General features: G+C 36.9%; 2 protein-coding genes across 5 annotated transcripts; one reads left to right on the top strand and one right to left on the bottom strand.

The window, feature by feature from the left end:
• Positions 1-22,415: 22,415 nt before the first annotated feature.
• On the bottom strand, positions 22,416-96,054 carry abd-A (abdominal A). 4 transcript variants are annotated; one of them, XM_034972625.2, is made up of 3 exons: positions 95,316-96,054; positions 89,311-89,343; positions 22,416-26,643 (listed from the first exon to the last, which is right to left on the bottom strand). In XM_034972625.2, exons 1-3 carry the CDS (start codon positions 95,905-95,907, stop codon positions 26,246-26,248), a joined length of 1,023 nt encoding a protein of 340 aa, XP_034828516.1. In that variant the 5' UTR covers positions 95,908-96,054; the 3' UTR covers positions 22,416-26,245. The 4 variants fall into 4 exon arrangements, with proteins under 4 accessions (XP_034828516.1, XP_034828515.1, XP_034828514.1 ...); XM_034972624.2 differs by having other exon boundaries at positions 89,299-89,343; XM_034972623.2 differs by having other exon boundaries at positions 89,311-89,358.
• Positions 64,098-66,727, top strand: LOC138402907 (uncharacterized). Its single transcript, XM_069501436.1, has 3 exons — positions 64,098-64,172; positions 65,145-66,022; positions 66,724-66,727. Exons 1-3 carry the CDS (start codon positions 64,098-64,100, stop codon positions 66,725-66,727), a joined length of 957 nt encoding a protein of 318 aa, XP_069357537.1.
• Positions 96,055-144,179: the final 48,125 nt, after the last annotated feature.

The raw sequence follows: 144,179 nt of genomic DNA on the forward strand, positions 1-144,179 counted from the left end.
TGAAACGAGGTCTGGGGCCGTAAACCGACGGAATTTGCATTATCGCGATATTAATGCTAGGGCTATACAAAAACACGGGCTTTGTTGAGCGCAAATGTGAAGCGGTTTCCTCTGGAAAAGTGTTGGAAAAATTACCTACCTGGAATATATTGTATGAATTTGGATACGAATAAAATCTTTTGTGCATTCAATTTCTGACACAGGAAATATGTTCTAGACATATAAGAAATCAGGCGTCAGTGTAGCTACCTTACTTATTTAGTTCTCACCTTTTCTTCTTTATAACTGACAAACAATTCTTCTGGATTTCTGCCTGCTGGCAATGGTGCCCGGCTTGCACGGCTTAAAGTAAATTCCTCATAATTATTTTCCAGGACAGCACGGAACTGCATATCATTGCTTCGTGTTGCTCTTCTACTTAGTTCTCTATTTTTTTCCTTTACCCTCTCTTCTCATCTCATCATTCGTCTAAGCATTTAGCTATACCTACTACCTACTTACCGTTGCCACACATCTTCGCTGGATTGGTAGATGTTAACCCGTCCTGTGAATGAATGCCTGCGTCAGCCAACGGTCCGTCCCTGTCCTTCCTTACTTATTTCCTTCCTTCCTTTTGTGCACTTTTTTAGGTCGCAAACCAACTCTCTTATCCACGTCCTCTACCCTACTCTGCCATCCATGTTCTCTAGAGTGGTTAATTACAAAAAACCAAAAACTAGGGTATAATAGGCTACTTGACAATTTTTTTAAGTTGGTCTTAAATGGTTAATATTTGTCCTATTATATCAAAAAAATTAACACTATATTTTTTTGCGCCCTAAAAACCGTAAAACTTTAATTTAAAAAAATATTTTTCTTAGACAGGTGAAAACACTGTCGGCCATGTTTGGCCGATAGATTATCTGTGCTCTGACGTCATGCATTTGTAAACAACAGTATAACACAGGTTATACTGTTGTTTACAAATGCATGACGTCAGAGCACAGATAATCTATCGGCCAAACATGGCCGACAGTGTTTTCACCTGTCTAAGAAAAATATTTTTTTAAATTAAAGTTTTACGGTTTTTAGGGCGCAAAAAAATATAGTGTTAATTTTTTTGATATAATAGGACAAATATTAACCATTTAAGACCAACTTAAAAAAATTGTCAAGTAGCCTATTAGAAAAAGTGATCTTTTGAATTAGTAAGAATAGGTAAATTAAAAACTAATTAGGTAAAGAGTTTGGTCCTACGAAATATTATTTTTAGAAACGCTTATGAACATTCCCACGTTTTTGAAATTCCTGTCCATTCGCTTTCCCCTTTCGTCAGGGTAACTGTAATAATAATTATTTTATTAAAAGAAAATTAACTCTAGGTAGGTGTACCTACATGGTAAATGACTTGGGTAGAGAGTATAGGTAGATCGATTTAGCTGGGCAATTTTAGAAAACATTTAACTATATTACATTTCATTACCGCCTCTCCAAATTAGCATTTAAAATGGAAGCTCACGTAGATACAAATAATACCTACGTAAATACATTCTATAGCTGAGCAAAGAGCCGTCCGAATATCGTTATTTTAATACCCTTATCAAAAAACAAGGCACATTACAAAATGGCCGCATTTTCATGAGTTTGCGCGGGAAAAGCCTGGAAAATTATAACAAAAGGCATCTAACGCTATCTTTGTAATTATAGTAAATCACCTTGCTACAGGCGAGATAAGACCGTTTTCCACCCACCTTCAAAAGTCGTATAAGTCCGTTCTTCAGAGCGACTTATTACCTTCCGGTTTCGTCCGATGGAATTTCCTTTTAATACCTAACCAAAATGACGGATAAAAACAATTCATGTAAAGCGAAATCATCTCTAATGTTAGGTAAATAACAGCGTATTTGCATTGATATTGTAAAAGATGTTTGCCACTTCAACGCGGGAGTCTGAACTCGTTCGATGAACGGACCCTCGGCGTTGGTACAATAATCTCGAAAAAGTTTAAATGTAGGAAATAGTTTTTGGATAAGTTAAATCGTAAATATTAACTGTAAAAACTCTGGTTGTTAAAAATAAAAATATTTTTGACATGCATTTTCCGGGGAGATTATGCAATATAGGTATTTTTAATATTAATTTAGCGAGCATAGTTACCGTCGCTCATGAACACTTGCAAGTTCAGAACAGAAGTTTCAAGAACAGTTGCAGCACCAGAAAAACCGCCAATGCGTTGCCATCTTTTAAGAATTTGTTTATCTGTCCCTTGAATAGCTACCATAGGTACCTATTATTATAGTTTGAGGGGAAATTAGAATCAATACGATTTTATAACAATTGATGGAGACGAGATAAAGAAAATTATCAAAAATAGGTCATTTGGTAATAATTTTTTTGAATTACTATTCCTCTTTTAAAATAAAATACCGACCGTATCTTAACTAACAGGTACCTATAGGTACTTACGTGCCGTCGTACTCGTACGTCTCAGTTGAAGACGGCCAAAGAAGTGGTATTTTGAAGGAATTTCTAGCTTGTACATTATTGCAGCTACGTTTTGTATGCTGTCATTAATCATTATCCACCTATACCTACTAGCTGGGTGTAGCTACAGAGACGCTGCACTTTTCGGTGCGTGATCTATTGCAAGCAACTTGAGATCCTTCATCAATTGTCATCATTTGTCGGTCTTCCCTTTAAGCTTCTCATTTGTTACTTTCACAAAAATAGTTATATTTTTATTTTCATGCCTGGCTGGAACTTAAAACCTTTACAGGAAAAAGCTGAAACATATTTTCTCGTTAACTGTCCATCGCTTCTAAATTTCGGTGGTGCACCAAATAGCACACATTCAAACCACACCTGTACTACGTACTCACCCTACACACACATTAACAAACACGACCAGTTAAACAAGGCCTTCTCTTCTCCCCTATTAATATTATTATACAGAGAAGTAAAGGGCTGATGGCCTAAGCTTCAAAGCTCTACCAATTCTGGTAGCACTTCGGTACAGTGAAGATTTTCTGCTCTGTTTACGTCAATTTCTTTACTCGCTTATAAATTTGGTTACGCAACGTTTAATTTTAAGTAAGTTATCAACGTCCACTATGGCTTCCTCGACATTTGCAATTTTCTTGTGGAAACTTTCTTTACAATTTTTTTCGATTTTCTATAAAATTTTGTATTGCGGCTTAGGCTATGTTTTTATTAATTCTTATACAACAGGTCTACTTCATGCATATTCAATGATTCTTACAATGAAAGCCTATACCTAAGGCAATACCTTGAGTAGGCAAAGCTTCAAGCTAAAAGCTAGTAGCGTATAAGAATGCATATTGCATACTGACTAGGAACATTTACCTACATCATACATGTAATGTTGACTGTTGTTACATTCAGTTGGAATTTGATTTTGAGCATTATATTACATTGGTGCAATACTATCCGGAGGAACATTTGCTAAATTTGTAAGAAGACTCACTCACTAGTCACTACATCACTTAAGTACTACAGAAATGTTTGAATTCGTATTACTTTAGTAAGATTCATTATAAAGATGTGCAATGTTATGCTCGGCTCAACGTACTTATCTACTCTCCGTTGTCTCGAATCCGAGTTGATACATAACAAGTGAATGCTCCTGGTCAGCAGGCAGGTGTCGAAATCTATAGTCCGCGACAGGTCGAGATGGCAATCGGGGTATAAGGCGGAGGACGCCCCGCACGTCGCACGCGCGCGCACCCACTGGTTTAGTGCGGGGCGTTGCCTCCCCGCTTGCTATCTCGACCGTACTATACCTATGTCTACCTACTCAGTTGTGTAGTAAAGAAATAATCATATTAGAATTTTAAAAAATAGATCTCATAAGATTCATGTTGACTTGCCTGTTGTAAGCAAGTATACTTGCCAGTCGACTTGAAAGCTGGGGTAACACAACAAAACAATAGAGGGCTCGTAACTCGCGTCGGATAGTTAGGCGTACGAATAACGCCCGATATTGCCGCTCCCGGCTCTACGATCTGTTACGTAACACCATCCGATTAAATTGGACGAATTTACAGCTTCGCTACTAATGTAACGTTTACTTATTTGTTAAAAGAATTAGCAATAGTATATTTCATTACAAGTGTGGAAAGGCTGTCATTGCAAAGAGTTCCGACAAATGTCTACCCGAGCCGAGGCGCAGCCACAGGCGAAGGTTGACAGTCGGAACAAGTTGCAATGACGATTCCGCACGTGTACTGAACGACTATTTTTAATACAGTTGCGAAAAAATGAAGCAATTTAATAAAATAATAAAACCACAATAAACTCAACTAACTTAACATGATATGGAATGAAAATGAAATTTAATGAGATGAAATGAAATGAAACCTAACCAAACTCATTCAATCAAATCATTAAATCTGATATTGAAACAAATTAGTAGCTTCTTTTTAGAAATATACGTATTTGCATGAATCATAAAAACTTGGCTATGAACTATGATTTTTTTTTAGTAAAACTTCATGGTTGGTTTTTCTTTTTAATAGACATTATTTTGACACTTGGTAAAGAGTACGAGTTCGGGAAAGGTAAAAAAAAAGCACGAGTATGTAATAGCCCACATCCCGAACGCTATACGTCCCTGCAATACGCCACTTTTTGAGCAACTGTATTAAAAAAGCCGTTCCAAAACACCTCAATAGTTTTTTTTTCAAGTAGTTATGTAGGTACAGGTAGATAATATTATGCAATTTAGATAATGCCATGTGACTTCATCCGCGTGAGTTTATGTTTTGTTAAAATCTCAAGGGATTTTTTTTGATTTTCCGGAATAAAAGTAGCTTTATGTTGTCTCCGAGATGCAAGTTATCTCTGTACCAAATTTCATTAAAATCGGTTAAACGGATGGACTGGGAGTATCGAACTAATCATGTTTGACAATATCAGTCAAAGGTGAATTGTTTTGATAGGTGCTTGTTACAATTTTGATATGGTAATGGTAGCTGAAAAACAATTTACTATATATAACCTCTAAAATGTTAATTTTAGTGTTAAATTTAATTTTTTTATCCATTCTTTCTATCAAATATATAATTACAAACTATTAAAAGTGCAATAAAATGTTTACTGCCCGCTATTATGAGACAAAACATATCGTTAACAAATTGCCTAGGATCATAAATAGACTAGAATATACAAATTAGATAATATCTATGTCACTGATTTATATTATGAAAATGAATTCGGTATCAAAACTCGTATCTCGGAATTCGTAATAAATACCATATTCCACTAAATATGCATGCTTTGTACGAGTAATTAATCATGGACTATACATCTACCAAATCTTTAGTTTTAATTAAATTTGTCATATTGTCTAGAAAAAGAAGATCTATTGAAAATCAGGTAAAACTTTCTTTCCAACTTTGGTTATTCTCCAGTTACCTCCACATACATATTGCAGAACCGGCCAAGTGCGAGTCAGACTCGTGCACAGTGGGTTCCGTACTCGAATATTTTTTTTTCGACATTTTGCACGTTAAATTAAAAACTAATATGCAAAAAAAAACTGTTTTAGAATGTACCCTTTCATATGATACCCCACTTGGTATCTTACTTTGAAAATTGAAAATACCTACTTACTAATTATTTGTTTATAAACATGTTTAATTTTTTTTGTGTAGGTAATGTAACCACAAATCTACGGTTTTCGGATTTATTCCTTTAGGTACCTACTTGTGCTATAAGACCTACCTACGAGTACTTGCCAAATTTCATGATTCTAGGCCAACCGGAAGTACCCCATAGGTTTTCTTGACATACTTACCTACATGACGGACAGACGGACAGACGTACAGATAGACAGACAGAGAACAAAGTGATCCTATATAAGGGTTCCTTTTTCCTTTTGAGATACGGAACCCTAAAAAGCCACAAAAATTCAAGTATGTATAATAAAAATTAATAAATATAACCAAGTCGTTCGATGTGCGCTAACGGTCTAAGTTGTGGATTCATAAATTAAGACTTATTGTCTATAAAATAGCTATTATAATATTTATTAATAATATAAAATAAATCATTGAAGTATTATTTTTCACACAGACAAGACGTTGTATTATTATGTAGTAGAACTGCAATATAAAAAGTAAGAACTATCATTTCAATTTGCAATGATAGTCTTAAGATAGTCCTAATATGAATTAACTTTTAAAAATAAAACGAAAATCTATTGGTTCTTGTTTTATCAACTTATAATTTTTGTTCAAATAAAAACATGTTACACCAAATAAAAACATGTTACAAACAAATTATAATTTACTCACCTTTAAATTTTTTATTGACAATGTTTTCTACACTGTAAGTGAAGGCTCTTTATAAAAGATCATATTGCAAGTTTACATTACATTAAGCGCTTCCGCTATACATTTTAAGCTTGGTTAAAAAGCAAAGCGTCAAGGAATATCGTAAACAAGAGTGGTATTACAATAATGGTTCTGCAGTAGTAGCGTGGTAGAGGGTAGGTTTGCTCGCTGAGTCGGGTTCTATCTGCAAAATCAATGTGCCCATTAGCAAGTTTTCGCGCAGTCGCAAAGCGTTGAAAGGCTATCAGTTAGAAGTTATGCTGAACGCCACTTCCTATGTAGATGCGATTTGCATAAAAAATTAGATCAATTTCGTACAAAATGTAACGATTAAACGCAGGTTTTTGTACTGTAATTTAGGTGTCTAGACGTTTAGCTAAGAGCTTTCTACAATTAATGTATTTTACGCCTTTTTAATGAAAACCACAGCTATTTTATTATGCTAATATATTTATGTCCTACCTCAATCAGTGTCAACATTGTACTTAATCCATTCAATTATACATAATATTATAGATAATATTTATATCAAATTACTAAATGAGCTTTTTTTGAAACAAGTGTTTCCTAAAAATAATTTTTTTTTTTAATAAAGCTTTGATAGATCTAATATTATAATGCTGGGGCAGAATATTGTATTAAGTATACCTAATTGTTTATCAGAAAGTCTAGAAATACCTATATTTTTGCCATTCCCTTCACAATCGCCCTTCGAAGTAAGTAACTTCATTGTAGGTACGTACCTGCTCTACAGTCTACCGCAAATCGATACTGCAGTCACGCTTTTGTTAGAGCTTTCACTATTCCGAATAACTTTAACATTCACTTACCTATCTATTAAAATAGGTAATATGATTAATAGCAATTTTCATTCTATATGTACGATCGGTCTTTTTTAAATAACTTTCAGAAAAGGACACTTGGTTCTATCATCATCATCATCATCATCATCATCATCATCATGAATATATCGCCTGGCTCACTACCTAGAGCACGGGCCTATCAGAATAAAAAGGACGACCTCCCTGGCCCAGTAGTAAGCGCTGTGGTCTTGTTAGTGGGAGGTTCCAGATTCGATTCCCGGCAGGGGTTTGCAATTTTGTAATTTTTAAATTCTGGTCTGGTCTGGTGGGAGGCTCCGGTCGTGGTTCATACAAATGCAAACAATTTAATGCCTTTCTTCTTATTTAATTATCTTCGTTAGGTAAGACGGGTCTGTTATTTAAAATTCAGTTTTAATGGTCGTTTACAATGAGAACTGTATGAGAACTGTTAGGTATTATTATTTAGTACAAGAGTAAAGTTTTGAAAAGCTAAGGTACCATTCTGTTGTTACATGACTATTAGGTATATATAACTAGTAGGTACGCAAGAACTGCAATATGACCGTGTAAGGTTTATATTGCAGCGTTTGACTCATGAAACATAAAGCTATAATTTTCTTCGAAGATGATGGACATGAAATTTTATGCTTTGTATTATGAGCATGCTATTGGTGCTAAATTGTTATGGTAGTGTTAATTCGAACATGAGAAGGGGTTTCTTAAGTGTATAATAAAGTCTAGTAGGATTTTTTGATTGTTATGACTTGTAGGAACGATAGGTAGGTATTTGTAAAAGCTTTTTGTTAGGTTGACTTGTTCATTTGTCTTTCCATCGAAATTGCTGGGATGGTTGATTTTTCGGTTACTTCGAATTGTCTGATTAAGTTGAAATTTTATAAACACGTGTGGTTTGGATAGCAATGGGCCATAGTGAAAAGGCAAGTAGGTATATTAGGCACCATTGAGCGTCTCTGATGAGGAAAATGTGAGCTGGATGAACTCTCTGGTCGGTAGGTGAATAATAGGTATATACTTAGATATAGGCTAGGTATACACTTAGATCGGTAGGTGTCCGTGTATAGGTACTTAGATGCTTAATAGGTGTTAATAGGCATGACAGTCAAATGTGATGTGGACTTATTTGCTTGAATACTTTCTCATCCGTCCGTGACAGAGAAGGACCATGAGCACGGGATTCCCTTAATCACATATGGCAGGATAGTTGGGTTTATAATTACTATATTTTGTCTTAATGAGTACAATTTTCTACATATACCTACTTAATATCAGGACAAGACGTGTCAGATAAAGGTGATGGAATGTGGGCTCCCCAATTGAACATGTAAGACAGTTGTGTTTGGACTATTTACCTTTAGTGCAATAACCTTGTTCTCCTTTTTAAAAAAATTTCTCTTGATACAGTCTAACACGCTTACATAGACATACCTACAATAGTCACCCATTTTACTTAAATACCTACTTATTAAAAAATGTGCAGTTTTATCTTAAATATTTAAAAAGAAAAGGTGACTGACTGACTGACTGATCTATCAACTGATGATAGCTTTTATGACGTAGGCATCCGCTAAGAAAGGATTTTTGAAAATTCAATCCCTAAGGGGGTGAAATAGGGGTTTGAAATTTGTGTAGTCCACGCGGACGAAGTCGCGAGCTTAAGCTATAAGTATATATACCTAGTATAGTAGCTTATAGTAGGTAATAAATTAAGGAAAAGAAATCATAAATAAACTCGATAATCGTGTGGGAAACACGTAATGACCTCATGCATATTGTTTTTCCAGCTAATTTCCTCTAACATAATATTAACTATGATTCTACCTATATGAATTTATTTTATATTCTACATCGAAGTTGACACAACATCTAAAGCCCCATACGCCGTTGTAGTCACGAAACTCCATAGTGGTGCCCCTCTCTATAGCCCCAGTGGTGGGTCTGCCGCAGCGGACATCCGCTGTCGGAGTACTTAACAGCACACAAGTAGACAGAACAAGGCATTTAGGTCTTAGTCGGTAGGAGTCCGACATAACTACTGTGCTCCCCCGTGGCCGGTGGTATCCATGATGGATTTTCCTCACGAAAAAAAATAAAAATAAAGGATACTTACTTGCTTAGGATTTTAGCCTTGCTTTTCATAATTACCTTGTTTCTAAATTTTCATATTTTTCTAACGTCATTTTACTCTATATACCTATACTCTTCGATTAATAATAATGCATCTGGTTTCGCAATTTTGTGGTTGGTTGGTTGCAAAACCTCTGTGATGTGAGGTTTACCTACCTGTTTAGTAAGTGTTTAGTGTTTATTGAATATTGTGCTCAACCCTGAATTCTTGATAATTAAAATAGGTAGGTAGGTAACTTGCTACCTATAAACAATGTAATAAACCTATTCCAGTGCCTTAGTCTAAGATTAACTTTATTAATATCATCAATCCCAGTTGACGTAACCTCTAATACTGCGAACACTGTTTTCGGCACGAAGTTCTATAAAGTATGAAAAAATATTATTCTATCTGGGCTTCACTATTTATCAAGCTTTTATAAGCTTTTTTTGATGAGATGGATATTTATGAGTAAACATTTGACGACATTGCAAAGTGTTTCAATGTTAGTTTGATCTTTAGATTCTCTTCTTCATCTCTAAATTTCGAACATTTAATTATATATTATATTATTATGTATAACAATACACATACAACATAATAAATTCACATTTAACCCGAAGATGGTTGGGAACGGTACCTACCTAATGCAAAATAAAAGCACACTCAAAATTACTAAAAAAAATAGATTATGGCCGGAAAAGCCAAAGGAAGGTAGGCAAGTGAAGGCGGAAATATAACAACAAATCTCAAATAAAATTTGTAACCTTAGCTAGATAAATAGGTAATAACGACTATGGAATTGCTAAAAAGCTGTGATAGCCTAGTGGCTTGGACGTCCACCTTCTAATCTTTTACGGTGAAGGAAAACATCTTGAGGAAACTTGCATGCCTAAGAGTTCTCCATAATATTCTCAAAGGTGTGTTAAGTCTACCAATCCGCACATGGCCAGCGGGTAGACTATGGCCAAAACCCTTCTCACTGAAGTTTAGGTAAAGGAAAAATATTCCTTCCTGTGAAAAATCAAGAATGCCCGTTTTACGTTCAATAGTAATTCCCTATCGAAAGTTTACATGGTGAAACGAAACAATTTTCCCGATTGAATAGAAACAAAACCGAAATAAAATAAAAGAATGGAGTTTCCTATCGTATCCGGTATAGTTTGCAAGCGGATCGCAGTCGCCATGTTCAATCCACTCGGTCTCTTATTACGTATCATGATTGATATCAAATTTTAGAATTTTAAATTTAGAATTGAATTTTAGATTTAAAATTTTAGAACTGCTCTGACTCCTAAGTCATATCAGTTCCACCCGTTAGGAGTACTGACTCCTAAGTTAGGATTCCTACGCTGGGTGGGTGTTATTATCATTCTACCTATTAGGAATGATAGTAGGTATATATAGTATAGGTACCTAATTTTTTAGTTGTTGTTCTGGTTCCCGCATCAGTTTCTGCACTGCTGGTGTACCTTCAAGCCTGATCACTAGCCATCCGAGCTCACTATAGAGGCCTAGCAAGCCGCCCAAATTGTAGTAGGCTTCAGAGAGTTTCATATTCAGTAAGTATCAATGCAAACAGTTTCACACGACACCTGGAAAAATAAGCATAAAGGAATGGTACCTCCGTGTGCAAAACGAAAATCAATATTATGTATTAAATAGAAAAGAGTATCAAAAATTACGAAACTGACAAGATTTGTACCTGTATCTCTCTGGGTATCGTATCGAGAGAAACTATCGTAAAAATTATAAATACAATCCGCTTGTACTTATTTGATATTACAAATTACAATTATTTTCTTACAATCTAAACTAAAATAAAATAATCTTTCTAAAATACTAGTCTAGTCAGTATTATAAGGTAGGTAATTAATAAATAACTAGGAGATACAACAACACAATGAAGGAAAATATCGTGAGGAAACCGGCATGCCTAATTTCTATCTCAAAGAGTTGTGATGGTTGTCAATCAGCATTGGGCCAGCGAACTATAGCTAAAATTCTTTTCATTCTGAGAGGAGACTCATGCTGAGTAGTAGGCCGGCGATAGGTTGATCATGATGACGATGATGAGATAAAACAAATGTTAAATTAAATTTGAAAAGTGTTAATTTTATTTTAGGATAGCAATAGGGATTTAAGGTGATTTACTTGGAATCGCTACACGTATTTAGTGATTCTGGTGCAGAGAGGGAGCGTCAGAGCATGAAATTGGCCCAGTCTATGCCATTTCGACGCACTGCAGCTTAATCGTGATCGCAAATAGGATTAAAGCTATTATTCCGTTCATAAATTAACGGAATTAGCTTCATTTAACCTTTGCGTATAGGTATCTAGAGATAACTATTTGTCAGGTACATAGTTAAGTACGATATTTATTTATTAAGTATGATGATTCAACTTTTTTCAAAGACAAAGATGTAGGTACAAAAATAATGTGGTTTGCTCTCAGCTGCGCATTAGATACAATAAATTGATAATTGTAATATTGTTATAAGTGGGTAGGTAATTTTTGTAAACGTTGTTTTTGAAAAGAACAACTTCTGAGTTTCTTGCTGGCTCAACTGCTTTCAGAAACGGTAGGTATTGTTGATTTTTCAAAACATAAAATACCTAAATGATTTTCCTGTTTTCTATTAGGTAGGTACACCAAAATGAAGAAGGTACTTAATTAGGTACGTAGTAGATACCTACATATTATACCTACCTACTTAATAATGGTTCTTATCTAAAAATGCAGCACCTAAATAGTTTTGCAAAATTCCTTTATTCTATTTTATGTTTGGAATAGGTACTCTTTCTAGGTAGGTATATTATTTTGCTTTCAATATCTCAGCATATTCCCATGCATCATTAAACCTACCTACTTGAAAATCAACCCCAAAAGAAATTAAAATGTTTAGGCGTCAAGTTCTCCTGTAAACTTGATTTGACACCGAACAAGAGTTTCTTAGAAAGTCTTTATCGTACGAGTGTGTATTCGATTTGTTTAGCTTCGGTGATGTCCCTCGCCTTTGGTTTTTCAAATTGATGATACGTAACTAAGTACCTACTTAGGTAATTACCTCGCTTCATGCGTTTAAAAATAAGTGAGAAATCTTTTACCTACTTACTTTGGTTTACCTACAGTTGTTTATTTGATATGATCTAAGTTAACCTTATCAAAAACATCTTTTCACAGAGAGGGGGCTAGTTAATAGAATTGTACAGCATTTAATGAAAATGCGTCTGAATTTGTTTTGGCTATAAGACGAGCTAAAGCACCTTTTAACTGCCATTAGAATTTGCTACGTTCACACCATAAGGCATCAGGCGCCATAAAGGTAATGTCAAACGATAGGGGTACTTGAAAAAACTACAAACAAAAACTACGAGGCACAAATTTAATATGACATGAAAGGTTACTACAAAAAATTGTTTTTAATTTTGAGACCAAAATCGCTTGGGACGAGCTCTTGTTTTGCACGATTTTTTAATCTAAAAAGGAAGTGAATTGCTTAGCGATTTTGCGTTTAACGGATAGCGATCCCACCTATTGTGAATTCTGTAGGTCTGAAATTTATTTGACAGCGCTTGTGTCTGTGGAGAATAGAAAATGGCGGCAGGGCAAAATAAGTACATTACATTATGGATATAACTCACGGTTTGTTTTTGGCGGGGATCTGGCAATCGTTATTGGTATTTAGGGGCATTAAACTATTAGGGGCAATGGCATTTTCTTTTTTATTAGTGAAATATGAGACAGTGACTGTTAGTAGAATGACTTGCCGACAGTGTGAATGTTAGTTACGGTGAGAATTAATATTGTTTTAAATAGGGTCTGACAAGAGGGAAAAAATTCAAGTAGGTAGGTAGTTCGTTGCCCTTTTCTAAAATATTTTATCTTTTATTTATTTATATAATATATGGTCCTTGTTTGTGGTAATTATGCGCTTAGCTATAGGTAAGTAGGTACTTAAATAGCTATGTCAATCATTGTGATTGAAAACTTGTGAAAACGTTTTCATCGATTTTAACTACCTACTTGAACTGTGTTTCAGTAACATCGACGACCTCCCTGGCGCAGTGGTAAGCGCTGTGGTCTTATAAGTGGGAGGTCCCGGGTTCGATTCCTGGCAGGGATTCGGAATTTTATAATTTCTGGTCTGGTCTGGTGGGAGGCCTCGGCCGTGGCTAGTTACCACCCTACCGGCAAAGCCGTGCCGCCAAGCGATTTATCGTTCCGGTACGATGCCGTGTAGAAACCAAAGGGGCATGGGTTTAATAAAAAAAACTGCCATACCCTTCCAGGTTAGCCCGCTCCCATCTTAGACTGCATCGTCACTTACCATCAGGTGAGATTGCAGCCAAGGGCTAACTTGTATCTAAATAAAAAATAAAAAAAATCGTGCGTAACTTTCTGCTTGAAATATTTTGGTAGGAGTCTACAACTAGGTACCCTATCCATCTACCTATAGATAGATAGGGTAGTTGTAGACTACGTACACAGACGTACGTAAGTACTACGTACTGTTATAAATTAATAATTTTAACATGATGTGTTAATTCGCTGCTTCAGCATTTCAATTTATATAAAGCGAACAACCCGCGAGGCGGCGAGGCAGTCCACATTTCCATATTGAATAGTTAACACTGAAACTACTGTATTCGCGTGAAGTAAAAGTTCCGTGTGTGTGAATTTCCAAATTAAATTCGTTGGACATTTCTTGTGGTTTTTTTTTCAAAAGACTGTCGAAGCGGACCTCCTAACAATTGGTGTCAGAAGTGGGATGCTGAGAAGGTTCACGCAAGAGGACCCTTAGCATCCAAAGAATCCTGAGGTCATCGCAGTCGTGATCGACGATAAGCCTCGCCCCCAGGGTTGAGCCCGCATCACAACCACTAAGCACCGGTTCTACTCAAGATCGACGATAAGTCTCAGCCTGCCAGACTGAGCCCGCATCTCACACGAAGAACGCGAATATCCTGGACTCACTCAAAAACATCAGTGAAATAAATTTTAAGCCTTCAAAATTACGAAATACAATTTCTTCAATATCTTCAGAAACCTACTCGATATCGTCGCCGCGTGAAATACGAGACGCATTCCGTACAGTTCAAAGCCTTCACGTGTCGCAAACGCATCGACCTAATTTAACTTTCAGTGCAGTGACATCAAAGTGAAAACCTTTTTGTGAAAAATAAATCGTGATGTTTGCCGTTATCCTGTAAGTAGTTTATATTAATTTTGTATAAAAAGCGTAAATTGTCTAAATTGTATATTTTCGTACTGTATTTTAAATTTAAATCCTTTTTTTTTTTTTCTCTCCATATCTCAGTTTCAGTAATCAAAAATGAGTTTAAAGTCAGAAAGTTCGGACGCAAAAGTGCCTCTCTCTATACTCACTAAATTCGTAAGGTCTTATGATGGGAATCGGGAAACTCTTGCCGCGTTCCTAACTAACTGCGATAACGCAATTAGTTTAGCTGCTCCCGACCAGCACAATATCTTATGTAAATATATAATCTCCCAACTTGAGGGCAAAGCACAATTAGCCTGCAGTTTTAAAAATTTCAATAATTGGGATGAATTAAAATCATATTTAAAAAGCACGTTTGGCGAGAAAAAACACTCGTCCCATCTGCTACTTGATCTCCAAAACTGTAAACAGGGCCAGTCCGAAAGTGTGACACAATATTCTATCAGACTCGAAGCATGCCTAACTCGACTTCAAGCTGATATTCAAAATTCATGCACTGATCGTAATCTCCTTCTAGGCAAAATCACAGCTATGGAAGAACTCGCCTTAAGCTTATTCGAATTAGGTCTTAACCCTAATATTTCTAATATTGTCCGCTGCAGAAACCCTTCGACACTTAATGAAGCAATTTCTCTAGCAGTCGAAGAAGAAAAAATTTTCAAACTTGTAAAAATTACTCAACCAAAACATCCAACTAAATTTTGTTCCTTATGTAAGAAGACCAATCATAGTTTCTCAGAGTGCTTTAAGAAAAAGCACGATTTCACACAGAGATCATCTTTCCATATTCCTCCCGCTAACCCTCAATATTCTGCAGAAACAAGTCAAAGTTCATCAAAGGACTCAAATTTCGTCAAAACCTGTGCCTATTGTAAACACAAAGGACATCTTATCTCAGAATGTCGTAAGCGCCAATATAATAATAATCAGCGTCGGATGAACTCTCACCCTCCGTCGGGTCCCTCTCATAGTAACAGTGCTAATGTTAACATGTATGAATACTCTGAATCCTTAAATGAAGTGACGAATAGTTACGTCCCTGAATCAAAAAACTTAAACTGATTTCGGATGCGTGCCTGCCGAAATCAACAATCCAAAATGGCACTCGAACTACTAAATCCTTTTATACTAATTCTCCCAAATCGTTTATATCTCGGCAATCGCTACATGACTGTCCGAGTCACACTGAATCTTATACCAAATCTTTTATATCCCGGCAATCACCAAAAGACTGCCAAAATATCGCTGAATCATATCCTAAATCCTCACTGATTCCTACAAAATCGAATACAAAGCATTCCAAAGAAGATTGCTCAAATAATACTATATCTCATTCTAATTCTTATACTAGCTCTTATACTACAAAATCCTTTAAATCTCAGTTTCCTTCAAAGGATCAACTGAGTCTTACAAACTCTAAAGTCATTCAAAATGACCCCCAAAGCGACGCAAGCAAAAGCTCATTGCCTCTTAAAGACGTCCCAATCTTCGAAACAAGCACCCTGAAAAAGTTGGTGTCCTTACCTCATGCATTTTTACAAATAGAATGTAATAAAAAACCTCTCTGTTTCTTAGTTGACACAGGCGCAAGTGTCAGCATTATTAAGCGCTCATGCTTACCAGCAGAGCCCCAATTGTCTCAAGAAATTATAAAACTCAAAGGCATAAACGATAATGATTCCTATAGCGAAACTTTAGGAACAGTTGTGCTTAACCTTATTATAAACGACCACACCATTTCTTTTAAATTCCACGTCATAACTGACGCTCTGAATCTGGAATCAGACGGTATCTTAGGTACCGATTTTCTACATTTTTTCCATACTAATATCGATTATAATACTAAATCCCTTACTATCTCAAATTACACTTTACCAATTCATTATTCGAGCCCTAGATATATAATACCGGCTCGCTCCGAAGCTATTGTTGAATGCACTGTCTCAAATGACAAGTTCGAGTTACGTCATTTAAAAGACGCACTCATATTAGATCACTCTATATCCGAAGGTGTATATATAGCAAACTGTATAGTAAGTTTGAAGCCTAATTATAAAGTCAATGTCTCTGTTTTAAATACCACTGAATCTCAAATAGAAATCCAAGATTTCAAGGTCCATTTAACCCCTATAGACTTCTCTGAACTACGCCAAGTGTCTCAATCCCCCGAAATTATCAACCACGTTTCTAATTCTTCATCAAATCGACTCGATCGTGTTCTAAGTCTTATAAGACACTCACATCTTAACGATGAAGAGAGAAAAGCTCTCTTAGAGTGCTGTTCTGAATACTCTGATATATTTTATCTCGAAGGAGACACTCTAACTCATACTAACGCTATCCAACACTCTATTGACACGGGTAATAGCTCTCCTATTAATGTAAAATCTTACCGTTTTCCCGAATGTCATAAAAACGAAGTCGATTCCCAAATCCAGAAAATGCTACAACAGAAAATTATAAAACCGTCTATCTCTCCATGGAATGCTCCCGTTTGGGTGGTTCCCAAAAAAATGGACGCATCCGGGAAAAAGAAATGGCGAATAGTTATCGACTACCGCCGCCTCAATGACGTCACTGTATCCGAAGTATATCCTATTCCCTTGATCACAGATATCCTAGATCAACTAGGTCATTCCAAATATTTTAGCACACTGGACTTAGTCTCCGGTTTCCATCAAATTCCGCTGAATCCTTCAGATGCACCTAAAACTGGCTTTACTGTAGTCAACACAAATGGTTCAACAGGCCACTACGAATTCACTAGGATGCCGTTCGGACTTAAGAACGCTCCCAGTACTTTTCAACGTCTTATGAACACAGTATTATCAGGTCTTCAAGGTTTACATTGCTATGTCTATTTAGATGACTGTATCATCTATAGTGCAGATCTCAAATCACATTGTGAAAAACTGAAAATGGTATTCAACCGTTTCAGAGATTATAATCTCAAATTACAACCAGATAAATGTGAATTCCTTAGAAAGGAAGTCACCTATCTAGGTCACATTATAACGGATAAAGGTGTCTCTCCAAACCCAGAAAAAATTAAATCAGTCTGTGATTTCCCAATTCCTAAAAATCCTAAAGAAGTAAAATCATTCCTCGGTCTCGTTGGTTATTACCGCCGATTTATTGACAATTTCTCCAAGATCACAAAACCTCTAACATCTTTACTCAAAAAGGATGTCACTTTTCATTGGTCTATAGAACAAGACCAAGCTTTTAACCTCCTGAAGGAAAAGTTAACCTCAGCTCCTCTTCTCCAATACCCTGATTTTTCTCAACCATTTATCGTTACCACAGACGCCAGCAACTACGCCGTTGGCGCAGTGCTATCTCAAGGCCCTGTCGGCAAGGACAAACCAATAGCCTATGCTTCTAGAACCTTAAACAAACAAGAAGGAAATTACTCGACCACAGAAAAGGAGTTAGTTTCTATTTTATTCGCCGTTAAAACTTTCCGACCATATCTCTACGGCACTAAATTCAAAATCGTAACAGATCATCGGCCCTTAGTATGGCTCTTCAACGTCAAAGATCCTGGTTCCAAACTCGTCCGTTGGCGCCTCAAACTTGAGGAATACGATTACGAGATTATTTACAAACCTGGAAAATTAAATTCAAATGCAGACGCTCTGTCTCGCATCCCAATTCATGCTATAAATACAGATAATCTTACTAAGCTTTCCTACGAGGCATATTTTAAGAAACAACTTACAAACTCTTTACCAGATTCTAACACAAAAATTGAAGAACACTCACAAGCTTTACATCTTTCCAAATGCAAAATTATTGCATGCCCCGTTTCTCTAGATTTCGACAACTCAATGCCACGTTGTGAGGAATTATTATCTCAGATAACCGACACCGCTTCATTGTTAGAAGCCGAACGTGAACAATGTTCGGTAAGGTCAGTTACAAAAAATAATAAAACATATTATTTTCTTTTTACCAAGGTTCATCATTACGATGAGACAACTTTTCGCTCCATTTACGACACTTTGATGATGCTTCGTGATGAACTTATATCACATCACCCTAGCATTGATGAAATAGCTATCTCCGATTTCTCTGAACCTTTTACTAAATTATCCTATACCAAAATTTATAATATGATTTCCTACGTATTTCATAACACTGATATCAAAATACATATTTATAAAAATCAAATAATATTTCCAACTCCAGCTGAAGTTCCTACAATTCTCAAAGAGAATCACGACACTCCCATAGCAGGACATCCCGGTGTGAATAGGATGTATAGTCGAATTAAAGCCTCATACTACTGGAAAGGAATGAGAACTGACATAGAACGCTATGTGAAGTCTTGCAAACTATGCCAAGTTAACAAACCTTTACGAGCTTGCAATAAAGCTCCTATGGTTATTACATCCACGAGCACAAAGCCTTTTGAACGATTAGCTCTGGACATAGTTGGTGTCTTACCTGAAGCAGGTTTCCAAAAGTTCAAGTTCATACTGACTCTGCAAGATGATCTTACCAAATTCCTATGTGTCTATCCTATGATTTCTTCAACAAGTGAAGAAGTAGCCCGTAATCTGGTCCACTTTATGTCCTTATTCGCTATTCCTAAAATGATCCTTACTGATCAAGCCATGACTTTTACATCAGAACTGTTTAAACAAGTTACCGATATTTTCAAAATCAAACCCTTACTTTCTAGCCCTTACCATCCCCAAACTAACGGTGCGCTGGAACGCAGCCACGCTACTCTTAAAGAATACCTAAAATCCTTTGTAAACGAAAATCAAAATGATTGGCATTGCCACCTAGAAACTACTGTATTCGCGTGAAGTAAAAGTTCCGTGTGTGTGAATTTCCAAATTAAATTCGTTGGACATTTCTTGTGGTTTTTTTTTTCAAAAGACTGTCGAAGCGGACCTCCTAACAGTACGTAGATAACCTGACTAACGTATGCACCTACTTATGATTTGTAATTTCTAAGGATCAAAAATATGTTCTTTCATATTTTTCATACGTGGCTATACCTAGGTAGGTACCTAGGCATGCGTAGTAAGTATAAATACCTAATAACTTATCCTTTTTGAGACCACGCAGCAGCTTCACTAACACGGACTTCACACGTCATTATTCTGATTTTTTTTTCTTTTTTTTTAATAGATATAGCGAGCAAACGAGCAGGCGGGTCACCTGATGTTAAGTGATTACCGCCGCCCATGAACATTTGCAGCACCAGAGGAGCCGCCGATGCGTTGCCGGCCTTTTAGGAATTTGTTGGTCCGCCCCTTGAAATTAGAAATTAAATTGAAGTAGGTAATAGACATAGTAGGTACATATAGTATACATAGGTAAAATAGTTTGGTGGTGTGGTGGTGTGCATCAAGAGATAGGGTTGGTTACTGAGTAGCCTCTAATAATTCTCGTTATAGGATAGGCAATTATGTATATATATTATTGATTACCTACTCCTTTGTCGTTAGCTAATAATTAGATAGGTACATACCTACCTAGATACCTACATTAGTATTTAGATCACTGCGTTCATATTTTTACATGAAAAAACTTATCACCGTATAGCTCAAGCCACTGGGACTAGAAACGATATATACTTAGGTATATATTATATATATTGTATCTATTTATTAGGTTATAATTTAAAATGTAAACCACTACCTACTAAGGGAGTTTTCATTGTTTTATTTTTTTATCTGATACAAGTTAGCCCTTGACTGCAATCTCACCTGATGGTAAGTGATGATGCAGTCTAAGATGATAGCGGGCTAACCTGGAAGGGGTATGGCAGTTTTTATTAAACCCATACCCCTTTGGTTTCTACACGGCATCGTACCGGAACGTTACGTCAAGTTAGTGAAACTGGTAAGTTTTTTTAATACCTACTAAGAACAGGTAAATATGGTAAAGGTACAATAAACATATAAGTACCTACCGTGTGGAAAGACTGACAAAGACAATCTAATCTCTATTACAATATCTAAATATTATATGAAAGGAAAAGTTGTCCGATTGATTGATCAACGCATAGCTCAAACCACAGGACGGATCGGGCTGAAATTTGACGACCAGATAGCTATTATGACGTACTTAGACATTCGCTAAGGATTTTTGATAATTCAATAGGCTACTTGACACTTTTTTAAAGTTGGTCTTAAATGGTTAATATTTGTCCTATTATATCAAAAAAATTAACACTATATTTTTTTGCGCCCTAAAAACCATAAAACTTTAATTTAAAAATATATTTTTCTTAGACAGGTGAAAACACTGTCGGCCATGTTTGGCCGATAGATTATCTGTGCTCTGACGTCATGCATTTGTAAACAACAGCATAACCTCCCAAAGTTAATAAACATGACTTCTATTATACTAGTGTACATGAAAAATATAGTAATTATCGTTATTGTGTCATCCGAGAATGTAAAAAACGCATCGATAAAGACCACAGGAAAGTTGTGGATTAGAGTTCCCAGTGAAATAAATATACGTAACACGCGAAGACTTGCTTAAAGGGATCCTATATGACTAACGACTTCAACCCAAATTTATTTTTGCAAAGATCACTTTGTTGTAAGTCTTACTTAATAACTTATTCAATTTATAAAGAGAAAACGATATTTTTTTACGTTTACTATGAGTTTTTAGAAATATATAAAAACTAGCTTATGCTCGTGACTTCGCCCGCGTGGACTTCATAAATTTCAAACCTCCATTTAACCCACTCAGAGGTGGAATTTCAAAAAATCCTTTCCTAGTGGATACCTTCTCTTTACCTACAAAGAACACACCCACCAAATTTCATGTATCTAGGATCAGCTGTTTAGATGTTTAGGCTGTGCGTTGATATATAAGTTAGTCACGACTCTAAATTTTATATATATGGATACTACGTTAGTCCCCGCGTCACATCGGGATGACATTTCTTTGTTTACATATTTAATGACGTCACATCATGGCTGACAGCGTTTTCTGCGTTTCAAATAAAAATAAAAACTGTATTTTTTAAAATTGGATTTATATATCCATCCTGCGTTTTTAATAATTGTTATTGATATATTTCGTTGTCTTAAGCAAAATACTATAATAAATAATCATTTATTGGACGAAATTAGATATGAGTCAAGTAGCCTATTCTTAAAGGGTTAAAACAGGTGTTTGAAATTTGTGTGGTCCACGAGGATGAAGTCGCGAGAATAAGCTTTTTTTTAATTTATAGACTAGCGCTTGGCTGCAATCAGATCTGGTGGCAAGTGATGATGCAGCCTAAGATGGAGTGCGCTTGCCTAGAAGATGCTAGTTATTATTTATTCATATTGCATAAAAAGACGTGTAAAAGTTGCTTAGCCGCAAAATTCAGAACAAGTTCTTTAATAAGTATCTTATAACAAATTTCGTTTCCTGAAATTGTTCCATAAATATAGTTTAGGAGATATTATGATCTCTTATATCGGTAGACAAGGTACCGAACTACGAGGTGGGAAAACGGGAGGTAGAGGATTCAGGAAATCACAAGTCACTAAATTTATTGTTTTATTAACTCTTTATTCTCTTGAATTGTCGAAATTAATATTACAATATTGAATGCGGGTTTCATATACAATCACCCAACTATTTTCTTAATTTAACACGACACAGTCACGTTGATTTGCACATTTGATTTCACTCGACCAAAAATATACCTATCGGTATAGGTACAGTAGTTATAAGTTGATAGATAGAATATAGGTAGGTATATACTGTATTTAAGAAAAATAAAATTGCAAAAACAAGTAAAAATTATAATTAAAAAAAACTAGGTATAGCTATCTACTTATAAAAGTATTAAACAAACATTAATATTTGATGGAAAAATAAATCTTTTGTACCTGAGTACCTAAATGTTTTAACTGGCCGAACAAAACAATTGCTAAAAATAGTGGAAATATTAAGTAAGTATTACATCAGCATAGTTAACAGCTATTACATTTTCGTAATTTTATCAATCATAAGGCATATAATTTTAAGAATTTTCAATATAAAATTTAGTTTAGTAGGTAGGCAGGTACACTTTGGATGCATCAATTAATCAGCAATAATGGTGAAACTGCATTTTAGGTAGGTATATCTTTCTAAAAGATATTTGGTCGAATAAAATCACTTTCAAATATACGTAGGTAGGTACATATAAATACATAACATAAAACAAAACATATGAACAAAAATAATGCGCCACATAAAACGTTCACAACTATTTACACTTATTTTAAGACAATATAATTAAAGATATAGTTACATACATACATAACTACAATTAGGTTTAAGATAAAATTAATCAATTTAGACGTAACCTAATAAAACGGAAGTCTTGTCAATAATAATAATTTTATAAATGGCGTAGGTACCTAATATCTATTTCAATTTAACAATGTTTTAATGTTTTCAAAAATGATAAAATAAATTTAGGACTGGTAAAAAAGAATTTTAATATAATTAATTACTGATAATTCACATATAATTGTAGGATATCTTTACTTACTACGAATAGTAAAAATCTGTATTCAGCCAGGCATTATAATAATACCTATAGTTAGTCTAAAACACTAGCAATATGGCAAGACAGCATTACGGATGGAGGTCGTATATAATCTATTTTACAAATTGCTCATTGTTTCACGTGAATTATCTACAGTTCTTTACGAGGCAGAAACAATAAAGAGAACCTGACATAAATCATCGGACGTACATACACGCAAAAATTATTACTCATAATATGCTACCTACTAAGTAGTTATCTATTGTATGAATCGGAACTTAAGTATCGAAACAGTAACATAAAAACGATATCATGCCCATATAAAAAACGGTTATTAATTTGCACGGTCCCGGTAAAAGTAACGAAACAATAACCGTTAAAGTAAATTATTAATAACGGGATAAAATATTTTCTCAATATGCAGAAATAACAATTTATTAGTTCGTATACACACATTGCGTTACAGATATCTTTCTCGATGCACATATCAGTGTGTACAGACCGTCTAATAGTTTTCACGTTTCATGTCATCCAATCATAATAGTTACGAATGATATTAAATAGGTAAATAAGCGTTTTTTAGTCAAATACTTCTCCGGATTCATCACGCCTTAATTTATTACCAGTGTCTACGTTATAATCTATGCATTATAATTTATAAAGCCTACATATACCAAAGTTACTTAAGTACATTTTGTTCGATTTTCATTGATAGTTTAACTTAAGATGGGATTAAGGGTTTTTATCTGCTAATGACAACCTTATACAGTAATCTTATACAACGACTATGGCTCATGAGAAATGTATCCAATAGTTATTGCACATATCTGACTTTTGCCGATACATCAATATAAATTATTTTATACAAACTTAGATTTCTTTTATCTATTACACCTAAATAAAAAATTAAACAGTGAATTCTTATTAAGCAAGTCATCGAATTGTAGTGCCATACCAATTTAGTTCCCCTCCTATAGAATAAGTACCAACGTTGATAATTACAAAGGTTTGGAGTCAAATTTTTTATTTGGAAGTTAAATTGTATCAGAGTTGAAACGTAATGGAAATTGGACAATTTGACTAAATTATATTAGTTTTTGCATGTAAATTGATTTTTTATTCTGAGAGACACCTACTGAATTTACTTTGGTATTGCTTATTAAGAATGAGGTACGTATGATTCGGGGGATTAAAAATTAGTTATTGAACCCTGAAACATTCTTATTGGTTTTAAGATTTTCTCGTTAAAATATATAATATTTAGACAAAAATAGTTGTAAATATTTTTGTGGTAAATTTAATCAAGCCTAAGGCTTTGATTCATGAATATATAAACCTGTATGTAAAGTGATTCACTGGTTATTGCTTGTATAAAGTTTTTAAAACTTAAAAATTCGAAAAAAAATGGTAAGGTCATTTTATTTCTTAATATAGTGTACCATGTACTATGTATGAGCTGCTTAAATCTAAAAGGATCTCGTGCTTATGATATTGCTACATAATAACTATAGTATTAAAATACAGCTACTGATAGTTATAATTGTATTCGTATGAATAATACAGTGGACAGATCTATTGAATGATGAATTACCAAAATTAAGCGAACATCTTTATTTTAATACACATTATTTATTAAAATTTTCTTTATCTCTACCCTGACATTAATTTACGTATAATGGTGACTATCAACACTAAATTTAGAGTCCTAATTTAATATTTGTTCTGGTTTACGTATAGAGGAATTTTGTGCTTTTTGTTCGGGCGTGAAAATACAAAAGTGAAAAGTTCCGTAACCAATAGATTCAAAATAGGTTTAGTTATTTTTTATAATACCTAATATTTTGGCACAACGCGGATTTAGAAGCAAAACTGAAAAGAATATTGTTGAACCTCAATATCCAAATTCCAAATTTCAATCAAAAAGTATATAGATAAGCCAAATCTGCTTAATCGTATTTGTTTAAACAGTATTTTTAAATAAGAAATCTTCCTTGCTATCAACTATCTATTGATTATAATAGTTACATGCTGACTGAAGTGATGATACAGACAGAATATTGTGTAGGTTTTTATATTCCGCCCCCTCTTGAATCATTTAGCTTTAAAACTTAGCAATACTTTATAGTATAAAGTTGAACCTACATTATCTATTTATATATTACACTTAAGCTAGTCAACTTTAAAATTACATGTAAAAGTTATTTTAGTAACATTATTGTTTATTATATGTATCAATGTTACGTATATAATTTTGAACATTTGATGAATTGGGAAGTATGGACACTGTATTTTTCTAATACTTGAAATTCAAATAATGTCGAATATCTGGACAAGGTTTCACTACTTTAAAGTAGAATCATCATCAAAAATACCGCATTTAACATTATTTTTATGAAGACATTGATTACAAAACAACATTCGTTATAATGAGAACCTACACGCAATTGTACTTCGATACGTATTTAGTTACAATTAAACGTCTAACGCTCTTATGGGAATAAAAATAAAGTTTTATAAAACTGCGGGTAAAATTAAACTATAAAAACGTTTAAATGAGACAACAATTTGTAGACCTAACTACCAAAATGAAGTACAATGTGGACAAAAATAAAAGCAAACTTTTTTGAAACAAACCGCTAAAACAACAAATTTTAGAATCATAAAAATGTGACCCTCAAAACATAACCAGTCCACTAACAGCAGACAAATAATAAAATATACATCAAAATGTACATAATATAATATCTATCAATAAAAAAATATAACATAATGGATTAAAATAAGTGGTAGCAATAAATACTATGAGATTCACAGATTTAAAATCTTATCTAACAATACCGAAATTCACTCGGGCTTGTAAATCTTAGAGCGACGTACTAACGTTTTTGTAAAATTTAGTAAAATATTATTGCAATACATGGTGTGGTTATGGCAACAAAATAAATGCTTTAAGCACTTCACCAGCCTGTCCACAGCGAATGACACCGAGGCAAGTCCTTCGCACTAAAGGAACATTAATACAATAATTAAAGTCACGAAACACCTCCACAACGAGGCGACACTCCTACTTAATCAGCCGCAAAATAAAACTAGTGGATAGGAAACTAACGGTGCCCGCAGGTCCTTATATGGACGTAACACTTCCATTCATGTATTCACACTATATGATACAGTATCAGTCAGGATTTAGAAAGCGGCTTCCGAGCGCCTTACGTCGGCACTTTATTCACTTTAAGGATATCGCTGGAGCCCTTGTCGATGGGCATCTTCATCGGGTCGTGGTGGTGGGTTACATGGTGGCCGTGGTGCTGGCTTTCAAGTTTCGCCTGCTTTTCCTGTTGCTGTTGCTTCATTCTGTCCTGCTCTTCTCGCTCCCGGCGAGCTTGTTCGTTTATCTCTTTTACTGCACGCAATTCTTTCTTTAATTTCATTCGTCGATTCTGGAACCATATTTTGATCTGTCTTTCTGTGAGACATAGTGCGTGTGCGATCTCTATCCTGCGCCGGCGCGTTAGGTAGTGATTAAAATGGAATTCTTTTTCTAATTCTAGCGTTTGAAACCTTGTGTACGTCTGTCGTCCGCGTCGTCGTGGGCAGCCGTTTGGTCCTGAAGAAACAAAAAAACAACAATTAATGTCACATTAACATAAAAATAGCTGTACATTGACAAAAAATTTATGATAATGAGAATAGAACATTTTAGTTGAATAAAACCGATTTATTGCAATCATATATCACCGGTCTGCAACTCGTGCTTCGATTCGCATCGAAAAGGTTTCGAGCAAGCTATTAAATTTCACTTTTATGGCATCTTAGATTTTAATAGCTCATTAATATTTTATTGCAGCTGTAAAGTTAATTTTAGAGTTATCCGCTACTGGGACCAACCTCAAAGTAGATCAAGAGTAAATAGATTTATACAATCGAATTTAACGATGTGGCACCCAAAAATCCTACGCAAGCAAACCGTTAAATTATGCAAAAAAATCTTCAAAGAGTAACAGAAAGGGTTAAAGGCGCTAGGCGAACTTAAAGTTTACAATAGAGCTTTCTAAAAGAAGTCTTTACAAAAAATGTTGGGACGGCAAGGGTTGTGCAACTTTCTAATTCTTTGTAAGGTGCCTTTTTGTGTTTAGACGGTAAAGATATTTTCTCAGAAACTGTGAAAAAAGAACTTGGAGATTGCCGAAATAACTTTTTTTGTGTAATAAAATTCATCCCACATAGTTTAGCGGTTGGTCATTGGTATATTAGCTGTAAATAACGAAACGCAAACTATTTTAACATTAAAAACATTAAGTATAAATTAAAAGAATATTTTTTAGCAAAGTTAGATGGCTGAGTCTTTTGTGTCTATGTAGATTATATAATTATTTATATTAGTGCTAATCCTATTCACCTAATAAATTTAATAAACCTACTCACGATTATAATATTATGTTACATACTTACGTGATTCTTCGCGTTATATACCTACTGTAGATTATTTCTTTTAAGTAATGAGTTAATAAGTATCTTCGTTGCAGATAGGCATCGAGGACAAACCTCTGTGGTTTTTTCGGTGTTTTTAGTTTAAGCTTTTATTTGTATGTATTTTTATTTGATAATAAATTTAAAAAAAAAAAAAAAAATTTAATTTATTGTGTTATTTTTCGTATTACATTTAAAAAATTCCTGTCTTATATCTTATATCTACATGCCTATTACTTTATATAAGGAGCTTTTAAGAATTGCAATTTCCAAATTGCCCCCCACGTTTGTCGTTTTAAATCTTAGTATTCTCATAGCTAACTAAGTAAGTAAAAAGGTTTTATTGTATAGGTACCTAGGTACCTAGTTAGTTTTTTTTATGGAACTTTTGTCCGACAGTTGGTAAAACTTTTTTAACTTAAAAATTATTAGGTAAATGGATAACATTTTTCTCCACTCCATCTTAATGATATACTAAACCTGGTTAACGTTGAGTATGAACTTATTTAAATCACCATAATTAATTAAAGTAAAAATAAATTAAAATAATTAATTAATAAGGTTGTAATAGAATAACACTGCCTACCTATATTTTATTACAGAAAAAATATTAAATTATCAATTAATAGGGCTGCAATAAAAAACACCATGTTTTATTACAGAAAATAAATTAAATTTTTAATTAACAGGGCTGTAATAAAATATGTAATTGTAAAACAGGTAGGTACAAATAATATGTATCTACTATACCTACTGAATGCTACTGCACAACACAAACTTGGCAAACGTAGGCATTTCAAATGCATGGTAAGTTGATATTGATCTTTTATGAGATTTAAGTAGGCTCGCTATCTCCGGTGATAGCCTAGTAGTTTAGACGTTGGTCTCCTATTCGGGAGGTCGAGGGTTTGATCCCAGGCATGTACTTACTTCTAATTTTTAGGGTTCCGTACCTCAAAAGGAAAAACGGAACCCTTATAGGATCACTTTGTTGTCTGTCTGTCTGTCCGTCTGTCTGTCAAGAAACCTACAGGGTAGGTACTTCCCGTTGACCGAGAATCATGAAATTTGGCAGGTAGGTAGATCTTATAGCTGACATTTGGGGAAAAATCTAAAAACCGTGAATTTAGGGTTAGATTACACAAAAAAAATTAAATCGTGGTCATGAACTAATAATTAGTATTTTCAACTTTCGAAGTGAGTGACAATATCAAGTGGGGTATCATATGAAAGGTCTTCACCTGTAAATTCTAAAACAGATTTTTATTTATTTTTATGCATCATAGTTTTTGAATTATCGTGCAAAATATCGTAAAAATACGACTGTTGTACGGAACCCTCATTGCGCGAGCCTGACTCGCACTTGGCCGGTTTTTTTTTCAGAGTTATGTGAGTTTTAATAAGTAAGCAATTAATCGTGAAGAAACCTGCATGGTCAGGTTCTCCGAATGTTCTCAAAGGTGTATGAAGTCTGCCATCATTTTGCCAGCATGGTGAACTATGGCCAAGACCCTTCTTATGCTGAGAGGAAACCCGTGTTGATTCCACTTGGCGACATGATGAGGTCTAAGTTTGAGCGCGCTCTCCTAGAAGATGCCTGTTTACATTTGCCTTGAAGCAGGAAACACGGACATCGCAAGTGTGTTCCAATTCAAACCTTAGTGGTTCGTAACAGAAACGTTGAGCAACGTTCGCGTCTCTCGCACCAAAAGATGTTCCATTATTCCAAGGCTTGAAAATTTATATTTTATCCAGAACAATAATTCGTTCTCACGATCTTTGGTTGTACCTGTACATGTAACTGCGGCTCTACATAGTTGGGTACATACCACGTCGGGCCGAGCCCAGACTGGTTTTGAGTCAGCCAATAAATAAGGTAAGATAAATAGTCTTCCCTTCGTGTATAATTGATAGCGGCCAACCTGGAATGTCGCTTAGGTACAGTATACGCTGATAGCCCCTTATTACTCTAGATATACGTGTCATATTCCAATGAGTTTTTATGAAGTTAGGCAGTAAGGTACCTACTTGTTTGACCGCATCGGTAGGTGTCTTGAATGGATTTATTTTTATTAATTAGGTATATTCTTATTATTCATTTTTGTTTCGCTTTGACATCATTGATGTTTTTCATTACATTTCATTAACTAGATTATTTTGGTCTGTTTCATGTTTTTTTAGAAAAAAAAAAGAATATTAGCCATGTTAAATGACTAATATTCCCCTTTCCTCTCCAACTAAGCGTCAGGCTTGTGCTAGGAGTATGTACGACAATAGTGCAACGGGCGGGGTTTAAGCCGTCGACCTTTCGGTTTTCAGTCCACTCCTTTACCGGTTGAGCTATTGTGGCTCTATTTTTAATGGTAGTGTTCTTAACTAAGTATTATCTAATTAATCTATGGTCCTACTTATTGCAAAAACATTTGTCTACGAAGGAGAACCTATTGGCTGTCAACTTTTGGGTTTCATTTGTAACTAACCCTGGTAATGGGCAGTCATGCAGCAAGATCAAAGGTGTCAAAAGGTGTGTAAATCCCGCACTAATATCTATTTATCTACCAAAAGTCCTCGTCGGGTCGAGATGGCAATCGGGGTATGAGGCGGGGGGACGCCCCGCACCTCCCTAGCTCCCGTGCTAACCTGGTGCGGGTAAGCGATCCCACCCAGATTTCCATCTCGACCTGTCGTGGATTGTACCTAGCCATGTGTCACACACACAAGCGTAGTAGGTATACGAATTTTTCTCCACTTTTTAGGGATCCGTACCTCAAAAGGAAAAAATGGAACCCGTATAAGTAGGATCACTTTGTTGTCTGTCTGGCTGTCTGTCTGTCTGTTTGTCGGTTTGCCTATCTGAAATTTTATAATAGCTTTGCTTTTAACAAACAAAAACAATAAAACTTTGTCTATAAGATTATTATATATTATCTTACAAAGGTACCTAGGTATATAAATCTATAATTTAATATTAATAATAAAAAACAAACAAAGTTATGAGATCGTTAATTACAGCGTTATTTAGTGTAAATTTACATATTGACAACAGTTTTTTGAAACAATTTATTAAAAGATGTTTATTGAAAATATTAGGTACCTACCTAATGAAGTGTGAATTTTAAAAAATACCTTACGCATAATATATTACTGGATAGGTCGGTACCTACTAAAAGGTCATGTATTTATTTCATACGAATTTTAATTAAATTCACAAAAAAATGATATTATGTACCTACTTATCTGAACATAGGTCCTAGGTACTTAACCAATAAATAAATAAAGGTGCTTGTTTAGTAAGTTACATCGCGATCAAAAAGATATAAAATCCTTTAAGAGCAGTAAACTTTTCTCTTAAATGACAAAATATGCGAATCATAAATCATGTGACCGAAAATGTATCCAGATACAGCAATTTATATGAACGATAAATTAACGTAATTGCATTTTTACTACCACTTCAACATTTACGACCGACGTTTATTTCAACAAAAAACTGAAAATGGCTTCAAATAATCACAAATAGAGAACTGAATAATTATAACAAGTGCGGTCGTCGCTCGCTGGCTGTGACATGTGCCGAATGCGATGTGCAGGACAGAGATAGCGATAGATATTCTAATTTTAAAAAGCAAAGATGGAACCCAAAATACAATACAAACGTCCCGATTATCCAATTAAAGAGAAAGGTCATAAACGTATATCACTGATCTTTAAAACAAAATCTTCATGTTTACATCGCAGAGTTCAAATTGCTATGTAGGAAGGATGAGATGATCCGCTTTTTGTTAGTGTTTGTAATATGTTAGCGCAGGCAGGTTGGCCACCCTTCGCTCGGTCGCCATGACAACGGTCGAAGGCACCTCCCGTCAGCTGGGTCCCATTATTCTCTCTTGCATTGTAATCGTGGGGAGTAAAGTCTGCCATGTATGGTGTACCTGTTCTGCTTATAGTATATTTATTTACAGAGAATTCCTATGATCCAAACAAGTTTATGCGATGGAATAAAGACGTAACTCAACATACAACCCTTTACGTACAAAATATGAAAGATTAAAAAATATATATTATTTCCCTTTATTCTGCTGGTAGTCTTGTAAATTGTAACGTGTACCTACCTATCTACATATTTCACCAGTTACTAAAGGTGCTTTGTTATTAATTATATTATCTATTAATGTTGTAGGTAGGTAGATACTCATCTATGTAGGTACTTGTCTAAAATTATCTACATAGTACGAGACAGTTACCTATTATTTAAATTAAAAATAAATCTGGTTTTCATAAGATAACTTGAAGATAACTAATTAAGATAAAGCACATCAATTATTATCTAATCTTAGCGTAAAAAATAAGTTAAAAGAAGGACGCCGCGAACACAATAATATATCTGTGAGAGAAGCGGCGGCATTAATTAGGGACGTACTCGTATACATCGCGCGAAGACCGGACGACTATAAACATACGGCGACAAGACCTGGCTCTTACCTCGCTTTTTTCTCCGAAATAAATCTCACAGAATGTTCTTGCTTATTTATTATTTTATTTAACTCCGTATAAACCTGCCCGCCTTTTATACGAAACCCGTTCCACATAGTTGATAAATGCACCGGAATATTAAGGGTCCGATTGTGAATTATCGCTGGCCTGGTAAGAGGGTTATTTATGGAACTCGCTCGGGTCAGCTCCTGTGGAATGGTGTCTAGATAGCCGAAGACAACGAATTATGTGACTGCTCTGAGACGGTGACTTATCATTATTAACGATTACTATTATAAATGTGAATATGAAATTCTAATTGAATTGGCTTTCATAGTCTACTATGAAAGCCAATTCAAATGCTTCGTCTTGATTTATTTATTTTGTAAGATACTTTCATAATTTATTTTTAATGTATTCAAGTTCTTTACCTACAGTAATAGCACCAATCATGATCCACAATAGGTACTTACTGATACAGTTTTTAGAGTGAAATGGGCTAAGCTAGCAGGGTCAATCTAATTAGGTGCCTTTGTGGTTTCTTCCAATATTGCGTTATATATTCGGTTTAAGATTAGGTACCAACTGAAAATAATTAAGTACTTCAGTTGCCTACAACAATTTCAGTTATCTATAAGTACATCCTTTATGTAAATTGACTTCTTCCTAAATTGTTATTCTATCTACTTATTGAGTGTAGGCGTGTTAATAGTTAGGTGTGGTGAGTTCAATTCATTTAATCAATTAATGTCAAGCAATCGATTGTATTCAAATGACCAATTTTAGAAACAAGTTGATTAATATTTATATAAGGTTAATTTTGATGGTCTCTCATCATAATGAACGTGGATAGGTAATGGATATTCATTTATTGAAGAAAATTAAGTAATTGTGTTAAATTGTAATTCTATTTTGGTATAAGTAACTTTGTTAACTTGTTTAATTTTTTTATAGTGTTTTGAACTTTGACTCTCTATTAGATACAATTAGGTACAACTTATTGATTAAATAATTATTATCAAGACTAATTATATTATATGATTAAAAAATATTATAATTAGAAAAAGCTCAGAATTTAAATGTTATTTCGCAAAGCAGAATCATTAATTATATTAACTGACTATTTATTGCTAAGTTAGTATTAATTTGAATGGCATTTAAGTCTCTTTATTATTAAGGGTTTTGTAGCAGTATTAGCAAAGGTTTATAGCGTCGTAACTCGACAACCGCCTTTATTGCTCGCAGTCGCAGCGCCATCTTAAAATAGTTCGGAAATGCGTGTTTACTCAACCAATTTCCGAACAGTGATTGACATATTTTAAATGATCTTATAATTTTAAATGAACTCTTAATACCTAAACATTCAATATATATTTTATTAAAGTTACTTGTGTTTACCGACGTCGTGTGTGACTCGTGTTTTCATGTGGTGTAAGAAATGTAGTAGGGAATCAATAATTCGAAGTTTTTATTTTTGTGTAGGTAGGTACATATTTTGAAAATATGAACCAGTTTTCCTATGTGGTGGTAATTTTAAATGAGTAGGTAGGTACCTAATCCTTACCTGGTTAGTTTATAAAATTAATTTTTCATAACCTAATTAATTTTATGTTTAATTTAATAAATAGCTATATTTTGCAGTTATGGACTTTATCCATTAAAAATCTCTTATTGCATACTAGATAATGCCCACGAATTCTTCGGCGCGGATTCAGGTGCAAAAACCCCGTGGGAACTCTTCGATTTTCCGGGATAAAAGTAGCCTTTATCACTCCCCAGTTCTGAATCTATGAAAAAAATCACGTCAATCCGTTGCTTTTTTGCGGCGTGACTAAAGAATATACCAACAAACAAACACACTTTCGCATTTATAACATTAGTAGTGCTTAATATGGGTCAGTGGCCTTAAAATCTTATCTAGAAATAATCGTCTAGCTAATTTTCAGCAATTTAAATACAAAACGTGTGTATCTGGTTATAATTACTCATTAATTAACATTAAAATTTCGGTTTTGGTAAAGAATAATGAATTCGTTTCACATGGGAGGCTAGAACAAAACCTTCTATTACCCACGCGTTCAGCATGGTTTCGGTTGGTAAGCTTAATTCAAATTTTAATGGCACACGCTTACTTTAATGGGCAGGTATTCGAAATCCCGGATTCCGCGGTTTTATTGCCTATTATTTTAGCGTTTATGTTTATACCACTTCATAATACATTGTTCAAACATTTAAACTTTTCGTGTTTTTACATACCACTTTTGACTTTATAGGCAACTAAAGAATCGTATTTTTTGCGAAGATATGAAGTATGCATTAATAGCTACTGTTGCTTAATTGTTGGCTTTAGTTTTTGACCAGGCGAAGCAACAACGTGTCCGGCTTTTTAGCGTTTAAACTATCGTGAGTGATTCACAATCGCGACGCATGCGCGAACTGACTCCCTTGAAAAAGGACCCCGGATGGGTTCGAAACTAGTCGCGCTAACGTCGACTAAACACGTGAGTAAGGCCGGGACAGATATTATATATACCTGTAAGTACTTACTCTTTTAGTAGGTATAAGCAAAAAAAAACCTAAGCGAAATCTAGTTCACGTAACCTTTATTAATACTAAGTTTCTAAATGTTTGTGTTAATTTAGAGAAATAAAACACAAAAGAAACATCGAACAACATCGTATCTCCATTATTCAGAGCTTCGGCAGTAAAAGGGGCATATATACAGTTAAGGCAATTTATTTAACTACAGCTAATATTTCAAGTTGGCAAGTCGGAAAGGACTATTTTTGCTCGTTGTGCGAGCCAGTTAAATCATCACAATGTTGTTCTGTGCGCTGGCGAAAGGACATTGCCTTGAGCGTAGGGCTGCTATAGCATATGCAACTAAGTTTTAGCTGCATGGATTACTCAAGTAGGTAGGTAAGTAGCTACCTAATTTACTTATAGGTATATCCAGAGCGTCTATTTGTATGTCAGTTACCTACCTAGATTTTCCCGCGACTCCGGCGCCCGCATGGATTTTGGTTTTTTAAAACTCTTTGATTTTCCAGGATAAAAAGTAGGTACTTAGCCTATGTATGTACCTACCTATGTATTTACCGCGATATTAAGCTAACTCTGTTCCAAATTTCATAAAAATCGGTTGAACTGTTGGGCCATGAGAAGCTAGCAGACAGACTGACACACTTTCGCATTTAAAATATTAGTCGATACCTATGGATTATTAATTTTATAACCTAAAAACCTATTTTCTTAATTTTTGAAAAAAATAACAACTTTGGTAAGAACCTCCTCATTTGTAGCCAGGTCTCATTTACAAGGGGCAATCTAGGCTACTTTTAATCTCGGAAAAAAAAAGTTTTTAATAATTGTTAAAAAACCTGAACGCACCCGAACGAAGTCACGGGCAAAAATATGACACATTATTTCCTTTCATCAGCCAGGTACTAGAATATGGAACGTTTATGTCGTAAGTACCTAAGTAGGGTAAGGTTGCCACTATTGGACCACATTTTTTTACATTTCGATAACTTGGAAATCTTTTATTGTAGAACTATTAAATTTTGTCATTGGTTAGCAAATATGATTAACTGTAACATGAAACTATTCAAGTGTCATAAAAACAACATTAAGTGGAGAAAACCTCGAATAAAGCTCAGGTAAAAAGTTGCTTTGATTGGACCACCAGCACCTTGATTGGACCCCCAAAGATTCCACGATTGAAACACAGGCAACTTATACAACTGGTCCAATAATGGAAACTCGAAAAAAAAATTTTTTTTAATAAGAAATGAAATTTTTTGTAGGTAGGTATACTTAATTTTTATAATTTTAATTTACTTCAAATAATCAAACAACTTGAGATCACAATATTGCGACATTACAAAGCTTAAATTTTCACGTAAATAACAAAAGCAGAAGAGTGGCTTTCAGAACTCCGTAAGATCTAGCTGCCCATTTGAGACCAATTTTTTTTTGGACTTATGTGCTTCAAGAGCAAGCGCCATACTTGTTTCGTTACAGGTATAGTATAGCCTTAGCTTTTTGCTTTTACTGGGCTCATTTTCATCTTTCTCAGCCATCCTAAAAATAAAAAATAAATTTTGTTTCCCGTACAGATCCATCATTGGACCAGTTCAATGATGGCAACTAAGACTGGTCCAATGATAGCAACTTGGTACATCATTAGTAAAATGTCATTCACCACTTATACGTTATCCTAAAACTTACTAATCGTGTACCAAAAGCAAGCCAGTTTCATATGAAACCCACTAGCTGTAGTAAAATTGAGACACGTTAAAGAATAAAGTACTAACTTGCTACGTCAAACCACCACATGAAAAAATTTACTGCACTCTCTGACACACAAAAAAACGTCACTTCCAAATGGAAGTTGCTGGTACACTGGCGGTTGTGGAGTAAGCAAAAGAGTTCTAGAGAATGTGTTTTATCTCTTTCTTTCACGCACAGGTCTTTCCAATTCCGAGAAACATCGATGGTCCACTCAAAGCGTCGGTCCAACGATGGCAACCTTACCCTATTAATCCAATACCTACCTAATTAAAAAAGAAAGCTTATCATGTCTAAAAATAAAATTGGCAACAAGAAATAAAAAAACTTTAAATTCACTCAGCATTTGTAAACCAAAATTAATGTACCCAAGTACAGGACAAACTTTGGGTTATATATAAATGAGGCGTGCGTGGTAACCTTGGTATGCGTACATACCTCCTACCTACATGCGTAGAAGTGAAAAGATCTTTGATCTACGACGATGTGACGTCAGGATTCCGACTACAGTAGCGGTGCTGAAGATCTTTAATTCATGTTTAGTATTGGACTTGTGGTGTGCGACATTACATTTTGTCGTCTTTTTAACCTATAGGTAGATATCGATTGTTGGACTTACGTCTCTTGTAAGGAATTTCACAAAAAAATGTTCTTATGCTTCGAGGAATTATTATACTAATTCAATGGTCTTATGATGAGGCATACCGCATAAGACCAGCGATTTTCAGTCATTCGTTGGAGATCGTTCACCAATCAGTAGGTACCTACTTACCTACCCCACAATAGTCACCAAAGCTTACAATTTTACATTTTACTATAATATTTTAACTATGTCTACGTAATTAAGTACCTATTTATAATTTTTTTGTCAATTGATTAACTAATTTTAGTAGGTATATTTTATTATAATGGAATTTGAATTTTTGTGTAGAATTATTATGTCTTTAAACTTGTATCAATGTTTATTAGGTACCTATTGAATCGTGCAAATTTTCATAGCAATTATTATAAAAAAATAATTATTGCACGCGGTTAAATCTAATGATGTTATAAGGTAGTAACAAAATTCTGAAAAAAAATAAACGATTTATTTACCTATAGTTTTAATTTAATATACACAAAGACATTAATTTGATAGTTATTATTAAACTGATATATCTTAGTTGGCACTTAAAAGTTTCTATTTACTCCAAACTGACGCTAAGTACTTAGTGATGTAAATGACGAGCGCAATTACCGTGCTTGAATGAGTTATTTTCATGAAGCGATAGCAGGACTTACTTCAAATATCCTACTTCAGAGTAAAAGGTAATGGTTATTATACCTAATGTATATTATCGTAGCAGCTCACCTATACGAAGAGATGTCCAATTACTAAAAGAGCAAAATTTATACAACATAAGACATCTAAAAGTGCCCCAAAAATAATTAGAAACACTATTAGCTTGGAATCAAATATTTCCTTATACCTTATACCTATTTCCTCTTTTTCTAGGGCAAAGTGTAGTAACTTACCCGATCTTTGACGGGTCTTTGGTAGGTAGACTACTAAATGCAAATAACCAACAAAAACAACCTAAGTGATAAAGTTCAAGTATTGATTTTGAAATATTTTATGTTTTATTATTTAAAAGTAATACGGTAAACTGTAGATTTTTATTTTATTTTTGTGATGGCAGTAATTATTATATAAGGCTTAATAGTAATTAGATAAGGCTAGCTTTAAGTTTTATTGTATTAAAAAAAAAAACAAATGAAAAAAAAAAGTATGTAGTCGCAAAAAAAAAAAAAAAATTATTTACATCGTATGTTATACGTCGTATGTCGTATGTTTACACATATAAGTGCAAAGTCAATTTACTGATTGACAAAGGCACGACTAGTGACATGAGTCAGAATGACTGAGGATGAGAACCAAAGACGGAAATTGCACGCTCTAGGAAATAACATCTCTCAGCCCTACTGCATGAAGCTCTCCACACTAGTATTGTAGACAAAGCTAACAGTGTGACGCGGAGTCTCAAATGAACTAACAACTGCAGACTACCTGATTTATTGCACAGCGTAGCGGGTCAATGGCTTTTACATTCTAAGGGATCGCGGTACAGAGTATCTACTTAAAGTGACTTAGAAACAGATTTTCCGACTATAGTGATACCAGTCAGGATGAGACAAACAAGGGCATTGCACGCTCTAGTAAATGGCATCTCGTAGTCCTACTGCATAAAGCTCTCCACGCTGGTATTGTAGGCAAAGCTAATAACGTGGCGCGGAGTCTCAAACGAACTAACAACTGCAGACAACCTGATTTAGTGCACAGCGCAGCGGGTCAACGGCTTTCACATTCTACAACAGGATTGCAGTACAGACATTCAAACAATTTTATGAAATACTTACTGTTTTTGTAGTGGCTCTCAATAAACACGTTCTAATCTAATAGCATAAATGCGAAAGTGTCTTTGTTTGCCTGTATGCTAGCTTTTCACGGCCCATTTGATTTGATGAAATTCGAAGAGACATGTAGCTTGCTTCCCGGGGATGGACATAGGTTACTTTACATCCAGGAAAATCGAACACCCCTTGAGATTAAAAAAATCTAAATCCACGCGGACGAAGTAGCGGGCATCATTGACCTAGTAAAATATTGAAACTTATTTCCTAACAGTTTTATAAGGTTTAAAGTGTGGAAGCAGGTTGCTTGATACAGTACAAAAAATTCTTTCACTTACAAAATTGTAGGATAACCATACTTTTTGTACCTACATGCGAACGTGTTCATTTTTACGGCTCAAATGCAGAACCGCTCTTGATGAAAAGCACAGAGAAAACCAACATAGAATACTTCTCTACCCTAGAAAGCTTAAAGTTTTTTCTAATAAAACTTAAAACACTGCATAGCTAGTAGGTACCTTAGGTACTTAAGTTGAAAATGATTTATTATTAATAATGATTAGGTAAGTAGGTATTCCAAAAAAAGGGGTGATAGCTTAGTGGTTAAGACGTCCGCCTTCTTTTCGGGAGGTCGGGGGTTCGATCCAGGGTACGCACTACTAACTTTTCGAAGTGAAAGGTGAAAGAAAACATCGTGAGGAAATCGGCATGAGAATAATTCTTCATGTTCTCAAAGGTGTGTGAAGTCTGCCAATCCGCATTGGGACAATTGGCAGACTATGACCCTTCTCACTCTGAGAGGAGACCAGGCTCAGTAGTGCGCTGGTAATGGGTTGATCATGATGAAGTATTCCAGTTCTTCTAAGTCTGGGCATTACATCTGAAATCTGAATCGTCTCTTGAGTTTATTTTTGTCAAAATACCTATCGTCCCCTGAAGATATTTTGGCAGTCCTTAGTGGATATTTAGTTGTAGGTTGAAATAAACATTATAAATTGTTTCTGCTGATGAATATCTATATATTTTTCTGTATTCATAATAATTTGAAATATCAACAGGTGATGCAATAACACGACCTAAAAATGTCAAGCCATGTGGGTCAAATTTTAAAATAAGAATGTTTCAGTGAGAAGGTATTCACTCCCAATGTAAGGGCGCGAGCACGTCAATATTTGTATAGATCTTTTATTTAATTTAGTGAAGTTTACAGTGTCTTTCTTCGACTAGGTAGGTATGTAGATACATATTGATATCTAGTATCTACTATCTACTAGGTATATCTACCTACTAGTATCTAGTAACTACTAAAGTAAAGTGATTTCAGTTTGGGGTTTCCCTATTACCTACCTAAATTGCCTTAAATTGTACAAAAATTGTTTTGCTACAAATTAGATGCCCAACCATATAAGGTACAACGCACACCCGCAGAGTGGAGTGGGCCGACTGCCGAGGCAAATAGTAACAAACTAATCTTTACCTATTTACCTAGTTTGGCATAGGTAACGGCGGCACTACGCATCCTTCTATGTTTAGTTTTCAGCATACTAATTGCAACCGTATGTCAAATTCCATAAGACTGAGTTTAAGTTTTTACCAAAAATTCCTGGCTCCACTCTACTCCCTGCCTAAGAAGAGAGATTACCGACCTAAGAGTAAAAATACTTTTCATAAATAAAATATGTTAGTAGGTACATTTATTTTTTTTAAATTTTCAAAATTATGCCTTATCATTTGACGTACAGCTACCTACCTACCTTATAAAAAAACAAATAAGTAAAAGAATAATTTTCTAACTTTATTTAATACAGATACCTGCTTATCATTTACGCAGCAAGCCCAATAGTTAATTAGGTAGGTAGGTAGTGGTACCTACACACCTATTATAGGTACTGAACAAATCATTAACATAGATTTTACATATATAAATGATAGATAGATAGATAGATGCAACTGTCCTAATTACAAACAGTACAAAATCATTTACACAGTAAGCAAAATGTTAAAATAGTAGCATTAAATAAACGTTTGTTATCCTTCAACTGATAAGGAAATGCATTAAAATAATCAATGGGCCAATTATAAATACATAACATACGTCTATCCTAAAGACAGTGGTCACTTAATCGCAGATTGCACATAGGAATACCATAATATTGAAATCGAAAGCAGGATAAAAATGTAAGCTCTTGTGTTGTAAAATAGAGGCACCATGCCATCCTATAGCCGCCGTTATATTATAGTGTTGATTTAAATCAATATTAAAACGTTGCGTAACTAAACAATATTGCATGGTTTCATCTAGGGCGTGTTTTTTGATCATGGTCAATGTTGAAAACGCTTTCTCTTTAGCTTTTAATAAGTAATTATTCTGTTTGGTACTTATGCCTATCATATCTCTGCTCCATTTCAATGGATAGGCACCCTTAGTCGCTTAAAACATACGTCATTTTAATGCCGAAGCTAAATGCTGACCAAAAAGATGTAGCAGCTTCAGCCACAACATATTTTAATCCTCAATTTTTTATTTTTTTATTCGTACCAAAAGTAACAGTTGGAAGCAAGACATAACAAGTGGACGGAGGAGCACTTATATTTAACCAGTGCCCTTTGGCAGTGGGAGAGATTGTAAAGGAAGAAGAATAGAATTTTCTAAAATGATTTTTTATTGGATCAAGCTTAACTACCTACGGATACATTTTTTTTGTACTTTGTACTTTTTTATCGTTACATAAGCGTAGGTATACTATTAAATTACTCACTAAAACTTTGTCTGTTGAAACTAGATGGTTGCGTCGTAATAGATGGATCCGACGCATATAAAAATGTAGACAGTCCCGTTTTAAAATTCATCCATGGTTCACCTAATTACCTATATTGTGGTCATAAAACGCCATTTATTATGCAGCATAATATAAGCTTTATACATTCAGAGCGTTACGACAACTATTATTGAAATTGATGACTCTATCCAAGATAATAAGGTCATATGATATCGCAAATGACACATAACATTCGATTTAATTAGCCTCAATGTTTCCATTATATTGAGTTACTCATTTAAATTCGTTAGTAACTCACTTTGAGACAGCCATTATTGTTTTTTTTAGGATTATCGTGCTTTTATATTGCTTTAAGCTGGTTTGATAGGTATCCTCCGTTTTTATCTGACTAACAAGCTTATTCCCGTGACTTTATCCGCGTGGACTACACAGATTTGAATGCCGTATTTTACCCCTTTAGGGGTTGTATTTTCAAAACCCCTTTCTTACCGGATGTCCAAGTCATAATACCTATCATGTCAAATGTCAGCCCGATCCGTCCAGTAGTTTCAGCTGTGCGTTGATATATCAGTCAATCAGTCAGTCAGCCAGTCAGTTTTTCCTTTTATATAAATGTTAGATAACTATCAGATAAGCAAAAACTGTAGCTCACGGCTTCTACTGATTTACGATACGATACCTACTATTTCTGTCCTAGCTTTGGCCAAAGATATAAAACTCGAGATAGGCAAAACTCATACAATCGTGTATCGGTGTATTTGGAAAAACACTAGCCGCCCCAACTTCGGTAGAGTGGAATTTTTGAAAATCGATGAGAGGATGGAATTTTCAAAAACCCTGAAACACATGCCTAGGCACTTTTTCATTTTTGCCCGAAAGTCCAAATACCAAATTTTATAGACATATTATAGATACCTAGGTAAGTAACTTAAAAAATGCCGGACTTTCATACAAACTTTCATCATAATTAAGTAACCCTCTTAGAAGTGGAATTTCCAAAAATCCTATCGATATGGACGCCTACGTCATATTAAAAGAAACCTTGGTAATGTCAAAATTTCAAGTTTATAAGGGCGGTTACGCACTCATCCGATCCGAGTCTGTGAAAATACGTTCCGAAGTAGTCATAGAACTATTTGTATGGTAGCTTATGACATATGATGTAGATATACATTTTTATATCCGTATTTTCACAGATTCAAATCGGATGAGTGCGTGATCGTTAAAACACCAGCGGTTTAGGCTTTGCATCGATAGATCAGTCCGTGAGTCAGGCAACCGTTTTTATTTTACCTATAATAGATTGGGCTCATATGTGAGCTTCGTGAGGCATTGCTTTGCGCGGCAGTGCAGTGCTGCAGATAACGACGTAGGTACATAGTCCGATTCAAAAACGTATCCCAATTAAAAATAGCGTACATTAGCCACACTGCAACGAGACTGCCGTGGTAAGGACCCTGCTATTAAAGTTCGCCGACAAAGGCAAATAAAGTATGTAATGAATCAAGCTAAAAAAAGAAACCACAGCGAATCATAAGGTCACCGAGGGTATTTAAAGGATATCTTGACGACTTGGGAGTATGAGATTGTTTATATTTTCCTGCTACAAGTTTACTCGTACCTACCTACTACAAATTCTACAGATTATCTAAAATTTTATGATGTTTTAATTTTCCCCCTACTTACTTAATCAAAGCCTTAATATAAAAACCTATTAGTAATGACAACGGTACAATAAGCTGTTGTTTTTCCCATTAAAGTAAAATTAAATAAATAAACAAAATATTAGTCACGTTTCAGCAGGTTTTAGTTACCTATCTACCATAAAATGACATTAAGGAAATTCCCATTCCCTCTGTAATCCATTATAATTAAAACAGGAAGAAACATGCCTTGCAGAAGTACCAGGGAGCTGGAGCAGAGACTTAAGTTTATTGTAATATGGTGTATCTTACTTAAGTTCGACTACTAAGGTGTGTATGGAAGGTAATTTGTAATTCAAATTGCAAGCCGAAAGTAGTACCTCTACCTAATTCCTAAAATGTATGTTTCAGAAAAAGCTGTGATAGCCTAGTTGTTAGGACGTCTGCCTTATAAACGGAGGTTGGGGGTTCGATCCCGGACACGCCTAACTCTAACTTTTCGGAGTTACGTGCATTTTAAGTAATTAAATGTCACTTGCTTTATTGGTGAAGGAAAACATCATGTGAGGAAACCTGCATACCAGTGAGTTCTCCATAATTTGATTAAAGGTTCTCAAAGGTGCGTGAAGTCTACCAATCCGCATATGGCCAGCATGGTAGACTATGGCCAAAACCCTTCTCAATTTGAGAGCGGAGATCCGTGCTCTGTAGTGAGCCGGCGATGGGTTGATCATGATGATTTAATTAATAAGTAACACATTTATATATTTACTTTATATGTACTTTTTTATGAGCACGCATGCAAGGTGCATAATATCCTTAGTTATACTTAATACTAACTTATGGACCGCTGTCGCAGTGTTAGCCAATTAATGAAAATTTCTATGTCTACATTTTCTATGTAGCTAATTAAAAGCCAGCGAGCGAAAAGTATTAACTTTTCATTTTATTTCCTAGCGAGGAACGGTAGTCAACTAGCTAGTTACCTATAGTTTTAATAACTTCACATTAATTAAAACAACTGCACATTAAGCGGCGATAGCTTAGTGGTTAAGATGTCAGCCTTCTTATTCGAGGGGTCCAGGGTTCGATCCCGGGTACGCATCTCTAGCTTTCAGAGTTGTGATTATTTTAACTTTTAAGCAATTAAATACCATCTGCTTTAATTGTAAAGGAAAACATCGTGAGGAAACAGAGGTGTGTGAACTCTGTCATGAAAAGGTGACATGTGCTCAGCAGTAGGATTGGATGGGTTAATAATGATGATGACCGTGACAGCTGCAGGCTTTACTCTGGCAATTAGACAATTTACAGCTGTAAAAAAGATAGCTCATTTTCTCGTATTTGACTCATATTTGGCTATAAGAATCATTCTTTTAAATTAAATTTATCTACCAGCAGCCTAAATATTTTGTTTTAAATAATCACGTAGCTCATAAAATAAATAAATTACATAGGTAACTACACAAAATCTCAGCGAATAATGTCATAACTCGTAACAAGGTGAAGTGAAACATAAGTAACAGCAAAACCTCAAAAATGTGTGAAAATTGCATACGGAAGTGACACACAGGTCTTTCATAGCAGGAAAATGCGAGCCCATTGCCCTCGAAGCACGTTTAGTACGCGACAGGTTGAGATAGCAATCAGGGTATAAGACGGGGGGACGCCCCGCACACCCGCATGTTACCCGCGCTCAGCCGCATCGGGTTAGCGCGGGGGCTGTGCGGGTGTGCGGGGCATCCCTACCCCGATTGCCATCTCGACGTGTCGCCGACTTATGTACGTATCTTTCAAAAGGCGTTGTAGATCATTGTCGTGCACATAAAAGCTCGCAGTAGCGGCCAAACTGGTTCTGCATCTCGCATCGCAACATTACATGGCCGAAATGGGCAATGAAAATGCACACACAAACATTAACGTGAATGAAAGCGACGCGGTGACGCGTTTAATATTGCAATTTTTTTCTAAACCTAATTTTTAGATCTCGACAAGAGCGAACTCAGAATACGCAAAAAGTAAGGTTACGTTGCCATGCTAGTTGGTAAAAACTTTGGCGGTCAATATTTTTTAAACGATAGTTTTTTTTACTAAAATCTAGAAACATCATAATGATTTTAGAATAACTTTTTAAAAAGATATCTATAAAGGGGGTAAACTAAAATTTTATTTCAATTCACACTTTTCATGTTTACATACCGAAAAAAATTCAAATTTTAAATTATTATAGGTATTTCTGTAGGTATAGCGGTGATATTGCCATAACCATATTAAGTATACCAAATACGAAAATGGGTGTGTTTGTTTCTTTGTTTGCCCTTGAATCACGCGGCAACGGAGCAAACGATTGACTTGGTTTTTACCCGACTTTCGGCAAAGCCCAAAGGAGGATTATGTGTTTGACCCGTATGTATTTTAGATGGTTATTATTTTAAGCTTATTTTATTTCATTGTATGCTTATACCTACTTAGGTAAAGACCTGGAGAATTACGTAGGTTCTTTTATTCCGGAAAAAAGTTCCCACGGGATTTTTAAACCACGCGGACCAAGTTGCGGGCATCAGCTATTAAATGATTCATAAATAATATGCAGTACTGTAAACATGAACTCGGATTAATTACAAACATCAACCCAATTTCATTCTACGAAATCTAGCGGCATCTCTTATGTTCGGAAACTAATTGGCTTAAGTTTCAATTTCTTTCTTCTCATCAATATTTACACAAGTATACCACGTGTTATTAATGCTACAACAGGATGTTTAAAACTTTAAATTGCCTAGTTGAGTGTGTACTTTATTTCCTATTCGATACCTATTATTTTTGTGAGCTTTCTTTGTTTAAGTCAGCCGACTGAGTAGATTTAAAGGTGTGTTTTGAGAGCAAGAGCTTTAAGACGTGTAACAAGACAACGCCACAGTTTACCTTTGGTAGAATTACTACTAAAATTCTTTCCTTACTCTCACGCTTCCTTCTCGAAACAGGGCGCTAATATATATATGTCTTAAGACTCGGTATCCACCAAAGCGGAGATGGGCGGAGATGTGTTAAGGAGATCAATCAGATTATTGATAGATGACGTGAAACAATTATCATGTCATTTATTTATCAATAATAATCTGATTGGTCTACTAAACACAATAATTATCTCCATCCATCTCCTCTTGGGTAATCCGGCCTTAGGTTGAAACTCCTTGCTGCGTAGGAATACAGTGCGTAGGTCTAGGTAGGTACATAACGTATAAACGCTCAAAGAATACCAACTACTTACTATCTGTTTGGTTCTGGTTCTGGTTGTCTGGCGAATAGTACTGTGTAGTACTGTTTACCTAGTTGATTGATAACAGAGACTATTTTGTTTACTCCTCGGTGGTTGATAAGTAGGTACAAACGCACAGATACTTATTATTTATATAAAAACCCGCCATTCGCCAGCCAATCGCATCAATGCTCAAGTTGTTTGCGGGCCCTGCGTTTATAGGTAGCTACCTACGTAGCTTGTATGCGCTACGTTTGCACGCGCCAAGGAACCCTTACCTTAACATGTATGCACGGTTTTAGAGATTATTTTGATAATATATTAATGTTAAGCGGTCGTACGTTCTCTTGACAAGGGACGTTTTATTTTTGAGAACATCACTCACCGATAACGCGCACTCAGCGTCACAAAAAAAAGCTGTTACGCTCAGTATTATGTGTCACATACCATTTTGGAATAACTAAATATTGTTCAGCCGACATTGATGGATATTTTACAGGCTTTATTGTCATGTTAGATGCACTGGAGAGGCAGAAGGTTAATTTATGTAATTTGAAACTTGGCCATAACAACAAGAACAAGGAAAACCTATATAATTGTAAAAGTAAAAGCTGACTGACTGACTGACTGATCTATCGACGTACAGCTCAAACTACTGGACGGATCGGGCTGAAATTTGGCATGCAGATATGACGTAGACAATAGACACCCGCTAAGAAAGGATTTGTGAAAATTCAACCCCTAAGAGGGTAAAATAGAGGTTTGAAATTTGTGTAGTCCACGCGGAAGAAGTCGCGGGCATAAGCTAGTTGTTTCATAAGAGCTAAGTAAACCTATTACCTATTCAAGAAATAAATTTCTTTAAATTAATCTTTTATTTAATCTGACACATAGAAATACTTTTTATAGGCACCAAATGTAAGTAACTATCATGTCTAAAGGAATTACTTACCTAATCAACAAATTAGAAATTACAACGAAACTATCATTGATGCTCGTAAACTGTTAGAATTTAGAAACCTTTTAAAATAATTATCAAAATATAAAACCGGTAGGAAACACTACAGGTCAATAAACATTTTACGTAGTGTTTGTTATCTATTAGCGGCATAGTGCCGGTAACCTGACCTATCCCAATGTTACCAATTAACCTAAAAACACCAATGTAGCCAGATGTGAGCTAATCTAAATGACATTGTACCGTGCCACTTGGAAGTTAGCGGCTGAAATAACTGAATAGCATAGCCACAGCTACAGAAGAGCTTATACGCTGACCTTACCTTTTTCTAGGAAGATAATAAAACAATTTTGCAATTTTTTTTTCTTTTTTATTTTAAAAGAATATTAGCCATGTTAAATGAGTAATATTCCCCTTTCCTCTCCAACTAAGCGTCAGGCTTGTGCTAGGAGTAGGTACGACAATAGTGCAACGGGCGGGGTTTGAACCGTTGACCTTTCGATTTTCAGTCCACTCCTTTACCGGTTGAGCTATTGAGGCTCAAATTTTTTTAAGTATCTAGGTAGGTATATGAAATGAATGAAATTAAATGAATTTATTTATTTCATACTACCTTATGCTCATGTGGACTTCACAAGTTTTAAACCCCTATTTCACCCCCTTAGGGGTTGAATTTTCAAAATCCTTTCTTAGCGGATGCCTAACGTCATAATAGTTAGCTATCTGCATGCCAAATTTCAGCCCGATCCGTCCAGTAGTTTGAGCTGTGCGTTGATAGATCCGTCAGTCAGTCAGTCAGTCACCTTTTCTTTTTATATACCTATTTAGAAAGGTAGGACTGCTTGTGCCACCTATGTTATGTCAAGGCTCTACTACTGGTTTGGAATGAAGATTCTACTGAAAAGAGCCAGGGAAAGCGCAAGGGATTCAGCAGTTGCTCTTTTTTTAACTAATATCTTACATTATGTAGATATACAATACATAAGCAATGTAACTATTACACTACCTTGTGGGCTGCTGAATGCAAAGCCGACCGTTTCCATGCAACCTTTCAATTGTTTATTAACCGCGACTTAACATAATATGTTGTTAAAGCGTATAACTATATTACCCACTCGACCCCACAAAGGATTTCTGCACTTTGCATAGACTAAGTACCTACCTATACTATGACGCTGTTAAAATAGTTTGGATATAGCCCAATAAGGTGCTAACTGCCAAAATAACATTGTTAAAGTAGGCAAAGTATACTTACAAGTCTGGTCATTTTAACATCGGTGAATTGTCTAATTTTCCTGACAGCGAAAGCAGCTGAGCCGAGGTCACCCTCCAAGTATTATGAGCGCCCCATTGAAGCTTACAATCCAGGGGTAAGACTCTGGATTATAAGCTCCCAAAAAAAGCCCTAAAGATTTGTTAATGTGCAATCCTAATAAGTTCCCAAATACTGATAACCCGATATATTGTAATTTGTTGTATAGCGTTCATAACTAAGTACGTAGGTTGAAAATCAAGTTTGCAAACAGGGTTTGTTAGGATATCAGTGGCACAATAAAAGAGCTTTTAAAAACATCGCGCTATCTAAGCCATTGAGACGGCGGTCGGGTTACCCGACATGTTTTGAAAGCGCAACGATTACGATTACGTTTCCAACGAAGTGTCGACTTCGGGTTACGTTTTATACCGTCATATGAATATCGCGCTCGGATGTTTGGTCCAAAACGCTCGTTCATTAGCATTTTATGACTGATACGACCGATAAAAGTGGAGTAAGACGCATTCAACGGGTCATATGATTTGATAGACGCACCGGCCCGCTGGCACAGACTACAGGAAGTCGGCATTCCGTTATTGGGCTATATTCATTCAAATCAACGCATTCTGATTCACTGAATGGGTATTATTGTACGTTTCAGATGCTTCGATGTCGATTTTGTTTGTTTTACGCGTTTGATAGCCTATAACTGACATTGGGTACGATGCCATCGGGTACAATTCAGACCGAGTGAGTCATGCGTCGTTTCCGAAGTCACCGCGCGCTTTACACCTGAGGTATTTATTGCTTTTGTTCGGTATTTAAGTATTTTTGGTAACGCTGTGGGTAACGAATTATGATCGCTGACCTTAAATTCATCCATAAATTAGATAAGTAAACAAATATGACGAACAAACTAAAATTAAACTGTTCGCAACTTCAGAAGAATCTTCGTTGTTACAGTAACTCCATCAAGACTGTTATAAATAACTGAATCAAACGCTCACATTTACCTAAATATTACCTCCAGTAGATATCCCTGATTCCTTAAACTTGAAGCGTTTATGTTAATGTTGAAGGTTTTAGTATCTTAAATCTCCAATCGGAGGCCATTAAAATGGTGAAGTATGTAGTTAGGTAGGTAGTAGGTACATATTTTTCTCACCCTGAATATTTTGGCTTTTGAAGAAAATTGGATGAAGATGTCCCCATTTTCAGAACAAGTTAATCTTTGTCGATGCCAAGTTCAGAAAAAGAGGGATTTGTTTAAGATCGTTGAGATATTCTTGACAACAGTGATATTGGCATCGGCTGCATGCTTTTATCTGTGCTTTTATTGCCATGTCAAAAAGAAAAGGTTGTTTCAGGATATCTATACTAATATACTTAGTTACATGCGAAAGTGTGTAGGTATGTTGGTCTAGCCGTCTGTCTATCTGCTAGCTTTTCATAGTCCATCTATTCAAACGATTTTGATGTTTGGTAAGTAGGTACAGAAATAGCCTACATAGGCTACTTTATATCCCGGAAATTCAGAAGTTCCCAATTAAAAAAAAAAATCCACGCCAAAAAATCGCAAGCTCTCTTTACTAAACAAATGATCTGTTTAATAAAGATATCTTGCATCCCGGAGATGGATACAGGCTACTTTATCCCTAAAAATCAAAGAGTTCCCACGGAATTTTTAAACAAACTGAAACTTACGCGGACGAAATCGCGGGCATCATCTAGTCTACTTACCTACTGAGTACTGACTATGTCTATGAATTATAACGGTCTATGTTAAGATTCGTTTTAGAATCATTTCTGTAGCAAGGTACCTACTGGTAATACCTACCCTGGATTATACACATACAATCCAGGGTATTACCTATTATACCCTGAATTGTACAGACATGTAAACGTCAACCGTGTAGCATCTGCGTTAGCGGGCGATTGTCCACGCTTCAATTCTACAACAGTAGGTCCCTAGTCCCTACACCCCGCAGACATAAAGTCAAGCAGATGGGGGGCGCGCAAGATCGTAAAATTTTTTTTAGAGCGATTCTCAACAAAACGCGAATCATAAAAGTAATTGGAGCCCATTCATATTAATAGACATTTACGAGGTCGCCATCATAAAACTGAGATTGTCATCGTTACGCAATTGTCAGTTTGTGAGCAATCCAATGGGAATTAATTCGTTTTGAGCTTGTTATATTCCGGATTATGTTCTCGAAATAAAATCGACACAAATCCTAATTTCAATCAGACTATACACTCGTATACTGTACAGTGTTTAAACTATTGTGAGTGATAAGATTGAATAAGAACCGTAAGGGTTCGAAACTACTCGGGCATATACCTAGTCCACCTAATGGTTGCTTCAGCTTTAGTTAGACTGGTGATTCATACAAGGATGTAGGTATCATTCGGTAAATCGATTGCGATTCCATTATGTTATAAATTTGCCAACAATCTATATTTAATAAGTGAACTAAATCATAAATCGATCATTAAAACATTTCCACATCTGTGCAAAGTGAGATGTGTGACGTGATGTATTAGGGAATCGTAATATACGTTATGTTATGACATATCTATCTACATACTCGCGTTTTTCCGATCGCAGATAAATAGAAAAGACATTAGGCTCCAGCTGTCGCTCCCCCGCACCTCCTCAGGGACTCTCGCAATTTTCCTACCCTCAGCTTGATTCGAATCCCGAAAGGTTTTCTTGGAATATTTATTATTATATCTTTATTAACGTCCCCGTTTCGCTTCGATTCGTTTATTGTGAAATAAGTTTTTACCGGATTCCTTGGTGGGTGTGATAGTTTTTTTTATGTTTTTGTTTCGTATATACCTATATTCAAATATGATAGTAAAAAATGCACCTGCCTAAATAAATTACATCGCAAGTGTTAGGACGCCTGTCTAAAATATGTTAGTTGTAAAAGTCATGGTGAAAGACTTATGTTTAATTTAATATTTTTACGATACTTCTAAACATTCATCAGCATTTATCATAATAGAATAAGTAGACAGCTATTAAAAATTTTACATTTTACACGAACTTATAAAGTTATTAAAAGAATGATTTTACGTTATAAGGGCCAATTTTGTAATTATTTACAATTTTTTAATAAGGCGGTAGGTATCTCTCTTGAGGGGTTGTTTCGTTGAGGGGTATATTGTCAAGTTTTATCTACCGTCAACGACTAGACACATAAAATCTGTCTGTATTTCTCATTTAGAGCACAGATTACGTATAAGATAGGATATCAGAAGTTTGAAAAATTAGCCCTAAGATAAATGAGTAGAAATAAACAATAAATATTACCTATAGGTAGGTAGGTATATCAATAAGATAGCATAATTAAACATTAAACCTGACTAATATTTTATGCCAACCCTCTCTGTTTATATCTGCAATATTTTATTCCCTGTGCAATATCGTAACGTAATTTAAAACAAATTAGGTTCCCCCACAGACTGGCAAATTTGAATACCGAAGCTCGCGCCCCATTCTGACGTACCTGATACGTTTTTAAAAAACAAAGGGAGGAACATTGTTGTTATATTTTATAATACTCCGCCCCACTCTCGGCGCAAATGCTTTGTAGAATAGACTCCCTAATGTAAAAGAGTATCTAGGTAGGATTTTTGCACAGGAATTGCCGCTTTCATCTCCTGAAAATGGTTCTGGATATTATTTTTACTCGCTCGCGTTTGAAAGCTTAGATAAATTATAAGTACCAAATAGGAGTTCGTAAATGTATCAAACAGGTACAGCAGATAGATAGAGCAGTCCTACTGCTTTTCAGATAGCACCTAAATATTATACCTAACTGTTTGAGGAAAGTTATCAGAAAGCTTACAATGTCATGTGGACACTGACAATGGCGTACCAGAAAATCAGAAAAGCCCAATACCTTGGCCTGACCCAGAAATTGATCACGTCAGGACCGAGTCCGCGTCATCAGCAGTCTAATATCCTAACCACTGGACCAACGAGGCTAGGCTATAACCAGTCAAATTATTGAGCCCGCACTCCTGCACTGATTGTCCAAATATCAACATGACAGCTACACTTAATCCACCCTTGCTTAGTGCTGACCAAAATGGCGTCCACTGCATGTCCAAGGCGTAGCAAGGGGTAGGTATAATGGCACAGTACAAGCTGCTAACATGCAAATTTAATACACCGCTGGCAACACTGGCCTCCAACAGCGCTCGTTAGTTGCCCTATTGTGCGCTTATTAATTCAACGACGTTATTTATGGATTATGTATCAGCTCGCATAAATTCCTTTAATTGGAACATATAGGGGTTCGGACGGATGCAATGTGCAACCATTATAAAGTACCTAAGCAGTAAGCTGATTGGATTGCCGAAATTAAAAAATTTATCACATTCAATAAAATGCGATATATTAAGTGAGGTCAAAGTTGCATGTTATCATTATCATCGTCGAACAAAAGATGTCCACACCTGGGCTTAGTTTCTTGTATGGACTTCCACACGTCACGGTCTTGCGCCACCTGAATCCAGCGGCTCGCTGCGACTCATCTAATGTAATCCGTCTACCTACCTGGGGGGTCGGCCAGCGTTTCGCTTTCCGGTTGTCACTAATGCACCTTGGTAACTCAACGATTATCAGTTTTTGTGGCATATTATAAGATTAATATCAATTAAAAGATTAATATCTTTAATTAAATCAGAAAGTTTTTTCTTGCTGTACGGATAAATATGACTAGGTAATTAACCATCTATTAGTGAATCTGACCACATTTACATACCTACCTACATATCTAACGTGCTTGCGATCTAACCTTTTGCATATAATAAGCTTTGTTTTGATTTTGAAAAACGTAATCGAAGAGCAGCTCTATAAACGACATGTTTACAGAATATTGAATAGTTGCAATGTAATCATTACGTATATACTTACATTACGTAAACCTACTTCTAGTTTACATTGGAATCCTTTGACTTAAATTGTAAAGTTTAAACAGGTACCTCTGAATGATGTCAGAGTACTTTGTAAATATTAAATTTAGCCATGAACTGGCGAATGTGCTGGCGTGAACAGCTAAATCTTTCTCCAGAGACGTTGCTATACTACATAATTGTCTGTTTAGAGCGTTTTAATTACAAGTGCTCTATTCCAAGGGTGTTATGTGCCCTTAAGCGTCCAACGGCGAAGGCATGTGCCCTAACGTGCTTGTAAACTACGTTACGGCTAAATTATGTGTCATAGAGACACCATCTAAATTATTGGACCCTCATTTTACACGCTTCTCTTTATAGACAACTAGTATTTGCTCACAACTTCGTCTGTGTGGGCTGGTTTTTAAAAACCCTATAGGTACAATACCTTTGTTTATCCGGGATATAAAAACATCCTAAGTATGTTGTGTGTAAATAAAATAACTGAGTAATTTTTTTGGGGAATTTTTAATACATACCATATCGCCCTGTGTCGTTCAATAAATAAAACTTTAGATATAATAGTACTTAGATGTTTGCACGACTTCATTTAAGTTTTTTAACTCAGTCTCAGAGATGCAACTATCTCTGTATCAAATTTTGTCAAAATCCGTTAAACGGACGGGCAGTGATAAGGTAACAGACAGACAGACAACACTTTCGTATTTTTATTACTGTATAAGTAGGAAAGGATTAACTGTCTAGGTATAGAACTATTTCTTAAGTTCTATATATCTATAAGTATAACCATTGAAAAAAAGTAAAACAATAAGGTCTAGAAACCCGAGAAGGATTTAAGCTCTGTGAAAACTTTTAAAGTTTCTGTAGTAGAAAATATTTCACAGTGGAAACATACAGTAAACTCAAGCTTTACGCTTGTGTGAGTGCACATTGTTAGTGTAGAGGTATAGACTATATTCTTTTATAAAGTGTAACTATCGATCCTGTTGGCTTGCCACGTTTGTGTGTACAGTCAAGATTGTTTTGAGCTTAGCAGTTTTTCCTTCCACATGCAACTTTTTAAACATAACAAACAAACACAAAAAATCCTTTTAAGACAAATAATAAAGATGAACCATGCGAGAAAAGCTGCTAGCAAACTATATAGGGTACCTATAGAGGGTAGAGTTAAGTTTAAAAGCTGAAGCGCCTAGGTTTTCCCAGGCTACCTCGTCTTTAGAAATAACAAGAGAACTTGTTCAAAGCTAAACCTTTGACTTTTTCCTGACGAACTTTTTGGTCAATTCTTAGATTTTGTTTAAGTAGATAAGTTTTTTTATTTATTTATTTTAATTAAGTGAGTAGGTATACCAGATATACCTTAACATTTTTGTCTCTCGCCAAGCTGGTGAGCCAGTTTGTTAGCGAGCTGGCGCTTCTTAAAAAGAATTAATATCTTAGTAATAAATGATTCCTAAACTTATATTCTAAATTAAATACCTACTTAAATTCGAAACACTATACAATACTCAGATTAAGTAAGTAGGTACTTAGTGCCTAATTTGACGATTTGTAGAACACGATTTTTGATCGGAATAGAATGACCATTTGACCAATGAATTTTATTGCAGTGCGTGGTTAAAAGCAAAATCCAATTTTATGAAATTGGCTTGGCAGTGAATGCGGGCAGTCTAAGGATTGCCTAGGCAGGCCATGCTTCGGCTTTTCACTATAACAGAATCTTCTTCCCGTCCTTATCCTATGCTATGCAAACGTAATTCATCGGCACAACATGTCTTCTTCTTTGCCCCTTTTACACGCATATCCTCTTTCACGCAATCCACCTTTTCTTTGGACTTCCTCTCTCTCCTCTGTTGTGCACATGCATATATTATGATTTATGACTATAACAGATTATATGAGTGTACTTTTGCATATATTAATATAAACAATTAATTCTATAGATATTTTAATAAACGGTATATAACTGCGCAATTATACAGCCCTTATAACTCAGGAATGCGTTTAATATCCCCCTCTCAGCCCTCGTTATAAGTCCAGCGATTAAATCGCGCCTCTCACGCATTCAGGCCGCGTCTTCACTGAGCAGCCGCCATTTGCTACGGTGCAATTATAATTAAAAATTAATCCAGCTTGAGCAGAAACCTTCTATTACACTGTTTCGTGGTTGATTATTATTGAACACAGCCAATCTATACAAACATAAAAGAGAAACTAACTGGCTGCCATACCAATGAAGGTATGTAAGTACCTACAGCTAAACTATTGGGTCCAGATTCTAGAATCTATAGTGGACGTTGTATCTATAGGATAGAACTCCCCACTGAGTAACCTATCACTGACCCATTACTCAGAAAGACAACGTTTTAAGCCGTCCACCACGCTGGCCATACTTAGTGCGGATTGGCAGACTTCACATACCTTTGAGAGCATTATGGAGAACTCTCATGCATGCAGGTTTCCTCGCGATGTTTTCCTTCACCGTTAAAGCAATTTCAGTAGGTAGGTGTAGATATACTTATTTAATTATTGTTTAAAAATCATAATAAATCTACTTAACTCAGATAAATTAGAAATGCGTGCTCAGGATCCATCAAGACCCTTTAGAAACTGACGTAGCAACCACTATAAAATGTACCAATAGTACGCGACAGGTCTAGATAGCAATCGAGGTATGAGGTGGGGGATTTCCAGCACACCCGCACGTTACCCGCGCTACCCCGCACCGGTTGACGCGGGGGCTGTGCGGGTGTGCGGGGCGTCCCAACCCCAATTGCTATCTCGACCTGTCGTGTACTAGGTATATGTACCTATGAATAAAGTTTTGAATATTCAGCGTTAGATTATCTAGTATGAAAGAGAGATACTTTATTAATTAATCAATTCAATAAATATTTATATCTGGTAGCATAGGTAAGTTGAATTGAAACCATTTAAAACAAAGATCTAAATTAAACGGACATTTCTATTGGGTAGGAGTATAGCTATATCCATAAACCAACGAGGTGAATTGCCCTGCGTACAGTTATGTTAATGTTTGCCCCCACGCCGCGCCGGGGTAAAAAGATAGGATTACAAATTTGCGGCCAAAAATTTATGATAGCCGTGTACCTATAGAGTTTCCCGAGGGGCGGAGGGTAAAATAGGTCTATCGGCATTTGGGAGCTGGTTTCGCTCGTTGTCGGCCAAAATGACCCTAAACATTTTATTTGGTAGCATCGCTATTCCCGTAACGCTGTGCGCAGACTATTTTGTGTTGTTTCGGATTGACTATGCTGCGTAGGCCCTATTGGCCGCTACAGCGTCACCGGGGGGGTTGGCGAGCGCGAAGCTCCGCCTGGGGGTGAGCCCTAGGGCTCGAAGAAATAATTCGAGAGGTCGGGGGGCAACGTCCTCCTAAGGGCGCCTCCTGTGAGGCTCGGACCACGGCTTAGGATGACGTTGGGATGGGTGGAGTTGTCGGTTTTGTTGGTTAGTCCGTACGCCCCCGAGGCCGTGGCGTGAGCCCACGTCCGGGTGACGTTAGAAATCGGGGACCTCGTCTTCGCCGGCGAAGACGCTGTGATGAGGTTGAATTGTGTAGCCCTACGAGATAGGGTGCATTGTCGGTCATGATTTGATCGTCGGGGTCGTTAAGGACGTGCTTAGGGCGTCTTTTATCTGGGGGGTCGTTTCGGTCAGGGGTGTAAGTCGCTGCCTCAACTATTAGGGGGTTGGGGTGTCTAATGGCTTTCTCAAAATAATTTTTGGAAAGCTGTTTAAAGTAATGAGCTATTGTCGGGAGTTGGAGGTCTCTGTGGAGGTCCACGTTGCGCATGTACCACGGGGAGCCAGTGGCCGTACGCATAAACTTATTCTGTAGGACTTGGAGAGGTTTGAGAGAGGAGGGCGGCAGGTGTGCAAATGCAACACAGGCATAAGACATTATTGGGCGGATGCACGTTTTGTATAGCGTGACTTTATGTCGAAGTGACATTTTGCTCTTTGCGCAAATCATGGGGTAAAGACGGGAGAGCACATACGCTGCGTTCTTGCGGACTCTACGAATGTGCGCGGCGAAGCTCATCTTATCATCAAAGGTTACACCCAAGTACTTGGTATTAGTTTGCCAGGGAATGGGGCGGTCGTAAAGAGTTATTTCAGTCTGTCGAAGTTTGTATTGTGATTTCCTTTTGGACTTTTGAAAGAGCACTGCTGCGCTTTTCTCCGGGTTAACCTCTATCCTCCAAAGGCGGAACCAGTGGCCTAGGCTACTGACTGCCTTTTGGAGTCGAGCTTTAACGTTCCGGTAGTTTAAGTCGGAGCTGTATAGAGCGGTGTCATCCGCGAACTGGGCTATATGAACATGAGGGGATCTGGGAATGTCGCTGGTGTACAGCGCGTACAAAAGTGGCGAGAGCAGGGAGCCCTGAGGGACTCCTGCTCGAAGAGGTCTTGGGGAGGATAGGGTTCCATCCAGACGGTAGCGGAAAGTTCGATTGGTGAGAAATTCTCGTAGTAAACGTACGAGTCTTTCGGGCACGCCTAGATGGTAAAGCTTGTAGATCAAGCCGGCGTGCCACACCTTGTCGAAGGCTTTGGCTACATCGAAGAAGAGGGCTCCCGTTGGGATACCTCTCGTTTTGAATCGGTTGAAACCGAGAAGGATGTGCTCCGTGAGGCGGTGCACTTGATGAACACATGAGTGTCTGGTTCGAAAGCCAAATTGCTCGTCGTTGAGGAGGTTTTTCTCCTCTACGACGGACCTAAGTCGATTAAGGATGACTTTCTCATACACCTTGCCAAGGGTGTTGAGCAAACTAATGGGGCGGTAGCTAGTAGGGAGGTTCCTAGGTTTCCCTGGCTTGGGGATGCCTATAACGGTAGCTTCTTTCCACCTGTCGGGGAAGGAGCATCCCGCCATGAGGGTGTTGAAAATGACAACCAGGAGGTTGATTAATACATCGGGGAGTAACTTTAGTGTTTTGTTATTAATAGAGTCGGGGCCTGGGGCTTTTTTGGCGTGAAATTCTTTGATAATTTGACGAACTTCGCCGCTATTCGTCGGGAGGATTGGATCGCCATCTGGGGCGGAAGAGAAGATAGATGCTAGTTTGTTTTCGACTAGTTCTATATGGGACTTGTCTACAGAGATGGTGCTCGGGGAGCATTGGGCTTCTAAGCTATCGGCCAAGCATTCGGCCTTATCGACATCTTCAAAGGCGGGCGGTTGATTGGGACGTAAAAGCGGAGGAGTGGCCGAGACAGGGTCGGCTTTGAGAGCTCTCGCCAGGCTGTAGTAGGCTACATGCGATGGCTTGAGCTCACTCAGCTTCCTGTCCCATTGTTCGTCGCGGAGTTCGGCAAGGCGAGCCTTTACCTCCCTCTGGGCTCTCCAGAGTTCTCTCCGGTTGTCGGCGTAAGGACATGCGTCATGGGCTCTACGTTTAGCGTTTTTGATGGTGATGAGCTCTCTGGCGTCGTCCGGCAACTGTCGACGGGTGAAACCGTTCGGCATCTGTCGGGAGCAGGCGCTTAGAGCATCGCGGATATGATTAGTAAGGTGCAGTGAGGCTGCATGCGCTTCATCTAGACTACCTATAATGTCAGGAATTTGAGAGATGTGCACTGAGTCTATAGACTTAAGATGCTCTGAGAGCTTCTTGAAGTCAATGACTGTTTTGGTCGGGGGGGCCGCGGTGGGCGGGGGTCCTAGCCGCATTAGGACGGGACGGTGGTCTGAACCTAGCTCGGACAGCACCTCCAAAGGACTCACCTGAAGGGCGATGTTCTTTAGAAGAGCTATATCGAGTATGTCCGGTCTGTCTGTAGAATTGTCGGTCATTGGATAACGAGTCGGTGTGTCAGGGGCTATAACTATGAAGTTAAGATCGGGGCGGTGCGTCAGTCTTTCGAGTTGGCGTCCTCGTGAGTTCGGGGAGCGGCAATTCCAACTTTGATGTTTGGCGTTAAGGTCTCCGGCCACGATAACGGAGTCTCCTAATGAGAGAAGTGCGCGGATGTCACTTTCTAACAGATCTTTCGAGGGAGAGAGATAAACGGATGCTAGTATGACCGACGGATGGCCAGTCATACTCACCTGACATATGGAAGCTTCCATATTGGTTAGTTGTGGAGGATCGAGAGGAGTGCAGTGAAGAGCCCTTCTGTAGTATATGGCAGTGCCACCCTTAGCAGTGGCCCTGTCGTTTCTGACTATATTAAAATTAGCAATTCTGGGATTACTTCTACTAGGTTTCAAGAAGGTCTCTTGCACTAGAAGAATGTCGGTTTGATGTGCACATACAAATTCGCGGACTTCGTCCATTTGGTCGATAAGGCCGTTCGCGTTGTAGAACGCGACTACTAAGGAGTGGGGTTTTAATCTACCTTTGGTCGTACTATCCATTATGGGTTGCTTTAAGGTTATTTATGGAGATGAGCAGACCCAAGTGTTGGGTAATAGCTAATTTGGGATCCTTCCTGAAGGTCCGGGCGAAAACTTCCATCTCCACTATATCAATAGAGGCGAGGACAGTTTCGATTAAGTGGAGATTATCCGCAGCGTTAGTCGCCGCGGATGAATGGAGAGAAGGCTCTGCTTGGGGCTGGGGCGTAGGCGCGGAAGCCTTTACCGGGGCTGATTGGGCGGGCTTGGCCGGGGCTGGTTGGGCGGGCTTTGGCGCAGGGGGGTTAGCCCTGGGAAGGGGTTTTTCCCATGCGTTGGTGGCCGGAGCCGGCGCAGGGACGAATTTCTGGGCGGGTTGGGGAGCTGCAGCAGGTTTGCGGCCGGCCGGTTTAACCCTTCGCTTTTGCTCCTTGGGGGCTTTAGGGCATCCGCGATAATTCGCGGTGTGCCCTTGAGACCTGCAAAGAACACAGCTCGGGGGTTCCTCGGTAGGTTGCTTCCTGGGGCAGTCGGAGGTGCCGTGGTCCCCTAGGCACTTAACGCACCTGGGGTGGGCGAAACAATTCCTTGCGGAATGGCCGTACATCTGGCAGCGATGGCACTGGCCCATCCTGCCGCGGTTACGGGGGGGCTCTATTTTAAGACCCGTGAGGCGACACACCGATGTGATGTTATTGATTTTCTTACCCGCGGGGGTAAGTTCGAGGGTTACGAGCACCATCTCGTAGGGGGCTTTGGTTCTAGGATGGTACATCCTGTGAACCTCTAGTACTGGCAGCTCCTGGGAAAGGAGGTCTGTCTTTATGTGGTCGGTGTTCAGCTCCTTCGGAAGGCCGCGAATGACTACGCGTAAAACGCGTTCGTCGGGAAGAGCGTAGGTGTGGAACCCTACATTCTCTTGACGGAGAGTCTTGGTGAGAAGGCGATGGTCGCCTGAAGTTGGGCATTGAACTTTGATGCCCACTGCGGTCGAGCGGGCACTCGTGAAGGAGATACCCTGCTGGTCTAATAGTGGCAGGATACGCTGCCAGCTCAGTTTCTCTCTAATGAAGAGAGGAGGGACTTTTTCCCTTGGCGGTTCCTCCATGGGGGAGTCTTCAGACTCCTCCTCGGAGGTCGCTTGGGAGGTTGTGGGTTGGTTACCGGGCCCTGAAGGGGCTGCAACGCCCACCTTTTTAGGTGGGTTTGCGTGCGACTTTGAGGCCTTCAGCTTTCGCTTCTGGGCCTTCGTCTGCACCGTCATGAATTCCTCTGTTTCAGAGGAGGCTGGGGACGTTTCGGAGTGAGGCTCCTTGGTCGGGATCGGTTTTTGGGCTGAAGGCCCGGCTGGGGTTTTGGAGTGAGGCTCCTTAGTGTCGGTCGGTGTCACGGTCGGGGTATCGTCCTCCATGGCCGTGGCCGAGGGAGGAGATGCCGGGGGACGGTCGTAGCGCGTAGGCGTCCGACTTGCATGTACCTTAAATTTCTTAAGGTAGTTGGGGTCTCGGGTCGCGAGGTCGGCGATGAGAGCACTCATGTCGACGTCCTTGTAGAAGGTCTGGGGGAACTCCGGGCCCTGATGGGGCCCAGGAGCGGGTTGGTCGGGGTGGTTGGGGCCCATAGTGGACCCGGTGGCGCTAAAGGTCCTCCCTGCCAAGGCAGGGAGGTGGGTACCTACGGTGTGGCCCTAATGTGAGTCCCCGCCCTTGGGTGACGGGGGTGTGAACCTATGCTGCGCTTAGACTAGTGTACTCACGGAACCTGGACCCTAGAACTACACTACACTATACACAACGCAGGAACAATCTGATGGCACTGATGATCCAAGGGCACTTGCACTTGAAACACAGGGGCGAACACGCGCGGGGGGGCTCGAGTCGGAGAGCGCATGTACAGACGTCCGCACGGGGCGGATGCCGAACACGGAATCTTTGTGCGCAGACTAATCTTAAGCCACAATTTAAAGGGTGTTTGCGCCTGTTTCATAATGATTCTATAGCGAGTAGCGACCCACCCCAGCCTACGGGTAGCTCGAGACCATCTATTGCACTACACATTGTTTTCGTGTACCTTTAACTATTTACGCAACGCATGCCACGGAAGTTCGCAGAGGGTGATTTTTATCGATTTTAATCAGAACCCTTATTATAAATGTATGTTTGTTTGTTGGTTTATCGGTTTGTTGGTTTATTGGTTTGTTGGTTTGTCCTTCAATCACGTCACAAGGGTGCAACGGATTGACGTGATTTCTTGCATGGGTATAGATAAAGATCTGGAGATCACATAGGCTACTTTTTATCCCGGAAAATCAAAGTTCCCACGGGATTTTTAAAAACCTAATTCCGCGCGGACGAAGTCGCGGGCATCAGCTAGTTGATGATAATTATGATCATCATACTGGTAGTTTACTTAAGAAACAATCTCAAGAAGGTTACAGTAATTAGTCTATTGCCTATAACCTTCTTGACAGTGTTTCTTAAGTGATGACATATGCATCCGAGACATGGTCGCTAACTCATAAGAAAGCTCAGAGTAACTTAGCGGGCGATGGAGATAGATATGCCCGGAGTTTCTCTACGAGTGATCAAATCAGAAATGAGGACATCCGTAGGAGAACGAGTGTAACCGACAAAGCTCAACGGGTTGCGAAGCTGAAGTGGCAATGGGCAGGTTGGGGTCTCAAGGTGCTGGAATGGCGACCTCCCACCGGAAGGCGCAGCGTTGGAAGACCTCCCACTAGGTGGATGGACGACATCAGAAGAGTCGGCAACAGCTGTCAATTAAAAATCTGTTCGCGTGAATTTAGGTTTTTGAAAATTCCGTGGGAATGATGTGAATGGGATGAAGTGCGAATTTCCTTCGATTTCCCGGGTTAGCCTGTGTCACTCAGCACTCTCTAAGGATTCTAAATCCTAAATATGACCATGCACTATACCACGTAGATCCGTTGCTCCGTTGCGACGTGATTGATGGCCAAACCAACAAACAAACACACTTCCGCATTTATAATATTAGGTACGGTAATTAGATACACTGTGATCGAATAAAGTTGTGTCCTTCCGAAAGCTGTCAAAGTCCGGCTAGCAGGACCCCATGCGATCTATCATTATCAGTTGGTCCACGACCCCCTATCAGGAGGTACCTATACTTAAATAAAAACACGTAAATATATCTACCTATGTCTAAGTATAGCTAATCAATTAACACCCTTATTCCACTAGCCATAATGAAAATGGTCCTGTAATCTTGTTAGCAAACCTGAAGGCTGAAGCTAACATTTATTTACGCAATGAACGGTTGAAAGACGCCGGTGTTTTCGTTCAGTACGCTTAGTATAAGATTTTCCGTCTCACCAAACGTTGCTAGAATTTGAGAATCGAAACACAATACCATCAAAGTAAAATGGATCTAAAGAGCCTTGAATTGAAGTCAAAACTTCAATGCCACTGATTTTAATTTCGCAACGTTTCTGCTTGGAGCGCTGGCTGTAGATGTGTAGACAAACTTGAGTTGTGCACTTAAGATCCAATTTACTATAATGCGGAAGGTTTTTCGACACTCGAATACTATCAACGTTGGTGAGACATAAAATCTCGTACTAAGCGTACAGTAGGTATAATTTAACGTAAGTGCTCTTTTAATCTCATATAACATTCTCAGTTTGTACAGCGCACACAATATAGATATTTATGATTTTAATCAATTAGATTGTTTTTATAAGAGTAAGTTTATGTAGGTAATTTGAATATAAGTAGGGGAAAGGCGTACAAAATGACATAGGTGGGTCAAACGACATAGTCGCATTTCTCCGAAACCACGGTTCATTTAGTTCACCCACCGACATGTAGAGGTCCGCTTAGTAACATCTCGCAACCTGTCGCATCGCCAGTACCACACGCAAGGCCATTCGACGCAGACGGCGGTTTGAATTTTTTGCGAATTTTCAGTTATGTTCAATTGGATTTTGTTTTATCGTAAAAGTAAGTTAATTTATTACATTTTTCTGTCCTTTACGCCCCTGTTTATTGTCAGTAGATTAATTCTAACTGAGATTGTGTTGAAACTCAAAATTATTTAATGGTTTTATTGTTCTTATCGTTGAAGTTATAAAACTACTATGTGGACAAAATGACATACCCTTTGTTCGGACTAAATGACATAGTGTGTCGTTTTACCCACCTGATTTTTTTCTTTTGTTTTAGATACTGATTATATAGATATTGATTGATATTCATCAATCAATATGCCTCGTAATTATCAGAAAAAGACGGACCGTCAAAGCTGGAGTAAAACCTCAATGGAGAAAGCTATTGATGCTGTTAAGAAAAACGAAATGGGCTGGTTAAGGGCATCTAAAATATATCGCGTTCGACAAGCTACGCTAAGAAGACACTGTAATGAACAGAATAAAACTATAGCCCCCTGCACTAAAGGTTTGGGTAGATATAAGGCTGTATTTACTAGTGAAATGGAACGAGAATTGGTTGCTCATATCAAGCTTTTAGAAACGAGGCTATTCGGTTTCACTCGTAAGGAAGTTTTGGAATTAGCCTACTAGTTTGCAGAAGTCAATAAAATTCCACATAATTTTAACAACCAAAAGAAAATGGCAGGTCCTGAATGGTTGGCTGGATTTAGACGCAGAAACCCTTATATATCACTGCGAAAACCTGAAGCGACTTCTGCTGCGAGAGCCCAAGCTTTCAATAAACCTCAAATAGCATTGTTTTTCAACACGTATCAAGATATTATTCACAGCAACAACATTTCCCCACATAGACTATACAACGTTGATGAGTCCGCCCTATCAACAGTTCAAAGGCCCCAAAAAGTGTTTGCTACCACTGGACGTAAGCAGGTGGGGACTCTAACTAGCGCTGAAAAAGGTTCTCATGTAACGGTGGTTTGTTGTATGAGTGCAAATGGGCATTTTATCCCGCCCTGTCTAATTTTTCCACGAAAATTAATGAAGCAGGAGTTGATAGACGAAGCTCCAACAGGCACTTTGGGTATTGCACAAGAATCAGGCTGGATGACAACAGCTGTATTTTATAAATGGTTGGTGCATTTTCAGGCTCATGTAAAAGCTAGTTTTGACGATAAAGTCCTTTTAATAGTAGATGGACACATCAGTCATAAGGGCATCGAGAGCTTGACATTTGCTGAAGAACATGGCATTGTTATTGTGTGCTTGCCACCACATTGTACGCACCGCATACAACCGTTGGATGTCTCTTTTTATGGTCCGTTAAAAACCTATTTTAATCAAGAGCTGACAACTTGGCTTAAGAGTCATCCAGGCAGAGTCGTAACCCACTTTCAGATAGGCTTAATACTCAACAAAGCTTATGGCAGAGCGGCAACAGTACAAAATGCAGTGAACGGGTTTCAGAAAACAGGACTCTGGCCTATCGATCCAAACATATTCCCGGATTATTTGTTTGAGCCTGCTGAAACAACGAATATACCATTGCAACAAGATGAAACTGTTGAAAGTCCAGCTGAAGCTGAAGTTCAACAGCCCGCTGAAACAACACATATTTTAACTCGACAATATCAGGCTGATAAAAATCCAGTGGCAGCCGAAACATGCACAACTTCTACGACTGTGTTTGAAGAGGGAACGTCAGCAGTTGATAATCCAGATCTCCCCTCAACATCTCAGGCTGGATACTCAGCTACTGTAAGACCGTCTTTAATTGAAGATCCACCGACTAGTACGCTCCTAGAGAAGACTGCCACAGTTCCACTTAGTCAGATTTCGCCACTTCCAAAAGGAGTCTATGTGACTGGACAAGGTAAAAGAAAGTCACGCAAGAAACCAACAGTCTTATTACTAACATCGACTCCAAATATGGAAGAAGCAAAAAAGAAATCAGCTCCTCCACCAATCTCCAAGAAAAGAACGAGAAATGTGACTAAAGCTTTAAATTTTAGCTCAAGCAGCGATGAAGATTTCAGTTCCTTGCAAACTTATACCTCTGCCATCGCTGATGAAGAAGATTGCCCTTGCATCTATTGCAATGACCTGTTCTCCAGGTCCAAGCCAAAAGAGGTGTGGCTGCAATGTTTGAACTGTAAAAAATGGGCTCATGCATCTTGCGCAGACGTTCCAAAAAAGACAAAGACTTATTTGCGAACTCTGCACTTTTTAATTTACTATTTTTTGTATGCCATTTTGTCCACTCTATGTATGTCATATTACCCGCCTATGACGGACAAAATGGTTTTTGTTCATGTTTTTAAAAAAGTTTATTATTTTTGTTGTATTTTTATTAAGCTGATTGATCTCTTTAATTTTAATACATAATGAACAAAGGAATAAAAAGTCTGATTAATAATGTTAAAATAATTAATAAATAAAGATTTATGACTGATTTGGCGGAGGGTATGTCATTTTGTACGCCTTTCCCCTACACCACTGAAATCCATAATTATTACAAAATCTAAGAATACCAACTCGGGAATGTTTGAACACTTCTCAGTTTTTTAAAATAGGTAGGTACATGTCGAATATTTCAGGACCAGAAGGATTTGAACTTGCATCACTCTGGCAATCACAACATGGCCTTTTTACAGTTAGCTACGGCTCACTTAGTTGACAAAATATGTACGATGCCGTTTCTGAAAATATGTATGTGTCCCTTTTTCCTTTTGTGACTAGTAGTGACATCTAGTAGCGAAACAAACAAGTTTCTCTTTTCGATCTATTTTCAAAGGCGTTAGTATATTTCAATGTAGCTTACACATTGTTATTACTTATATTACATTTTTAAAGTGTTTACATCTGGTCTACATCTATCTCTGTTTACATCTAGATACAATTTTAAATGATTATCACATTTTTAAATGCATTTGTTAAATCGCAGATAGGATTCTAAAAACTTTTTTGACACTTCCAGAAACATGAAAAGGTATACCTAGATAGGTACAAATTAGGAAATCTGTTGAAATTACATTCACCTTTCAACCTATAACTGAATATCGAAACAATTTGATTTTATTAGGGGAAAGTAAGATTTTATCATATTATTAGTAATCACATGTGAAAACAATGGTGGCATATTGTCCCTCTGCCATAGTAATAGATGAATACCTATCAGAATTCCCACATCGATATCTCCCGAATGTAAATGTACACCCCATAAACTGAATGTTTTATAGGTTGCCACTGCTATTCCAATTTATCCTGGTCATTTTTTTCTTCGAGGGTGTTCGACTTTTTTAGGGGAGAATTTATAGCCTTTATTGCATCTTACGGTGTTAATACCACCTTTGTTATAGCTGGTCAAGTATAAACATTCGGTTTAAGCTATTTCTTACTTGTACTTATTGGATTGATGATTTCTATCTTCGATTTTGGTCCAACAAAATTTTCCTCTTTATCAGCCTTTACTTACCCATTCATGGACGCCACTCTCCCTAAATTCCCAGTGTTGGACAAGTCTCTTTCAAATTTTACGCGCAATCTTTGTGGTGTCATCAGACCAAGATGACATGGTTGTCTTCCAACGTTTCTTTTTCCGGTACGTGGTCTTCAAACGAGTCCATCCGCATCGACCATCTGCGGTCCTACAGACATGCTCTGCCTGGCTCCATTTCCACCTGGACACTTTCAAAACAATTTCAGTTCATCCCGTTCTTTTGCGTAGGTATTATCCAATAAAATAGGTATGGTTCCACTTAATAGAATTTACCTTATAGGTAAATCCTTGGTTATGTATTGAGTCAGCTGAGTGAATCATATGGATACCTAAGCAAACCAGATTTTTATATAGGTATATATATTTTTAATAGCTTCGTGAAATTTTATGTTTCACAGATAGGTATTTTTGAGAAAAAATTTAACTGAAGAGAAAAATATTTAGACCCTATTAGTAATTTTCTTAATAGGTTTTGATAGTAGGTAATATGAGTAGGGAGTACTGTTACATGTTTTTAATGGCAAAAACAGTCTCGATTCTAAATAATCCATTAGGCATCACTTAGTAGGAACTATGGTTTCCAATGTAAATAAATCTCATTAAAATTTATTAGGTAATAAAAGTACAATATTGCACAGGTACTCAGTTAAAGCGAGCATCAATTCGCACGAGTAACTTATAAATTGTATCGCGTTCGCAATTGATCAGGCATGGATCGGCATCGACGAACCTTCCCGCATTGTAATCCATTGCTTAGGATGCGATATCAGGCGAACTAACAAAATATTCTGATCTCGTACGGCTGTAACGCCCTTCGTAGCGCCGGCCCCTTCTATTTATACCACCGTTATTGGCACTACTTCAATGTCAGACGCACCCTGTCCCTACACCCCAAGCTGCGAAGATCCCCTTGGATCCTGACATGCATTACGCTACACCGCCCGAATACCAAGGGCTGCCATGACAATTATATAAAATTATATCAATCGGGTAGATTTTATGGCTCGATTACAATTTCAGATTTGACACCTTTTGAGTAGCAGGCCTTCTTTATCCGACTGCTGAGAATCGAAAATGGTAAAGTCAATTTTATCGATTTAAAACTGGTTTATGCAGATACTTATTGTGTAGGTATTATATGTTTTTCTTAGATGATAGGTCTGTATGGTTATATGGAAGGCTGCGTGTGCGAATAAATTTTGCTACTGCCTTGAACTTTAATCATAGCCTTCGTACTTTCTCAGGTAGTTTTGGCTCCTAAAAAGTTTTAAATTTGCTTGGTTGATGACGCTTACGAGCCGTGTTTAGTCAGTAGTAAGATCTCCACTTATCACCATGTTTTCTTGTCCAGCAGCGTGATAAGATTAGGATGCTTTTACACTGAAATGGACCGGAGCGGAGTGAAGAGTTTTATCATGCCATTTCTTTAATAGGTAATCTGATTGGTCGCACGTCACAGTCGAAGCGCACTTCATTGTCTCTGCTCCGTTCTGCTTGCCTCCGCTTTAGTGGAAACGCGCCCTGAAGTACCGCCAAGATGCCTTGACCCAGCGATGTGCTTTTGCCTCTGAGTAAGTATGTAGAATGTATATGTAGAACAAAATCATGTCGAGCCTTTTGCATGCAACATGATTTCCATTGACTTACCTATTATAGGTATTACTTCGTATGGACAGGGCTGCTGATGTTTGTTCAAAACAAAATGGCACCGACTCATTGGTGCGTAAATGTTAATTATGCACCAATGCAACCTCAGTGACGTCTGGATTTTAAACGGGTAGTTCATAAGTATCTAAGAGGTGGTCCTGATTTATTTGGTTTCTATATCGTGATTAAATAAAATAAATTGTTCGTTTGACCATATCTTGTCATTTATATCGATGATGATTTCATTTTTTTTTAATACTTAAGTTCTTTAGGTAAGTAGCTTTTGCTTCTTCTGAAAATGAATTATTTATTCATGATATCTTGTTTCACAATGTAGCCGACTTAAAATATTTGCGCTGTTGAAAGCTTGCGCATTCGAATAACCAAGTGTACAATATGTAAATATTATTATGACATTTATCTTGCGTATCCGGTCGGGTACTAAGAAGTATGCTAATACCTGCAGTAGCTAGGTATGTGGTAAATAAAAAATACACGCTTGTATCGTATAGCTTTTAATTACTCGGAGATAGTCGCTTAACTAGGAACTTTAGACATAAATTTAAAGTTTAGTTTAGTATGGGGCCGATTCTCTTGTACACAATCTCTAAACTAAACTAAAATGACACGTCTAAATATATTGCTATCCCTGTCATAATGTTGCTTGCCGTAAAGGATAAGTAGCACTAGATTTAGACGTGTTAATTTAGTTTAGTTTAGAGATTGTGTACAAGAGAATCGGCCCCATTGTATCCCATATTATGATTCAACATGAAATAAGTACAATATTACTTATCCTATCGATAAATAATTGTTATGATTATTATAATTGTTAGGATTATGTTTGTGTGTTAGTTACCTATCTAGGTGCTTATGCGTCCGCGCATCATTCATCCCCTTTAATTGAAACTTTGTACCTATCTCCAGTGTTGTCGGCACTTGTGTGCAGGTTTCTAACATAGTAAGTACAACGCATGCCAGAAGTAAGCTAGTAGAATATACCTAACAATTGAAAACGCAAACCCTTAGAATAATTACTGATTCAATTAGGTACAATGTATTCCTGTTTAGGCTACCATTTGAATAAAGGTACATACATAAAATAATAAATGAATCATAAAATTCAAGCGTAGGTATACCTCACCTACCTATACCTACAAGGAATGTGAGTAATAAGACTTTATAAACAAGGTACGAAATATTTAGGGTTACGAACTGTGGTATATGGTTACTTCAATCTTCGTGTATGATTGGAGAATTTTCCTATTTATAGAAAAGTTCCCTCGCGAAATAATAAAAACACTATTAATTTATTTAAAAAAAAAAACTAAGTATTGTAGGTAGTTCGTTATGTGGCGTCAATCAATTACAGTTAGGTTAATAGGTAGGTATACTAATTTAATGTAACTATAAATGGTGGTACAAAATATAGCGGAAAACGATAGTGGAAGCTTCGACCTGTTTGTGACGTCATGGCCCCTTCAAGCGACCGCCATTCTATAGAAGGAAAAAAATGCCGACTATTAAGTATTTTCCTGTCGCGTGGTTTTCTTATCGTGAAGATGATTTTAGGTCGATAAAAGTCTTAATTAAAAGATAGGAAACGTGTTAAAGTACCACCTACACATAGATATTTTTGCTACAGTAGGTAGTTACCTTCACGTCCGCAATTGGCTCCGAAAAAGTTTAAATTGTGTGGAGCAGCCTTTAGGTATTGTTGAACTAGTTTATAATTAAATTCCATAAAGTAGCACCGAGTTTCACTTTTTTAATATCAACCTTTTAGATAAAGACATTAAGTACTTATACGATGGCTACGCTGCCAAGGAAAGAACTGGAGTTTTCATTTTTTTAAACCGGCCAAGTGCGAGTCAGACTCGCGCACCGAGGGTTCCCTATTATTATTTTTCCAACATTTTGCACGATAAACCAAAAACTTAAAAATAAATAACAATCTGTTTTAGAATATCCTATAAGTAAAGCCCTTTCATATGATACCCTACTTGGTATTAGTATCTAATCTTACTTTGAAAGTTGAAAATACCAATATGAACACATTTTAATTTTTTCCCTGTGATGTAAGGAAAATATCCGAAAACCGTGGGGTCTACGGGTATTTTCCTTTACTTGTGCTCTAAGACCTACCTACGTGGCAAATTACATGATTCCAGTTAAACGGGAAGTACCCTATAGGTTTTCTTCACAGACACGACAGCCGGGCAGATGGACAGACGGATTTTTGTGTGTGTTGTTTCGGATTGACTATGCTGCGTAGGCCCTATTGGCCGCTACAGCGTCACCGGGGGGGTTGGCGAGCGCGAAGCTCCGCCTGGGGGTGAGCCCTAGGGCTCGAAGAAATAATTCGAGAGGTCGGGGGGCAACGTCCTCCTAAGGGCGCCTCCTGTGAGGCTCGGACCACGGCTTAGGATGACGTTGGGATGGGTGGAGTTGTCGGTTTTGTTGGTTAGTCCGTACGCCCCCGAGGCCGTGGCGTGAGCCCACGTCCGGGTGACGTTAGAAATCGGGGACCTCGTCTTCGCCGGCGAAGACGCTGTGATGAGGTTGAATTGTGTAGCCCTACGAGATAGGGTGCATTGTCGGTCATGATTTGATCGTCGGGGTCGTTAAGGACGTGCTTAGGGCGTCTTTTATCTGGGGGGTCGTTTCGGTCAGGGGTGTAAGTCGCTGCCTCAACTATTAGGGGGTTGGGGTGTCTAATGGCTTTCTCAAAATAATTTTTGGAAAGCTGTTTAAAGTAATGAGCTATTGTCGGGAGTTGGAGGTCTCTGTGGAGGTCCACGTTGCGCATGTACCACGGGGAGCCAGTGGCCGTACGCATAAACTTATTCTGTAGGACTTGGAGAGGTTTGAGAGAGGAGGGCGGCAGGTGTGCAAATGCAACACAGGCGTAAGACATTATTGGGCGGATGCACGTTTTGTATAGCGTGACTTTATGTCGAAGTGACATTTTGCTCTTTGCGCAAATCATGGGGTAAAGACGGGAGAGCACATACGCTGCGTTCTTGCGGACTCTACGAATGTGCGCGGCGAAGCTCATCTTGTCATCAAAGGTTACACCCAAGTACTTGGTATTAGTTTGCCAGGGAATGGGGCGGTCGTAAAGAGTTATTTCAGTCTGTCGAAGTTTGTATTGTGATTTCCTTTTGGACTTTTGAAAGAGCACTGCTGCGCTTTTCTCCGGGTTAACCTCTATCCTCCAAAGGCGGAACCAGTGGCCTAGGCTACTGACTGCCTTTTGGAGTCGAGCTTTAACGTTCCGGTAGTTTAAGTCGGAGCTGTATAGAGCGGTGTCATCCGCGAACTGGGCTATATGAACATGAGGGGATCTGGGAATGTCGCTGGTGTACAGCGCGTACAAAAGTGGCGAGAGCAGGGAGCCCTGAGGGACTCCTGCTCGAAGAGGTCTTGGGGAGGATAGGGTTCCATCCAGACGGTAGCGGAAAGTTCGATTGGTGAGAAATTCTCGTAGTAAACGTACGAGTCTTTCGGGCACGCCTAGATGGTAAAGCTTGTAGATCAAGCCGGCGTGCCACACCTTGTCGAAGGCTTTGGCTACATCGAAGAAGAGGGCTCCCGTTGGGATACCTCTCGTTTTGAATCGGTTGAAACCGAGAAGGATGTGCTCCGTGAGGCGGTGCACTTGATGAACACATGAGTGTCTGGTTCGAAAGCCAAATTGCTCGTCGTTGAGGAGGTTTTTCTCCTCTACGACGGACCTAAGTCGGTTAAGGATGACTTTCTCATACACCTTGCCAAGGGTGTTGAGCAAACTAATGGGGCGGTAGCTAGTAGGGAGGTTCCTAGGTTTCCCTGGCTTGGGGATGCCTATAACGGTAGCTTCTTTCCACCTGTCGGGGAAGGAGCATCCCGCCATGAGGGTGTTGAAAATGACAACCAGGAGGTTGATTAATACGTCGGGGAGTAACTTTAGAGTTTTGTTATTAATAGAGTCGGGGCCTGGGGCTTTTTTGGCGTGAAATTCTTTGATAATTTGACGAACTTCGCCGCTATTCGTCGGGAGGATTGGATCGCCACCTGGGGCGGAAGAGAAGATAGATGCTAGTTTGTTTTCGACTAGTTCTATATGGGACTTGTCTACAGAGATGGTGCTCGGGGAGCATTGGGCTTCTAAGCTATCGGCCAAGCATTCGGCCTTATCGACATCTTCAAAGGCGGGCGGTTGATTGGGACGTAAAAGCGGAGGAGTGGCCGAGACAGGGTCGGCTTTGAGAGCTCTCGCCAGGCTGTAGTAGGCTACATGCGATGGCTTGAGCTCACTCAGCTTCCTGTCCCATTGTTCGTCGCGGAGTTCGGCAAGGCGAGCCTTTACCTCCCTCTGGGCTCTCCAGAGTTCTCTCCGGTTGTCGGCGTTAGGACATGCGTCATGGGCTCTACGTTTAGCGTTTTTGATGGTGATGAGCTCTCTGGCGTCGTCCGGCAACTGTCGACGGGTGAAACCGTTCGGCATCTGTCGGGAGCAGGCGCTTAGAGCATCGCGGATATGATTAGTAAGGTGCAGTGAGGCTGCATGCGCTTCATCTAGACTACCTATAATGTCAGGAATTTGAGAGATGTGCACTGAGTCTATAGACTTAAGATGCTCTGAGAGCTTCTTGAAATCAATGACTGTTTTGGTCGGGGGGGCCGCGGTGGGCGGGGGTCCTAGCCGCATTAGGACGGGACGGTGGTCTGAACCTAGCTCGGACAGCACCTCCAAAGGACTCACCTGAAGGGCGATGTTCTTTAGAAGAGCTATATCGAGTATGTCCGGTCTGTCTGTTGAATTGTCGGTCATTGGATAACGAGTCGGTGTGTCAGGGGCTATAACTATGAAGTTAAGATCGGGGCGGTGCGTCAGTCTTTCGAGTTGGCGTCCTCGTGAGTTCGGGGAGCGGCAATTCCAACTTTGATGTTTGGCGTTAAGGTCTCCGGCCACGATAACGGAGTCTCCTAGTGAGAGAAGTGCGCGGATGTCACTTTCTAACAGATCTTTCGAGGGAGAGAGATAAACGGATGCTAGTATGACCGACGGATGGCCAGTCATACTCACCTGACATATGGAAGCTTCCATGTTGGTTAGTTGTGGAGGATCGAGAGGAGTGCAGTGAAGAGCCCTTCTGTAGTATATGGCAGTGCCACCCTTAGCAGTGGCCCTGTCGTTTCTGACTATATTAAAATTAGCAATTCTGGGATTACTTCTACTAGGTTTCAAGAAGGTCTCTTGCACTAGAAGAATGTCGGTTTGATGTGCACATACAAATTCGCGGACTTCGTCCATTTGGTCGATAAGGCCGTTCGCGTTGTAGAACGCGACTACTAAGGAGTGGGGTTTTAATCTACCTTTGGTCGTACTATCCCTTATGGGTTGCTTTAAGGTTATTAATGGAGATGAGCAGACCCAAGTGTTGGGTAATAGCTAATTTGGGATCCTTCCTGAAGGTCCGGGCGAAAACTTCCATCTCCACTATATCAATAGAGGCGAGGACAGTTTCGATTAAGTGGAGATTATCCGCAGCGTTAGTCGCCGCGGATGAATGGAGAGAAGGCTCTGCTTGGGGCTGGGGCGTAGGCGCGGAAGCCTTTACCGGGGCTGATTGGGCGGGCTTGGCCGGGGCTGGTTGGGCGGGCTTTGGCGCAGGGGGGTTAGCCCTGGGAAGGGGTTTTTCCCATGCGTTGGTGGCCGGAGCCGGCGCAGGGACGAATTTCTGGGCGGGTTGGGGAGCTGCAGCAGGTTTGCGGCCGGCCGGTTTGACCCTTCGCTTTTGCTCCTTGGGGGCTTTAGGGCATCCGCGATAATTCGCGGTGTGCCCTTGAGACCTGCAAAGAACACAGCTCGGGGGTTCCTCGGTAGGTTGCTTCCTGGGGCAGTCGGAGGTGCCGTGGTCCCCTAGGCACTTTACGCACCTGGGGTGGGCGAAACAATTCCTTGCGGAATGGCCGTACATCTGGCAGCGATGGCACTGGCCCATCCTGCCACGGTTACGGGGGGGCTCTATTTTAAGACCCGTGAGACGACACACCGATGTGATGTTGTTGATTTTCTTACCCGCGGGGGTAAGTTCGAGGGTTACGAGCACCATCTCGTAGGGGGCTTTGGTTCTAGGATGGTACATCCTGTGAACCTCTAGTACTGGCAGCTCCTGGGAAAGGAGGTCTGTCTTTATGTGGTCGGTGTTCAGCTCCTTCGGAAGGCCGCGAATGACTACGCGTAGAACGCGTTCGTCGGGGAGAGCGTAGGTGTGGAACCCTACATTCTCTTGACGGAGAGTCTTGGTGAGAAGGCGATGGTCGCCTGAAGTCGGACATTGGACTTTGATTCCAATGGCGGTCGAGCGGGCACTCGTGAACGAGATGCCCCGCTGGTCTAACAGTGGCAAGATGCGCTGCCAGCTGAGTTTTTCCCTAATAAAAAGGGGAGGGACCTTTTCCCTTGGTGAATCCTCCATGGGGGAGTCTTCCGACTCCTCCTCGGGGGTTGCCTGGGAGGTTGTGGGTTGAGTACCGGGCCCTGAAGGGGCTGCAACGCCCACCTTTTTAGGTGGGTTTGCGTGGGACTTGGAGGCCTTCAGCTTTCGCTTCTGGGCCTTCGTCTGCACCGTCGTGAATTCCTCTGTTTCAGAGGAGGCTGGGGACGTTTCGGAGTGAGGCTCCTTAACGTCGGTCGGTATAGGTTTTGGGGCTGAAGGCCCAGGTTGGGTCTTGGAGTGAGGCTCCTTATCAGTCAATGTCGAGTCCGAGTCGTCCTCCATGGTCATAGCCGAGAGAGGAGATTCCGGTGGTATGTCGAAGCGCGTAGGCTTCCGGGACGGGTCGACCTTAAATTTATTGAGGTAGCTTGGGTTTCGAGTCGTGAGATCGGCCAAAAGGGCACTCAAGTCTACGTCATTGTAGAATGTCTGGGGAAAAAAAGTGCCCTGATGGGGCCCGGGAGCGGGGTGGTCGGGTTGGTTGGGGCCCATAGTGGACCCGGTGGCTCAAAGGTCCCCCCTGCCTAGGCAGGGAGGTGAGTACCTAAGGTGTGACCCTAATGTGAGTCCCCGCCCTTTGGTGACGGGGGTGTGGACCTATGCTGCGCTTAGACTAGTGTACTCACGGAACCTGGATCCTAGAACTACACTAATACTACACACAACGCAGGAACAATCCGATGGCACTGATAATGGCACTTGCACTGACACTGGCGAACTCGCGCGAGAGTTCAAACCGGTACCGAGAAACGGAGCGCATGAGCGAACGTCCGCACGGGGCGGAGGCCGAACACGGAATCTAAAAAAGGGACAGACGGACAACGAAGTGATCCTATAAGGATACCTCTTTCCTTTTGAGGTACGGAACTCTAAAAAGTAAAACAAGTCACAATGCGTTCGGTCGGTTACCGCAAAAGGAGAGCGTCAAATCCTTTCAATTAATTCGTCTACAATAAAGTAACATTTTAATTACATATTTGCAATAATTAAATACTTTAACGGCTCCTTAATTGGATGGCACGTTTATTTATTTAACATTTCATTTAACTTTAAAGCCTACGTATAATGTTAAGTATTTCTATTATGGAAACGAGGTAAGGTAGGTACCTAAAGATCAACAAGGTAAGTACAAATACAAATTATTATTATTATTACTTATCAAAAAGACTTTGTTTCTAAAATTCTTACGCAGATAGCATAATAAAAAAATGCGTCATTACAGAAACAAAGTAGGTACCTAAGTACCTAACACGGATTAGGTGCATTTATTCTGCAAACAAGTCATTCGAAGGTGAAAACGTTCCCTACCGTCCGGTGGTAACATAACAAGATGCTATCAGAGATTTACTTGCGGCGATACTATCAAAGATTAATGCGTCGCTAGAGCCAACCAACAGACTTGTAATATAATTCCTTCCCTTTATCTCGTTATTTATATACAAATTTAGCTTTTATTTTATTTATAATGTGACGCATCATGGCTCTACAGAAAGGCTTGTTGGTAGAACAGCGATTAGGAATAGGTATTTTCATATAAGTCCCGCAAATTGCTAATGCGCGTGGCATTTTAGTGACGTCACCACTAGACTGAAGTTTCGAGCTGATGGTATATTTTTATTTCAGCTGACGTCAGATGATGACATTTCGATGTTAATGAGACATGGTTCCAGCGCAATAGCAATTTGCGGGACTTATACTAAAACTTCGATTCAGCTATTTAAGTTTCCGAAATTGATTTCTATTTGCCGCGAAAATTAGCCTAGCCTAACAGCCTATCTAAGACTTGACTGATATGAGGGTTAGATTATATAAGAAGTGTTCTAGGCTACACGGATTTTCAAGAACCTAATTCCACGTGGACAACGTCGTAGGCAAAAGCTAGTATTATTGTAAGTTTATTTGTAGCTTTTAATTTTTTTAAATAGCTATACATTATTAGGGTCTAGGGTTTTAAAAAAATTAAAAAGTGCATAGTGTTATGTCTCGTACGATGTTACGGAACTCTTGGTGTGCGAGTCAGACTCGCACTTGTCTGATAAAAATCAGTCAAGTAATTCATGCTTCTATAGCACATAGGACACTTTTTCTCCTGTGAGAATATCTGTGTTACGAATTAAGATAAGGTATCTCTTGGCACTCAGATGGCATTCTTACATCATGACATATTATGTACCTACTTACTCGCATTAGTATCAAATTATCGTGTCATGTAAGAACTTAAATATTACAGCAATTAAGTAATAATGATTACACGGATGATGGTTTTGATTACGATGTATTATAATTAACCTGAGGTTTTTCATACTTAGGTAATAGAGTAGGTATAACTTTTTACACAAAGTTTCTTACAGAGCTAGTTGTACTAAAATTAGTAAGTAATAATGAATGTATTTACTATTACGAAAATAGGTGTCATAGTTCATTCTACAGTATTTCTTCATAGGCAATAACTCGAACAACATGAAACGGTAGTAAATCACCTCCGAGCGTGTCGCTCCGCTTCCTTGTACGTGTGTAAGTGCCCAACTCTGGCCAGCGGGCAGCCAATTTGTTTTTATTGAGACTACCCCCGCTTATGCAAACTGGTAGGAAACGCTGAGCGTGCCGTAAACAAACTTACTCGCGACCAGTCTTCGTTGACCTTCGAAAGGAAAATGCTTTCATCGTACTTGACGTAAGACATGAGGACGGAGCTATACCAGGTGGATCTGGTTCGAGTGGCGTACATTACCAGGTCCACCTTTAATCTTGACGCTATGTTTTCACAAGCGTCTGCGCTTTCGAGGCCGCGGTCAGGCGCGTGTAAACTGTAAACAACACTCAACGCTAATAGAGATACAAATTGAAAGCATTATATTATTATTTAATTTCTTTAAGACCAATCAACACTTGTGCATTATGAAATTGAACGTTATCGTGCCGGCCAGGCGTCTGAAGCCCATTATGTGTGGACTTTCGAGCTTCGGTATATTTGCGCTGTGAAACAAACCTCACATCTCCCCAAGCTTACTCGCTCTATCCTAAGCTAACAGCCACTGTTTTAATACATTGTACAAACATATAAACTCACTTGTTTACGCGGTCATAGTTTTAACAAATGTACCGTAAAATTTCGTATAATAAACAGTCTAGAACGTGACATTAGCATCAGTATGAACATTTTGCCTCATAGCAGACGTATAAAATAAATTCGAATTGGCGTACTAGCAGACATTGTAGTATCAAAATTATCATAACGTATTTGGCATGAAATGAACTCTGCTAAGCTTTTGAAGCTCACATCATTGTACAATGCACAGCCTACGATCTCGTCCCTTTGTGAATACAGAACGATGTTAAAGGGCATAATAATAATCTCAGTTTAGAATTTTTACTCTTTTGTGTCTGTATTTTTATTTCGGAGCTCTTGTTAAAAATTTCAATATTTTATCAATAAGCTATATGGCTGTATCTATCTATGACTTCTTTTAAATCGTATAAAATAATAAAATTAAATGAACATAGTCATCATAAAAAAAAACTACACATACTCATAATACACAACATATTTTATCACTCAAAACGCACAGTTCTCAGAAAGTTTTGAGATAATTCTTAACATTTTACACCCAGTAGCTGCTATTGTTTCCAAGAACCGGTGATTTAATTACAAACAAAACATGTAAATTATTCTGTTCACGGGTACAAAGCACGTTAACCATATTAATGCAATTTCCAATTACCTACTGTTTGTTAGAAATTATGGATGGGCGGACAAATTACGTGATTAACTAAACAATATGTAAATAAAATGTCGTGGCTATAAAATTATTGATATATTCATAAGACGAAGTGAATATGTGGAATAAAGATGACATGTTTCTTGTACTTGCATGACTTGGAACTTATGCATCCTATGTAGGTACGAACCACGTAAACTGCATAGAAATTCTTGGTAAGTAAGTATAATACGTAAAGATATAAGATAGAGTTATCTAAACAGAAAATATTTATCATTAATCTCTTCTGATATACATATTATGTATATAGTATAGTTTGATATCTTTTTTTTTAATACAGACCAGCGCTTGGCTGCAACCAGACCTGTTGGCAAGTGATGATGCAGCGTAAGATGGAGCGCGCTTGCCTAAAAGATGCCTATTCATTCTTGACCTTAAGGTACCCATATTAAAAAGTGAGGAGAAAACTTTGTTCTGTTATAATGTAACATTAGACGGAGACGTGTGATTCATGCAAATCAATTTGGCAATGTTAAACATTCCATAGATACCTACCTATCATGCTATTCAATATAATATCTACGGGTCTTTAAAGTGTTAGGTAGCGTACTAACCAAATGAGGTCGATTGTAGATAAACGTAATATGAGCATTCAATAAACTAATCACACCGCAATAGAAGAGGTGTAGGTAAGCCAATATAATCTAACCTCAGATTAAATACATTTCTCATTATACTTATAAAATATATCCTTGATATTATGTTATGTTAGAGATCGCTGAGATTTTGCAATACGATAGGTATTTCATGCTGTCCGATTAGCCTAATTATATTAATTAAAACGTTTTGTGGCTACCACTTTTAGCTGTTGGGAATTTGCCTGTTCAAATTTCAAAGTAGGTATAGAAATATATCAAACATATTGTTGATGGTAGACGTATCAAATCAGAATTTGTTAGCACTTTTAATTAATTCACCCATAAATTATATTCAGCCTCATTTTGTGAAATAAAACTAAACCTTTTAATATTTGACCGTCACAAAGCATGTCCTAATATATTATAATATTATGCTAGTTGATTTATCATTCGACTATTGTTCATTACATCCGTTGGAACTTAGTTTCAATGTAAAATATTAAATTAGAAATACATAGGTAGGCATATTCAAACATTGGTATAGGTACATACGTTTGTCGTCTACGCTTGGGTATAAAATTACACTTTAATGTCAACAGGATATTAAATAAATTTAGGTACCTACCTACGGATTTTCTAGTGATTTCTATCGTTTGTAACTCGTTTAGTACGTAGGTACTTACTATAGGTAATGCTTGTCTTGGAAAATGAGGATAGCACAAGGCTGAATCTTAGAACCTATATTATTTTTACTTTACATTTAAGATTTATCAGTTTATATTCTTCCCAAAAACTTATTTATATCTAGTGTTTGTATCTAAAACTATTCGTAAAAAGGATAAAAAAATCTTTGCTGTTGATAAGTGCACGATATTAAAGGACAGAAATCCCAAGTAGATAATAAGAAGAGATAAGCTTGTTATTTATAAAGTCTTCAATATTATTTCAAGCAAGAGTGAATGTAGTCTTTTTATGAAATACTTAGGTACCAATTCAATATTTCAAATTTATTGGCCATGACTCATGTTTAACGTGTCTACTAGAGTGTAAAACTCTAGACCTTTGATTGAACTCTTGCAAGAATATCGTCAAAATAGATTGCCGTTGTAACACCACATGGGTGTTAAATGTTACTTACTTTCTACTTATTTCCATTTGCGTTTAGTTTGATAGCTTCATAGTCTAGATCATAAATAAGGCGCAACATGTTTGGAAATGAAAACCTGGCTGATGATCAAAATAGCATTTTAATATTATCAAGTCATAGAATAAATCTATTGATATGAGGTAATAAGTACTTTTTTTTTAGGTAAGTACCATTAACTACATTTTCCGACCATTCATAGGTATACCTACTGTTAAGATTTTTTTGCCTCAAAAATTATCTACCCTGGTCTAGTTAGTAGTAATTTGTTTAGGCATAATTAAAAAAAACTCAATATCATGTACCTACTTGACTTATAATAAGTCAAATCTTACAAGATTAGGTATCTAATTTATTTTAGCTTAGGTAGGTAATATTAAGACAAATATTTATAATTAAATAAATAGGTAAATAACTTAATATTTTTTTCGCTATTTTTATATTTAAACGTAGGTAGGTAGATGTTCTACTACTTGTACTCAAATATTCAGCAAAGGTTCGGTCAGTAGGTAACGCTTATTTCAAATTTACTGACCAAAACTCATATTTGATAGAGACCTTTTGACCCTTGCGAAGCACCAATCGCCGGAGTAAATTGCCAAAGGAAATGGTGTACACTGATACTATAACGTTACTTTCTATTTATGAGCGCTTTCGCCGAGTTTGAGAAATTCTATTGCTATTCAGATATTGTATCAAAATTATTTATTAAGATTAAAAAACTCAGGATGAAATGTAACATTTCCTTTTAGCATTTTTGTGGGATTGCTTTCAGTTACTAAGTATTAGGTATATTCTTTTACCATTAATTGTAAAACATAACATATTAGCTATATTATGTTACTAAAGTCCATCATCCGTTAGTACCTGAAGAATCAAATCTTTGAACAGTGCCAGTGATAGCATACCTCCTGCTCCGAAGCCTAATAGTAAAGCTTGGGTTTCATAAAGAAGTTCACAGTTAGCAAGCTTTGGAAAGAGTCATACTTGGAGTAGGATATTAATCACGTGATTAAATCAGAAGTGAAATGACCTGTAGAAGAGCTATGATTGAAGGTAGTTCTACGTGATCAATCAATACTGAAGAACCAGAGTAACTAACATAGCTAAACTAGTCGCAAAGCTAAAACAATGGAAAGAACCGGATGTCTTGCACCCAGATCCCCTACGATGATAAGCCTATCATCGTAGGGGGTGATCTTGAGCGACTTTCTGGCAATCGCTTGACAACTAGGACAATTATTTCAATGGCACTATCTTCCATCGAACTTCCTCACAAATCCCTATTTAAAGCTTCCTCAGGTAATTTTGCTGAAAATGTACTTTATTTGTCACCCCATATTTTAAGCTTACATAGGTACGGTCGGCCTCAGAACTCGAGTAGCAATTCCGCAAAACTATTGCATCAAAAACTAGTCGTACTTATGATCTTTTCTATAAACACGCCACACAAACACAGATGTGCGCACAACCTTGCCGTGCAGTGCAAGTGAATTCGATAAACGAGTTTTGCCCTTTGACCGTACCTATATCACGCCAGAAATGGTGATAGTGAGGTAATATTATATTAAAGACGTAGATAATAGATATCACCCATAAATCTCTAGCATACGACACACACGGCCGCGGGACCAACACAGTGACAAATTTTTGTACGATTTAAAGAATGAGAATGAAAGTTTAAGTTTGCATTTTATGTAAATTAGCTTCATTCTAGTCCACCACATGCTGTTTTAGAAATAGGTGGATATAGTTAGATATGTGTTATAAAAACTTCTATAATGCTTTCTTTTAAGAATAAGTAATTTTCACATTTTTGCTTTCTAATCGTTATTGTATTTCCAGTCTTTCTTTCAGTTCAGTCCAGTCTTTACATGACTCGTAATATTAATAGTAGGTACATGTTACATGAAACTTGTTTCCAAAGAAAGTTGTGTAACAGTAGGTGTTATAGGTAAGCTTATGTATAAATTAATCTTGAATAATTTATTGTGATTTGTGAGTTCGCAACGGTTACTGTAACTATGTTAAATTAACTTATTTATTTTATGTAAGTAAGTAGAGTTAGGTGATCGAACTATGAATAATTATTTTTATGTAGGTAGGTAGATAGGTATAGGTAAGCGTGCGCACTGCGCATAAGCAGAATTAGGTATGAGTTTACTAAAATGATTATTTGTTATTTTTTACTAGCTTATGCTAGCGACTTCGTCCGCGTGGACTAAACAAATTTTAAACCCCTATTTCACCCCCTTAGGGGTTGAATTTTCAAAAATCATTTCTTAGCGGATGCCTACGTCATACCTAATAGCTTTGTGCATGCCAAATTTCAGCCTGATTCTTTCAGTAAGTAGTTTGAGCTGTGCGTTAATAGGTCAGTCAGTCAGTCAGCTGTCACTTTTTACTTTTATATATTTAGATTCAGATAGGTAGGTACAAGTTAGCCCTTGACTGCAATTTCACCTGGTGATAAGTGATGATACAGTCTAAGATGGAAGTGGGCTAACCTGGAAGGGGTATGGCAGTTTTTATTACCTAAGCCTATGCCTTCTTTGCTTTCTACACGGCATCGTACCGGAACGCTAAATCGCTTGGCGGCACGGCTTTGCCGGTAGGGTGGTAAGTAACTAGCCACGGCCGAAGCCTCCCACCACACCAGACCAGAAATTTAGAAATTATAAAATTAGAATCGAACTCTTTACCTCCCACTAGGTACTAAGACGACAGCGCCAGGGAGGTGGTCAAAACCATCTTGAATACTTTATTCATTTGCGTATTAATATTTCCTAAAAGTTATCTAGTAGATTAACATCATTGTCATCATCATCATGATCAACTCATAGCCAGCTCACTACAGAGCACCTAGGTCTCCTCTCAGTATAGGGTAAGAAGGGTTTGGCCATACTGGCCAAGTGCGAATTGGCGGACTTCACACACCTTTGAGAACATTATGGAGAACTCTCAGGCATGTAATTTCTTAAAACGCACATAATTTCCAAAAAGTTAGAGGTGCGTGCCCGTAATGGAACCCCCGGCCTCCCGAATAGGAGACAGATGTCGTAACCACAATCTAAGTACCTAGTACCTACTTATTATCCAATGCGTGTTAAAGAAAATATCTGACCTATGATGGCTATATCAATGCAAAAAGTTGTCTCTTAAAAAAACTGTACCTACTTACCTATGCTATATCAATACCTACTTACTTACAAACCAAGCGTAAATTGACAATGTTCGACATAAAATTTATTACTATGAAATAAAACGATCGTACTTCCGATCGTAAAAGTTTGTAAACGCAACTACACTTGTTAAAATATAAAGGCAGTATTGTTTTTATTGGCAACAGTATGATGTTAGGTATCCGTATAAACCAAACTATGTAGGTATTGTTGTACTAACCTAACCCATCGGAAGTACTGAGCTCGCTTCGCTTGTTCTTGATAGTGGAAGCGGGAGGAGGAAAGAGTACCCCACTATGCAATGGAGCCATGCATTTCTTACGACCAGAAAAGGACACAATAGCTCTAAGACCATAAACTTTGTCCAACCTAACATTATCCAGCCAGAGTTGGGTAGACGACCTAGGTGAGTATGGGTAAATTCCGAATTAAAATTTATTTTACTTATTATTCGAACTTTACCCAAAACGTTTGGTAAATACTAAGTTAAACCGTGTAAATCTAGGTTTACTACATCTTCTAGCATTACCCGTAACATATACACTACGTTGCCGAATGTAGAGCTTACATATTATGTACATTATTATGCGGGATTCATGCACTGCACAACATATTAAAGCGTAGAGGTCGACAACCCTAATGCATTTTTCAACGTCTCTAAAAATAGAGTTGCGTAACTTTTGTAATTTAACAACAACTATAGCCTTGAACGACAAAATATGTAGATAAGTGTACGAATAGTTCGGTGTACCTTCATGTCAGAGTGAATAACTCGCATGTCATGGAAAGTAATGAAATGGCGCCGATTCTAATATCCTCAATAGCTCTACGGGTAAAGGAGTGGACTGAAAACCAAACGGCGGGCAAAGTCGACAGTTCAAACCCCGCCCGTTGCACTATTGTCGTACCTAAGCTTGACGCTTAGTTGGAGAGAAAAGGGGAATATTAGACATTTAAGATGGCTAATAAACTTTTAAAAAAAAGGTCTTTCTCTAAACTAAATTTAGAGTATCTGCATCTTTTTCTTTTTAATATTGCTAAAAAAGGACAGAATATGAATTTTACATTTAAAGACTCTAAATTTTAGTCCACGCTACAAATTTAAACAGTAGGCTCGTGACGGGCAGCTAATGTCACGAGGTTTGACAGCTTTAAATTAAATTTAAAACTGTCAAACTGTATTTGTCCTTTTCATATTACATTAGTAAGAAGCGGATGCAAATGAGAATACTCTAAAATTTAGGTGTGCTCAGAATCAGTACAATAGTCCGTATAAAGGTGCTTTCAAACTAGCGTTATGAAAGCGGCCAGCTAGGCGCGTTTTCTCTTGTATTACCTTGGAAAATTGTTGTCGTTTTTATTACTTCGAGTTTAAGTATACTTAATTAATTTTAAACCAAAACGACAAACTTCCACAAAGTTATCATCAAAGTCTAACCGCAAGGCATCGCCAAGGTCTGCACCCGTACTTATCCGTCGACATTCCACGGATACGTAGGTAAGAAGCGATTTGCCTCCTCATTTCTAATTCGAACAGCTAGTATTTGGAACACCCTTCCAGCTTCAAGCACTAACATTAGCATGTCAGTGACGCGACCTTGAAGGTTTTAGGTACCCATCTCAAAATCACCGAACATGCCTAAAGAAGTAGGTAAGTATTCGAAATATGCGGTGCATGCGAAACATTTTTCTAGTCAGTAGGTATAAACAAAAACGCGCGGTCGACACGATAAGTTTGACACGCTTGCGCAGTGCGCACACGTCGCTATTCGCTACGTCAAATGGCATTGACATTTGATTTCAAATGTTGGCAATGCATACCTACGCAGAACCATGAACTCTAGTAAATTAGATAGCACCCAGTTTCACGGTCACGACTATCTATTATTAATTATCTTCTACATTTAAGTTTAATTTGTACGCATACGTATAAAAAAATACTAAGTAGGCAAGGATATGTAAATAAATAAGTAGGCTATAATTAGTAGGCATAATTACGTAGTTGGTATTTGAACAGATGATTAATTCATAACATTTTTGTGGCTCGTGTACCGATGAATCGAGCTTTGTTTTCTGGCTTTTGAACTCTTAAATTTTTACGATCTGAACGACGAAAGACGGTCGTCGTCACTAAGGCGCGGTACACATGTTCAACCAGCTGTTTCTATGACACTCACGTCCACGAATCTGACGGCGTGTTTATACTACGGCACGCCGCGGGCTTTGCCTCGTTAAATTTTTATAGCGCAAGGTCACAACTTTATGGTCAATTCCCAGATCTTATTGTTCGCTGACAAATTTTTTCACACGAATCAGCGTCAAACGCTCTATTAATTGTAGAGTTACGATTGACAGTGTTTAGTTATTAATTGCGTGTTATAGACCTATAAAACGACTTTTATAAGCTCTTAAACGAAAATGTGGTTTGTTAGCTGGATTACCGTAATATACTGATTATAAAGGAGGATTATTGCAGCGATATTTAGTGAAATTAACTTCATAATAAATATACTTCGGAAGCGACAATTTTATTGAGAAATACAATGTAGAAACACGAATGCTTTTATTAAAACTTACATCATTAGGAATCGTTGAGTGGTCCACGTAGGTACTGGTTCATATCGTCGTATGACAACAAACGATGTTTTGGCTGCGATTTTGGCGATATCGACTTTCGCAGAACGGCCGCGGAGCGTCGGGTAATAAAGCAATTTGCGAGCGTGCCAACAAAACAATGGCCTCTGTTCTAAGCTTGTTTTAAAAGCTTTCGACACCGTGATTTAAAACCCTTTGACTTATACCTTATTTGTAAACATCCCGCGGGCACAAAGGATTGCTATTTTTAACAAAAAGAGAAATTGCACAACCCTATTGCCGTGAATCTTTTGTTGGTCATTTTTACAAAGTGGTAAGAGTTGTAAACGAAGTAATTGTAAATATTAGGGTTCCAACAGAATTAGCTGATCAGGTTAAATAAGTAACACAACTTCATCATGGTACATACAGTACCTAACTTAGATACCTAGATATATTACTCATAAGTCATACAGCATACCTTGTCCAAGTCCATGACCTACTCATGACGTAATATTTCTCAAAACTTATTTGACTTCGTGATCTTGTATAAGCAATCTTTTGGAGAAGTTTTGCGTACCTAATATAATTTTCCCATGAAATAAAGTAAACCTTAAATAGCTATAGTATCTACATAGGTAAGTATTTTTAGTGGTAGGTATTAATTTCATACCCAACACAGAGACTTCAACTTCCAGGTTGAACAAGAAACAAATTCAGGTGGTGGTCTATGATACCCAACTAATTAGGTATTATCAATGTAATTTTGCCAACCAAAATTACTTACCTACCTACTGGTTTTTACCTATCTAATTCAATATTTTTCTTGATAAGCGTAGGTAATAGAATATTATACAGAACCCTTGATAATGTTGCAACTCTTTCTCTCGATTTCTATACCTTAATTCATTTGGTTTTTAAGATACCGTCCCACTATTTGTCTATTGTGTCTAGAGAAAGTTGCTATTCTTTGCAAATTTTTAAACCCTTTTCGTCACTTTTTTGCTTGACGCCATAAACTCATTGGCCATGGTTATAAAAAAAATATTCACACAAAAATAAACTGCAAGTTTAAGATGCCAAGGTAAAGATAAGCGATCTGCTTACCTACATACGTGCATGTAGATTATAATCAGCATTCGAAACCGTTCTGTAGTTACAATGTTACTAAGCTTAAACAATATATTACTCAAACCGTCTGAGTTTTAATTACAGTACAGGATGCAGAACTGGATATATATGATTGAGCAATCATCGATTTAATTTTAATTCCAAATTGTCAGGAGCAATTATATAGTAAATTCATTGTTTACAAATTACAGCAGATATTTCCTTCACAAAAACTATAGTATAATAATACCAATTGCAATGATTCGACAAAGCCATGTCAAATGAATAATTGCAACTAAATATTACGGAAGGCATCTTCTAAAGAGCGGTTACACACGAGCGTAAAAATCTGCGTAGTGAATCGATTTGAATAATAAAAACAATTAAGTAGGTAAGTAATGTTTTTGATTCCGTTAGAAGATCGAGTGTAACTGCTCTTAAGTTATTTGGAATTCCAAACGCTCTATAGTTACATTGCTGATTAACAAAATAACAAAATACCTAATTTTACTTGCACTAGGTACCTACCTATAGGTATGTAGTGCAAGTATTGTGTTTTCATAGTTCCTCGAGCAAAACTAACTTTAGTGTCTAAAATATTTAGATATTTGTCTATACCTACTCTACTTCAACTTTTAACGTTTTAAAATAAACAAGTGCTGGATAGAGCCAATCACTCAATTCCAATCTAAAATCTAAATCTTATTTCACACTACAGGATATAAATTATATTATAGTCCGGTGAAAATAGACATTCAAAGTCATACAATAATTCACATAGGGCTAAATATTGGGCCGAGTTTCTTGCTGTTCTTCTCGGTAGGAAATCCATTCCGAACCCGTGGTAGATGCAGCTGACGATTCAAAAATTGAATATTTAAAAATATTTTTTATTTTATTTTTATTTTTTTATTGGTACGAATGATGGGAACACCAAAGTATAGGTACCTAAATGAATTGTGAAAAGTCCCCATCGATTTATATTGATGTACCTACCCAACATTCGTACCAATTTTTAGCCTTATGCGAATTATTGCAACCTTGATTGTCTATTTTGAGCGGACTATAATATAATTAAAATCCCGTAGTGTGAAATGAGCTTTACCGACTTGACTAATTGAACTGTCACTTAGTTCAATTTTGTTATGCTGTCACTTTTTGGCAACAGCATAAAGCTTACTTCACACTACGGGATATAAAATATAATATTATACTCCGGTCAATATTGGTGTCCAATTTCGAACATTCGTGCAAATTTTTAGAGCTAAAAATTGGTACGAATGTTAGGAATAATATAATTTATATCCCATAGTGTGTAGGTAAGTGACTAAAGCAGTTATTAATTAGTGTCCTTGTGAAAATGGGCCTAAATACCCCTACCCATATTTTAACTTAATTAAAGAAATCTTTTAGTAGAATCAGTGGCTTAATGCAGCAATGGAACTTAATCGTTTGAAATTTGAGTTTCATTAAATTAAACTTAGAACTAAAAGAAAATAAATTTGAAACGATAAATACCATTGAACTCACCGCAGACCACGCGGTCGAAGGGGCTCATCCAATCTGGAAACGGAAAATCTATTATCAATCGTGATGAATGTTCTTAATCGCACATAAATACATGCATAACAAGTAAAAATGTCATTGAAAGCTTATACTTAGCAGGTAATTAGTAATTACTAAGCTGACCGCACATTACCTACTAAGCTGCGTAAAAACTGGCATCATTCGCACTGCATTAATGTATTCGAATTCCTTATTAAATATGAAAAATTTGCTGAATGTGGCTGTGCTCGGCTTAATCTAATTTGTTCCAGCTCAAATGTAATGTGCGATTAGCATTAAGTATGAGAACAAAAAATGCTATAAGCAAAAACTTGGAAAGGAGAATCTACTGATTTTTTATTTTCATTTTATGTGTCTGTAGGTACTTAAGTTCATCTAAACTAATAAAATAAGAATGTAATTTTATAAATGTAAATTGCAGCTCACTATGTAACAAAAAATTCTTGTAAATACTTAATTCATAATTGCTTACAAAATTATTCTCGTTGAGTAGATAATATTATAATAAAACATTTATAATAAAACTAAACTGGTAGAAGTCAAAACCGCTAAAGTAGGTAGGTATAACGGGTTTTGTAGCCATTTTAATACATAATTAAATAGTTTTTGGTAGGTATGAAGTACAGTCCGCGACATGTTGAGATGGCAATCGGGGTATAAGGCAGGGGGACGTCCCGCACACCCTCACGTCACCCGCGCTCGCACGCACCGGGTTAGCGCAGGGGCAGGCAGTACCTATACCATTATAAATTACGGAACGCTAAAAATTAAGTTGTGTGTGCATGTTTAGTTATTGTTTCAACAGCTCTATCAGTAAGAGCAAAACACGCAATCTTCATCGTGAAATTGAATAAAAGAAATAATTTTATACTTATTCAGTTAGGACGAGCTTCATAGAAAATGAATTTTTAATGTTAAACGCATTGTTGAACGATCTACTTGAGTTGATATCTTAGATATTAATGAAATGAGCGTAGAATACACATTTATTGTTGCATAAACAGTTTTTGTGGCTGTTAAACTTCGCTAAGCAAACACAATAAAGACGATTAAAAAGCAATATTCATGCTACCAACGAGCAACTATGAAAAAGATTTTCACATAAACAAAATGAATAGAACAGGGCAATTCTGATAATAATCATGTGAATTGATAAACTTTTTATTGTAACCGCTTCGAGTTTGTTGGAAGATAGCTTTTTGTTAAGGGTACCTACTTAATTGAAAATCATATTACCTACTGTGTTATTATTTTTTCCTATCTTCGATGATTTACAATGAACCTTTTTTAAAGTTTAGTCAGTTACCTATGGTAAATAATTTAAAAAATCTATTTATCTATATACTTGTTTAGCTATTTTTATTTGCAGGTTTGTTGAATATCTACATACTCGTTCTTTTTTGATTACCGTCAATTTGATTGAAGTATACCTGTAATAGATTTATAACTACCTTCTAGAAGATAAAAGGTTGACCTGCAGCCCAAGCACAATCAATCGAAAGCAAATCAAGAGTGATACCTAATAATTATGACATAGGTAGGTAGGTACCTAATATGTAATAATGGAGAATGCCGATGTTTTAAAAAGTTATTTCTTATTTTTTGCGTTTCTATAGGTACCTACTATGTGACCCTGTTAGGATACATTATGAGGGTTAGGTACATTAAAATATATCTAATATCAGTGCTTAGATCACATACAAAACACCAATTTTTATGTTACTTTAATGACTAACTACATTCAGTAAGTATTACCTACCTCCAGGGTTGAGAGTAATTAGGACTGAAAACTTTTAACAACTTTTTGCATTTAATTTGCGCGATGTGGTTGTGCTAGTGACGTATTTTAGCGATGACTTCTAGTGAATTAAGAGCCCTGCCGCGGTTTCTACCTAGAGTTGGGTATTTAAACTCTAGGTTTCGGTTAGTCGCACTTTATTTTTTATTTTACCTAATGTTATTGTTAATGTATCAAGTGCTCGAAATCTAATCTGCCTACGTGCATAATAATTACCTATCCATAGCTAATTAGGAGCTTACTCCGGTTTTTTAGTGTATTTTAACGATTCGTGCATTCGGATACATTTAAATGTTTCGATTGGATAACCTTTAATAGCCTTTAAGTGCATAAAATGTTCGATTATTTGGAACATTGAATTGGCGCACGATACATTCGAATTCAGAGACATAACTTAGGTACTTTTTGATAAGAAAACGGAATAATTCTCAATTTAGTGGAAACAATATTTTACGTAACCTACTTAGGTGGGTAAAATATACCATTTTTTTTTTTTTTTCATAAAAGGGATTAAAATAAGAAGTAGGTAGGTACCTACCTATAGTCCACGACAGGTCGAGATGGCAGTCGGGGTATGAGATGGGGAGGGGGGCACACACCTGTACGCCACCCGCGTGGGGGTGCTTGCCATTTCGACCTGTCGCGTAATACCTAGCTCCAGTTAAAAACAAATATTTACCAAATTTAGTTAGGTAGGTAGGTAGATATAGGTACATAGGTAGGGTAAGTACTAATAAATTTTGAAGTGTCTCTCTGTAATTTTGAATTAACTGGATTACCTATTATTAACTTCATATGGTTCATTTGAACTATCCCTAGGTAGGACCTATCAAAACTGAACGACACGTTTTTAAAATTTTTGACTGTCTGCCTCTCTGTCTGTTTGAACGGGTTAATCTTTGGAATGGCTGAACCTATCTGGCTAAGGAATAAAAATAGCAACGACAGTAATTAGCAACATTCTACAAATAGCAATCAATAGAATTATAGAGTCGTCGCTATCATGCAAGCGGGGCAACCGCGAGCAATGATTGGCTACCACAGCGGCCATCTTTGTTGCGCATGCGCTATGCATGCGGGCACACACGTGACTGGCTCATATTGGACAATATAAATCATGTCAAGAGGAAAGCAACGTATGGCTTGCACGCTCTTGTGATATAGACTAGATTCTAGACTGCACTTTATAATTAAAGATGCCTATAATAGCCGTCATTATAATATTCTGAAGTAATTTCATTAAAATTCTTTTTTTATGGTTCCGTATCGAAAAATTTGACTTTGATGAAAAATAATTACTTATCTACCTACCATCATAGAAATCTTAATATTTAATACTTTTTAAGTAGGTACTTTGTATGTACTTAGGTATAGGTATCTTTACAAACAAATTTAATTTTGTGGTCCTTAAAAAAAGGGTTTGTTTTTAAAATCATAAATTAGATAAAAAAATTTTTTTTGGAATTTTGAATTAAAAAATACGTTACTTTATGAGGGAAGAACCCTCGGTGTGTGAATCTGTCTTGCATTTGGCCGGTTCTGTTTTAGTTTTATGAAAAATATAAAAAATATTTAGGTAAGTTTTTAACGAATAGGTTGGTACCTATTGATCGCATATTGTGAATTATTTGTTAAAACCAGTAAATAATTCGAAAGTAAGTAGATACTTAGATACATACTTAATGTCCCTATAGTAAAATTTTAATTACTAATTAATGTAAATCTACAAAAAACTATCTATTTAGAGTTAGAATTTAATTTAATAAATTCTAACTCTATTCTGTTAAAATAGTTTAATTATAATTTTAAGTAATCTCTTTTGGCCTTCTGTTATACCTAGATTTAAATTTAAATAATAATTATGTATTTGCGCTGTTGATTACTTTCAAATAAACAAAATAAAAAAAAACAAAAAATGATGTCTGAGAGTCATTATAATTACTTATTGTTGTTAATTACTGTAAAATTGATGCCAAATGTTGAATATAACTGCAATTAAAATGTCAGTGCATTGTCTAACCGCCGTTTTAATTTTGAGAGCACGTGGTGTTGCGTTGGTAGCACCTGCTGATATATTTTTGCTTTTTATATCTCATGAAAGAACGCCGCCCGCCCGCCTCTGTTGCAGTGATAATTTTTTTAATCTAGCATTGCCAACAAATCATGAAAATTATCGCATTTAAAATAAAAACAAGTCGGTTATAGGCCATTTAGTGTAATTTTAGTGAACTACGAGCCACTTTTCGTGGCAGATCGGCTTTGATTATGGGTTTCTTTACGTCTCTACTTTATTGATGAGCGTCATGTGCCAGGAAGAACGCGACGCTTCAGATGTAAAAATGTTTATGATTCACACTCTTTTCTTTAATTTGCTTTGGAAAGTTATTTAGGAAAACATAACATTTGTCTATTCTTCAAAATTCCGCAGTGAAAAGAAATATATAAGATGTTAGGTATGTAATATTTATAATACGTACCTACTTATATAGGTATACAATTAGATAGATAGATAGATAGTTACCTACTTACTATGATATGAGGTATAATATGACATTGGTTGCCAATATATTTTATAAATTATAATAGGTAGGTACATTCAAATGTATATGTATGTACCTATATCTTTATATACCTACCTATCGTAGGTATATAAAGTAGGTATTCCGTATAAAATCATTAGATAACAAAATACCTATAATATATTGATTAAATTACCTACCTAACGACTCTACCTACATTATGCTGCATAAATAAATTGAAAAATATTATTTTTGAATAAAAATAATACCCACCCACCTACCTACTCATACCAAATAAACTATTATTTAATATTCCATAATAGGTAGGTATATTTACCTACCCCCTACTGAATAATAATTTATCCACAAAAACTAAAAAGGTTATAAAATAAAATATCTACAAGATTGTTATGTATTGATTAGTTAACCCTTTAAAACTAACCACACGTCTAGATTAGTGCAAAAGGTAATAAAACTGCGAATAAAAATTAACTGTACCATTGTATTCAAAGCATACAGACAGTTTAATAGTAATGTAATGTCGCATACGAGTATAAAGTGGACCTCACAAGAATTCGTGAGATATACCTAGGTACCTACCTACCTATATGAAATAACGCGGGAGCATTTGGACTAGAATTTGTCTGATGACCTAGGTTAGTTCTGTTTTGGTGATATTCTAAAAATAAATATAAAGTTTTGAGACTCCTCGACTTAAATTAGGTAGTAAGAGTAAGAAACTAAAATGGGTAGGTATACCCATCATAAACTAATAACAACCTAGTTTAGTCGAAGATACTTACTTACCTAATGTGACCTAGGTGCTTCCTTAAATGTTTATTTAATATGTATGTATGGTTATACCTACGCGTAACAGTTGATTTACCTATGTAAATGATTTGAGGAAGAGGATTATAAAATAGCCGCTATTGTAGCAGATTTCTGATTTCTATTGGATATCTAATTAATAACCTAGGTGCCGGTAACAACTATCAAATATGTAGGCTAATCCTAAATAATTAATAGGAAGGTAAAGTATCAGACACTTTCAAACCTAGGTATAGGTATGCACACTATTGTACATCCTATAATACATCAAACATTAATTGCCTTTAAACTTTATTTGTAAACCCGGATATTTAAGATAAGCAGGTAACTACACTTAGATACCACCGCCCGTCGGTGGTTTTTTCAATATTTTTTTTAAATATTATGTTCTAATTGGATTAGATATGGAATATGAATTTATGCATGATTTGTAGGAGCATCTTGAAAATAATTAGTTTTGTGAAAGTAATCAATAAAACGACGCAGGTACCTATTTATAGGTGAAACATAAACACATACACATGAGGCATAGGTATACCTAAGCATAATAATCAAGGTAGACCATACTTTTCAACAAAAAAATACAATTACCCATTTTAAAAGTACTTAAGCACATACTTATAAGTTCTACAACAGCTGCAACAAAATCAAATCCGTATAGGATAGATATCTATAGATACAAAAACTAAACTTTCTATGATAAAATGAGACAAAGATCACGTGACACTAAACAATGTAAATACTTAGGTTATTCTTAATTTCAGAAAATAATGATCAAAAAAATGGACGGCAAATTTTCATGCAGTGAATGAGTAAACATTTACCGGTGATGGACATCCAGGGATAACGTGGTATGTCTGGCAGAGGCTGGGCGGAGGGCTGGGAGCAGGCAGCGCCCATGGCGTCCACCGAGGCTGCGGAGGCCGCCGAGGCTGCCGAGGCTGCTGCCTGGTGGTAGAACTGTGCCGCCGCCGCCATGCTGGCCGACGCAGCCGACACCGCCGCTCCTCCGTTGTGTTGACCCAACGCGTAGTTTACCATCGGGTCTCCTGCGGTAGGATACCGGCAACTCTTGTCATCCGCCGACAGCCCTCCACCCGTGGGGAAGGGCACCGACCCGCCGAACTGCTGGTGGTGTGACACGTACGGGTACATCCTCGCCGGCGCGCCTGGTGACGCCGACGACGACGACGAGGAGCGCTGCGGGCTTCCAGCCCCCGGCGAGCCCGCCCCCAGCGCAGCCACCCCCAGCCCGCCAGATAACGACGAGGACAGTGACGTCGACAACGACGATGACAGCGACGACGACAACGACGCCTCTATCGGCGAGGCCCCCGTACCCGCGAACAAGTTCTGGTGATGGAACTGCTGGTGGTACTTGGGGAGCATGCTATCGATGATGAACTTGGAACTCATCGCTCGGCGGCGACGCGGCGCGCGACGATCGCCTCGCGGGAGATGCGTTTATCGCCGGCGATTCGGATCGATTCTCGCGCGTGCACCTCTAGTATGGCCGCGGATCGTTTATGACCCGCGTATGAGGCTCTACGACTCTGAATTCCCGTCGTGGCGAGCGTTACCGCTGCCGCGCGCTGCACGCGAGAAGGCGAAACGTAGCACGTGCGTGCGAACGAGACGCACTGATTGCGCGGGGTGACGCGCCGGAACCATCTCTGTCTCATTAATTTCTACCTGCGTGGCTTACATTAGAAAGAGATAAAAGCTATTCGCTAACGACCATTCCGCCGGCCATTGTTCGTAATGGCGCCGGGCCCCGCGCACCCCCGCGCTTTTCTCGTCTACGCCAATAGTGACCCGGTGCAGAACATTCACCGCCAATCACAAACCATTCCGGCACTTCTAGCTGTCAAAGTGAATGGTTTTCAACAGCAAAGCAACAGTAATTTTAATTTTTTTCCCATTTATAAGGAAACAATAAACAAATTTTATAAAAAATAAATTACATTGCAGACTGCAGTTTGTACAGTTAGACAACGATTGTAGGTAATAATTGTCAAATGCTAGGAACCTAAAATTTAATCAATCTTTTTTTAAATGAACAACGCTAAAATTGAAAAACCTAATATGAAAAAGTCCATTATTGTATTAATTATTTATCATTGGCGCCAATTTGACTACCAGCAGTCTTGTTCTATTTTTAACCATTTCAAAAAAATGCGATTCAGCCTTAGAACCCTCTTTGCTTTATAATAAAATATGTAGGTACATAACAGCCTTTGCTTTATAATAAATATCACTTGTACCTAAAAACACACCTAATTTATGTTAGTATGCATTTAAAGAACCTTGTTACCATGATAAAACTAACGAACCTCGTTAGCAGTATAAACTGTCCAGCAATTTCTTTTACCGTCCTGGTGAGAAATTGCTGGCGTGTGGACAGAAAAGAGCTGATTGACATTTGTTTCTTTTTTGTTGTTAAAGTGGGAAAATGTAATGTTTTTTTAAATAGTTCGTTTATATTTTTAGCAAATAAAAATAGATTTTTCAGTTTTTTTTTGCGTTTAAACTGTTTTGAGTGATATTCATTATAAATATATTAGTATGTAAATCGATAAAACTGATTAAAATACTATTTTGGTAATCTACACGGTGCTAACTAGAACCCGTAATAAGCTTGCGACTCCTACGATTGGCCTCAGGAAAGTTCAAAACTCATTTGTGGGAATGGGTATAACCTGTTATAACAAAACTCCGCAATCAATTTTGAACTTGCCTTTACAAAAGTTCAAAAAATCTACAAAAACTATGCTCCTAAAAAAGGCACATTACACATTAGAAGATTATCTAAATGATAATAGAGCGTGATTTTGACCTGCAGCTTATTCCAGCAATGCGCAGGACTGCAAATACTTTTTTACACATGGCATACTTAATATTGTATGTCAAATCTTTGAAAAGAGCACCCGCCGAAGTTCTTGCTGGTTTTTGTCGGTAGGAAACGCATTCCAAACCAGTAGTAGATGCATTTGACGATTAAAAAGTTTAATTGAATAAAAAAATATTAATATAGATTAATATATTATATTTATATTTCATTTTATTTGTTTATTTCTTCTATTAACGCAAAAACGTAATTAATTGTTTGATTTAATATTTTTTATCCTTCATTTCTGCTTAATTAATTATTAACAAAGTAAGTAAATGAACTTTTAACCATCCCTTTCCAAATTATTCGAAAAATCCAATAAGAAATTGCCAAATCACAATAAGATGGGCCAATAAGTTCTAATAAAGAATTGCGCTGAACTGTGTTACGCTGGCCACGTGGTCGAACTGGTATCATTCATCCCTCTCCAACAAACATTGTCTTTTCATTCACACGTTTCATTCATCCTTTTAAGTCGTAACCACATGGAGTACACGTGGAATTGTAATCTTTACGTGAATTTAAATAAAACCGTTTATTGTCTGTCGGGTTTATTTATTTACTACACTTTTGATTGCTAGACAGTGTTTAGTGCAGGGTTTTTATAGGCTTAACTTGCCTTTTCAGCTTTATCAGGTCGGTGGTACGACGGTGTGGCAGTAGAACATTGCATAAGTATAGGTTTTATGTTGTTATTGTGATGTTTATGCCATAAACGTATACAGGGCCTGATATGGACAGTTTAGGTCATTTGTTTTACGATTGAGGCATTTTTCTATTGGTCTGTAATTGATTATTTTACTATGAAATAAATAATTTATTTTTATTATCAACGGTTTAAGGCATAATTAATAATTTATGCATAATATAACCAACCATAGACAGATAAGACTGTAAAAATTAAAAATCATCATTACAGAAATCGACATGACGATGTCGTTGAATTTTTAATAGGTTTAATGCCAGTTGATACTTAGATTAACTAATTACAACTACATATTTTATTGCACTTTTATGAAGACATACCTTGCTATCGTTCCTATCAGAGGTTATTGTAAGAAAACAACTTACTTAGATAATAAGTAACTAGGTACCAATTAACAATAATATTGATAATTAATAAATAACTTATTAATCTAGTAAAACAATAATACTGATGGAAGCTACTTTACTACCTATCTATTAGGTAAGTAGATAGGTAATAAGTGTATCACTTCAATAAGAATAAGAGTACCTAGTACTTAGGTGTAATATAGTAGAGTTTCCAAGCTTTTTTTTTTTTTTTAATTCTTTATTTAGCCAAATAAAATTATACAATTTTACGCTTGACATCCTAAAACTCAGTAGAGTTTGTATGGATGTTACACAGTCCTCTTAAATGTATACAATAGGATATACACCTATATGATCCTTCCTACCTAGTCAAATTTTGCTAGAGTGAATGACCGATCAAAGGAATCGCGCGCGAGCCGATGACGCGTCGTGGTCGCCTTTGCTTTCGCTGTTATAGGTATTCCTGCGGCGCTGAGGCGACGGGTATAACTGACATGATAACGTAATAGTCCATAATTCTTAAACAATAGGGTCGAAAATTCTTTGTACTCACTCTGTATGCGATTAGAATCAAAGCGAGGAAACATTTAAAATAGGTAGGTAGGTATGACACCAACCGTAAAGTGATCAGAAACGAACCTTAATTTTTCTTTATTAATTATTTTATGTATTAGTATTTTAATTTTATTAACTGAGACTGGGTATGTTAACCTGAAATAAATCAATTTAATTAATTTATTTATTTCATTTTATTGCGTTACATCTGTATAATTCAAGTTTTGTCTTTAAAAGAAAACCATTTAAGAGAAAATTCAAAAGTCTAATTTTTAGACCAAACTTCTGAATATTTTTTTATCAAAAAGAATTTGTCACCAATCATGTTTTCCTAGGACAATGTTCTAGAGGATGTAATGAAAGATATTATAGTATTAATTTCAAAATTTTTGATCCACGCGTTACGAAATATTGATTTTAATTTAAATAAAATTAAAATTAAATATCGACAAAAAAGGAGAACGGCCTCTTAATGAACCATATTTGGACGTACCTAATAATACTTTTAGTTGGTTATTACATTTCAGCTTTGTAGAGCATTGTCTCTGTCACTCATACCTACCTATATATACTTATGACGATTTGTCGATCTCAACGACAGAGACAATGCTCTACAAATCGTCTTCTAAATGTCGATGTACATTACTTTCTGCCGGGCACTGTAATGTAGATTTCTCTTGCCAATTATTGTTCCTGTTGTAAAGCAGTTTAATTACCGACCATTTTCATAAACTTTGTTTGGCACTCATTTTTCCTTCGCTCATCGTTAGCAAAAAACCTTTGAAATCCGCAAAGACGTCATAAAGCGTAGACTTTGTTTGATTACACATAAATATAACATATTACACGCTCATCTACTAAAACGCTGTGTGTGCCAATAAATAATTTACTAAACACAGTGTGTAAAATTTCGCCCATCACAAAGAAACGCCGACAAGCACTGATGGCCTGTTTTATAGAGGATCGATGTATAGGAGCCATCTCAGAGCCACAAAGTCCCAGGTGGGAGGAGCAAGTGTCCATCGTAAAAGTGCTCAACTCCTCGGAAAATTTACAACTATCGCCCGCGAGATTTAACGACCAGTTTATAGAACCAACGCTTTTAAATTCGATATAAAACTTGTTTTGTCACTTACAGTGCTCATCAAATTGACAAACGATTGTAAACAAGACTGGAATCACTCTTGCTCGGTCGTTATGCCAATTTGAGTTTATTCGCAGATAAAAGCTAGAGGACTTATAAAACTGTATCCAATAGTCAAGTGAGGGAATCTAATTAGAATAAAGGAGTACTTAGGTATAAAAGAAAACGTCATCATCTAGATAACTATTTATAGAATATATAGAAGAATAGAATATTTATTGATTCGTCTGAAGTTGCTCTACATTTACCTACTAGAATTTTTGTGCTTATAATTAGTTAATAATTTTAACGTGTTACAAAGTAGATAGGTACCTATATCAAATCTTATTGGTAAGTTAGGTATAAAAGAAAACGTCATCATCTAGAAAACTAATATTTACGTATTGGTTCGTCTGGAGTTGCTCTACATTTTACCTACTAGATTTTTTTTTCTTATAAGTCAAATAATTTTAACGTGTTACAAAGTAGATATACCAAGTCTTAGTTGATGCTTAAAATTTATTGCCACTATTTAATTAGGAATTTAGTACTTATATAAAAGGTATTGAGCCTACCTTGTTAAATTACATATTGACGCTTTATGGTGCAAAAGTTCCTACAGTAATAGTGAAACAATGCCTCTTACGTACCTTTTCACTGATGAACACTGAATAGTATTGTCACCTGAAATCAGAAAAAAATGGGTAAGCTGGATTTGTTTATATTATTCACTCAATAGCACAGAATATACAATTGTCAATAATAACTTCATAATATTTATTTAGTTTCATTTGGCTGGAAATAACTAAATTCATCGTTCAACATGATCAACCCATCACTGGCTAGTGGCTACAGAGCACGGGTCACCTCTTCAGAGTGAAATACCTACTTACCTCTCAGCTCTCGAGATAAGTGCCTATAACTATTCAGTAAGTACCCACTTAGGTATCATTCGTAGCAATGTGTAGGTATAGAGTTAATCAGAAAACCAAAACATCCTTCAGAGTATAGAATAAAACCAGTTAACATTTTATATATTTTTGTATTTATCTGAGCTTAAAGTTTGTAACTAGGCAGCAATATTTATTAAGCTATTCCCGTAAAAAGGGGGGTAAGTAGGAAATTTTAATTTCAGGTCTAGAGGCCGGGGGCGCGGAATTTGTGTGGCATAATAAGTGAGATTGTTGCGAAATTTGCTACAAGAAAAAGAAGGAGGGCTCACACCGTACTAGCTTGTGTGAGAATAATGTGGACAAGGTTTTATAGCAGATTTTTCAATGTACCTACAATGTAGCTTTCATATACCAATAATGATTTCATAATAAATTCATTATAGAGTGTGAGTGAGTGTCCAGTACGCGGCAGAAAGTAATGTACATTTCGGCTTTGTAGAGCGTTGTGTGTGTCACTCATACCTATATGACGTTTTGTCGGCCTCAACGACGTAGACAACGCTCTACAAATCTGCCATCTCCTTCTAAAGGTCAATGTACATTACTTTCTGCAGTACTAAGCTGTTTTTTTTGAAATTAAGAAATCAATAATATCAAGTTTTCCATGAGACGTGGAAAAAAGTAAAATAAGTATTAATTATATACTTACTTCTACTTCCTTACCTGGGTTATAGGTAGGTATGTCAAATCTGAATTTTTAAAAATCCTTTCTTAGCGGATGTCTATATCATAATATAGGTAGGTATTACATAGCTATCTGCATACCTTTCAGCCCGGTCAGTCCAGTAGTTTGAGCTGTGCGTTGATAGATCATTCAGTCAGTCAGTCAGCTTTTCTTTTTATAAATACAGACTAATTAACCTATTCAAACTTGTTCAGGTAGGTTTTGAAAATTCTTACTTAATGGTCTTCTACGTGGTGAAAAATCTGTTTCTTTTCACACATACGAAAAAAATATAGATATCTACCTAAGAACTACAAACAATTTACATGAACCATATTTCTAAGGCGTATCCATACTGAGCTTGTGTCTGGCGGCGGGCGCACGTGTAAGTGGCAGCTTCAATATTTATGTGCAATTTTTCCAACACCCTCCCCCCGCCCCCCCCGCACCGGGCCCCTTGATAAAGGATGCAGCGATCCTTCCGCACCGGAATTGCTTAATAATGCTTGATAATATGAATACACTACCTTCTACGAAACTTGGCCATTAATAGAAATCTTCAACAAGTGTAAATTAAAAATGAAAATCACCCCTAACTGGTCATGGTTACCATGATATTATTGCATTGTAGCCAGGAGTCCATAAGTGCAAGTAATACCTACCTATATAGGTAGTTATCAACTGGACAATGAGGCCGAGGGTGAGATCTACAGAGCGCACTCTGACTTACGCGACAGATTTATGTGAGTTATAGGTCGGTCTCGTTTTAACTCTGTCTTAAGTCTACGCTAAGTCAGAGTGCGCTCTATAGATCTCACCCTAAGATCTCTACACCAGCTGAGAAAACAACTGATTAACCTTTAAACGGTTCAACTAAATTTTATCAAAATTAGCTAAGACCCATCTTGATTAAACAGGCTTTCGAATAAAAGAAACCGAATTCAAATCGGTCTTCTGTTTGGGAGATACGATGTGACATACAGACACACAGAAAAATTCAAGCGTGAAAACTAGCAGACGCGCGCAACTTCATCTGCATATAGGTAAGTAGACTAGCTGACCCACCACAGCTTCACGCGGTTCTAGTCATATTGTCTGTCTCCGGGATGTGAGCTAAACGAATGGACCTTTATAAGCTAACAGATGGACAGACTGATACCTACGCATTCGAATTTATAATATTATTAGTGTGTATTATAATACGAATTAGGGTAGGTAAGATAAGGCTGGTAGGGTTCTACCAGCAGAATCTGTTGTAATTTGTTCTACGGGCTACGACAGTAGCTATTAGCTACGACCTACGAGTACGTCCAAGTCCGTTGTATCTCCCGCGAATTTTTGGCTGTAATTAGGTACTATTGAACACAATATTATCTGGCTATATCATGGCTTTGTCTGTATACGTACCTACCTTTATAAACATAAAAAATATTGTCTAAAGTCTACTGCTAGACTTAAGTCTCTTATACCTAAAGAATTTCACGCGTCATGCTCTTGCGCTGCTTGAATCCAACGCCTCCATGCAACTCGTTTGATGTCATCTGTCCTCCTGATGGAAGGTCTGTCAACGCTGCACTTTCCGGCTGCGATTTTACCATTACAGTTTCTTTGAACCCCAACAACTTGTCAGTTCTTCGAACTAAGTATGTGCTCCACCTATTGCCACTTTGGCTTCGCAATCCGTTTAGCTATGTCGATTACCTGGTTCTCCTACGGATCTCCTCATTTCTGTCTTTCTCAGATTTGCTAGTCGCAACCCATTGACCCCTGTTGGTCACTTTTGTTCTTTTACGAATACGACAAATTAGAAATTAATAAAAGGGGTAAAATAATTCGAACACAGCAAGCAGTACAATAACTATCATTTCTTCATCCACATAGAGTCTGGTATAGTAATATTATTCAAATAAAAACAATTTCAATTTGTTCCCAAATTGAAACAGAGAGCAGGCGGCGTGTTATTACATTTGGGCGGAGGTTAGCTCCGGTAGAGCGTGTAAAGTGCCGATAGAGCCTTCCCGCCCGGCCCTCTCATTGCCTATAATACCGGCTTTGGGCTTTCCTCAAAAGCCTCCAAAAACGCCTCAAATTTAGCGACTTTTCGCTCTCGATACTTTTACGCGACATTTAGGCGGTATATGCTATACTACTCTTTAACTTCGACTCCGCTCTTCTTTTCTTCTTTTAAAACAACTTTTATTTCCAACGATCACAAAGACCCAATTAGGTAACTAAACTCAAATGTACCAAACTATCAAAATTCGATTAAGAATAAATGGCTCTATGTTTGATTAATTCAATAGGGTTTAGTATACCTACCTACCTACTTAGGTTCTATTTAGGTATGTGGGTTGATTCATGTTTACTTTTTATGTCCACCGTGAATCGATCTTGAATTGTTTTTGCGAATGGGACATTTCTTTATGGAGTAGAGCTAATTTTGCATTAGCTCTACTACTTGTTGTGCAAATTGATTGAAATTAAATAGATGTCTTATTATCTTCAGCTTCGCTCTTCAACTAGAATTTTCCATATCGGCGTTTTTCATCATCGACTGCGTTTGCATCATTATCTACTTACCTGTTAGATTCTTATCGAGTGAAATTTTAGTTCGGATTTTTTTATTTAAGTACCATTTTTATGCTACAGATATTCTTATAATTTAGCATGTCTATATTAGGTATAGGTATAAGGTATGGCTACCACAGACAAGTCCATAATATTTTCCTCATCTGTGGCCAAACAAAGTAGTTTACTGTACGCGTCCATACGCGTGAACATAACGGTTCGTCGTGTCGTTTCTGTACAATAGGGTGATAGTATGGCGATAATCAAGGCGGATATTTCTTATTTAGCGATACATCGCGTGGAGAATTTCTTTGAAGGTCCACCCACTAGATGGTATGACTTTCTTTGTCACATTTTTATGTGGCCAGTGAATTTGATCGTAATGTATTTCTTAGCACCAAAGATTTTTTGAGACATTGGTATTAGGTAGATCCCTACATACCTAACCCAAAAGTAAGAAAAATTGTTATTGGATTTTCTAACATAGTACCCACGTAGGTACCTACTAGGTACAAAAACTAGGTACATTATAAGGTAGAACTAAGTAGGTAGAAACATAAGGAGAAAGAGTTGAACTTGGAAAGATTTTGTATTCGTTCAACGACTTATTACCTACCCACTCTATTAAAAATATGGTAAAATTAGTATGTTAGGTACATACTAATTTTACCATATTTTTAATAGAGTTAGATCTTAGTTAAAACTACCTACCCTTAAAAGGTAGGTAAAGTAACCGGGTTAAAGGGTTTCTAATTTGGAATCGATGATAATATTTGAATCGGCAAATCACAAATCGATCACGAGCGCACGTAGCGTATCGAATCACGTGATAAGAACACGTCCCACTGAAAATATTCTACTCCGATTCTACTATAGATATCTATCTAGAGCGCGGATCGTAAACAGGTGGGTAAAAATAGAAAAAGCGTCGGTAGTTCTACGTGGACGCATGTTCAAAGCTCAATGATCTAATGCGAACCGTACGGTGCTTTCAAATTATTGTTTTTATGGGCGAATGGGATGATTCAACGGGTTGCAATCTTATAAAAAAAAAATCGGCCAAGTGCGAGTCAGGCTCGCGCAATGAGGGTTCCGTACTACAGTCGTATTTTTTCGTCATTTTGCAGGATAATTCAAAAACAATGATTCATAAAAATAAATAAAAATCTGTTTTAGACTGTACCTACCTACAGGTGAAGACCTTTCATATAATAACCCACTTGATATAGTTATCATACTTCGAAATATGAAAATATTAATTATTTGTTCATGACCACAATTTAATTTTTTTTGTGTGATATAACCACAAATTCACGGTTTTCAGATTTTTCCCCTAATACCAGCTAAGTATAAGACCCACCTACCTACCAAATTTCATGATTCTAGGTTAACGGGAAGTACCCTGTAGGTTTATTGACAGACAGACGGACAGACAGACAGACAGACAACAAAGTGATCCTATAAGGGTTCCGTTTTTCCGTTTGAAGTACGGAACCCTAAAAATGGGCTGTGGAAGATTGGACCGGAAGATATTAAATAATATACTTAGGCATGATTTTTCAAGGATGTTGTGGCCTCAAGCAAATGTGAAATATAATTGGTTGAAGGTTGCATTTACTTAGGTAAAAGTACCCTTTTAGTAATAAGTAGTTAGACATAAAGTGCTACAATTTTAATGCTACGAAATATTCTGTGGCTACGATCATCTAGAAATTCTAGAAGATGATTAGTTATTAGGTAGCTATAACAGGTAAAAACCTTTAAGTTTTATTTGTAGATAGGCACATAAAGATATGAATTCTAACAACTACCTTCTCAGTTATGCATGTACTTACTTAAGTACAGGTGGAAGTAAAATTAAAAAAAACTGCTTCTCAAAATAATTATTTGTCAGATCTGCGACACCCACGATGGCGACACCACTATGTGGTGACATCTATGCATTGACTGTAAAACTAACTAGGTGACAACCATTGGTGACAACATTGGTCAGAACTTTCTAAGCGAAACAAAGGTCTTGATTAAAATAATTTACGTTATAATATATTAAATATAAAACTTAATAGTTACAAAATCTATTTTGTAACGTAAATATAAGAATGTAATATAGCGATTTGCTTTGTTATTAGACCTGTAATTTGGAGTCTTTAGTTTAGTGTAGAGTAGTAGTAACGCCATCTCCCGGGTGGTTAACGAACTACATATCAAAGTTGAATGCTGCATTGTTCAGTGCATGCTATACCGTCAGATCTCAGGATTGCCTTTTGTAGTTTCGGGTTAGTTTAGAAAACTCTAGCTTATGCCAAAGATGATCCTGTTTTACCTAATAATACATACCTATATAAAGTATAGAATGTTAACTAAGAACTTAATTAGATACTTAGGTACCTAGATAGGTACTTTGGGCAAATCTAATATCATTATCGTTTAATTACCTCATACATATTGTTCAAACATAAGCTTAAAATGTCTGCAACGCTTAGATCAGTGTTTTTCACCAATTTAAAATACTTTATTTTTATTTTGTACTAGCTGATGCCTGCGGCCTCGCCCGCGTGGATTTAGGTTTTTGAGAAACCCGTGGGAACTTTTGATTTTCCAGAACAAAAAATAGCCTATCCGTAGTAGCCCATCCCGATATGCAAGATATCTCTGTTCCAACATTTAAATGCACATTTAAAAACCCGTAGCAACACCACGATTTAAGAAATATGCAATTCCTTACAGCATCAGGGCTGAGGAGTTGGGTTCTCGAGTTTAAAAGTCTGTACTTTGTCCTACCTAGATCTACACACAATCTTATGAATGGAGACAGTGCAATTTATAAATTTATCATTATTACTTATTGTAGGTTTGAACATCTACAATCTTTTGTTTGAACAGAGCTCATAAAACGTGCTTATTGTGCATATTTCAGCGTTATCCGAGCTAAAAACAAATACGTATCTAAATATGCGGAACTGACTGAAATACACAACAGTATATTTTCTCACGTAGTTGGCCATTAATAAAATTAGTTGTCGATTCTTCAGAAGTACCTATAGTTAGCGACAGGTTTAGATGGCAATCAGGGTATGAGGCGGGGAGACGCCCCGCACACCCGCATGTCACCCGCACTCGACTGTACTGGGTTCACGCCGGGCTGTGTGGGTGTGCGGGGCGTGCCCACCCCGATTGCTATCTCGATCTGTCGCGTTTTATGCCAATAGTAGAATTACTTATCCTTACATAATTTTTGTAAAGGACAAGTAAGTAGACGTTTCTCAAGTATACTTAGAGGATATCCTATCGGATGATTGATGTCCACGATGATGAGGGCGATTTGGTTTTGTATAATCCAGGGCTAGGTACTTACCCACCTAATTCGTAGGAGAAAATACGGTGTTAAAAAGTGACCTGCTAGTGCTGAGTATTGCTAAATTTAAAAATAGAATAAATCATAACAATATGACATTAGCGCTCAGATAGTTATCAGTTACGAACCGCTTTGTAAAAAAGCGCTATCAAGATTTCAATTAAACGGTGATTTGACGCGACCCGCGTGTTACGCGCACATTACAGCAGTAGGTGCCGCGTTCCGCACACACCACATTGTCTAAATAATGAATCCATTCTCACGTTCTTCGCTGATTTACAACCCCACACTGAACCGCTATAAGACTCCGTAATGGCGCCTACCGCAGCCACTTTATTTTTGGACCTTTACATTTTTTTTGACACGCAACGATTTAGAATTTTTATCACGTAAATTTTCCGCTCGAAAGGGAAACCCCTATTGTCATTCGGTGCGCACAGCCCGTTTCCTCACAAACACGTGTTCGATGATGTTTATATACTTACTCACGTTGGCATATAATATAGTGAAGTTATTTCAGTCACGCGATTATGTTTCGGTGAGTTTTGAATTTTCGTTCTGCTGTAGTTTTGACGTTTTTGGGAGTCTACAATGACTCAATTAAGAGAAATTTATTGGAGATTGACATGAAAACAGCAGGTTGGTAGTTTGGTACTATATAGAAATAGGTACATAGGTATTATATTTTTCTACAATAAACTCGTACTGTCCTAGTTTCGAAACTTATTTCCAAAAAAAAGACATCTACACTGCTGAATCGATTTCGCTAATTCTTTTTTTATAATATTCCTTGAAGTACGAGGATGGTTCTTACGGAGAGAAAAATTTTAAAAAATTGAATCGACTGTTAGGCGGAACGAAGTTCGCCAGGGCAGCCAGTTTAACATAATTTCATATTATCTGCGTCCCATAAACTTGATTGGATAGATTTAGATAGTAAAACATATTTTTATATCTCATTACAGCGTATTTTACCACAATTATTATAAAAGGAAACGGTACCTTGGTGGAAGATGTCAACATTGAGTCACTAACCCTCAAGATGTTATTATAATATGCTAATTTTAAGTAGGTACATATATGCAAAATTTCAGTTTTCTGGGTCGGCTGAGAATTTAAAAGATAGAGGAAACAAAGGAAACTTGAATCGTTGAAATGTCTTTGGACATGAAAACTCTGAAAAATATTACCTACTCGTGCAAATTATGTAAACGTTCTTGTGTTAGAGCACCTAATAAAAACTACCTCAAACTGTAACATATTATCATAGGTTATATATCTACCTTTATTTTTCCAACTCTATCATAGCCTAATACAGTTTTTGAGGACTAGCTTTTTCTCGCAACCTTGTCTGCTCAATCAGGTATGCTGTTCGAGACACTTACCTCCATCCAAACTCACAGACTTACCTCTATAGTAAGTATATATTAATGTTTATTTAGACGCAATCAATTTAGGTACAATGGAAGTAATAATTTGATTATTTCAAAAAATAAAATTAAGAGATTTTTTAAAAGCCAACAGTAAATAAACAATTTTAAATTGCATCCAATCTGGTCTTGCAATTAAGAACTAACAGTGAGTAAATTATGTAGGTACGTCCTTAGGTACCGGAAACAGGAGTAATTGAGAATAATGTGGGCGTCTCAAGTACCTACACTGTGCTCCCGGCCATAAGTATGTCAAGATGCAGACATTGCGATAAATTAATAAAAATCATCATACCTACACAGGATATCTTTATACATATAGGTGCGTGCCTACCATAATGATGTTTGTGTATTCAGAACAAACTTCTTAACATTTTTACACTAATTTTTCTCACTATGTAAACGCTTCACTTTTTAAAATTATTGTTTTGAATCCAATTGAATTTTTATTCTGTTAGAGTAGATTTTTAGTCTGTTAGATACTTACAGATAGATACTAATAATAACAAAAATGTATCTAAAACTACGTGTAGGTAGGTAGATATACTGCACCTGTGTACCTTTCTAGATCATAAAGATACAAATTTATGAACGCTAAGTAACTTTATGAGACTTTATGAAAGTTACACTGAATAAGGTAGTTCTATACCTTACTGCATACAAAATTAAGTCTGCACAGGGTTCTATCGCGGAAATTACTAAGTCTGTCTGTTGGTTGTGATCGACATTGACTTGTCTTATGGACTGGCGATAAGCTTGGGGTTTCGTGACGGCATAAAGCTTGATGGTATTGCCATAGGCGGCATATAAATACGCGCGGTTTTGTTTGCATTCTAATAAAAATATCATTTGACTTTGACATAACAATTTTTTAATGAAAAGCACAAACTTTACCAATGAACTTTTGAACTTAGAATTTACTTATTGCGAAAAACAGGCTATGTTCCAAAATCTCTTAGATTTTTGCAAATGACAAAAAATTTCAATAAATTCAAACCCTTTTTATGGAGGATGGATTGGAGACGTTTTATACGTTTGGCTTTAGAGGTTGTGTGTTTTTTGTTACCTGAAAAACTACTTGGCCGATTTAAGTGCAGTTGTTTGAATTAGGTAGGTATTACTGCTGGATAGGTACTAAGAAATGTTTTATTATTGCCACCAGGGAGCGCAGCAGTTCATAGGTTTAAAAAAAAATTATGTCTTGGTACAATTTTATGAGCCAAGAGTTTCGAATCATGCTTATTAATAAGACGTAACGTAGACGTCTGCTAATCCAACATGATGATGATGAACGTAGACGACCCATAATAAAATATTATTTGACTTTGACATAACAAATTTTTAATGAAAAGCACAACCTTTACCAATGAACTTTTGAAATACAGGCTATGTATGACAGATAAAAGTATTATACCTACTACTACCCAGACGTCTAACTAATATAAAACTAGTCAGATAAAATTCGGTCGTAGACAAAAGCCGTCGTATTTGTTAGCTCCTACACGTAATGAAATTGTGACCATTAAATATTACGTTAGTGGATAAACATTGTTAAGTATATTACCTATAACAAGTAAATAAATTATAATAGGTACGTTATGTGCATAATGTCAAAAGTTTGACGTCTTATTATTATACGCTCGTTAAATCCAGTTGGTCAATTACGGATCCGCTGCATCAATCATTATTGCAATTTCAATTGTGTCATTGCCTGAACACATGAGTAGTGTGGCCTGAATGTATGGTATTCTGGCTGCAACAATGCATTTTAGATTTTTAGCTAATAGTAAGAGAGTGTCAGCCAATCAGAGGTGATTGCGATCGTCACACTGTAGCTGACAAACTATGGCGTTAAGTCAGGGGAACTGCGTTGCGTAAGTCAGATGTGGCAGAAGCTTAAACAAATATCTGTGTGCAGTAGGGTTGACGAGGGGTGGCGCATTGTTGCAAATACCGGAAGCTCTGTTAGATGGGGCTACTGAATTTTGCAATTCTGTACCTAGTTTCACTTTTGGTGGATAGATGGAGCTTTAATTTAGATTGAGAGAATAGAATATATACCTACCTACCTAATATTATTTAATAAGATAATATAGATGGATAAAAGATGCATTAACTTTCTAGCAATTTGAAGGTGATAGATGATTTGAAAGTTGAAACACACTATTAGATGGGTATTATTTTTAATACCTATCAAAGTGCAGTCGATACAGGTCTGGCAATAGAAGCTGTGCCTTCTGTATATAAGCTATTTGAGCATGATCGATTCTTTGATAATAATTAATAATTTAATCCTCGATTATGATTCGTACCACCATGCTCGCTGCTTGCTGGTGCTTGCCACGGAGGAAACCAAACCATCATATCGGCTAGTTATAGGTAAGTATGGTAAAGGGCATGTTCGGAATACTATTTGATTTAGAAAAGGTACACGTACCTACCTTGTAGGGAGGTATAAAGGTACATCTCTGGGAAAAGCTCGATATTTTATTCGTAAGAAAATGCTCGCTTAGTTTGCAGTTCTGTCTGCGCTAGCTGTAATGCCCTAGATATTAGGTAGGCTTCATTTACATTTTACAGGTGCCTAACTAAGCACTAAGCAGGTAGACCTATCCATCACACTAATAATTATAAAGGCGAAAGTATGTATGTGTGTGTTTGTGTGTATGTTTGTTAGTCTTTCACCCAAAAAATACTTAATGGATTTGGCTGTGGAATGGGAATAGATAAGTTCTTTTTATCTAGGGATTTTGAATAACCTAAATCCACGCGGACCAAGTCGCGGGCATCGGCTAGTATTTCATAATTTTTTAGAGCTGACACTAGACAGTTACATTAGGTCCTGCTTTTTCTCAAAATCCCGTTTCACGTCACCACGACAGGTAGAAAACAAATCGCCGTTACACAAACAATGCGCCTTAACAATTCGACACGTTGTTTTAGCATTATCTATTTTGCCGTTTGCTAGGAAAGGGTTGCGCTGACAATGGTCAGACTTACGCATTGTCCCTCCAGTACCTTACCGATGTTCTTTATTGACCTCCCGGTGGTTAATTACTGGTCAAAACAGACTTTTACTGCGTTTACCTAACCTTGATACTTGTGTTGACGACTTTCTCAACAAACGATGGGAGAAACAAATAATTATAATACCTATTTCAAGATCTAGACCTCGATCTAGACTTAGACTATCTTGTATTTTAAATGTAGTGTGAAAAATATTACCTAGTAGGTATAGTATGCCTGCTGTGTCGTTTCTACTCGTAGTTTCTACGCTGATAGACGGAAAATGGATGAAAACGCTTTCCGCAGTAGACAGTTAGGAGGACGTTTTTAAGTAGACGTCTTTATGTAGGTCTGTACCAGTGGCATGACCCCTGCGTTATTCTACGGTCCAGGTACCTACCAGTTTTTAGATAGAGCACAATAGGTAGGTATATCTACATTAAATTTAAATTAGAATAAAGTGATACACATGTGGATATAGGTTTTTTAAAATAGGCCTTCCCTAGTGAGTGTCACCACACTTTGTCCTCAGCCTTCATCCAGCCGCTTCCCAAGGGCGCCCTATGCATGCACTTACTAGTACCTACCTACCTCATAATATTACTATGTAAACTATTGGACCCACTCAGTGAAACATAGAAATGCGAATATCGTAAAAATCAGTCGCTCTATACAAAGCTTGTGTACAATGCAAGAAAATTGCACAACGAAAAACCATAAAACCATCTTACTATTATCCAATCCTTTGAGGTGCAATAAATATTTCTGTCAGTATCATTTGAAATGCTCTACCCTATAACGAATTATCAACCCCAATTTGTAAAGAATAGAGTGTATATTCATTTGCAGATGTTATTAAAGGTATGTACTTAGAGAGTATTGTTAAAATTGCCCTGTAAAATAATTACAGGACAAAGCGGTGAAGGGAAGGCAATAATCACAGGGCGCAAAAACGCGTTTCTACTCAGTTTACCTTTGCTTGCAAAACTGTGCGTTGGAAGTGTTTCAAGTGTTATGTGTGTGGTTAAAATAAATATTGCCTTTAGGTGAAATAGTAGGTACCTATTTGTATATGTACCTACATAACGGGTGAGTGTTAAAAGTGTAGTGAATACCTATATCAACGCGTCATGCTTCCCTTTATCCTGTTCAACAGGATTTTAGATGGAAGATTTTTTATCAGAGTTTGCTTTAAGTTAGTAGATAAAAGTTAGTAGATGGCAATAGGGGAGGGAACGCCCCACCTCATACCCTGATTGCCATCTTGACCTGTCGCGGACTATAGTTTGTGTCGTTATGCGCAGGTGTCACAAACGCAAGTGTATTAGGTAAGTCTTCACTTTCAAAACGCCAATTATTATTAGGTTGGTATGACTTTTGTCTTTCTGGAATTTCTTTAATAGGTAGGTATCTTTGTAAGTAACATATTGATAATAAATAATTATAGGTACATAATAATATGTAGGACGTGATTTAAAACACAATCAAAGAAACAAGTGCCTGTAATTCTGACACATTTAAACGATATTAATTTAGTGTGGCGCTTAGATATCAATAAAAGCATTTCTGAGGTTTCGCCGCCATAAAGTGTCCCATAAAATCTTTTATAGTCCATACGTACACACATTAAACAGATACGAACAACAATAAATCATTATTAATACAAGTTATAAACAAAAGTCGGGCACAAGGGTTTGTTTGCGTAAATAACTTTACGACATTTGTAACCTTAGCCTGACGAATTTTACCGATATGTTAAATTTATTTAGTTCACATAATATTATTATGATTTAAGTTTCCTATCATTGTCTGGTATTGGTACAATGTTATTCACACAAGTTATTTACATATACAATATAACAAGTTTATGAAATTGGTACCTACCTAATATTATTATTCAATCTATGAATAGGCTGACTTTATGAGTGGAACTGTGACGTACCTACCTACGGATTGGAAAAAGATTTTGTTATTGAACAAACTTTTAGTTAAAGGTACCAATATTGAAAAAAAAAAAAAAGATTCCGACGAATTGAGAACCTCCTCCTTTTTTTGAAGTCGGTTAATAAATCCTTGAACATTTATTAAAGAGATTGTTTTCGCGCTTTTACAAATGAGAAAATATTAATTTAATACCTTTAGGTACATAGATTCTCATATTATTACCTAAAAGAATACATACGAATCTCCAAGGGCTTTGGCTTTAATATCGCATACCTACTAATACAGTAAGGTAGATAGATACACCTACTCATACCTATACTGTTAATTATTCCGTAGATTTTAAAATAAAATTTAGGTAGAAAGGACCTATAGGTACAATTATTATTAAACATTTAGAAGTACCTAAGTTCAATTTCAATTCACTCGTGAGATGATGTAGGTGCAGAAAAGAAAGATCGCTACCGTTATTTTCTTCACCTATTACTTTAGATAATATTATGTCAGAACTATATAGGTAAATATAGCACCTTAACGATAATGTTGTGAGCTTTCACCCTTAAGATAAAGTTCAAATATTATACCTACCTCGCCGCTTATTTTGCAAATCGATGGCTGAGTGTGAAACGTAAACACATAATGCGCCCGACTGTACCGTCAGTCCTTACTCAGTCTGACGTTATGGGTGCTTCCTTACAAGGATCGTGTTCTCGTCATTATTTTACGTGTATTTATGCTATACTCGCTTGCATCGGCGACCGTGTGGTATAGTGGACGTTAACCTACGTCAGAGGTAGCGCGCATAATTTCGGTCTGTCGATGTCTGAGGATGGTTGCATGAGAAACAATGAGTTTTAAGTAATGGCGGGCTAAAAACAGCCACTAACGCTACGGAAATATCTACTAGGCCGGGATTTCGCATAGTTATTATTATTAATTTATTCACATTATGTGCAAGACTGTACCTATACCTAGTCAATCCATACGAAAACAGAATAGCAGACGTAGGTAGCTACTCAGTCTGTCATTATGGGAGCTTCCATACGAAGATAGTGTTCTATTGCTAATGTTATTTTACGTGTATTTACGATACCTACTTGCTTGTATCGTGGACGTTAATTTTGTTATCTTTACAATAGATAAGTGCGTATAACCATACAATTTGCACATTGCAATCAAAAATAGGGTCAGTTTGATCAGACAGTTCAGCACAGATTCCATTTGAACACAATAGGTATATTATACCTATATTTTCATACTAAAACACAAGTTCACTGCCTTTCATCATTACATACCTAATGTTTATAGGTAAGTATATACCTACATACTTAGTGATAGTGCCATTTTTGTTTCAATGTGCGAATTGTATGAGATAGGCAAACTATCTGAAGTTGTGTAAGTACCTAATATCTTTGGGTCGCATATAGAAAATATTATCTCAACATAAACTATAGCAAACTATGCCACTATAGTAAAATTCGATATTATAATGATAAGTCAAGTAGGTGTATCTGCTTAAACATTTTTTCGGAATTTATTTTCATAATCCGTCCCTTACATTGTTACAGTTCATTGAGTCTTTTCCCACTACACTATCAAAACGTTGACCGCCATTTCGAACGTCCACTGTAGTTTGGAAATCCATAAATAACATAATCTTTTCATTTTGTACGTTTTCCTTTATCGAATAACGAAGGCTTTCAAGGAAGTTTTGAGAATGTGTACATCGGACTTATTTTTAGGGTTTCGTACCCAAAGGGTAAAACGGGACCCTGTTTACTAAGACTCCGCTGTCCGTCCGTCTGTCTGGCCGTCTGTCTGCCCGTCTGTCACCAGGCTGTACTTACCTATCTCATGAACCGTGATAGTTAGACAGATGAAATTTTCACAGATGATGACTCTGTTGCCGTTATAACAACAAATACTAAAAAACAGAATAAAATAAATATTTAAGGGGGCTCTTATACAACAAACATGATATTTTTTGCTCGTTTTTATACATAGGTAATGGTAGAAGAACTAGATAGAGTCTTCTACTAAAAGTAGAGTAGAACTCGCGCCCTTTGTGCGTGAGTTCGACTCGTACCTACTTGGCTAGTTTTTTTTTTCAAAAATACCAGCTAAGTAGCAACATCATTATTTACTATTCGTTTTTTTAGTTTTGTCAAGCATTTTACCCCGTTTTGAGCGAGAAAAGAAAACATAGATAGGCCATGTTTAACATAATAATATAATAATAATATTATCTTCTTTAAAGAAATACCTATGGATACATTGGTAGCTCCCCAATCGATCCCAATAGAAAATCAAATCATGAATCTTTTATCAAGAATTTTCGAATTGCAGCACTAAACAGGAATACTTAGATATAAAAAATGTACCTACTTATCACATATCTAATCCATACTAAATATTATTATGAAGGGAAAGTTTATTTGTTTCTGTCTGTCTGCTAGCTTTTCACGGCCCATCTGATGTTTAGCAGGTTTCGGCGTTTGGTACAGTCATAGCTTGCATCCCAGGGAAGTACATAGGCTATTTTTTATCCCGTATCCCGTAAAATCAAAGAGTCCTTACGGGTTTTTAAATACCTAAATCCTCGCAGACGAAGTCGCGGGCAGCATCTTGTAAATAATAGATATAGGTACCTATTTATTCACAATATGAAGTGATATTAAAGGTGTTAAAGTGTCTTTATTAAATATTTATGAAATTCCTTATAACAAATTCCCAAGGCTACGAAATATTTGAATAATGAATAATCTTGTGTGATACTTAAACAGCCTACGAAATGCGTAAACTTTTCAGCGTTCGTGCGGTTTCATATATCTATCTTCCAAGATGTCACAGAACAATTACTTCGAGAAAAAGTGCAGTGAAATTTCGCAGTGCGGACTTACCCAGACAGTCACTATTGAATTTGTAATATTCGTATGGATTACGGTACCTTCAATAATAAATCATTAATAACTATTCAATTAATCCATGAGAGCGTATCATATTCTAAACTGTGCTACTACTATATATACCTAAATATTATATTATGCACCTGTATTAAATGTAGGTAGGTACAGTAGGTACCTACATTGGTAGGTAATATCTACATAATATGTCAGTTGGGTAGGTAGCAAACTTCACATACTAGTTTTCTCATTCTCCCGTCAAGGGTCGTAGATGGCAGAAACCAATTTAAAGTTGGCGACCAACTGGTTAAAAAGCAAAAGTTCCTTCCAACTTTACTTGTGCAGTTGAGCCCTTTATTTTTTACTTATTTTATAACTCTGCCCTTTACGAGGGACAGCTATGATGCGAAGGGTTTTGTACAATGAACAATCCTGAACAATCATGTTATTTTTTAAACTGTTTTTTTTTTGTTTTAATTTTTACTCAGTAGTAACATGGTAGGTAATACGAATGGGTGGATAATACGTTGACGAATGACAGGAATGAGTGGAAGAAGACACGTTGTGCAGACCCCACGTAGCGTGGGATAAGGAAAGGAAGAAGAAGAAGTAACATGGTAGGTAGTGACTTTACTTAGTAGGTACATAGTATGATAAAAAAATTAAAATAAACTGCAGCTTTCGAGTGTCTCATTAGCCATTAAACATCTCGCTACGACAATACTACGACAAGAGTACGAGTTACGACAAAACGACTACGACAAGAGAACGACAAGACTGCGACAATAAAGAACGAAAAGACTAGTATACCTACCTTTGACAAGAGTACGACTAAAGTACGAGAAGACTATGACATGACTAGTATGACAAGAGCAGTACCTACGACAAGAGTAGGACAAGACTACGCCACGACAAGACTATGATAGGACTACGACAAGACCATGACAAGACTACGACAAGACTACGATAACACTACGACATGAGTAGGTACCTATGGCAAAATTACTACAAGACTTGTCGTAATCTTGTAGTTGTTTTGCCGTACTCTTGTAATACGTACGATAAGAATAAGTACCTACAACAAGAGAACGACAGACTACGAAATGACCAAGACAACAGGACGACAAGAGTACGATATGACAACGACAAGGCTACGACAAGACTACGACAAGACTAGGTAGGTACAACTGGTTTTTTTTTTTTTTTTTTTTTTTTTTTTTTTTTTTTATTAACTATCAAATATTGAACATTTTACAAATACTTTTAACACAACAAAAAAACCACTAAGGTTTAAGGTAAGGTTAGTATGTTGCTTATCATTCCGTCCATTAATCGATTTTGGGTATAGTGCTACCATAAATAATATATACATTATGTATAGAAGCACTAGCACTAAAGCGTTACATGATAATAATTTGTTATATTTAATTTTTCAAAAATGGGAATTGTTAATATTTGTTTTGAAAGTATGATTTTAACTGTATATATGTGTGGCACAATGTCTAAATAAACTTTTTATTTCTTTCTTTCAAAAAGAATTTAGGTATTTACCTACGAGTAGAAAGCTAAATTCAAAATACCCAGCACACCGAACAATTCAAAGAGACGTGATTATAGAAAATTGGAAAAGTTCTAAAACAGATAATGTCGGCTACGTGACGGTTCGCGACGACCTTAATTAGTGGGCCCTCATTAAATAGACTATTAACAAACATTTGCCAGTTTGACCCCGCTGTAATAGAAGACAACTTTCTTATTATGTGCTGTGAAGCATTTTAATCGAGTTGTTATATATCAACGACCCCTTTGTAGTACTTACCTACTACGCACTAGATGCTTCATTCCGAACACAAATTGCAGGCTGCATTTTTGGTTTCAAATTGTTGTCCAGTGGTTTTTTTTTTTCAATGAATATTAGTGATGTTAAATGACTAATATTCCCCTTTCCTCTCCAACTAAGCAACAAGCTTGTGCTAGGAGTAGGTACGACAATAGTGCAACGGGCGAGGTTTGAACCGTCAACCTTTCGGTTTTCAGTCCACTCCTTTACCTGTCGAGCTATTGAGGCATATTAATTTTGATAAACCAACAATTTTTCTTTGAAAAAGCCCTTTTATTATAGTTCAATATAAATTTATAAAAGGAAAAGCTGGCTGACTGACTGACTAACTGATCTATCAACGCACAGCTCAAACGACTGGACGGATCGGATTGAAATTGCATGCAGATAGCTATTATGACCTAGACATCCGGTAAGAAAGGATTTTTGAAAATTCAATCCCTAAGAGGCTAAAATTATGGGCGGAAAAAGTCGCGGACATAAGCTAGTGTTAGATATGACCGGTAAAAGGAGTGTTTTTAAAATTCTAACTGGTGTTGTTACTGCATCCGCGTGGATTTCGATTTTCTTATATCTCGTGGACTCTTTGACTTTCCGGGATTACAAGAAGCCTAAGTCACTCTCCAGGTCTTTAACTATTACCCATGCAAAAATCACGGCGATCCGCTGCTCAACGTGTCTACAATATTGCCTTGAGTTTGACTGGTTATTATTCAAAAATTTCTGTTTGAATGAAGAGGGCCCTGAATAGGTACACTTAGTTCAATAATGCGACAATTTAAATTGAAATAACGATTACGAACACAATTACCTGTAGCACGCGCATTGTTCAACTAACCGATCAATTTAATTGATAAGGAAAATTAATGTGTCTAGTAATAGCGCCCATGATTATTTTAATTGTATTAAAATTATGTAAAACGTTGATAAGGTTTTGGATTCCTTTTTTAGGGTTCCACAATAAATCAGAGCACCTTTATAATATTATGTAGTTTCGTCCAGTCCGTACCTGTTAACCCTGCCTTAAGAGTGTTCTTATACGCACTTAACCAGTTATTTTCCAACTGGTTTTGATATTAAACCTTATACCTAGTCGTAAGTTTTTTTTCGATGACTCCAGGTTAGCCCGCTTCCATATTAGACTGCATCATCACTAATCACCAGGTGAGATTGCAGTCATGGGCTAACTTGTATCTGAATAAAAAAAGACAGGTAGCCTTTGACTTTGATCTCATCATTTGATAAGGTACCACAAAAAACGTTTTTTTTAAATCCTGTATTTTTAATAATTCACTAGGTAAGTATAATGTATATTGCAATTAAAACATCTGACTGACGCAGTGGTCAACGAACGTTAGATTGGCCACTCGCCGTCAATGCCGCGTCGTACGTTGACCCGAGTTTTGCACGCTATACATTGCGGGTTCGAAAAATACGAAATCAATTAAATCAATTCAATCTAAAAGTATATCAATACCTGCGTGCTTTTTATTTTACGGGTACCTACCTAACATAAACTTATGCGCATAGTTGTTTATAAACTTCTATTGCACAAAGCGACGTTAGTTAATCGATCTGGAAGAGAGTCTAACAGGTGCACTATAGAAAAGCAGTTCATGCAACTCTGAATTCCCTTCGCCTCTGAGCTCGGTCCCGACAAACTTTCAATTATGCCGACAGTAATTAAGTGTCGGCAGTAGACGGCGACGAACTTCGCTTCTATTAAATTGCTTTACTTTTATCGCTTATAGGATCGACTTAATTTTTGTAGACGTTCGTCCAACGTTCTGGAGGACTCTTGCCGGATTTTCATTTCAATTTCGTCTGGAATTTTAATAGATTTCAGTTTCGCTGAAATGTCTTATTACTTATTATAGGCATGAATAAACATACAATTTTAGAAATCCTTAAGTAGTGGTCTTTTTTGTCTGAAATGGAAGGTCCAGGATTTAAATTAGTAGGTAGATATATTTAGGCACAAGTTCTGCTTTGACTGCGATCTCACCTGTTGGTAATAAGGTGGTAATTAGTGACGATGCGGTCTAAAATGGACGCAGGCCAACTTGGAAGGGGTGTGGCAGTTTTAATAAACTGACAAGAGTTAGGGGTAGGATATCTAAGTATCTTGATTGTAGATGTTATTAGGATGGATTAGAAACAAAATTGACTTCAAACTTTCCCATCCACTTTAGGGTATAGTTTTCTATTTCTAAATAAACTCTATAAATAATGAGTTCATAATTAACACTTGACATTCTCACCCGTAATAAATAAGGTCTAAGTAACTATATAGTAAAGCTGTTGGTAGCCTAGTGGTTAGCACGTCCGCCTTCCAATCGGAGGTCGGGGGTTCGATCCCGGGAAAGCAACTCTAACTTTTCGGAGTTATGTGCGTTTTTAAGTAATTAAAATATCACTTTCTTTAACGTTGAAAGAAAACATCGTGAGGAAACCTGCATGCCTGAGAGCTCTCTATAATGTACTTAAAGGTGTGTGAAGTCTGCCAATTCGCACTTGGCCAGCGTGGTACACTATGGCCAAAACCCTTCTCACTCTGAGAGGAGACCTGTGCTCTGTAGTGAGCCGGTGATGGGTTGATCATGATGATGAACTAAGTATATAGGTACTTACTTATTATAAATATCAATTGTTTGATCACAATCATATTTTTCAATAAAATAATAAAAACAATAAAACAACCGATTTTCAAGAAATATAAGTAATATTATACCTACCTCAAAACTCATTATTTAATATTAACGTAATTGATATGTCATCGAAGTATGACACCTGTATGAGGAGGTGATATTTTAAAAACAATATAGGCATGCACATCCACAGGAATTTAACGTGTTTTCTCGATAGGCAAGTATTATATTACGTCCGCCCAGAAGGGCATTATCCGTAAGTAGAATATCATAAAAAACAATATTAACAGCGAGGTTATTGCATGACAAATCAGAAGTCTCTACCAGGCTATACAAAAGGGATTACATAATATCTTTCCCTTTAAATTATTGCTTAATTACGTGTATAAAACACATAAAATACTAAATGAATCTATCCACCCACGAACCAAAAAACTTATAGGTAAGTAGGTACATTATAAGGATGATTTTAAAGATTATTTAATTGAAAGCATGTCAATATCCCGTAAAAAGCTGTAATGTGTCATAGGAATGACGTTTGACACAAACGTTTGCCCCAGGCTTGCCACTTTTAATGGCAATTAACGGCCTTTGTAATTTGTTAATGCCATGCGTGTCAGATGCCTTAATACAATGTGTAGCTGGAAAAGTTGTACTTAATTATTTTTAGGATATAAACAGTATTATTATACGAAAGCTAACACGCCTATATTTAAATTATTTTTAGCCTTCAAAACGATTTAATAAAAACATTAAATATAACTATTGTATGAGGAATAAATACCATATCTAACATTTACGATGCAATAAAAATACGTACGAGCGTCTTATTTTTCACACGTAAGTGATTAAGCTATAACTATTCGATTTCCAATTAATACCAATTGTCGATTCGTTAGACTACGTTTTTATGGTGAATAGGCTGGAGTAAATTTATTTTTAATCATGGTATAATTATAATATGTAGTAGTTTGAAAGTAATTTCAGTTCGTAGGTGCCTTCCTAGGGTAAGTTTACCCTAATTTAAGCCCGCGCCTAAGTTTGGAATTGTAAAGCTCTTGGATCGGGCGGCATATTGTCTTGACAGCATTTAAAATATTCTCACTGTACATAGTACTTAATCGTTACAGTTATCCATACTACTTACCTATTATTGTAGAATCGTAAGTGTATCTGTTTGCTTGTTATCGATTTTAAAGTAATTTGGTTCAAAACTGCCACAGCCAGAGGAAAGAACTACTTACTTATATCAAGCGTAAAAGTTTTTTTTATAACAGCTGTTATGCTATAGAACTTTTTTGCAATTGAAAAATTTTATACAATCCATACCTACCTATCCATACTAATATTATAAATGCGAAAGAGTGACTGTCTGTCTGTTTGATACGTTTTCACAGCCATCCGTTTAACCGATTTTGACTTTTGGTAGAAATAGCTATAAGTAGCTTTGGATAGATAGATTGCATCCTGGGGACAAACATAGACAACTTATGGCCTACAAAATCATACCTACAGTTCCTACGGGATTTAAAAAAAATCTACGCGGTCCAAGTCGCGGACGTCATCTTTTTTTAATACCTATTGACAGACACCCGTGCGTACCTATGTAGCAATTAGATTAAAATTTTATTCCAGGCGGGCCCAGACGACCATTGTGGTCTGTTAATAAATGAAAAATAAAAAAGTTATTGTCTCCAGAGATTTGTATGGCGCTTGTTAATTTATGGCGCAATAAGGAAGTGTCAACTTGCATATTTTGACGAAAGGATTGAATGGCTCATTGTAAGGGATCTTTGTTGCCTTTTTAAAGGTTGTTGTGATGTCCAAGTTAATTTGGATCTGTTATTGTTGTACACGTCTCTATTGTTTCTCTTACACGCTTCATTATTTGTTTTTATAAATTCAAGTGCCTTTTTGACTTTAATTCTTACCTATCTAAATTTTTAAGAGAATAATTATTCTTTTCACGATCCTTTTTTAACCAAAGGATATCTAAACCTATTTTTATACGTTTTCTTTTAAGCTTTGAATGCCTGTACGTAATTTACTCACCCTTCTTATTTAACGTAGGTATATACCTATAAAAATAGGTATGATTAGATTCACTGCCCCTCAAAGCGATGAGTAAATAATAAATATCCATATGACATATCCACTCTCATATCTCTCTGTCTGTCTTATAGTTTTTCAAGACTCAACGTTTAAATGATTATAACGAAATTTGGTTCAGATAGATTTCACACCGGGGGGCTTCATCTGGTTACTAATAATAAATGAGCATAGTTAGGTACATCAAAGACATAAAGCTCATAACAAAATTACAAATAGGTATGAATAAAATAATATTATGATGAGCCCACTACGGCCCACACTAATTTGCAAGGGACACAAGTGTGTTACACTGGTACATGAATTATTAAATGCAGCATCATAATCTTAATCTATAGGTATACTCTTACAGCCGTACTCAGAGTCGCTTAATCGTTACTTAAGTTTAGTTAAAACGAGACAGAGCTATATCTCTCACATAAATCTGTCTCGTTTTAACTCAATCTCAAGTAACGATTATCGACTCTGAGTATGGCTGTTAGATACCTAAACAAGAACCTCAAATACCTACAGCTCAAACCACTGGATAAGAATGTCATAAAGTGATATTTTATGTCACTTTTCCTACTAATTCCTCAATCGACGCGTGATAAGATAACTCAATAACGGGTGTGAATATAATATCAGAACCTTAGATCATAACGCATTGCGTCCGTGGGCCCACGCTCATTTGCAAGGGGCACAAGTGCATCCGCATCTGCATTCAATGCGAGCGAAATTGCTCACTCGTATATCAGACCATTACGTCTGATTGTAAACGCTGCTGGAATTGTAAAACGGTACAATTACTACCTACTTTAAAACATACCGTGTCACCTTGAAGTCCTTTATTAGGTAATCTTCTTCAATCAGTAACATTACTAAAATTAATCATAGAAACATTATTATATTATATTATTTTAGTAATCTAAATAATATAATATAATAATGTTTCTATGATAGATATTATATAGATATTAATTGTATAATATTTCCTTTTCATGCTAAACTTAGGTAACCATTATAATTTTTGACACATAAAAATATGCTATAAATTTTAATGTTATAATTAATACATTATCTATCTATGTATTTGAAGTAGCTTTCATTCTGTAAATACCTCAATCATAGCTCAAATATGTATTGTAAGTAGAATATAATAAATGTAGGTATGGGATTGAAATTTAACCTAATCGCAGAATTTTGTGAAAGACTGAAAAAAGGATGTACCTAGATATCGTACATTCTAATTACAGATCAGGCTGTTGCAGTTCCTGCTATAACAATCCTTAACCCCTTTGCACATAAAACGGGTACATATGCTCAACATGGCTGCAGCTTATCCATCGGACGGAAGCTCCCGACCGACGCTCCACGAGATCCGAGTGCCATTGTAATGCAAATGTGTCCGCTGTCTGCCTCCAAATTACCCCTTCGGTCAAGCCGGAGCACCGATGAACGAACATTAGAACCCTCCGTTTTAAAACCGACCCCAGTACGTTCCCAACCAACAAATTTCACCTTTATATCTCGAATGCAACGATAATTTTTCCCTTGCAGACAATATTCGGCCATTATGGACATATTTCATAGAAATATAGCGTTATGAGTGTCTCGCTAATGTGATAAAGTACCAGGAGTGCAGGAATGACGAGGTCATTGTCTGGACAGTAATTATGGGGCATCGTGCGGTATTAGGCGCAACATAACTCCAGTCGGAGATAATGTCTTGAGATATTGCACATTGTCTATGAATAGAAGTACCTATGTAAAGTACCTACTTGTATTCGACGATGTTAGGTTTAGTTACGGTCAAGATTGTAAATACTAAATAGTTTATGAGATAAGTTTTGCATGCGACTTTGCTTACCATCTGCGTCCTATAATTTGTATAGAAAAGTACTTATCTGTAAAATAGGTAGGTAGGTGCTTTAACCCTTTATGCGCCTTGCCAGAGTTGACTAAAGTTCCCTCTATGTTCCTAGATAAGTACCTACCTACTTCGGGTGCCAGCCAGGTAACCTCCCAGTGTGCCTGGGTGCTGCTGGTACCTTTGGATTCATCCGAGGGGAAGAGCAGTATTCGGGCCGGTACACCCCGGTAACATGGCTAATAATTTCTCTTCGGGGATATTGTTGGCTATGGCTAATGACGTACGGTGGGGGACCTCGTGAGTGGGTCCCTGGTGGAGGACCCGCCTGGGCGAACGTCGCTGGCTGGGTCTCAGTTGATTACTTCGGTGTTTCCGTAACCCAAGCCGCCAAGCGACGCGCAGGAGCGCCGCTAGGTTTTAGTGGGTATTCCGGTCACCTCTCTGACTCTCTTGGCTGGCTGACTGGCTGGCTGGCTGACTGACTGGCCGGCTGGCTGACTGGCTGGCTGACTGGCTGACTGGCTGGCTGGCGGGCTGGCTGACTGGCTGTCTTCCGGGGGAGGGGATGCGTAACAAATAGGTAATTTATAACAGACACTTCTAAATAATTTTATCATACGTACGATGGTTTAGAATTAGATACGAATTTCTTTCATACAATCCATATGGATGCTAACCAAGCTAGGTATTAACATTACAATAATAAAAGGACTCTGAATAAAATGAACTTTTAACCCATTTGACTGCTTTCTTTTGATGTAGATAAATTCGCGTAAAACCGTAGATAATTATTATTACCCATCAGTGTTTTGTTAAAACTAGTTTTATTTTATTCTTATTATTTCAGCTTTACGATTCTCATTTGATATTAGTATCTGCTTGACCGTTAAATATAGGTACATATGAGAGTAAAAGAACTTGTTTATGTTTCTAAACTTCAAATAGGTAGGTAGGTATACCTAAGTAAATATAAAATGACTATTTTACGTGTGTGATTTATTTAAGTACCTACCTAGTTTTAAAAGACTTCCATACAATGTATGACTACATAATATTTAAATTAACTACAGTATGGTTATCAATCACAGGTGTAGGTACTTATAAGAGTAAATAATAGGTATACATAGGTACCTACTGGCATTATACAGACTAATGATTATACATCACACAGAAAATCCGTACTATTAGGTATAAATGGGAAAGCGTGTCTATCTGTCTGCTCGTGTGTCTGTCTGGTAGTCTGCTACCTTTTCACGGCCCATTCGTTCAACCGATTTTCATGGAATTTGGTAAAAATTAAAGAGTGCCCACGGGAGTTTTAAAACTCTAATTCCACGTGGACGAAGTAAGACGAACTAAAAATTCATTGCACCTACTTACCTAGTATACCTACCGCTCTGTACCTAAGTACTTACTTAGTCTATAGTCTGTACAATGATCATATTAATATTATTATGGAGTTCTGCCTAGTACCTAGGTATATCGCTTTGAAATTTTATTAGCGTTGTGCAAGACTTGAGAAGTTTCCCACATTCCAACATTCAAAACAATTCAAAAAGATACAACAGCGTGCCCACTTATTAAAAAGAACAGCCTCTTCAGTCCTCCCATATACCTTAATAGTGCATAAAATTTCTAGACAAAGAATACCTACATAGTACCTACATAAAGTGTATGTAACAATGTAAAATAAAGATAAAACGGAAACAATACGAGGTGTTTAGCCCAGACGCTGTCCCTTGGGCACAGCTCGCAATTTCATAAAACGGGTAATCCTATACCTAGCAATAGATATAAGATACCCAGCGTTCCCTGTCCAATCTCCTATAAGGAATGTACACTGCGAGCTCAACAAAATTAAAATGATCTGCCACGTGTCGAACAATGCCTTTTCTTAGTTAGAAATGAGAAAACCGGGCGAATAGAGGAAGGGTTCTTCCTAAGGTGGCTGAATTCCGTTAGACTCAAATAACGAGACAGTCTAGAACAAAATTAGAATACATGCACACCAGGGACACTTTAAGCAACTGCTAATGTGTTTTGAGAATATGTAGGTAATTTAATTTTCTTACTTCAAAACATGAATTAAAATATCCACGACATAACATTAAGTATGTATGTAGGTAGGTATAGTGATTTAAATCTTGATTAACGTAATCATCCATTAAAAATTTTAATAAAAATTATACAAATGATAAATATCTGGATAATTTTTATTAATTATTGAGATGATATATTTTTGACTTTGTAGAGTAGCTTTTGTTTATAAACACGATGAACCATTATCAGGCGCGTCTCCTCTGATTATTAATAAAATAAGCCACCAAAGTATATATAGTAGATATCGATAAAATACCCACTTAAAATAATTAGATTAGATACATAGCTAGTAGATGGGTATGGTAGTAGATAATTATACATTTAACAAGAATAATAATAATAGGTAATGTTTAATGATAACCATCAATCATTTAGCCAACCATTTAATCTTTTATTAATGCGATTTTTTTTGGAAGCATGTGAATTGCTATTTTAATAGGTAAAATGAGTTGAAACCACACAGAGGTCCAGATCAATTAAAAAAGACTGGTCATCGATTCCAATATACGCTCATATATCATAAAGATGGTTGTAGAAATACATGATCAAAATGGCCTTGTGTAACTCTTTTCAATGTTAATACGCCAATAAAACTTGAACCTCCGCTGCCCTCGTACATCCCACAAATAAAGCTAAATATATCGAGTTCAAAGAATCTTGTAGTTCAACTCAAAACGGCTGGACAATCATTCTATACAGCAAACTGCGGGCGGTATTATTTAAGCGCGCCATATCGATTTATTTTATCCCAAACTGCCGCAATTATGACATTAATTTAGATCATAAAAGCTATAGAATGTTCATTTAAGACGTTAGAATCGAATAACTTTATCCGATCCGATGCCGCGTGAACGAAAGCGTTTTCGGTCGATATACTTGTGCGTAGTCTTTTTATTTTCTTATTCTCGTAGACATAAGGTGTGGGAAGAACGCCGAATAAGGCGATTATGTACGGTTGATCAAACACCAGTATATTGTACGGAACACACTGATCGCTAGGCAATTCCGAGCCAACTGTCCATACATATAGGTACAATGGACTTAATGCAGCACAATCTGAACCCGGACCAGTTATGTAGATATCGAAGCTATAAGTTTAGTATTTAAAGCTCTGAACATTTTATATTGGAAGGGTGATTATTTTTGTGGTTTAATTTGCAATCGCCTGCAGATTATCGCATGTCGTTTTTCTTAACGCTTTTGCCGACGCACTTGTTGTGGAGCGCTTGGTCTAGGAATTTAATATTTATTTTTACCTATCACTTGAGAAATCTTGAAGTCAATTCCATATTAAGTTTATATGAATACGTATATTCAAGTATTCCATATTGTAATATCTAATCACATAATGATATAGGTACCTACCTATACAAGTTATATTATTGCCCTGATTCATACGGTACCTAATACTCAAGGGAAATATAATATTATTTGGTTATGTCGACAAACTAGGTATACTGCCTATTGATGGATACAAATAAACAATCGCATATTGTCTTATTACGTAGGCATTGATTTTGCCTTTCATTGCCCATAATTCAATCATTTGTATCAGTACCAACGTACCAAACGATCTCATCGAACGTAGCACTGTTAAAAATAATGCTTGTAAAAAGAAATAAGTAACTGTATAACTACTACCTACCTACGTACTTAATTCAATTTCGTTTGGCGATAAGCGTTATCTATGTGCAAGTTATGAGTGCATAATCACGAGTAGGTACATTAATATGTATTACATAAAATATTTAATACTGTCTTAATCAGCTCGCTTGCGAATTGGTTTCATGATACGTGTCGTTTTATAAATTCTCGTATTTAGTGCTCGGTGCCCGGTGGCCTAAGGTAGAGTGAGATAAAGAGTCCATTAGCTCAGGCGGTGCCGAGGAAGGGCTGAATTTGTGGTCGACGCGGGGTCATTAACTGACAATCTCTTTAAATCACTTGTAGATCCTCCCTGCGGGCCGACCTGGCTTATTAAGGAGGGTGCGCTCAAACCGTTTTTGGAGGTATTAAGAAATTTCAGCCTTACGGTGCATAATTTCGGCTGGTATTTTTGAATATTTTTGTCTATTTCATGTTTATAAATAGCACAACCTACATTTGTTTGGTTTTTTTGGGTACTACAACTAACTTCTTATAATTAACTTCCTACAACTGCCTCGTCGCGTCGGTCTGCTCGACTGCTGATGACGAGGTTCTGGATTTGAAACCCAGGTTGGGCCATACCTATATATCTAGTTGGGTTTTTCGCTTATTAGGTGGGTACTTTCTCGGAGTTAGGAAGTTGGCAGCAGAAGCAGCACGTGAAGCCGTTGATCCTGCGCCTGATCTCTCTCCGGTCGTGTTGGATCGCTGTACCATAGAGCTATGAGATAATTTCTTCCAAGTACCTAGCTAAATGCTAATAATCTAGCTAACTATAATTTACTTATTTTTAATTTCTTGTAATCTCTACACCTCCTTAAGAATAATATATCTACTTATTATTATCATATCGATATACCCTCATATAGTGACTTCTTTATGGTAATTATGATCCCATATATTACTCGTAAATATCTACATAAACTAACATTAACACTGCCTTGCCTCAATACATTTTTTTTAAATAGGTTGCTGTATGCTAAGCAGAATATGCATATTACTTAGATAAAGTCAAAATATCTCTTTCACATTTTACACTACTTAGCCTACTGAGCGAAGCCGGGGCGGGTCAGCTAGTCCATTATATTTGCCTTCTATAAGTTTAATACAAGATATATATTATATTCATTCTTGTCGCGCGTGAATACTAAGTATCTAATTTAGATTTTTGAACAAAGCCAACGACTATCCGGGATCGATCCGCGCCCCTCAGTTCCGGTCGTATAGCGGACCCAATTTAAAAATCCCTAGCTCAAGACCGTCCAGTTTATGCATGGTCTCCGGATATGTATATCAATACAAAAGTTGTATTGAAAAGAAGCGGTCCACGCAATTTTGCAGGTCAAATTAAATTGGTTTTGCTATGTAGGTACGTAATAGCAGGTAGAAATAAGCTAATTGTGTATTCTTTCCTCGCTTCCAGTGTCCTTAATCCGCCCTCTTTGTTCCCCACCCCTTGCACCCCCGAGTTCCCCAACTAGGCGGAAACTTTTCAATGCGATGCAAATCTTTCCGCTTGTCGTGTATTACAGCTATTAAAACTTGTTTATGGTATCACTTAAAATGTGATAGCAAAATATTATTGAATTTACGGATGTCCTACCTACTATAGTGGGGGCTTATAGCTATTTAAAAATTATTAAGTAGGTACACTACTAGGTGACAATTTTTGTACTTTTTAAACCCCGTGGGAGTTCTTTTATTTTCTGGAATAAAAATTAGCCTATGTCCATCTCCGGATGCAAGGTATCGTTATACCAAATGTCGTCAAATTGACCATGAAAAGGTGACAGAAAGATCGACAGACAGAGACTTTATGACAAAGATTTATAATATCATTGGTCCAAATTAAGCTAAGAAACCAAAGAAATCTTTTACAAGAAAGAAAATTGTTTTAATAGATAATCTGGTTTTATAAAATGCACGTGTATCTAGGTACATAAGAAAAGTCAAGCATAATGCGTAGGACTCAATAAGGTCACGATAGGTAGTGAGAAGAAAATTGCTCGGGAAAAATTTGCATTTTTATTAAAATTTCCACTCTTGGTCGCGGATAAAAACTATGTCTAAATACGTTCCTATACCTTAAGCTTTGTATATAGGTAAGTAGGTATACTTATTTGCGACTCTGTGTTGGTGTCTTTGTGTAGGTAGGTATACCTATAGGTTTATGCTTGGTGTGGGAAAGTGTGCGGAAGGCGATAGTAGAGTTGGGATGTCGCGTATCAAACAGTGTTATCGATAAAACTTACCTTACTTTTGCTTATTCTTTTATCGTATTCATATTGAATCATTACCTCACTAAGTTCTTAAGTAGATATCTATTACCTAAGTACCTACTTACTATAGATATCCATACTCCATACTAATATTATACTTAAATGCGAAAGTGTGTCCGTCTGTCTGCGACCTTTTCACGGCCTATTCTTTTAACCGTGTTTGTCGCAATGTGGTACATAAGTAGTTATGCTAGAAACAGACATTAGTTACTTTTTAGCCCGGAAAATCAAAAAAGTTCCCATATAGGATAAAACCTTAAAACCAAGACGAAAAAGTACAATTATATAAAAGTGAATTTTATAGGTCAATATGTATTTAATGTAGGTACCTACCGTAAGTAGAAGCAGTTAGTCATAATTCAAGAATTAGGTCGCTACGATATTCAAATTATAATAGGTAGGTACACCTACTTACTTACTCCTTATTGCAATTTGTAACCACAAACTTGCTAGATCTTACCTTGACAGGTTTTTATGTTATCACAAAATGTAGTTTGCGCATATTTAGGTTATCAATGTCATATTATTATTGAATAAGATAAGTGTACGGGATTTCTGCTATTGCATTAGTATCATAACCATCATCATCAACCGCTCACTACAGAGCACGGGGTTTTTCACGGGAGGAGAAGGGTGTGGCCATAGTCTACCATGCTGGCTAAGTCCTTTGACACCTATGAGTACCTACGTCATGGAGAATTCTTAGGCATACAGACTTCTCACGATGTTTTTCTTTACCGTTAAAGCAATAAAATTGATACCTACTTCATTGCTTAAAACGAAGATAGGTACATAGGTATAGGTGCATAACTCCAAAGAATTAGAAGTGCGTGCCCGGAATCGATACCTAGATGCCCTTCTTAATCCAACGTATTTACAACACTACTTCAATGTAGTACCTACTAGGCTATCAGCACTAGTAGGTATGTACTATGTAGTGTACCTATCTAGCGACTTTATAAACTTACATTGGTATATCGATAAAATGATTTATACATGGACATCTCTACAGCTGGCAGACGATCGCTATACAAACGTTGACCTATAGGTACAGTAGTTGACTTTAGGGTTGGGATCATAATAGGAATTTTCTCCGTCGAATATGCGCACTGTATCCGATACCCTTTTTCACTTGTATTGTTTTTATTTTCCAAACTTAATGAAAGAACTTGTCTCGCCCGTATTGCATTTTCAATATTTCCTTTACCGATAGATTGTATTATTTTTTGCTTTTGAGATAGGTATCTTGGGTATAAGTTTACCTAAGTAAATTATGAGAATGAGAAATATCAATAGGTAGGTGGTACCTCCATAATTTGATAAAGGCTTCTTTATGGTTTGAGTTACCTTCTGTAGGTAAGAATGTAGGTTAGGTTAATATGAAAAGAATATTTCACTCATCACTCTGAATTCTCTTGTGTTTTTGTACGATTAACAATTAATGTAAAATTTTGTTAAAATACGATAAACTTACCTATATACCTATAGGTAGGTATGTATCAACTCTACCTTTAACAATTTCAGGTAGGTACGCCTCTCTTCGTAGGTAATTAGTATCCACTAGAGGTAGCCGCGAGTTAAGGCATCGCCATAACATGAGCCAAATTTTGCCGAGCCATACATTGTCGCGCTATAAGATTTTTCAGGCCTGTTGAGACAGGTGCGGGGCGTTGCGCGGTGCGTTGGGCGTAGCGTGTAGCGTGGCGCGGCTTAGTGAAATTATGCTGATATACCTACTGTGAGAGCGTTCATGCAAAAGCATTGTCACGCGCATTTGGCTTAATATACCTATAGATTCGATCGCTGTAGAGCCACAGTAGAAGCGCCGCAGTTTCACCAGCTGCGTTCCCCGTAGCATGGCAGGGGAAAGCGCGAAGTGGAATGGTAGTAGGTAATGCAGAAATGTTCGCTGCCGCTGCAGGTATCGCTGCCGACGCCGCCATCCACTTCTTCATAAACGGAGCAGACGCGCCGCGTAACGCCCTGTGTCTCCCTGAACGAGGCCTCAGTCCAAGCCAAGCGTACCCTATGATTACCTACAGTGGACATCCAAGCATACAATCTTATACATTATAGTAGCTTCAGTTTTTCTCAAGTAAGGCTGCTCAAGCTTGCAAGTTTTGTAGAGCTCGTTGAAAAGAAATAAATCATTTTCCTATCATCCACTTTTCGTAGTTTCCAACAGGAAAACATTTCAGAAAAGAGACATCATTAGCTCTAATGATACTGTTTTGATACTAAATCAACTTCTTAAAGGCTTTGTTTTCCCCTCGTTGTGGTTGTTTTTTCAGGTTTAGATATAACTAAAGCTACTTGGAGGCGAGGGAATGAACTTTTGGTGTACCTACCTATAATCTCTTATAGTTTTATGTGTGTGGAAAGGCCTATAGATACAAAAGTACCTGTTTTAACAAAAAAATAAACACTTATGAGATTAGGTATAGTGTAGGTAGGTATTAGGTATCTACCTTCATCCGCGTGATTTTTTTTTATTCATTAGGATAGGCAAACGACTGATCACAATCACACCTGATGGAAAGTGATGATGCGGCCTAAGATGGGACGCGTTTACCTAGAAGATGCCTATTCACTCTTGTTTTAAAGATACGCGAGTTTTAATTGGTAGGAAACACACATACGTGGAAGAGTATTCCAAACCTTAGCCATGCGTATGAGGAATGATGACGCAAAACGTTTCGTGTGTGTCGATGGGATCCCTTAAAAGAGCTCTTTAATTTTCCGGGATAAGTGATAGTCAGAAACCAACAAACAAACACACTTTCATTTAGGTATATATACCATCCTATGACAGATGATCCCGGGCAGCAGAATCAAAATTATGTAAAAATTGGCACTTATTAAGTAAGTAAAATACCTAATTAATTAGTAGGTAGGTATAGGTCAGAGCTCATATTGTTATCAGTGCAGAAAATCTGGGTCACAAAAATTAAGATTTTCGTTTACTACCTATAAATGTCATAGCCAATCATAAATTTCAGAGAAAATCTTACCTACCTATTAAATCATTGTAAAATTATACATACCTACCTACGTATAGGTACGAACGTATCTGTTGTGGTATAAAGCTACAAGTACGCAGCGCACCGCAGCGCACCGCACCGCTGCGCCACACACCGCACCGCACTGCACCGCACCGCATCACAGCGCAACACACCGCAAGGCACCACACCGCACCATACTGCAACGAACCGCACCGCACCGCAACGTAACGCAACGCACCTCACTGCACCGCAACACACCACAGTGCACTGCACCGCACCGCAACGCACCGCACCGCTCCGCAGTACAGCGCACCACACCACACCGCAGCGCACCACACCACAGCGCACCGCACCGCACCGTTCCGCAGCGCACTGACCCGCACCGCACTGAAGGGCACCGCACCGCCCCGCACTGCACCACACCCCGAACCGCACCACACCCCGTACCGCACCACAGCCCATGGGATGTGGTGTGCTGTGCTATATGTACGTTGCGTAATAGCACAGGTGCACATGTCCTATTACGCAACGTAACCCGTCTCCTCGTAAAACGATGCAAACGTTTGGATCACAAAAATACCTACTTGTCACCGATAGGTAGTACGTACCCGGTCCTTGAGGCCATATTTGCGTAACAAACTCATCATGATTTTATGACATGTTTTACGAATGTTTTACGATCTCTTATCGAATCGAAAATTTTCTTCAGTATTAGGTATGTACAAATAACGTGTTATTTTAATCAAGTAGGTACCTAGAACATGAGACCTGAAAAACGAAAGGAAATGAAATAAAGGTAAATAATATATCTACCTATCTTATAGATATGATAGTTTACTAGGTATATAGGTAAACTAATAAACTCTTTGGACATCCGCATACCTTCCCTTTTACTCATGATAAAGCAAACACCGCTTTGAGAAGATAAAGAGGAGAAATCGACCGCAACTACATAAAGGTTTGCGGCGATAAAAATAGCGTGTTTATTTGCACGTCCTACATCAGTTTATTTCTTGTGGCAAACACGAAAGTTAAAGAGCGAAAAGGAATCTAACAACGAAAATGTTACGAATTATTTTCGAATACAAGACTTCATGCGTTTGTGATGTTTTTGAATGAAAAAAAATTGAACTTACATTCTCTCGTATCAGTAAATTCGGTTCCCTATCTTGAACATTTTTTTCTAAAAATGTGATTTGATCAATTTGCATATGCAAATTTTTCATGTTCATCAATGGTGAGACCAATAGCTGCCAAGCTTATTTAATTCGTTATGCCTATAGGTAAACGTGCAGGTGGCTTTTGTTACTTCAATTGGATGCTAAAAGCATTAAAACACTCAATACGTTAAGTTTATTTGTATTTTAATTTCGAACCATTGCCTCGTCGTTTGGTTCATGCGTTTAGTGTAGCGCCTTCTTTATTTTTTACAATTTACACTCAGTTTACATTAGCTAATGTTGTTATATTTTTGTATCGAAAAAACATTTCAGCCGATGAAACCTATTGTTGATATGTAATAAGTAATTTGATTATTAAAGATAATAGCAAGATTCTACATTAAAATTCCTTTTATACCAAATCATACTAATGTACCGTATACCTACCTATACCTATTACTTTCCTGGCCCCTAGAAAAGTAGAAGTACCTAGGTACTTAGTAGCAAGATTTGGTAAGTTTTAATAATTTAAATGAGATTCGGTGATGATGATGATGGTGATGATTACTGACAAGATACCACAAAAAACGCGGAAAAATTAAAAATTCCTGTATTTTCTAAATGTTTGCAATGTATTGCAAATAAAACATCTGACTGACACTAGAGGTCAACGAACGTTGCGTAGATAAGAGCCGCGGGATCAACACCACGTCGTCGGCGGTTCATTAACCCTGAGTTTTTCACGTTATTGCGGGTTTGAAAAATACTAAATCACTAAAACTACCTAAGTGTTATTGTTGTCAGGACCATATTTTGTCCTTTTTGGTATTTACCTACCTATTTTGCAGTATTTGAACTTAACATTAGTTAATTGATTTCGTTTCTATTTATCTAATATTATGCAGGTATGTACCTATACTTAGTAGGTAGGTATCATACAAGTTACCTACCTACTAAGTACAAGATCTACCTACTCACCTATGTTTCCTATTGTTCTTCAAAACCCGAAATATTTATGTTACAGAGTAATATATTCGTAACATCTCTAATGTAACGTTATAACTGATAATATTTAGTCGTTTGTTTTTATTAGACGAATAAAAGCAATTTGGGAGCTCATAAAGGAGCGTCGTATTGGATGCGAAATGTATGCTAATGATGCACATAATTGGCGAAACTTCCTTCCTCGACAAAAACATTCGATCATATAGATAGACGTTAAGCGTAGTTATCAACAGAGCTCATAAGAAATTCCAATAAAGAACTCCATGAAAAATTCAAAAGGTCCACGACTTCGGAGTCACGGGGACGAAAGTGAAAAAAAAACGAAAACAATAACGTGGATTTAATCAGTATTCAGAGTGCGACGCGTTTGTTTGTTCATTCCCAGTGTTTTTGGCAAGTTTAAAAATCGTCGATGTCTGCCGAAGTCAATGCAACGACATTGCAAGTCACGTTCAGAAATTTATATGGTATGTAATTAATAAAATTACACAAGGAGTCGCCCTTCAGTCGGAGAAACACAGAGGTTATTTCTGTTTTATTAATACTTATAACAATCCTCTTGCTAGATATTGAAGCGGCAATAAATTTATTTCAATGGCAGCTCACACTGATACCTTCTCGTATGAAATAGTTCGATTGAAATGTGCTATTAGGAGTTGGTTACGATACATTGATATGGATTCGAACTATCTTTGAAAATGCTTGTAAAATATAAATCTTTGCAACCAACTTCAAAAGGTATTTTTTTAAAACAATAGGACCGAATCAATCATTTTGTAGCACATTAATGATAATTATTATGAAATTTTAAATCCATCGATTAAATAATCTCTAAATAAGTAGGTTGAGCATAGATACCTACCTACTTAATAACGAGTTTATCGTGAGGAAACCTGCATACCTGAGAGTTCTCCATAATGTTCTCAAAGGTGAGGTGGGGTCTGTCAATCCGCACTTGGCAAGTGTTGTGGACTGTCATAAACTCTTCTCACTGAAAAGAGACCGATGTAGTAATATTATGACCCCGGTACGTGACCCCGGTAGGTGACCCCGGCAGGTGACCCCGGTGATTTGTTGCGATGACGATGAACGAGTTTATTACATAAGCAATGATAAAGTAGGAATAAAACATTTTTTCATATACCTTTCTAACCACAACTATCAAGTTGGTAACTACCAACCTAGTTAAGTAGGTAGGTATCTATGCCAATTTCAATATTGGTTTCTCCCACTTTTTGGAGCAGACAATTTATTAAAATAATAACAAATTACAGATAAGTAGTCATGGACTAAAAAATTGAAAATAACAATCGATTTTTGTAGGTTATGACTAAATTAATTTAAATGTACCTTGATAAATTGGTAGAACAGCGAAGATCAGTACTTTGTTCATAAAGTTTATATTAATAAATAATTTATCCAATAAAATCCGTATCGTCCTCTATTGATATATTAAGCTCATTACATTCAGAGCGAGTGGCAAGTCGGTCAAATACCTGCGCTTTAAATTGAATACAATGTGCTTGCCAGCAATTTGTTCGTCCAAAGTGAGTGCTTTATTAAAGCTAATAAAGTTCTGGACTAATTTAGTATTACTGATATTACTCTGTCTGCTAAAGAATTATGTCTCGGTTTGAACATATCTGAAGTCTAAAGCCCACAGATATTTATAAAAAAATTCTAAAAGAGCTTTTAAAGAGCTGGAGTAATTTTTTATATCTACCTACTTAACTGGTTTTAGTCTGTCTGCTAAATAATCACGTCTCAGTTTAAACAAAACTAAAGCCTAGAGGTGTTTGTGAATATTTTTCTAAAGCATTCGAGCTTTTATCGGTAGGGTCAACATTCGTCATAGTCTTCGTATCAGCGATGGATATCAACTGCTGTATATTTTACCTAGATCAACCAACCTATTACTAAATTCTGATCATCAAGTTGTAGTTTTTTCTCAACTTACCTATACCTATCTGTACCATAGTAGACACATAAAACAAAATATAGTTATTAGGTATACCTACCTATGCCAAGTACGTAGTAGGTATATATTATGTAGATATACCTACCTATATCTACAAACGTTGCCCTTTCGAATGGCAAATGTAAATTTTGTTGCTCTGAAAATTCCTTTTATATTTGAAACTTCAATTACAGAGACGGTACAAGCAACAAAGAGAATTCCGACGATCGCAGCAGTTTCTTATTGAGCGGAAAAAACAAACGTTCAAAAGGAACAGGGATACGACCAGAGCTAGGTTATTTACTTAGGTATTTCATAGTGTACCTATAGTAAGTATGTGCTTAGAATGTGTAGATATACCTGAAGTAGGTACTTACTACTGACGAACCTGTCATCTAGATATCTACTCGTATGTACTTAGGCTAATACCTAAATCATATCTAAGTATTAATACTTATGATAAATGCGGAAATGTGTTGTCTGTGTGCTTTTCACGGTCCATCTTTTTGAGTGTTTTTGATACGGAAAATCAAAGAATTCTCGCGGGATTCTAAAAAAAATACACATTTCATTTTAGGCATTAGGTATCTACCCTACCTATTTCAGTTGCTTAATATTCTCAACAACAAAAAGAACTTGAAAAATAAATTTTGTAATTGCATCACAATTCACAGCAAATTGATAGCGAACTAAACTTACCCAAAGTATCCAATGCTCTTATAAAAATTCCCTACTTAAATTTATTAAGAAAATGAAATGTGAATTAGACGGGAGATAAAAATGCAAATAGAATTATTCTAGCCCCATCTACTTACAGCACGAAGGTCCTACTAAATATTCTGATCTCCACATCCTTTCAAGAACAAAGTTTTCAAAGTATTACATTTAAAAGTCAATGCAAAAGCTCATTCAATTACGGACAAAGTGTGTTTTGCCATAATTTTTCGTAAGCAGACGTCAAAATGACTCCCATGGACGTTGCATTATCAAGAATGTATTTTTTAAATGAAATCAGTTTCATGCTTAACCATAGTTTTTAGTCACCGTAAAATGCACAATTTCATAGATTTTTTAAATAAACAGCGAACGAGTAGGCGGATTACCTTATGACAAGGTGATTATCCTCGCTTATTAACATAAAGCCTACTTATTCTCAATTACCAAAGAAAGCCAATGCGTTGCTAAATTTAAAATATATAAATTGCGAACAAAACTTTAATTAATACTTAGAGTGCCTACCTAATAAAGATCAAGAAAAAATTCATTTTTCAAAATAATTTTCAAGCAGGTACTAGGTACCTAGGTACCTATCACTTTAGCAAACAGACCAGCTGTTTTAACTCTGCCATCAGCTGCTTTTTATAAAGAAGTATAAGTAAGTACTTAAAGCTAGTGGCACAAATTAAAAACTCTATTTTTTTTTCATTACAAAAAAATATGATAAAATGACATTTAAACATTGTATAGGTAGGTAGGTAAAACATGCGCGTTAGAAATCAAACCCCCTGCTTTAGATTCATTAATGGATTGGTTTTACTAATCCTTAATCTAAGTTCTCCTAGCTAAGTTTTGTTGAGACTGACAAAACATCACATAAGTAGGTGTGAGTGACAGAGACAACGATCTACGAAACCGCTATCTCTTTCTGAAGGTTGATGTACAATATTTGCTGCCTGGTACTGTAAGGGGCATATTTTGTTTGTATCGCCAGACGGGTAAAGATAATTATGAAGAGGTAGCTGATACAGAGTAGGTAAAGGCAAAGATAAATGCCTATACTTATGTAAGGCTTTACTTTATCTCGTGAGCTATAACAAACAATGTTGCAGAAAGCATTTACGCATTTACAATTTAATATGCTAAATACCAAGTTATACCTATTTACCATAAACTCCAAGGTTTTGTAGTCTTTGAGACCTACACGAGAGAACGGAAACACGTTCTCTATTACAAAATATGCTATTATAAAATTAATAAGCAAATATTATTATATCGTTAAAATGCATTAAGCTGTGATTTCATATACCTACCTGTTATCAAAGTTATTAGTTTTATTTTTATAGTAACCCACATACCTACCTACCAAGTCAGGATTTAAAATTCGTAGCACAAGTCTTACCTATTATGGTTACGTAGGTAGGACCTTCCTAGATCCTACGTCATACCTACGATAGTTGTACCTATTTCGTAGACTCCGGCACTCCAAACGTAACTTTTGAGTGCCGGAGTTATTACGAAAAATCAAAGCTAGAACTCGGTATTCAAATACCTATTTAGTTAATTTTATTACCTATTAAGGAAAGGTACCTATATGCGGAAACTCAACTTTTTAGTAAGTAGTTAGTTACATAGGTAGAAATACCTACCTACTAGCTGATGCCCGCGACTTCATCCGCGTGGATTGTACCTAGATCTAAGTTTTTAAAAATCTCGTAGGAACTCGATTTTCCAGGATAATATTAGGTAAGTAGGTAGCCTATGTCACTCTCCAGGTCTTGAACTAGGTATACCTATCTACGCATGCAAATAAATCACGTCAATCAGTTTCCCCGTGATTAAAGGATAAACCAACAAACTAATAAACCAACAAACAAACACACTTTCGCATTTATATAATAATATGTGTAGTGATGTAGGTAGCTATTTACGCTGCTACGTGAAGAGTGAACTGTTACGCTTGTATCACATGGCGTTGAAAATGTAGGCACAATAGATAAGACTAGACGCTAAATAAGCAACCTACTTACATCTATCTAAAGCCGACGACCCCGCAAGGACGGAATCCGTCATGTTGGGTCAAGGCCATGTCATACGTCACACGAATATCTGCATCTGTGATCGTCTACATAGATACGCTATTGCAAAGCACGAAATTAGCTCTTATGGCTTCGGAATAAGAAAGCTGGTTTGGGAAGAGTAAAAATAGTCGGTGCAATGACCTCCACGGAAACGCTGTTACGCGCAAGATGTTACAAGCGTCGTTATACCTAACCTATGTAGGTAGGTATTTCAGATGTTGATAAAATCCTTAGTTGAATAAGAATGGGTTGAGCTTTTTTCTATTTACCTACCTACTTTTTTTCCAACCCGGTTCGTTATCTCGGAAAAACATTATTTAAATTAGTTAACAGAGAAATAAATTAAGAAATACCGTTATAAATATGATGTAGTATGATAATATCTTATTTGATTATTAATTAAATACTTGTGATAGCCGTAGACATGGTTGGATATTCTTTGAGATGAGACATATAAATCTTTTAGCAGGTAGTTATATAGGACTGTAGGTATAGGTATGCAGGCTAAAACATTAGTAACTAACGAAGGGAATCCGGTGATAATAACCATAAATTTGCGATTTCAAATAAAAATTACAAATATATGGGACTAATCTGTAGACCAATCACATAAATAAAAGAAAGAACAGATGCGCGTATCCCTCCGCCCATCCAATATTTTTATTCCAATTTTTATAACAATAAATTGTAGGAAAAGGAAAAATTACAGTCGGCGTTACAAAGCCAGATACAGTTGTTAAGGCACACGGTGGTCTTTTAATTATTTTTTGGATAAAAATACATACCTAGTATCTATAACATAACTTCATTAAGGAGGTAGGTACAATAGATATTATGTAATTTTGTTATTATTAATTTTTTGACGTGAATGAGCAAATGGCTTCGTTTTCAGTTAAATACTTTTCTATTAACTTTCGATACTTTATAATATAGGTAAGTCTAAAATAATGGGTAGGTACCTATAGGTAGCTACCTACTCTATCGATAGCTTTCCCGTCTGAAGTTAACCTCCCCTAAATTATCTTAAATGCCTTGATTAGTTAGATAACGGCCTTAATTAAAGGAATGAGTTTGTTAAATTGTATCGTAGATAAAAAAATAAGAGATAGGTAAGTAACTTTGTCGATTTGTCGTCTTTCATCTTTTTTAAACTAGGTGTTGTAATAATTATGTTTTAACTAAGTAATTATGTTACAAGAAAGTAAGTAGGTATCTACCTGAGTAACTTGTTTTTTATTAGACCTATTATGTTCCTGTGGTCCTACTGATTTCGAATCGGGTTTTATTCTGGATATACTAGACTTCTTCTCGATAGGTACCTAAGCCAGTGTAAAACACAGCCCTATCCAGTGTAATTAAGCAAGTTATACCTACTAACAATTATTTTTCCGTTGAATGTAACAATATTCTAATAGGTAAGTACTTTTCTGGCTAGTTCAAGTGTTTTCAAATGGAATATTTGTCATTTTTTTTACACGTGACGAAAAGGCAACTGAACTGAAGTCATATTTTTCAATACCTACACAAAACTAGGTAAAAGCAACGACAAAATCGATAAACGCGATCGATAGGTAGGGGAGGTGTGCCCAAAGTGGACATAGCAGGCAAAGCGGTCACTCGTTATTTTTCGGTTATATGAAATAATATCGGGAAATTGTCTCTTTTGTTCCATAAGGAATCCTTCGCCCCACGCTGGGCAATCATTCAGTAGTGGTGGGAATGATAGCGTGGATATAGTGATAAAAATCATCAGTTCTCCCTCCGCTCCAGCACCGACAATAAGCTTATGACTCCACACAGCCGCACGGTATACTATGGTAACTCTTTCACCACTAACAGTGTCAAGCTCTGGAATTCTCTCCCAGCTGAAATACGTCAGGCGAAATCCTTAAACACCTTCAAAAATCGTTTGAAGAACTATTATTTATCTATGTAAACAGAATTATGTAGTATATTATAGAGATATGTATATGGGTATATATAATTATATTTATTTGTGTAGTATTTGAATGTACTGTGTATGTAGTCTAATTTATAATAATAACTAGGGCCATTTTCGGCTGCCGCACCAACCCGTGCTTTCGTGATTCCTTTCGTCAAAGGTTGCCTGGAAGAGATCGCTTTAGCGATAAGGCCGCCTTTGCATGCTACATCTATTAGAATAAGATCCTGTATTGTGTTTTTTCAATGTTTACTTTGTGTTGTGTGCAATAAAGTGTCAATAAATAAAAAAAAAAAAAAAAAATATATTTTTTACCTGTTTTGTTAAAAAATGCAAGGTACATTCATTCTGTTTTGATCATACCTCCTTACATTTAAATCCTTTTATCATATGTGTATTGTTTCTTGTCTATTTGGCTTGATTTGTGCAAAATTTGCTCAAAAATAAATGGAGAAAAGTGTGACCAGTTGAATTTTTAAACAAAATGGCTCAATTGGGCAAAGCGGCCCGGGCAAAGCGGCCGCCTGACCTGTTATGCCTGATATATGTGGATTTAATAAATTTAACAAACGTAAAAATAATATGCTGCACACTACTCTCAGAAAACACATTATCGCAGAATCTTCAAGAAAGAAGCTCGGGAGATTTAAAAAGCCGTTTTTACTCACCAGTAAGAACTTTTGGAGTAGGTCCTATCTAGGACCTATCTATATTTTTCATAATTATTTATAAAATGGATAGGCATTCTTTTTGTTTAATCAATATCTAATGTTCTTTTATATTTTTGGGTATTTTTATTTCATCAGTAGGTATTAAATTTTAAAAAAGAACAAATTGAACAGTAAGTTTGGGGCTGACCATATTGCCCTTACCCCCATGGCCGCTTGAGACCGCCACTTGGGCAAAGC

Source organism: Maniola hyperantus, chromosome 10, assembly GCF_902806685.2.
Source record: "Maniola hyperantus chromosome 10, iAphHyp1.2, whole genome shotgun sequence".
In the NCBI taxonomy this organism is placed as follows: domain Eukaryota; kingdom Metazoa; phylum Arthropoda; class Insecta; order Lepidoptera; family Nymphalidae; genus Maniola; species Maniola hyperantus.

Coding starts and splice junctions, on each gene's coding strand:
- LOC138402907 (XM_069501436.1), top strand. CDS start 64,098: ATGCCTCGTAATTATCAGAAAAAGACGGACCGTCAAAGCTGGAGTAAA. Junction 64,173..65,144: donor TGGAGAAAGCTATTGATGCT/GTTAAGAAAAAC, acceptor ACTTGGCTTAAG/AGTCATCCAGGCAGAGTCGT.
- abd-A (XM_034972622.2), bottom strand. CDS start 95,907: ATGAGTTCCAAGTTCATCATCGATAGCATGCTCCCCAAGTACCACCAG. Junction 89,359..95,315: donor TCCCTGGATGTCCATCACCG/GTAAATGTTTAC, acceptor GATTGATAATAG/ATTTTCCGTTTCCAGATTGG. Junction 26,644..89,298: donor GGTCTGCGGTGAGTTCAATG/GTATTTATCGTT, acceptor TTGTTTCTTCAG/GACCAAACGGCTGCCCACGA.